Source organism: Hemiscyllium ocellatum, chromosome 29 (assembly GCF_020745735.1).
Source record: "Hemiscyllium ocellatum isolate sHemOce1 chromosome 29, sHemOce1.pat.X.cur, whole genome shotgun sequence".
Classification (NCBI taxonomy): Eukaryota; Metazoa; Chordata; class Chondrichthyes; order Orectolobiformes; family Hemiscylliidae; genus Hemiscyllium; species Hemiscyllium ocellatum.
The window spans coordinates 21,411,684-21,520,077 of NC_083429.1; the positions used below are offsets into that span (position 1 = coordinate 21,411,684).

Below are 108,394 nucleotides of genomic sequence, written 5' to 3' on the forward strand. Positions count from 1 at the left end.
ATTTCTCTTACAACCAGCTTGTTTCTCTGAGTCACTGTTTGTAACTAATACACATGGTTAACTATTTCTTTGTACCTGAGTGCTGTCTGGGTACTAGTAGTTCCAGTTTGCAGCAGACTGTCTGAGCAATCCTATATTTCAGCTTCGAAGAGAAAACAAAACAATTTCATTCATATAAAATCAGCTCCATGACATCTCTTCATTTCTAGGCCATTCCAAGATAACAGTGGCTTCTGTTGTATGTCTGAAATAAAGGCAAAACACTGCGGCTGCTGGAGGTCTGAAACAATCACAGAGACTGCAGGAGAAACGCAGCAGGTCTGGCAGCATCTGTGGAGAGAGAAAAACACTGAGTTAACATTTCCACTCTTGTATAACACTCCTAAGAAGAGCCTGAGCTTCTCTAACATTCTCGGTGTCTGTTCTGTGTCTCCAAGGTGGCAAAATTCTCACTGCAAATACTCTCAACAAACCATTCCCCAGCAGTAAGTAGGAAAACAGCTGTGAACACTGGTTATTAGTTATTCCTTTTCCCTGAATGTAATGATACTCATGATGAATAGCTAGATTTATCTTGCTTTAATTTAAGGAGCATTGAGGAACCCATATGTGCACTGGGAGCTTAATTTAAAATTAAATGTTCTTTACAGTATTATTGCCATTCTGAAGGTTATAAGCAATAGCTTCAACAAAGTGTCTGGGAGAGATGTGGACCATTGAACCCCCTTCACCTTTTATTAGGATCATGGCTGATCAGATCAGGCTAGAATGTGGCCTGTATCTCTCCTTCATCCAGACTAGAATATCTCCCATGATATGAAGTTGAATGGAAAACAGTTGGAGAAATTCCAGTTTCAGCTACAGTGTAATCTGAATCGTGGTCCCCAGAATATTAGCTGAGTTTCTGAATTAAAAGTCCAACATAATACCACTAGGCATCATTGCCTCATTTGCTCAACGATGAAATGTCTTAGGAGTTCCTTTTCAATGTCCAATATTCATAGTTAAGTGTGGGCCTTTAGAGATCAGTTATAAAAGAATCAATACTCTCCTCAGTCCCTGACTACACCGAATGAACTTTGCCCTGTCCATTAGCGAGTTGCATCACTGATTAAAGTGAGAGTCTAAAGCCTTGATGATGTCTCCATATTTAGTGCTTTCTTCTGTGACAATACTGTGGATTTAAGAGGGGTGTTTTGTCCCAGTTTCTTTTACATAGAGATTAGGAGTCAGGTGCAGAGCAATCTGTTAAAAGATTTTTAAAAAATTTGTGAAGCCTTGGGTTTTTAAAAAAATGTTGGAACAATAGAAGCAGCCTGAATGGGTGTGGTCAAGCTCCCACCCACAGAACCAATGGTTTTAGTTTTAGTTTCCAGCAGTTGTCGTTTGGGGTCTTGAAGAAGTGAAGATATTGTTCCCTCTCTTGATTACAGCCAAAAGCTGGGGGTTCTCTTCCTGCGCTGCTGGAGCTGCATACAAGACAATCTGTTTTCTGAATTTGTTTATGGCACATTACTATACAGGAACAGTTAATTAGTAATTGTTACTGTATCTATGAGTCTGTTCAGTTTTCTAATAAAGCTAAGATATTTCAAATTCTTCTTTCTTTTGTTGTAGCTTAACTGTAGTATCTGAATAAATTGTGTTTTGCTGAATATTGAGTAGTTTCGTCAATCAAATTGCATCTGGAAAGCAACGCTTGAAATTTACTTGTAAAATAAGAAAAGGTTAGAGTCTGGGCTACCTTCTCAATATATTTTGCAGGGGCCTGACCTGGTCTACAACACTTCATCAATCCTCTGCTTAATCAGAATGCCATCAGCACTACTGCTGATTGTAGGTCCTGACCTGATCCCAGTCTGGATTCTCCCAGGTCGTAAGGCAATTTGGTCTGGGTTGAAGGTGTGATGCTGATTAATCCAGTATGTGGCCTGGTCGAGACTGTGTGTGTGGGCCTGAGGTTTGGGAAAGGGAAAGGCTATTGCTGTCCCGCTGCACGTTAGGGTACTCTGGGGGACTCTTGTTGTGCCTCTTGCTGCTCCAGGCATCTCCCAGGCACTGGACTGCGCTCACCGCTTTTCAGCTTTCCTGTCTCTCTCAACAATGGTGGCACGATTAAACTATCCACAGACACCTGCGTTATTACCAAGACTGGGGGCTGCGTGTATTCAATAGAGAGAAGAGATTTGAAAACTGTTCTGTTATAAACAACTAAACATTTTTACAGATTGTTATTGCACAGAAAGAGGCCATTCAGCCCTCCCCACCCCCCCATTGTGTCTGTACCAACTCTCCAACCAGCATTATGAAGCAATACCATTTTCTTGCTTTTCCCCATACCCTTGCACATTGCTTTGATTTATTCTTTTTTATTAGTTATTTACACTGTGCAAGGTAGGTTTCATGGGGTTTTATATCTTTTTCTTTCAGGTTCCAGCTACATGTGATCTGACAGCACCTGAGCTGACCGATGATGCACTCTAACAATGGACATAAAAGCTATCAGTCCCTTACATGCAATAATCTTTTAAAATGTACAGCTTTTCAAAATTCCTAACACTGTCAGTTAACACCGCCCTGACAGATGTGCTTCAAGTGAGGAAACCTGCTGTCTCTTGTTGATGTGTGATTCCAGCCCCACACCAGCTCTTCATGATTCTCAACAAACCACTCGGTTTTATCAAAAACTAACTCAGCAGCTTGAAATGTGAACAAAGGAACCAGAGGCAGGAAGCGGACACCTCATTAATAAACACACTCCACCCTCTTGATAAGATCATGACTGATCTGACCAGCCCTTTCCTGTCTATCCTTGAAAATCCTTATTTTTCTTGATAGTCACAGTGCTATCAAAGTCCACCTTAAAACTATTCAAGTACTCAGCCTTCACTGTCCATCAGACGATGAGACATAGGAGCCATTCAGCTCATCCAGTCTGCTCTACCATTCAGTCATGGCTGATATGTTTCTAAATCTCATTCTCCTGCCTTCTCCCCATAACCCTTGATCCCTTTGCTAATCAAGAGTCTATCCATTTCAGTCTTAAATACATTCAATGACTTGGCCTCCACAGCCCTCTGTCACAATGAGTTCCATGGATTCACCACCCTGTGTTTAAAGCAATTCCTCCTCATCTCAGTTCTAAGAGGTTGTTCCTTCACTCAGAGGCTGTGCCCTCAGGTCCTAGTCTCTCCTACTAGTGAAAACATTTTCTCCACATCCACTCTATCCAGGCCTCTCAGTATTTTTTTAAGTTTCAATCAGATCTCCCCCTTATCCTTCTAAACTCAATTGAGCACGGACCCAGAGTCCTCAGCCACTGCTCATATGGCAAGCCCTTCATTCCCAGGATCATTCTTGTGAACCTCATCTGGACGCCATTCAAGGCCAGCATATCCTTCTTTAGATATGAGGCCTAAAACTGTTCACCATATCCCAAATGCGGTTCAACCAGAATCTTAGACAGTTTCAGCAGTACATCACTGCTCTTTTATTCTAGCATCTCAAAATGAATGCTAAAATCGCATTGCCTTCCTAACTGCCAACAGAATGTAAATGTTAAACTTAAATTAGGATTCATAAGTCCCTTTATACTTCAAATTTCCAAAACCTATTCCCATTAAGAAAATAATCTTAGCTTCTCTTACCATATCTTTCCCACAGTGCCATTCTTCAACGACCAACACTGTGACTTTAAATGTCCCATCTTACCAGTGAAACACCTGAGGCCTTTTACCTCCTTTTCACCCTCTTGACCTTCTTTTTTCCCCTGTGGTAAACTATTGCCAGTGTGCTCTTGTTTTGTAGTAAAGGATCTCCCCTTCTCCCAATTTCTATCCCTCACAGGATTAAATTCCTGTTGGAAACTAAATTTCACCTGTCACCTGTCATCTCTGCCATTCTTTTCACTTCTTCAACTTTCTGTTCAACCACATAGATTCTTATCATTTCTGGAAGTGAGTTTTTACACTCTTCCAGCAGAATAATCTCGGTTCCAGCCTCATAGTCCTATCTATTTTAAAGATGTGTACCCATATGTCAAAATTGCTATGTTTGATACTTTCGAACTCGAATAAGTCTGACCTGGTTCCTTCTTTGTGTTTCTGAACCACTGTCTATATGCTTCTGGTACCACTTCATAAGAGCCTTTTTGACATTTGCACAACCTCTTGACCCCTCATCTGACAGCGCTGCAAGTACCTCACTACCCCTGCCTACCAGCTTAGTCTGAACATTACCCACAAGTTCCCAGCCATTCCATCTGCCTAGCCAATGTTTCAAATGAAATAAAGAAGGCCTCGACATCTTTCTCATCAAAATGTGACAGTTTTTTAACATACTTGTATACATCACCAACTTCTCTCTTCATCGCCATTCTGTTAAAACTAGATTAGATTACTTACAGTGTGGAAACAGGCCATTCGGCCCAACAAGCCCACACCGACCCGCTGAAGCGCAACTCACCCAGACCCACACCCCTACATTTACCCCTACACCTAACATTACAGGCAATTTAGCATGGCCAATTCACCTAACCTGCACGTCTTTGGACTGTGGGAGGAAACCGGAGGGAACCCACGCAGACACGGGGAGAATATGCAAACTCCACACAGTCAGTCGCCTGAGGCAGGAATTGAACCCAGGTCTCTGGCGCAGTGAGGCAGCAGTGCTAACCACTGTGCCACTGTGCCACCCTTGACTTTCCTGACTAGTTCACAACTTTTGAAGTTCAAATTCTCCCTTCTTTCTTTTTGCTCAACTAAGAACCTTCACTTCCTTTTTTTCCCATGGTTCTTCTTCCTCTTTCTTTATCTTCTAATTCCATTTGCCAATATAAGGTTTTCTAACTCTCCTGCACTCGTCTGTTTCTCTGATGCACCTAAGCACTTCACCAACTCTACTACAATTTCTGCTTTCCTTTTGTCCCTCGTTAAACCAATTCTAATCTATTTGCTAATTCGAAAAGTATGTCTTTCCTCTGTTTTTCTAAATTTTCATGGCAAATTTGGGAAGCATCTTCAAACCCCAGAACCTCTTTAGCAATGTTAAGAGATTCTAGGATGATTCTATGATTATGATTTCCCACACTTTTAATTTAACCTAAAACAAGTACCTGAAATTAAACAAATTTGCCACATAAGTTTTATTTAAAGACCAAGGACACTAATAGGCAAGCAATTAAATCTGCTGGGATCTTTTCATACCCCAAATCACTTCAAATCTATCCAAATCTCAGACTCAAGCCCCCAGATCTGAAATGACATTGCAGTGAACTCTTCTGTTAATCAAACCAAATACCCATAAAAGCTCGCCTTGCCTCATAATCTGTTAACATGTGAGTGACAGAGAACTCCCGAATTCCAATGCTTACGCAAGATAAAATGAACTTTTTTTTTAAACTCTAGACAACTATTCACAACTCTAAGCCCTCATTTCTCTTAGCAGCTTACTATCTGCCTCCAATTCTCTAACAATATGCTGTTCCAATAACACACTTATCAAAATTATGTCAACTTAATTTCAAAACCACATAATTGATGTTTTCTTCCATATCTTGACTCTTGCTGATCTCCCTGGGTTGTCTTGTTTGTTTTTACTGTGAGTATGTTTCATGTGAAAAGGTACCTTTGATAGAGTGTGTTTCCTAATTTCTTTGAGAGCAAGATGTTAGATGAACATTTAGCTCTCCATGGGTTGCTCTCTCTATGGCAACTGACCAACTTTCAAAATGTCCGCATTTTATACTCCCCTAACATCAAATCATCTCATTGGTTCGATGTTGTCAAAACAATAAATTCAAACTTGATTAGGTTTTAGTATCCTGGGGTATAATCTAAATTGTTGGTTAAATTTGAATTGTTGTCAAAACAGCATGCAAAACTCAGGTATCTATTTCACAGCTAAATGTTATATATTTTCAATTTTCCAGTACACTCTGGGACTGCCATCCAGTCATACACACAGGTGTTTGCAATCTCTCAGTTCAGAACAGCATTCACTCTCTCTTAAAGGTACAGTATTTGCTTTCAACTTCATTACACTCTGTTGTTCTTACCAAAGTGTATAACCTCTCACTTTGCCACAATTGTATTCCATCTGCCACTCTTTCTCCACTCTCCCAGGCTGTCCAAGTCCTTCTGTAACCTCCCCGCTTCTTCTACACTACCTATCCCTCCACCTATCTTTGTGTCATCTGCAAACTTAGCATCAGTGCCCTCAATTCTTTCTCCCGATCATTAATGTATAATGTGCATAGTTGTGGTTACAAAGCAGACCTTATGTCACCTGTTTATCCCCACTCTCTGCCTTCTGCCAGTTAGCCAATCCTCTATCCATGCCAGCACCTTGCCCCTAACACCATAGATAATGGAATCATGCAGTCATAAGAGCTGTACAGCATAGAAACAGACCCTTCAGTCTAACTTGTTCTCGCCGACCACATATCCTAAATTAATCTAGTCCCATTTGCTAGCATTTAGCCCAAATCTCTCTAAACCCTTCCTATTTATGTAGCCATTCGGATGCCTTTTAAATGCTGTAATTGTACCAGCCTCCACCACTTCCTCTGGCAACTCATTCCGTACACACGCCATCCTCTGCCTGAAAACATTGCCCCTTAGGTCCCTTTTATATCTTACCTTCTCACCTTTAACCTATGCCCTTCAATTTTGGACTCTCCTACCCTGGAGAAAAGACCTTGTCTATTTATCCTACCCCTGCCCCTCATGATTTTATAAACATCTATAAGGTCACCCCTTAATCTTCGATGGTCCAGTGGAAAATCGCCCCAGCCTATTCAGCCTTGCCCTACAGCTCAAACCCTCCAACCCCAGCAACATCTATTTAAATCTTTTGTGAACCCTTTGAAGTTTCACAACTTCTTTCCTATAGCAGGGAAACCAGAATTGAACACAATATTCCAAAATGTCCTATACATCTGCAACATGACCTTCCAACTCCCATACTCAATGCACTGACCACTATAGGCAAGCACATAAAATGCCTCCTTCATTATCCTGTCTACCTGCAACTCCACACTTATCTTTTTTACCAGCTTCCCATGCAGCATCCTGCCAAAGTCCTTCTGGAAATCCAAACACATCACTTTCACTCACTCTCATTTGTCTAGTGTGCTCATTACCTTCTCAAAACATTCTAACAGATTTGTCAGGTTTGACCTACCCTTGACATACCCTTAGGGGCAGCACAGTGGCTCAGTGGTGAGCAATGCTGCCTCACAGCGCCAGGGACCCGCGTTTGATTCCAGCCTTGGGTGACTGTCTGTGTGGAGTTTGCACATTCTCCCTGGATCTGCGGGGATTTCCTCCGGGTGCCCTGGTTTCTTCCCACAGTCCAAAGGTGTGCAGGTCAGGTGAATTGGCCATGCTAAACTGCCCATAGTGTTAGGTGCATTAGTGAGAGGGAAATGGGTCTGAGTGGGTTACTCTTCAGAGGGTCGGTGTGGACTTGGTGGGCCGAAAGACCTGTTTCCACGCTGTAGGGAATCTAATCGTGACAAAAGCCATGCTGACTCAGCACTATTTTACCATGTGTTTCCAAGTACTCTATAATCTCATCCTTAATACAGAGGAATCTTGATTATCTGAATATCAATTATCTGAAGGAGATCTCAAAGTCCTGATAGAAACATTACATCAAAGACGTGTTTCCAACAGTGATTGCGCCTTTTGTTTACATTGATTAAAATGAACACGGCGACTGAAATGCTGCCGAGAACAGTCCTGGACATCGATGGGAGCCCAGGCACCATCTCCAAATGATTGACCGCCTGCCCTTTCTCTCCCCACACACTTTCCCTGGAGTTCTACACAGGGGTGTAGCCTAAAACCCCTCTTCCCCACATAATGTCTCCAACACTTTGCTGTACAGGGCAAAGGTGGAACTTGACAAAACGTTGCAGTGAAAAGTTGTTTGTGTGTGTGTGTGATAGTGTGTGTGTGTGTTTGTGTGTGTGTGTGTGTGTGTGAGAGAGAGTGATGGGTGTGTGTGTGTGTTTGTGTGTGTGTGAGTGAGAGAGTGATGGTTTGTGTGTGTGAGTGAGAGAGTGATTGTGTGTGTGTGTGAGTGATAGGGTGTGTGTGTATGTGAGAGTGATGGGGTGTGTGTGTGTGAGAGAGAGAGTGATGGGGTGTGTGTGTGTCCATGAGAGAGAGTGATGGTGTGCGCGTGTATGTGAGAGAATGATGGGGTGTGTGTGTGTGAGAGAGTGATGGGGTGTGTGTGTGAGAGTGATGGGGTGTGTAGGTGTGAGAGTGATAGGGTGTGTGTGTGTGTGAGTGGGAGTGATGGGATGTATGTGTCTGTGTTGTGTGAGAGTGATGGGGTATGTGTGAGAGAGAGAGTGTGATGGGAGTGTGTGTGTGAGAGAGTGATGGGGTGTGTGTGTGTGTGTATATATGAGAGAGTGATGGGGTGTATGTGAGAGAGAGTGATTGTGTGTGTGTGAGAGTAATGGGGTGTGTGTGAGAGTAATGGGGTGTGTGTGTGAGTGATGGGGTGTGTGTGTGTGAGAGAGAGTGATGGGGTGTGTGTGAGAGAGAGTGATGGGGTGTGTGTGTGAGAGTGATGGTGTGTGCGTGTGAGAGAGTGACGGAGTGTGTGCGTGCGAAAGAGTGATTGTGTGGGTGTGTATGAGAGTGATGGGGTGTGTGTGTGTGAGAGTGATGGGGTGTGTGTGTGAGAGAGTGATGGTGTGTGTGTGAGAGAGAGTGATGGTGTGTGTGTGTGAGAGAGAGTGATGGTGTGTGTGTGTGTGTGTGTGTGTGTGTGTGTGTGTGTGTGTGTGTGTGTGTGTAAGAGAGTGATGGGGTGGGTGTGTGTGAGTGATGGTGTGTGTGTGAGAGAGAGTGATGGTGTGTGTGTGTGTGTGTGTGTGTGTGTGTGTGTGTGTGTGTGTAAGAGAGTGATGGGGTGGGTGTGTGTGAGTGATGGTGTGTGTGTGAGAGAGAGTGATGGTGTGTGTGTGTGTGTGTGTGTGTGAGAGTGATTGTGTGTGTGTGTGTGAGAGAGTGATGGGGTGGGTGTGTGTGAGTGATGGTGTGTGTGTGAGAGAGAGTGATGGAGTGTGTGTGTGTGTGTGTGAGAGAGTGATGGTGTGTGTGTGAGAGAGAGTGATGGGGTGGGTGTGTGTGAGTGATGGTGTGTGTGTGTGTGTGAGAGTGTGATGGTGTGTGTGTGAGAGAGTGATGGAGTGTGTGTGTGTGTGTGTGTGTGAGAGAGAGTGATGGTGTGTGTGTGAGAGAGTGATGGAGTGTGTGTGTGTGTGTGTGTGTGTGTGTGTGAGAGAGAGTGATGGTGTGTGTGTGAGAGAGTGATGGAGTGTGTGTGTGTGTGTGTGTGAGAGAGAGTGATGGTGTGTGTGTGAGAGAGTGATGGAGTGTGTGTGTGTGTGTGTGAGAGAGTGATGGTGTGTGTGTGAGAGAGTGATGGTGTGTGTGTGTGTGTGAGAGAGTGATGGTGTGTGTGTGAGAGAGTGATGGAGTGTGTGTGTGTGAGAGAGTGATGGTGTGTGTGTGAGAGAGTGATGGTGTGTGTGTGTGTGTGTGTGTGTGTGAGAGAGTGATGGAGTGTGTGTGTGTGTGTGTGTGTGAGAGAGTGATGGTGTGTGTGTGTGAGAGAGTGATGGAGTGTGTGTGTGTGAGAGAGTGATGGTGTGTGTGTGAGAGAGTGATGGAGTGTGTGTGTGTGAGAGAGTGATGGTGTGTGTGTGAGAGAGTGATGGAGTGTGTGTGTGTGTGAGAGAGTGATGGTGTGTGTGAGAGAGAGTGATGGAGTGTGTGTGTGTGTGTGTGTGTGTGTGTGTGTGAGAGAGAGAGTGATGGTGTGTGTGAGAGAGAGTGATGGAGTGTGTGTGTGTGTGTGTGTGTGTGTGTGTGAGAGAGAGTGATGGTGTGTGTGTGAGAGAGTGATGGTGTGTGTGTGAGAGAGTGATGGTGTGTGTGTGAGAGAGAGAGTGATGGTGTGTGTGTGAGAGAGTGATGGTGTGTGTGAGAGAGAGTGATGGAGTGTGTGTGTGTGTGTGTGTGTGTGTGTGTGAGAGAGAGAGTGATGGTGTGTGTGAGAGAGAGTGATGGAGTGTGTGTGTGTGTGTGTGTGTGTGTGTGTGAGAGAGAGTGATGGTGTGTGTGTGAGAGAGTGATGGTGTGTGTGAGAGAGAGTGATGGAGTGTGTGTGTGTGTGTGTGTGTGTGTGTGAGAGAGAGAGTGATGGTGTGTGTGTGAGAGAGTGATGGTGTGTGTGTGAGAGAGTGATGGAGTGTGTGTGTGTGTGAGAGAGTGATGGTGTGTGTGTGAGAGAGTGATGGAGTGTGTGTGTGTGTGTGTGTGTGTGTGTGTGAGAGAGAGTGATGGTGTGTGTGTGAGAGAGTGATGGAGTGTGTGTGTGTGTGTGTGTGTGTGTGTGTGAGAGAGAGTGATGGAGTGTGTGTGTGTGTGTGTGTGTGTGTGTGTGAGAGAGAGTGATGGTGTGTGTGTGAGAGAGTGATGGTGTGTGTGTGAGAGAGTGATGGTGTGTGTGTGAGAGAGTGATGGAGTGTGTGTGTGTGAGAGAGTGATGGTGTGTGTGTGAGAGAGTGATGGTGTGTGTGTGAGAGAGTGATGGTGTGTGTGTGAGAGAGTGATGGAGTGTGTGTGTGTGTGTGTGTGTGTGTGTGAGAGAGAGTGATGGTGTGTGTGTGAGAGAGTGATGGTGTGTGTGTGAGAGAGTGATGGTGTGTGTGTGAGAGAGTGATGGAGTGTGTGTGTGAGAGAGAGTGATGGTGTGTGTGTGAGAGAGTGATGGTGTGTGTGTGAGAGAGTGATGGTGTGTGTGTGAGAGAGTGATGGAGTGTGTGTGTGTGTGTGTGTGTGAGAGAGTGATGGAGTGTGTGTGTGTGTGTGTGTGTGTGTGTGTGAGAGAGAGTGATGGTGTGTGTGTGAGAGAGTGATGGTGTGTGTGTGAGAGAGTGATGGTGTGTGTGTGAGAGAGAGAGTGATGGTGTGTGTGTGAGAGAGTGATGGTGTGTGTGTGAGAGAGTGATGGAGTGTGTGTGTGTGTGTGTGTGTGTGTGTGTGTGTGTGAGAGAGTGATGGTGTGTGTGTGAGAGAGTGATGGAGTGTGTGTGAGAGAGTGATGGTGTGTGTGTGTGTGTGTGTGTGTGTGTGTGTGAGAGAGAGTGATGGAGTGTGTGTGTGTGTGTGTGTGTGTGAGAGAGAGAGTGATGGTGTGTGTGTGTGTGTGTGTGTGTGTGTGTGTGAGAGAGAGTGATGGTGTGTGTGAGAGAGTGATGGTGTGTGTGAGAGAGTGATGGTGTGTGAGAGAGAGTGATGGTGTGTGTGTGTGTGTGTGTGTGTGTGTGTGTGTGAGAGAGAGTGATGGAGTGTGTGTGTGTGTGTGTGTGTGTGTGTGTGTGTGAGAGAGTGATGGTGTGTGTGTGAGAGAGTGATGGAGTGTGTGTGTGTGTGTGTGTGTGTGTGTGTGTGTGAGAGAGTGATGGTGTGTGTGTGAGAGAGTGATGGTGTGTGTGTGTGTGCTATTTGGAGCCTTATCCACCAAAGGCAGCAGCAGTCTTATTGTTGCTGTCTTGTCCGGCTGCTCCGGAGGGGCTGGGGTTGGGGGCAGATAGGGGAGAGTGTGGTGTTTGCGTTTGGGGGAGGACGGGGCAGGAATGGATGGGGTTGGGGGACAGATGGGGGAGCCGGCATAGATGGAGCCACGGATGGGTGGTGGGGGCAGACTGGGGCGGGGGCAGAGAGGGTGGAGAGATGGCAATGGTGCACCGTGGGTTGGGGGCGAACAGGGTGGTGGAGTGGACGATGTTGGAGGTCGAACAGGGGGCAGGGATGCACGGGGTCTCATGCACGCTGGGCTGCTGTCCAGTCTCCTGAACAGAGAGCGAACTTAGCAAGTGCTTGCTGTGTCAATCCATTGAACTAATGCGGGGGAGTGGGGATTGAGGCTTGAGCAATGCGGCAGCTCCCTTACACACGTGTGTGTGTCTGCTCAGAAACAAACCCTGAAACAGAGAGGGGGAGAAAGGTAGGCAGAGTGAGGAGAAAGGAAACTTCCGAAAACTTCCAGCCCCAGAAGAGAGGCATTGAATCAATCAGCTAAATAATCAATGATCTGAATAAAATAGTGCCTGCCCATCTCATTTGGATAATCAAGGTTCCTCTTATAATGGACTCTAAAATCTTCAAATTAGCAAAATGCTCTGTAAGGTAAACAACTTTGAAGTGGCCAACGAAGTATATACCTTCCATATCTTTCTTTGCTTCTTCTTAATCAGCTTAATTTGAAAAGATGACTTTGCTTTCCCAGCTAAAACTGATCAAATCTGCCACACTGAAAGTATCAGACATCCTCTGTGGACAATCTTGTTTCCTGCAATGCTGGCTTCTAGCACACCGTCAGTTCTTCAAAACAATGGTCTGCGTTTCCCCCTCAGTTTTGGAGGGCTTCTGATTGGATGAGGTGGACATCATTGGGTTAAACTAATTTATGGGCTTAGACTGAGCCTCAATATAGAATGACATCCTGGTTATGTGCTCTTCATTCAGCCTACCTTGTATTTTGGACTGATTCCTGATGAAGAGCTTATGCTCGAAAAGTCGACTCTCCTGCCCCTTGGATGTTGGGACTAATATCCTGGGTGGGAAATTTGCTGGTGCTATTCAGGTGGGTTTAAATTAGCTCAGCAGGGGGATGGGAACTGGAGGTGTAGCTGCAGTGGACAGGAGGATGAGAGTAGGAAGGACAGGGACAGGATTTCAGGGTCACAGGAATGTGCTGGCAGACAGCAAACTGGTTTGAAGTGTGTCTACTTCAACGCCAGAAGTATCTGAAATAAGGTAGGTGACCTTGCAGCATGGATAGGTATCTGGGACTTTGATGTTGTGGCCATTTCGGAGACATGGATAGAACAGGGTGAGGAATGGATGTTGCAAGTTTCAGGGTTTATTATTTTTTTTTATTTTTTTATTATTAGACTTACAGTGTGGAAACAGGCCCTTCGGCCCAACAAGTCCACACCGACCCGCCGAAGCGAAACCCACCCATACCCCTACATTACCCCTTACCTAACACTACGGGCAATTCAGCATGGCCAATTCACCTGACCCGCACATCTTTGGACTGTGGGAGGAAACCGGAGCACCCGGAGGAAACCCACGCAGACACGGGGAGAACATGCAAACTCCACACAGTCAGTCGATTTAGACCTTTCATTAAAAACAGGCAAGGTGGTAAAACAGGGGGAGGCGTGGCCTTGTTAGTCAAAGATAGTATAACGGTGGCTGAGAGAGTTTTTGATGAGGACTCGTCTACTGAGGTAGTGGGGACTGAGGTTAGAAACAAGAGAGGAGTGGACACACTGCTTGGAGTTTTATACAGACCTCTGCAGAGTTCCAGGGAGGTGGAAGAGAGGATTAGCAAAATTATTCTGAGTAGGAGTGAAAGGAACAGGGTGGTCATTATGGGGGTCTTTAACTTCCCCAACATTGACTGGAAATGTTATAGCTCTAATATGTTGGATGGTTCAGTTTTTGTCCAATGTGTACAGGAGGGTTTCCTGACACAGAATGTCAAAGGACCGACAAGAGGGGAGGCCACTCTGGATCTAGTGCTTGGTAATGAACCAGGCCAGGTGTTTGATTTAGTGGTAGGTGAGCACTTTGGAGAGAGTGACCATAATTCAGTTTAGTTTAGCGATAGGTACATGCCATAGGTCAAGAGTTATCAATGGGGCAAGGGCAATTATAATGCGATTAGGCAAGAATTAGGATGCATAGAATGGGGTAGCAAAATGCAGGGGATGCAGACAATCGAAATGTGGAGCTGGTTTAAGGAACAGATATTGCGTGTCCTTGATAGGTATGTCCCTGTCAGGCAGGGAGGAAGTGATAAGGTAAGGGAACCGTGGTATACTACAGAAATTGCATCTCTTAGAATCATAGAGTCATAGAGACGTACAGCATGGAAACAGACCCTTCGGTCCAAACCGTCCATGCCAACCAGATATCCCAACCCAATCTAGTCCCACCTGCCAGCACCCGGCCCATATCCCTCCAAATCCTTCCTATTCATATACCCATCCAAATGCCTCTTAAATGTTGCAATTGTACCAGCCTCCACCACATCCTTTGGCAGCTCATTCCATACACGTACCACTATCTGCGTGAAAAAGTTGCCCCTTAGGTTTCTTTTATATCTTTCCCCTCTCATCCTAAACCTATGCCCTCTAGTTCTGGACTCCCTGACCCCAGGAAAAAGACTTTGTCTATTTATCCTATCCATGCCCCTCATAATTTTGTAAACCTCCATAAGGTCACCCCTCAGCCTCCAACGCTCCAGGGAAAACAGCCCCAGCCTGTTCAGCCTCTCCCTGTAGCTCAGATCCTCCAACCCTGGCAACATCCTTGTAAATCTTTTCTGAACCCTTTCAAAGTTTCACAACATCTTTCCAAGAGGAAGGAGATCAGAATTGCACGCAATATTCCAACAGTGGCTTAACCAATTTCCTGTACAGCTGCAACATGACCTCCCAACTCCTGTACTCAGTACTCTGACCAATAAAGGAAAGTCTTCTTCACTATCCTATCTACCTGCGACTCCACTTTGAAGGAGCTATGAACCTGCACTCCAAGGTCTCTTTGTTCAGCAACACTCCCTAGGACCTTACCATTAAGTATATAAGTCCTGCTAAGATTTCCTTTCCCAAAATGCAGCACTTCGCATTTATCTGAATTAAACCCCATCTGCCACTTCTCAGCCCATTGGCCCATCTGGTCCAGATCCTGTTGTAATCTGAGGTAACTCTCTTCGCTGTCCACTACACCTCAAATTTTGGTGTCATCTGCAAACTTATTAACTGTACCTCTTATGCTCGCATCCAAATCATTTATGTAAATGACAAAATGTAGAGGGCCCAGCACCGATCCTTGTGGCACTCCATTGGTCACAGGCCTCCAGTCTGAAAAACAACCCTCCACCACGACCCTCTGTCTTCTACCTTTGAGCCAGTTCTGTATCCCAATGGCTAGTTCTCCCTGTATTCCATAAGATCTAACCTTGCTAATCAGTCTCCCATGGGGAACCTTGTCGAATGTCTTACTGAAGTCCATACAGATTATCTCTACTGCTCTGCCCTCATCAATCTTCTTTGTTATTTCTTGAAAAACTTAATCAAGTTTGTGAGACATGATTTCCCATGCACAAACTATCCCGAATCAGTCCTTGCCTTTCCAAATACATGTACATCCTGTCCCTCAGGATACCCTCCAACAACTTGCCCACCACTGAGGTCGGGCTCACCGGTCTATAGTTCCCTGGCTTGTCTTTACCGCCCTTCTTAAACAGTGGCACGTTTGCCAATCTCCAGTCTTCCGGCACCTCACCTGTGACTATCGATGATATAAATATCTCAGAAAGAGGCCCAGCAATCACTTCTCTAGCTTCCCACAGGTCCTGGGGATTTATCCACTTTTAACCATTTCAAGACATCCAGCACTTCCTCCTCTGTAATCTGGACATTTTGCAAGATGTCACCATCCATTTCCCTACAGTCTATATGATTAGATTAGACTTACAGTGTGGTAACTGGCCCTTCGGCCCAACAAGTCCACACCGACCCGCCGAAGCGCAACCCACCCATACCCCTACATTTACCCCTTACCTAACACTACGGGCAATTTAGCTTGGCCAATTCACCTGACCCGCACATCTTTGTGACTGTGGGAGGAAACCGGAGCACCCGGAGGAAACCCACGCAGACACGGGGAGAACGTGCAAACTCCACACAGTCAGTCGCCTGAGTCAGGAATTGAAACCGGGTCTACAGGCACTGTGAGGCAGCAGTGCTAACCACTGTGCCACCGTGCCGCCCATATAGTGCCACCGTGCCGCCCATATCTTCCATATCCTTTTCCACAGTAAATACTGATACAAAATACTCATTTAGCATCTCCCCCATTTTCTGTGGCTCCACACAAAGGCCGCCTTGCTGATCTTTGAGGGGCCCTATTCTCTCCCTAGTTACCCTTTTGTCCTTAATAAATTTGTAAAAACTCTTTGGATTCTCCTTAATTCTATTTGCCAAAGCTAACTCATGTCCCGTTTTGCCCTCCTGATTTCCCACTTAAGTATAATCCTACTACCTTTATAGTCTTCTAAAGATTCACTCGATCAATCCTGTCTATACCTGACATATGCTTCCTTCCTTTTCTTAAACAAACCCTCAATTTCATTATGAGAAAGTGAGGACTGCAGATGCTGGAGATCAGAGCTGAAAATGTGTTGCTGGAAAAGCGCAGCAGGTCAAGCAGCATCCAAGGAGCAGGAGAATCGACGTTTCGGGCATGAGCCCTTCTTCAGGAACGAGGAGAGTGTGCCAAGCAGGCTAGGATAAAAGATAGGGAGGAGGGACTTGGGGGAGGGGCGTTGGAAATGCGATAGGTGGAAGGAGGTTAAGGTGAGGGTGATAGGCCGGAGTGGGGGTGGGGGCGGAGAGGTCAGGAAGAAGATTGCAGGTTAGGAGGGCGGTGCTGAGTTCGAGGGATTTGACTGAGACAAGGTGGGGGGGTGGGGGGAAATGAGGAAACTGGAGAAATCTGAGTTCATCCCTTGTGGTTGGAGGGCTCCCAGGCGGAAGATGAGGCGCTCTTCCTCCAGCCGTCGTGTTGCTATGATCTGTCGATGGAGGAGTCCAAGGACCTGCATGTCCTTGGTGGAGTGGGAGGGGGAGTTGAAGTGTTGAGCCACGGGGTGGTTGGGTTGCCTGGTCCGGGTGTCCCAGAGGTGTTCTCTGAAACGTTCCGCAAGTAGGCGGCCTGTCTCCCCAATATAGAGGAGGCCACATCGGGTGCAGCGGATGTTGTAAATAATGTGTGTGGAGGTGCAGGTGAATTTGTGGCAGACATGGAAGGATCCCTTGGGGGCTTGGAGGGAAGTAAGGGGGGAGGTGTGGGCCCAAGTTTCGCATTTCTTGCGGTTGCAGGGGAAGGTGCCAGGAGTGGAGGGTTGGATTGGTGGGGAGTGTGGATCTGACGAGGGAGTCACAGAGGGAGTTGTCTTTTCGGAACGCTGATAGGGGAGGGGAGGGAAATATATCCCTGGTACAGCAGCAGCTAATGATCCAATACAGACAACAAACAAAACTAATGTCATTACAAAGTACCGTGCAAGGACTGTAACAAACACTACTTTAGACAAACAGGTAGAAAACTAGCCACCAGGAAACATGAACACCAACTAGCCACAAAAACACATGACCCACTCTCACTGGTATCCTTACATACAGATGAGGAAGGACACCACTTCGACTGGGACAACACATCCATCCTAGGACAAGTCAAACAGAGAGAGACACACAAGAATTCTTAGAAGCATGGCATTCCAACTGGAACTCACATTGACTTGGATCCCACTTACCACCCCATGAAAAAAAGAACAGGAAATTATATCACCACAGGAAATAGCATCACCAACCCAAGGAAACCCAAAAATATAAATAGAAAATGGACTACACCACCAGTGCTTCATCTCAAGGCTCACTGAAGATGTTACCTAGCATGATGACGAAATGTCCGAAAATGAACCTTCCAGCTCAGCGAGCATTCCTACATCCATGTGTCACGTTAACACAATAGGTAATTAGACAGCAGATATATTGCAGCAAGGCAGAGTGGTACTTATGAAGGAAGTGAACACAAGTGGGTTTATTTGTTCAAAAAATGTTTATTGATACTTAAACTTTCTATAAAGTTGAATTTAAAAATTAAAATTGTCAATGTATCAAAAAGTTCCCATTCTGATTCTATTAATTTATAACACACCATCTAAGATTCTTGCAAGCAACTCAATTTGGGCTTTGGTGGAGGAAAAGGCAGGACAGATCTGCAGGCATTCCACTCGGTAAATGCTCTTCTGAGCCTTGAAGAGCAGGAGGTCTCCAAGCAGGGTTTGCTTCCTGCTGCCTGGAACATCCACATTCTGAGGCAGATGGGAAATTGGGATCTAGATTAAATTCCCAACAGTATGGAAACAGGCCCTTCAGCCTAACAAGTCCACATCAACCCTCCAAAGAGTAACTCACCCAGACCCATTCCGCTATCTTATATTTACCCCTGATTAATGCACCTAACACTCTGGGCAATTTAGCATGGCCAATTCACCTAACCTGCACATCTTTGGATTGTGGGAGGAAACCGGAACACCTGGGGGAAAGCCACGCAGACACGGGGCGAATGTGCAAACTCCACACAGACAGCTGCCTGAGGCTGGATTCAAACTTGGATTCCTGGTGCTGTGAGGCCACCCACTGAGTCACCATGCCACCCCAGTCTACAAGTGACCTGAGGGAAGAAAGAAAGCTTACCTTGACCCTTAGTCCTGATATCTATCAAATTACCCTGTCAGGAAATGCATGTCTGTGGATCACATGAGGATCTGGCTTTTTATTCCTTTCTATTGATTTACTCATCAACACACACCGTGTTGGGTCACATCCACTGAAGTACAGGAAAGCTACTGGTAATTGGTCACAGTACCCCACCCAAAGGAAACATCTTCTGGGCACGTGAAAACAGAAGAAAACAAGACTGCCAAATAAGGGAATCACAGATTCTCAGCTGGCATGTTGAATCGCTTTCTAATCTGTTCTGAAAATTGAAACCCATGTCCCCCCTGATTGGCATACACCGGGCAATTCCCCCAGCTGGGACGGTTAATAAACACAAAGCAAAGTATTGAGTCAGCTGGAGGTCAACGGTTTCTCCATTGGAAAGGGGGCTTCCTGTTTTCAATAGAAAGGCGTTCTGCAGCAAATCCCAGGCAACAGTATAAGAGCCAGTCACCAGGGTGAGCTGCTGACACCAGCAGAGGATACAATCTACCTTATTATGAAATAACGGTGAACATTTTAACTCCCATTTCTCTTCCTACTTTGTACCCAAGCTTTTTTTGTACCTAGGTACCTAAGATGGCACTATTGTGGCAACATTATAATCCTTTCACTATACTTCTGTATTGGAGTACACATGACACTAAAACTGAAATCTAAAATCTAGAGTAACAAGCCTCTGCAACGGTTTCTAAGTCTCCCAGTGTGAGAGATACATATTGGGAGATCTCACAACGACAGGACGCTGGGGGAGGAGGCAGAAGCTGCATCAACTTGGTGAAGGAGGAAAAAAAACAAATGAAGCTCTCACTCCCATCCTGAGGAAGCATGGACTTTGTCTGAAGGCCTGAGAAGGAGGGTGACATCCCCTTGACTGACTAGCACAGCATCACTTACATATTGGTTTGCATGTGAAAAATGGCCAAGTGCCAAAACTATTTGTAGAATATTTCCCAGCAAAACGCAGGAATTCAGGAGGGAGGGAGAAGGGATACATAGAATTAGTATACTACTACGGAAACTGTTAACGATTTCTTTATGAACAAGCTCATGGATCTTTCTTTCCCTGAACAGGAAGCAGAAAGCCCTCCAAGACAGGAAAATGAACATCAAAAATCTGGATTCACCCACACAAAAGCAAACATATGCTGAGTGGGTTATCCAGATTTAGAAGCATGAATAGTGGGGATAGCTCTACTAAGCAGCCCTCACCCAGCATAACCCCTGCTTCTTCAGGACAAAGACTTCCATGTGTTTCTGCATGAGCAAACCAGAATACAAATTTGATTTAACAATCTTGGCTGGGTTTTGCATAAGTTTACGAATACCTGCATCTTTCTTCCTCTCTGCTGACCCTACCCTTGCCAACTTCTATATAAAGAACACCATGATGGAGATCTGAAAGTCATGCCTAATTGCACAGACAAAACAAATTTACTTCTGTTTTTCTTAAAGCCACACTCTTGGATTTTACTCTGCTCTCTCTAATTTATAGCAAGGAACATTTTAATGCCATAGCAACAACATTCATTTTGTTAAAATTGAACCTTTTGAAGATCTGTGTTCTGAATGAATGGAGGTCAGACTGACTGTCTGTTCACTGAAAGAGCTTTCTGTCTCTAGTGTTGATGCTTCGAAAGCTGTGTAACTCAGCTCAACGTGTGTACGTGTACGTGCATGTGTGAGAATGCAAGTGAAAGTGAAGGATAGATTCTAGGCTGATACTGTTCAAAGGATAGTGTGTGAACAAGTAATCTCTCTGCTACATCCTTCCAGCCTCTTTGAACCGTTGTAGAAGTGGGTCATCAGCCTTCAAGGCAAAAGTTAAAGTTCGCTTCTGATAGTACTCTGGGTCGGTTTGTAGGTTCTCTATGACACTGGAAAGTAGATGCGCACGTTCCACCATGGTTCCTGGAGCATCATAGCTAACAGCAGTGAAGTGAATGTGAAGGTGATAGTAGGAGGGCTGATAATGAAAGTAAATCCTCAGCTGGCTTCCGGGAATATTATAACGCTTGGAGATGGCAACCTGGAGGATCAAAAAAAATCAGAGTTATAGAACTGATTTCTTAAAGATACCTTGGTATGTAAGGTTAGATTATCCAAATTTGTTTTTTTTTTAATGGGATGCGGACATCACTGGCAAGGCCAGCATTGCTGCCCATCCTTAATTTCCAAATAAACTAAACGGCCATTTTAGAGAAAACCTAGAAGTTAACCACGATACTGGGAGGTAAAAACAATGACTGCAGATGCTGGAAACCAGATTCTGGATCAGTGGTGCTGGAAGAGCACAGCAGTTCAGGCAGCATCCAACGAGCAGCGAAATCGACGTTTCAGGCAAAAGCCCTTCATCAGGAATAAAGGCAGTGAGCCTGAAGCATGGAGAGATAAGCTAGAGGAGGGTGGGGTAGGGAGAGAGTAGCATAGAGTACAATAGGTGAGTGGGGGAGGAGATGAAGGTGATAGGTCAGGGAGGAGAGGGTGGAGTGGATAGGTGGAAAAGGAGCTAGGCAGGTCGGACAAGTCCGGAGAAGTCATGGGGACAGTGCTGAGCTGGAAGTTTGAAACTAGGATGAGGTGGGGGAAGGGGAAATGAGGAAGCTGTTGAAGTCCACATTGACGCCCTGGGGTTGAAGTGTTCCGAGGCGGAAGATGAGGCGTTCTTCCTCCAGGCGTCTGCTGGTGAGGGAGCGGCGGTGAAGGAGGCCCAGGACCTCCATGTCCTCGCCAGAGTGGGAGGTGGAGTTGAAATGTTGGGCCACGGGGTGGTCTGGTTGATTGGTGCGGGTATCTCGGAGATGTTCCCTAAAGCGCTCTGCTAGGAGGCGCCCAGTCTCCCCAATGTAGAGGAGACCGCATCAGGAGCAACGGATACAATAAATGATATTGGTGGATGTGCAGGTAAAACTTTGATGGATGTGGAAGGCCTCTTTAGGGCCTTGGATAGAGGTGAGGGAGGAGGTGTGGGCGCAGGTTTTGCAATTCCTGCGGTGGCAGGGGAAGGTGCCAGGATGGGAGGGTGGGTCGTAGGGGGGCGTGGACCTGACCAGGTAGTCACGGAGGGAACGGTCTTTGCGGAAGGTGGAAAGGGTGGGGAGGGAAATATATCCCTGGTGGTGGGGTCTTTTTGGGGGTGGCTGAAATGTCGGCAGATGATTTGGTTTATGCGAAGGTTTGTAGGGTGGAAGCTGAGCACCAGGGGCATTCTGTCCTTGTTACGGTTGGAGGGGTGCAGTCTGAGAGGGGAAGTGCGGGATGTGGACGAGATGCGTTGGAGGGCATCTTTAACCATGTGGGAAGGGATACTGTGGTCTCTAAAGAAGGAGGCCATCTGGTGTGTTCTATGGTGGAACTGGTCCTCCTGGGAGCAGATATGGTGGAGACGGAGAAATTGGGAATACGGGATGGCATTTTTGCAAGAGATAGGGTGGGAAGACGTGTAATCCAGGTAGCTGTGGGAGTCGGTGGGTTTGTAAAAAATGTCAGTGTCAAGTCGGTCGTCATTAATGGTGATGGAGAGGTCCAGGAAGGGGAGGGAGGTGTCAGAGATGGTCCACGTAAATTTAAGGTCAGGGTGGAATGTGTTGGTGAAGAAGAGCACGAGGTGGCGCCAATGCAGTCATCAATGTAGCGGAGGAAGAGGTGGGGAGTGGTGCCGGTGTAATTACGGAAGATCAACTGTTCTATGTAGCCAACAAAGAGACAGGCATAGCTGGGGCCCATATGTGTGCCCATGGCTACCCCTTTGGTCTGGAGGAAATGGGAGGATTCAAAGGAGAAATTGTTACGGGTGAGGACCAGTTCGGCCAAACGAATGAGAGTGTCGGTGGAACGGTACTGTTGGGGACATCTGGAGAGGAAAAACGGAGGGCTTGGATGGCGGACGGAGGTGTAGAGGGATTGGATATCCATGGTGAAGATGAGGCGTTGTGGGCCGGGGAAACGGAAGTCTTGGAGGAGGTGGAGGGCGTGGATGGTGTCTCGAATATATGTGGGGAGTTCCTGGACTCGGCGGGGACAGGACAGTGTCGAGGTAGGTAGAGATGAGTTAGTGGGGCAGGAGCATGTTGAGACAATGGGTTGGCCAGGATGGTCAGGCTTGTGGATCTTGGGAAGGAGGTAGAACCGGGCAGTCCGGGGATACTGGGAGCTGATTCAGACTTACACATAGTTTGGATTGGGTAAGGGTGCCAGATTTCTCCCCTAAAGAAAGTCAAAATTGAGTTTTGAGAAGATTTGTAGCTCAGATTGAGGTTCTAGATGTAAGTTTGATTGGTGAGTTGGAAGGTTCATTTTCAGACATTTGTCACCACATTCGTGGTGAAGCACTGGTGTTATGTCCTACTTTCTATTTATGTGTTCAGGTTTTCTTGGGTTCGTGATGCCATTTCCTGGGTTGGTGATGTCATTTCCTGTATTGGCGATGCCATCATCTGTTCTTTTTCTCAGAGGCTGGTAGAAGGCATCCAAATCAATGTGATTGTTGATAAGAGTTCCAGTTGGATTGCCATGCTTGGAATTCTCGTGCATGTCTCTGCTTGGCTTGGCCTAAGATGGATGTGTTGTCCCAGTCAAAGTGGTGTCTTTCCTCATCTGTATGTAAGGATACTAGTGAGAGTGGGTCATGTCTTTTTGTGGCCAGTTGATGTCCATGTATCCAGGTGGCCAGTTTTCTGCTGGTTTGTCCAATGTAGTGTTTGATACAGTTCTTGAAAGATGTTTCATAAATGACGTCTGTTTTGTTGTTATCTGTATGGGGTCTTTTAAGTTCATTAGCTGCTGTTTAGTGTATTGGTGGGTTTGTGGGTTACCATGATGCCAAGGGGTCCGAATAGCCTGGCAGTCATTTCCGAGATGTCTTTGATGTAGGGGAGAGTGGCTTGGGTTTCTTGCTGAGAAATCAGTGAACTGTGTTCATTTGGTACCCATTCATTTTGAATATGTTGTGTAGGTGATTTTACTCTGCATTGCAGTATGTGGTGACTGGTTGAAATAATGTTTTGATGCAGCTTTGTTTGTGGGTGTTGGGTTGATTGCTTCTGTAGTTCAGTATTTGGTCCATATGTATTGTTTTTTTTTCTGTAGACGGTGGTTTAAAGTTCCCCATTGATTTGGGAATTGACCAGTCAATGGGGAACACCAAAACAGCATCTACAGGAAAACAACACATACGGACCAAATACTGAACTACAGAAGCAATCAACCCAACACCCACAAAGGAAGCTGCATTAGAACATTATTTCAATGAGCCACCACACACTGCAGCACAGAGGAACTACAAAGTGCAGAGGAAAGTCACCTATACAGTGTATTCAAAAAATATGGGTACCCAATGAATACAGTCCACCGATTTCTCAGCAACAAACCTAAACAAGCAGACAAAACATGTCCAGAAACCGTAGCACTCTCTCCTACATCAAAGACATCTCAGAAACGACTACCAGATTACTCAGACCACTTGGCATCATGGCAGCCCACAAACCCACCAAGGCACTAAAACAGCAGCTAATGAACTTAAAAGATCCTATATAGACAACAACAAAATGAATGTCATTTACAAAATACCTTACAACAACTGTACCAAACATTACATTGATCAAACAGGTAGAAAACTATCCACCAGGATACATGGACATCAACTAGTCACAAAAAGACATGATGCACTATCACTAGTATCTTTACATACAGATGAGGAAGGAGGCCACTTTGACTGACAACACATCCGTCCTAGGACAAGCCAAACAGAGACACACACGAGAATTCCTAAAAGCATTCCATCAACAAACATATTGATTTGGATGCCATCCAGTACCCTCAGAGAAAAAGAACAGGACATGACATCACTAACACAGGAAATGACATCACCACCCCAAGAAAACATAAACATATAAATAGAAAGCGGGACACAAAACCAATGCTTCACTGGAGGCTCTCTGATGATGTTACCCAGTATGGTGACAAAATATCCAAAAATGACTCTTCCAGTTCAGTGAGCAAACTTACATCCAGAATGTCAAAACCTTACAGCACAGAAGCAGGTGCGGGGCCCCCATGCTTGATTTGACATAGCTGTTTAGTATTTAATTAATATGTTTAACATTAATTCCCAGAGCTGCCCTTTTCCTAATCGACGAGAAGTTACTTCTTACTCTTCAATTTACAACTGTCTCGTTCTAATGGCCCAACGTAATTTGAAGAACTTTGAAATGGTAAACCGTGGGGAGAAAATGATCTCAGCTATTCTACGTGTTAGCACTCTCATTTCGCATCCTCATTGTGTGACTATGACAATTTCATTAGTGTTCATGCTTCGCAGAATAGAAAAACCTGCAATACACTTCATTTTCATTTCAAATCCTCCACATTTCGCTAAAAGGTGGAGCCACAGATGAATCAGAGTTGGCTTGAAGTGTACACTGCGTCAACGTGTCTGGTTGGACTTGCTCGGGGTCAGCTTTTGGATACTGTACAGGAGGAAGGGTTGGGGCGGTTTGATTGAGTAATGGGGGATTGGCTGTGGCATGAAGTCATGTAGGTGTTGTGGGACAGTGGGAGATCGGTGTGAGTGATTGCAGGTCAGGGTCTCAGTTTTCTAGTAACCAAGGATTACAGTAGGTTATTCCTCTAACCTTCCATGGCTAACTATTCAGCTAAGGGATTCAGCACTCTCTGAAGCCTCCAAATCTAACTCATAATCAGGGGTTCTTTATTGACAATTCCAAATATCTGGTAAATGCCCATCAGGCATCCTTCTTGGTAATTTCCGTATAGTTAGAAACTTAGGCTTCTAAAATCCTAATGCCTCGCTTTCAGGGTATGCCTGACTTCTTTTTCAGCCAGCAGCACTGCGGCCTAACGCTCTCAAATTAATTTAATCATCTTAAAAATCAAAACAAAAACTTTGCTTTTAGCTCAAAAATGATTGTAGCTAGTCTCCCTGGATCATTCAATCGGCTTTTCAATCATAGAAGCTCCAGTATGGAAGCAGGCCATTTGGCCCATCAAAGCCATACCAATCCTCCAACAGCAGCACACCCAGACCCATTTCTCTACTCTATCCCTGTAGTCCTAAATTTCCCATTGCTAAGCCACCTAACCTACACATCCCTTGACATACTGGGCAACTTAGCATGGCCAATCAATCCATCTAATATATACATTTTTGGACTTTGGAAGGAAACTACAGCAACAGGAGGAAACCCTTGCAGACAGAGAGAGAATGTGCAAACTCCACACCACTCCGCCTGAGGTGGCTTCAAATCTAGCTCCCTGGCACTGTGAGATAGCAATGCTAAACACTCAGCCACCATACTGCCCACAAACTGCAGCAAGTATATTTTTCGGAGTTGGTGTAAAATATGGTCACACATACGTGAGTCAATTCCTCAGGGACAGGGTTAACTTATCCCCTCAGTAACATTTACAGACATGACCCATTCACAAGATTAAGCCACAACGACCGTTAAAGAGGAGAAAGGAACAGTGGATTTTGGCTGCTTTTCCAAAACTGGCTGAGCATGAGCCAGAGCAAAATTACCAGAAATTGAATACAATATAAAGGAGCGTGTTGACAGCATGGACAGTGGGATCAGTTTTTGGACTGCTCTAACCCACAGCTGTCACGGGCATAACATGCATAATGACTTTGTCTGAACTGTAAACCTCAGTAGTTTAATTCTCTACATGGATCTCATGTAGCCAGCTGCAAGCTGAAAGCTGGCTGATAAATGCTAACAGCATCAGCCATACATTGATCAGACAACAACATGAATTACGCAGGATATATAACACAGAAATAGTCCATTCAGCCCAATCAATCCATGTTCTACTCCAGGTTCTACTCCAGGTTCATCCTCTTTAATAAATCCACAACTGTAGCTCTCTGCTCCCTTGTCCTTCAAATGCTGTGCAGCTTTTCTTGAAATTAATCTACACTATTCACTTCAACAACTAACTGGGTGAACAGGTTTCTTTTTATATATATATATTCTTATGTTCAAGGCCAATAAGTGACACTCTTTTCCATCTTATTAAAATAATTGTATAACTTACTAAGTCACCCCTCAGCCTTCTTTGTTTCCTGAAGAAAGCAAAATTGAGCAGTCAATCCTCTCTCATTTATAGTACCTTCACCATAATAAAATGTTTCAGAAGTGTCAGGCAATGAAGACAGGTTCGTCACGGAGAAAGGGGTGAAGGAAAAACTTAAAGGAGGAAAATAAGGAAGAGAGGCAAACTCTCTTTGAGTTTCTAAGGAAAATTTTCTAAGGAGAAAATTTTCCATTAGGGTATTTTTAAAAATTCATTCATGGGATGAGGGTATCACTGGCTAGGCCAACTGCATTGCTGTGGGTCTGAAGTCATATGTAGTCCAGACCAGGTGAGGATGGCACAGATTTCCTTCCCTAAAGGACATTAGTGAACCAGATGGGTTTTTTTCCCCCCACAATTGATAATGGTTTCATGGTCATCGTTAGAATCGTAATTCCACATTTTATTGAATTCAAATTCCTCCCTCTGCTGTGGCAGGATTCAAACCTGGGTCCCCGGAACATTACCTGGTTCTCTGGATTAACAGTGCAGCAATAACACCACTAGGCTGTTGCCTCCAAATAAAGCTGAAGCCACAGCCACCAGTGATGTAGGGAGTAAAATTGTGAATGCTCAATTGGGCAGAAGGCTCGAGGTGAATACAGACCGAGGAAGAAGCAAGGTCAATATTAGATAGCCATTGGAAAACAATGCTGAGAATTGTGAAATCAAGATGTTGCTTATCTAGGAACCAATGTTCAGCAAGCACAGAGAGGGTTGGTGACAGGGTTGATGCAAGTTAAAACACAGGCAGTCGAGTTTTCAATTACGTCATGTTTGTAGAGCATCACATGTGGGAAACCAGTCAGTGGCAAATTGGAATGATTATATCTTGAAGTATCAAAGGCATGGATGAGGGTTTCAGCAATATGTAAGCTGAGGCAGGGTTGGAGTTGGGTGATGTTACTGGGGTAGAAACAGCTGGTGTCAGAGACTGTACGAATGATTGAAGAAGGTCCATCCCATGATCAAATATAACAACAAGATAATGAATGATCTGGTTCAGCCTCAGACACTTTCACACTCACCTGTCCTTCCTGCAATATATTCTGCAACATTGACAGGTGTTCTCCTGTTAGGTCCCGCAGTGACTTCAGCCCACGCCGTTGGCAAATTGCAATCAGGTACAGGTCATCCACCTACAGTACACAACAGAATTGGTGAATGGATTTCATAACATGTATGGCAGACAATTAGTTTAGTTACTCATCACTAACAGGTTCTCCATAAAAACTGATCATTGTCACCCTGGAATGCAGCGATAATCCTTGGCTGTATTTCCTTACTATCATCTGCAAGCTGACATCTTCAAACTTCTGTCCCATCCCCTCACCTTCAACAGGAAGTACAATGATCTCCTGAAGCTCGATCACTGACATTGAGAGCTCTCTTCTATATGAGTGGGCTAAACTTTCTTTAATATTCACCCCACTGGCCCTGAAAATGCATTCTTCTCCAGCTTCTCTCCTATCGTGCTGACTTCCTGTACAAATTCATTTGTCCATGACACCAACTTCCTGTTTCTCAACGCTAGACTCACTGAGTTCGCCACTGACCACTTAATTTCCATTTCTGACCCTATAAACCTCAATATTGTTAATAGTTCTCAAGTATTGTTGCTCTTTTCTTGAAACCTTTCATCATCATCCACTCCTCAAAAAACTCACTTTTAGTCATAGGAGACTGTAGCACAGACAAAAGCGCTTCAACCCATTTAAATCAAGAACAGAACTATTCTAATCTCATTTGCCAGCACATGGCCAATAGCTTTGTGCACATTCCAAGTGCACACCTAAATACTTAAATGTTAACAGGGTTTCTGCCCCTACCAATCTTCAAGTGACAGAATTCCAGATTTCCATTTTTCTCTGGGTGACATACTTTTTTCCCTATATCCATCTAAACCTCCTGGTCTGTATACTAAATCTATGCCCCAATCATTGATCTCTCCATCAAGGAGAAAGTTCCTTTCCTATCTATTCTGTCTATTTATAATTTTATACGTCTCAATCACGTCGCCCCCTCAATCTCCTTTCTCCAATCTCTCTTCATAAATAAAACAGTTCAGCTCAAGTAACATTTTAGTAAATCTCCTCTTGACACCTCTGAAATCTAAACAATAGCCTATTTCCAAACCCTCTTTCTTCACTAAGGTCCTTGAATGTGCTTTTCCCAAGTCAGTCTCCATCCATGCTATAACTAGAAGGCTCTTATTAAAGACATAAATGACATTCTATATGACTCGGTAATGGCAAACTATCCATTCTTTTCCTTCAGTCAGTGGCCTTTGACATCACCATCTTCTTTCAATTCCAATCCCCAACATTAAGCTGGATGGAACTCAGCTTTCCCAGAGGAAATTGGCAAAGTTTTTCTTCCTGCTTCTACAAGTGTGCCTGTGGAGTCCTCTGGTTGTAAAGCCTTTCTCCTTTCACAAATTACTAGTCTTCTGGACTACCCAGCAGGCTGATCCTATACCACTATCGTTGGCCTTGTACTTAACCTTTGCTTCTGAGCTGTTCATTTCCACAACAACATTTCCCAGATCACATAAGCATTTTTTGGAATCTAATAACATCATATCATGAAACCCTCTTTCAAAATACTCTGCAGTCCACTTTGCTTTTAAAGGTACTTTACACAAAAACTGCTTTTATTCGCTGGATATGAGTGACACTCTTTAGGTTGGCATTTATTGCCTATTTTCTAATTGTTCAGAGGGCAGCTAAGAGTCAACCAGATTTCTGTGGGACTGGAACTACATGGAGGCAGATTTCCTTCCCTAAAGGACATCAGTGAAACAGATGAGTTTTTATAACAAACAAAAGTACATGTCTGGTCACCATTAGGTCAGGTTTTAATTCCAAGTGTTTACTAAATTCAAATTCCACCATCTGCCATGTAATACATGTTTCTAAAACATTAGCCTGGGCTTCTGGATCAACAGTGACACTACCAATACATCTCCAACAGAAGTTATTCCCAGCACACGGATCATTGCAGTGGTATTTCAGAAGGCAGCCAGCAACATCTGGGCCCAGGATAAGATACAAACGTTTTTCTGCATAAACCCCTGAATATTTGTAGTTTACATAAAAAAAACTTCAACAGAACTTTCAGCTTTGCTGACTGTTGTTGGGAACAACAAATGCAGCAAAGTTAGAGTGATACCTTATCCATTTCTCCAACTCATATCATTCTCATGAGATTTTAAATTCAAGTTACTTCTTTGCTGCAGGTTCAGGACTTCTCCATGTAAAAGTGAATAGTCCTCTCCACAAGAACGAAAGTGATTCAGGAAGATGACTCTCACCTGTTCATGGTAACTAGGGCTGGACAATGAATGTGGCCTTGCCAGTTCACGCATTCTAGAAGGAACAAACGGACTCCTCATACACAATCTTACCTGCTTCTGATTCCATTTTAAGTCTGGAATCAGGAGAAAACCATCTTGTGGATCTGGATTTTCATAAATTATATGGTCAGCTTCTGCCTTCTTTTCCAGAATGTTATACACCCACTGAAAGAAAGCACATAAATCAATAAAGGCGAGCTCAGAAAACCTGAAAAAGATAAACAGAAACCATTATACATTACCATGCTAGGAAAACCCCTGAATGATTAAGAAATAATTGGATGTTATGACACGGGAGGGGAAGAAGGGAACTGTAGCTTGTTTTTGACTAAAAAACATTTACTTAACCACATCTATCTCCAGAGAATAAACCAAGTGAAAGAGATCTTTGCTCTTCAAATTGGTTTTGAATCCAAACTGTCACAATCACCAAGTAATCTACGATCAAAATTAGGGTGCTGACCTTTTATTTACTACAATGCAAAATGAACTGCACGTGCAATATCTGTTGCATATGCAGGAGGGAGCCATTTGGTGCATCTGCAATTGCTCTTCAATTCATGCACTTCACAAGCAAGCCATTTTGCACATATCAGCATTTTAAAACTTAAACGGAACATCAGTTCCTTTGGTTCATGGGTTTTTGGATCACCTGAGTATTCTTAATGGAGGGAAGTCGGAAACGGTGAAGCGTGCTCAACTAATGGATCTCAATTGCATTTAACACCAGACAGACTCCCAGGTCACATGTGTGCCACTCTTCACCAGATCATTCTTTATTTGATGCCCCTTGAGGACTAGAAACACAAAACTAGTAGAAACATTTTCTTAAAATTAAATGCAGATGCTGGAGATTTGAAACAAACAAAAACAGAAATTGCTGGAGAAACTCAGAGAGAAACGTAGAGAGAAAACTGTTAATGTTTTGAGATCTATGACCCTTCTTCAGAACAGGGTCTTCTGAAGCCTCCTAACCATGTCCCTGTTCCAAAAATCAATTTAATATGATCCCCAATTAAGGGATGTATCAGACATTACACTGATAAGAAAATACTGACTGGATCTTAGCCAAAAAGTGGAGAAGCACTAATAATGTTCATCTATGCTGTAACTGTGCTATGAGCCTGATTCTAATAATGATTTTGATACTACTGTGCAATCATTAATACTTCACTTTTTAAAATAATTGCACAATGATAATGATCTTCATCCTCTTTCAAACACAATAAATTTGGTTTAAAATTAGCTTCTTCATTTCCAAAAATAGCAAATGCTTTCCAGAGCAGGAAGGTCAGAGCTTCAATCCCTGAACTGCCAAGGCTGTCATTGAGTATTCTGCAATGATTCTCACTCATATTGACAATCCAACAACACATCCTTTTCCCCAAAAAATGAGTGTGCGTAGACTTTAAGTAAATATCGAATCAAGATGGATAGCTGTTTCCCTTTAATATAAGAGGATGATGCAAGAGAAGAGGTGTGAGCATTGCCCATGGCCTGTCAAGGCAGCATGACATTGAGAGCATGGCCCTCAGGAGCTGGACCAAAACCAAGGTCAACAAGGGTTAGAAGGAAATTGGCTACATTAACACTTGACACAAAATGAAGTTAGCATGGTCAATAGAGGTTACCTTATGCAACATAAGGACAATAGCTGTGATGAATCACCTTCAGCTGCATTAGATCTTACCCATCATCATAAGATTTGAGAGGGTTTGATCATTAACAACTTCACCATGTTCAGCTCCAATTTTAAACCCTCCGATAATGAGGTGTCCCACTGCAATCTAAAACAAGTGTTGGACAACATCCAGACTTAAGGTGATAAAAAAACAAGCAATGCAAGTATCAGGCAATCATATCTGACAGGAAATGACTGATACATCTCACCCTATCGGATAGCAACACCTTTATCACCAGGTTCCCACACAACTTCCTTAAACCTTAAGTGAACAAACCATATCAATTTTGTGATTGAAAGGCATGAAGTTTCTCCATCAGTTAGAAGTCCACACAGTTGTCAGGGAATGTCAGCTCCTTCTCTGGATGACTGCAGTAGCTGTAAACACATAGGTCCCTCAAAAGCACTGAACACTACCCAGGACAACCTTCCGGACCAGGATCCTTGTCAATGGAGCCCACATCCATTGGCTGCAATGTTTTTGTCGAAAATAGCTCCCGGTGTTGGGATGAACTTTATCATCACTAAACTCCCCCTTAAGTCACATATAAACCTGATGGACAGATATCCTACTGTTTTTTTCATTGAGTTAGGCACCTTGAAGGCTTCTCTACATCAACCACACCCTGAGAACAATCTTTCCGATTTAGTCACCTGGCAGTACTCAGAGGCAAGGAAACTATAGGAAAGTGTCTGCGGAGAGAAAACTAAGCTAATATTTTGGGTCCAGTGACCCTTCTTCAAAAGTGAAGAATGATCACTAGACCCAAACATTAACTCTGCTTTCTCCCCACAGATATCGCTACACCTGCTGAGTTCTTCAAGCAATTTTAATTTTTGCTTCTGATTACCAGCATTTGCAATCCTTCGTTTATTTTTGTTTGTGAATGGGAAAGAATCGTTGCTTATGAAAAGCCGTGGAACGATGCTGATGCCACTGCTATTGTGTCGGTCTACATTAAAACCTTCACCTGGTACCTGGAAAGAAAATTATGGGGGAGGCAGATGACAGAATATATATTTTTGTTATTAGGTGAAGCTGCCAAAACATTATCAGCATGTGATAGACCAGCACTGGAAATCATTTACAGTCAACGTTCTGAAGGCTTTTAGTCTCTGCCAGGTGCTAATCTGAACTATAGTAAGATTCAGTTCCAAAGCTTGGACATTTAATCAGTAACTTCAACAAAACATATCCAACATGTAAATGCAGCACACCTACAACATGCATTCAATCTATCATAGGTAGTGGTTATGTTTCTTGACCAGTGTCTCAGTGACACTCAGTGCTAACATTTGGGGATTTGACTTCAATCCCATCACAGCAGCTAGCAAACTTAAACACAGCTAACTCCAAACATTCTGGAACATAAAATGTATCTAAAATTAAGGACTCAGTAATGGTGACTGTTGGGTTGCTGTGAAACATGATCTTGCACACTAACAATTTGCATTTATCTCACACTTAGTACAGAAAAAAAAAATCCCTAGGTGCTCCACAAAACCAAAATGAAAAATAACTGAACATGGAAGAATGAGATGAGGAGGGCCAATTAAAATATTCCAATGACGTGGCGATAAGAAAGGTTTTAGCTCAAAGACAGAGCGAGTCGTGAAGGGAATTCCAGTCTTTATAGTGGGAGACATGTGCATATAGAAATTCAACTCCGTGTTCAATAAGTTTAAAAGCTTTCAAATAATCTGTTTTGACCTGATATAATGACTGGGTGGATAACAGAATCAATGGTAAGGTTGTGGAATTTGAAATTAAGGCTAAGACATTAGCCTTTAATGTTTCACTTAAGGAAATTGAGGTTTACCTTAACAACCAAAGTAAGAACAAAAGTCATGGGATAATGCTGGCTGTTGTTTAAACCACTAATTAGGTCCAGGAAGAATACTGCATCTAGCTCTGATGAAGGGTGTCATAAAGGAAGGATGTGACTGAATTAGAGAGAGTGGACAAAGGTAATGGAGTATAATGTAGGAAAATGTGAAGTTGTTCATTTTAAAGGGAGAACAAAAGAATAGAATATTAATTAAATGGAGAGAATTGGAGAAAGCTGCAACACAAAGGGACCTGGCAGTACTTGTACATGAAACACAGACTGCTAACACACAATTAAACTGGAGAGGATTCATAAGAGATTAGATTACAGTGTGGGAACAGGGTCTTTGGCCCAACAAGTCCACACCGACCCTCCGAAGAGCAACCCACCCAGACCCATTCCCCTACATTTACCCCATCACCTAACACTATGGGCAATTTAGCATGGCCAACTCACCTAAGTTGCACATTTTTAGACTGTGGGAGGAAACCAGAGCAACCGGAGGAAACCTACGCAGACATGTGTGCAAATTCCACACACACAGTTGCTCAAGGTGGGAATTGAACCTGGGTCTCAGGCACTGTGAGGCAGAATGTTTACCAGAATGTTGCGGAGTATAGAAGGTTTGAGTTATTAAAAAGAAAGACTGGATAGGCTGGGACATTTTTCACTGCAGTCTATGAGTTTAAGAGATGACCACATAGAAATTTATAAAGTAATGAGGGGCTTAGATAGAGTTAATGGTAGCTGTTTTGTTTTCCCTAGGATGGGGGATTTCAAAACTAGGGGGCGCATTTTCAAAAGTGAGAGGAGAGAGATTTTAAAAAGACAATAACGGCAATTTTTCTTTACACAGATGGTGGTTCATGTGTGCAATAAACTTTCTGAGGAAGTGGTGGATGTGAGTATAATCACAATGTTTAAAAGACATTTGGATAAGTACATGAATACGAAAGGTTTTGAGGGATATGGGCTAGGAACAGGCAGGCGGGACTAGCTTATGTTTATGTTCAGCATGGACTCAGTGGACCAAAGAGTCTACTTCCGTGCTACATGACACAACAAGTACAGCACATTATCAGGAAAGCTAATGCAATATTGACTCTTGTTTCAAGGAAGTTGGAGCATAAGACAAGGGAAGTCTTTCCACAACTATACAAGATGCTGGTGAGACCAAATCTGGGATTCTAAGAGCAGTTTATGTCCTCTTTTTCAGGGAAATATATCGCTGCATTGTAGACAGTTCAGAAAAGGTTTACTCGGGTAATCCCTGATATAGACGGATTATTTTATGAGCAAAGGTTAAACAAGTTGGGAGTCAAAAAATACAACTAATGTATCCACTATCACTAAAACTACTCCATTTAGGATCCTAGAATGCAAGCCATCAGGTGACTTATCTAACTTTACCTTCATTGGCCTCTAATTCAGAAGGCTTAGTTTTAACCTGCACCTAATGACCCAGCATTCTCGATAAACGGGCAAAAAAAAATCATATACATTAAATACAGGAAGTTTATCGTATTATCACAATTTCCACAATGTCCGTGTAGTCGGCTGAGGTGCAGGTGGACTAGGTGATGAAGAAGGCATTTGCACCTTTGCCTTAATTGATCAGTGTACTGAGTACAAGAGTTGGGATGTCATGTTGTGACTGTATAGTACATTGGTGAGGCTACCTTTGGTATACTACATATAATTCTGGTCACATTTTCACAGGAAGGATGGTGTGAAATGTGAGAGGGTGCTGAAAAGATTTACAAGGATTTTGCTGGGACGAGAAGGTTTGAGTTACAGGGAGAGGATGAATAGCTTGGGGCTTTTCTCCCTGGAGCATCAGAGGCTGAGGAGTGATCTTACAGATGTTAATAAAATCATAGGGGCATGGATAGGGTGAATACTCAAGGTCTTTTCCCCAGGATAGGGGAGTCCAAAACTGCTGGACATATGTTTAAAGTGAGAGTGGAAAGATTTAAAAGGGACCTGAGGGATAACTTTTTCACACATAGGGTGGTACATTTACAGAATGAACTGCCAGAGGAAAAGTAGTGATGATAGGTACAATTATAACATTTAAAAGGCATCTGGATGGGTATATATGAGAGAAAGGGTTTAGAGGGATATGGGCCAAATACTGGCAAATGGGGCTAGTTTAGTTTACAAAATCTGGTCAATGCAGATGAGTTGGGCTGAAGGGTCTGTTTCTGTGCTGTATAATTCTTATGATCCTATTTAGTACCTGAATTTGGAAAATGCAATAAGCTACTGTGGAAGGATTTAAGCTCATTTTCCTAGTACTAGCCAGGCCTCTGGATTATGCATCTGGCTGTGTCTACTATTCCTCAAGTCCATATTTGGCAGATCACCGTCTCCTAATCCATGTTTAATGATAGGCTCAAATCTTAAATATGTATTTCAATCATACCTTAACTACAGACAGAATGTTGGGATCTTTAAGTAGGGACATAATTTATATGTTGAGATATAATTCTGAGGTTATATCTGGCCTCAGTGAGATATTTAGGAGTACTGTGTAATTTTTGTCTCTTCATTTAAAAACTATTCATTTATGGGACAAAACATACATGAAGTACGACTCGATTCACTCCAGAACGAAAGAAGCATAGAGTTCAGAACAAATGGTCTACCCTGGGACATATTCCTCTGAAGATAAGTTAAAGGATGATTTAATAAAAATATTTAAGATTTTGCAAAATATGCATTTAGAGACATTATGTTTTGTGTGAACATCAGGAGCAAAGGGCAATCATTCCATATAAAGAATGACGTTAAAGGAAGTTTTGGCAAAATATTCTCGGTTAAACACAGAAATGATGATATGTAATAGATTGACCTGAAAAAGAGTTCACAAAGGATTAGATAGGTTTGTGTTAGCAAATATGAATCACTATTATCAGATTTGGAAAATGCATTAATATAAAATTGCAAAAGCCCTTTGACCCATCCATCTGCCCCCCCACCCCACTGACAAAAAAAAACAACAAATCTACAATAGCCCCACTTTCCAGCAACTGAAATTTTATGACATTACAATATTTCAAGAGCTCATCCAAGCATTTTTTCAAGGTTGAGGTTTCCTGCCTCAGCTACTTGTCCAGGCAATTCATTCCAGACTCCCCCACCCCGGAGGTGGCAAAATGATTCCATAAATCACATCTAAACCTTCTCCCTTTCACCTTAAACTTATGTCCCCTTATTATTGATCCTGTTACTAATAGTATAAGAATCTGTTTGATCAGGCAGATGGGAGTAAATAGCCGTTGGTGCCTGAAAAAAAAAATCAGCATTGAAAGTTTATGGCATAGAAAGAAGCCAATTACAATGTGCCTGTGCCAGCTGAAAAAAAAATGTTACTAATCCCACTTTCCATCACTTGGTTCATAGCCCTTTAGATTCCACGCCATAAAAGAATATCCAAAGTTTTTTTTTAGAAAATGAAGGTATCTGCCCCTACCATTCCCAGTTTTGACACCCACACCTGGTAAAATACTTTGCTCTTCAAATTTCCTCCAACTATTTTACCAATTACTTTAAATCTAAATCTAAGCCTCTTGCTTTATTTTGAGTTTGATCTCATTTGTGATGACACTGAGGAGAGGTGTTTTAAAGCAGGAAAATTAATAAAAGGGGAGGCAATCTCAATGTTGTTTTTATATATCTCCAAATATCCTAATAAGCCATGGTTTTGGGAGATACCTAGGACAGAATTCAAGCCTGTCTGCACATTCACTTGTGACAGTATCTTCAAAAAAAAGCAATAGGCAGAGGGAGAAATTAACTGAAATGAAAAATACCTGAATACTAAAGGATTGGGACTCAATGTATGGACCGGTGATGGTTTTGTAGTCTTCTGCTGTTTCATTAATAAGGTACATCTCTTGCTTTAGATATTTCTTGATGTGCTTCTCTGTAGCTGGATATATCACTGTAGTCTTTATCTCTGTGAAAGAATGCAGACTTCATTTTAGAACGAGAAAAATGTACTTCTTTACATTCTTTAAATCAACTGTTATTTGCTCTTCACTTACCATGGTATGTTTGTCAGACATGATATTAAACATTAAGCTCATTTCTTAGGGTGGTATTTACTGGAAGCAACAAAGGTCACATATATTAAGAGCTGCTAAGACCTCTAGTTTTCTCTAATCAGGCACTTAACTGGCCAGCCAATGGGAAAGCAGCAGCAAATGCCAGGAATGCAAACAATCAAGGCCTCGTATCACTGAGGCCATGGGTGAGTAATGGCAGGTTGAGGGTTGCAGGGAAAAGGGAAATAGATTTTGTTTTACTTTTGGGTTGTCAAGGTCTGCATTTGTTGCCTATCTTCCATTGACTTAGAACTGATTGGCTTTCCATACCATTTCAAAGGGTAATTAAGATTCAAGCAAATTGTTAAGAGTCACATGTCGGCCAGAACACGTAAAGACTGGCAGGAGGCTGAAAGAAAACAGCAAGCCAGTCCTGAAGAAGGGTTACACCCGAAACTTCAACTTCTGCACCTCCTGCTATTGTCTAGATGTGTACTTCCAGCCCTCTGCTTGTCTACTTTGGATTTCAGCATCTGCAGATTTTTGTCAATGAACATGTGACGAACAGCAGATTTCTTTCCCTAAATCACATTAGTAAATCTTTTTTTTAAAATGGCAATTAAGATAGATGGATGGCTACCATCAGACCAGTTTTTAAAAATATTAATTTCATATTTTTTCTATTGAACTCAAATTTCACCATTTGCCACGAGTGATTCGAAACTATGTCCCCAAAACATTAACATGGATTACCATTCCAATAACATGACCACGATGCCTCCCGCTTCAGGAATGTTTGCAGCAGGGTCTCAGCAGCTACTCCAAACATGATGCTATGCCCCTCGCTTAGCACTGAGATTTTTGAATTCAGGGTGCTATGGAATTGAAGGTGTGAACTATACTTTGTATAGTTGAAAGCTCAGTGAAAGCTGTTTTGCACTGAAAGCTTGCAGGGACACATCATGTGACTGACTAGCAGTCTCAGAGTGTACTAGAAAATTGAAAATCTGTAACATTTGGCTGTGAAACAAATACCTGACTTTTGGTTGCTATGCTTTCACAACAGTTCGAATTTAGCCAATCAGTTTAAACTATGCTCCAGGATACTAAAACTAAACCAAATTTGAATTTTACTGTCTTGTCAACACCAGATGTTTGAGGTATAAAGAAGCTGGGATTTTGAGAGTTAGCCAGACAGAGCGACAAACTGCCATTGTCAGAGTATCTGTTAGCAAAACATTCTCTATCAAAGGTATCTTTTCATGTGAAACATCTTTGCAGCAAAAGACCAAAGGCGACACAAGGAGATCTACAGTCAGAGGACGACATTCACCAGAGACGACAGCCGCTGTAGGGTTTTGAAAATTAAGTTGAGGTAATTTTAGTCGGGGTGTGTATAGGAAGAGTATATTGTTATAGAGTTGGAGGCAGATAACAAGCAGTTAGGAGAAAGGAGACTTAGAGTTGTAAATAGTTGTTGTTTAATGTTCACTTTTAGAGTTAGAGAATAAATTGATTTTTTTCTTCAAATAGTGGAATGTAGGAGTTCTCTGTCACTCACACTTTAACAGATTATGAGATGAGATGAGTCTAGGTGTTTGGTTGAATTAGCAGAGGTGTTTACCGCTGTGTGGTAACAGGGGAGATTGCAAGTGATACCATTAGGCTTCATGTCTATGAGCTCTGATGTTAATTGAGACAGAGGCAAGAGGATAACATCCGTCACCCTTTCATCTGATTAAATGCCTACTCCACCAAACTTGGATCTCGGGGAGGGCTTAAAATGTTAGAGTTAGCCTCCAAAAAGATTATTGTTTAACTGTTAGCTTCACCTTGTCTGCATTTTATATATTCATTTTCTAAATTCAGTCATGATTGGCAAGGTTATAACACGCCCCTGACTGCTCTTGTGAAAGTGACTGTGTGCCACTTTCTTGCATAACTGTGATGTAGTGTAGGTACACCACAGTGCTGTTAGAGAATAATTTTCACAAGTCAGGATGGTTTGTGGCTTGGAAGGCTTATAAATGGTGGTGTTCCTATCCATCTACTGCCCTTGTTGTTCGAGGTGGTGGAGGTTATGAGTTTGCAACATGCAATTGAAAAGTCTTGATGAGTTGCTACAGCCAATCTTGTAATATGGCACACACTGCAGTCACTGTGGAACGATGGTGAAAGGAGTGAATGTTTAAGATGGTGGATGGGTGCCAAGCAATAAACTTTTTTGTGCTGGATGGTACTGAATTTCTTGAGTTTTTTGGAACTGCATATATCCAGGCAAATTTAAGAATATTTTATCACTCTCCTGATTTGTGTTGGAGATGGGCAACAGTTTTGTTTGAAGCTGAAAGGGGAGTTACTCGCCACAGACCTCCCAACCTCTGATGTGTCTTGCAGTCAAAATGTTTAAGAGTAATATAACTGTAGATTCAGAAATGTAAACACAGTGAAAAAGTATCAACTCATTATATTTCTTAAACAGTTTCTGGCTGTAATCTAAGCAAATCAGCTCACAACGAAAATTGTGGTTGGAGAGATCAAGCAGCTGTAGATAAACCTGCAAGTCTGAAATGAGTAGAGAAAATGATAGAAGTAGACAGCTCTGAGAGCATCCACAAAGATACAAAGTGGATTATGACATTCTAGCAATGTATATTCTGAGGTTACCATGAAGGTCCTGCCGCCTTAAACTCATCCCTCACCTGATGCATGGTGACCCTCAGGTTAAACTGACCACAAGTCATCTCCCTCCAATGAGAGAGTGCCTATATGGTCCTCTGGGATGATGCCAACTTTACCTTTTTCTTCATTATTTTGGATCAAGCACTAGTCTTGGATAACATAGGCTAGTAGAAATCACTTAGAACCTGTTTAGGTGCATTATCATTGAAATAACCCCACAGAGGCCAGTATCCCATCAACAAGTCACCCTTTATTTACGTGTGGACAGTACTTGACATTGAGCAAGCTTCCTCAGGGCCACCTCTACCATTACTGTTTATTATTATTTTCTGAATCTGTTTATTTTTATTTTATTAACCAGTACAAATTACAAACAGTTAACAATGAAGAGCAATTTACAGGGAAAAGGGGAGGTAAGGCCAGACCCCAAACTCTACCGTACACGACACTCCCATTTATACTTGTCAGCCAGGGCTCTCTGATTGGAACTGTTCACCTGGTCCAATCAGGGAACTCATATTCTGAGATCCACCTGGCTGACCTCGTTACAATCGCCAGCATGTCTAACAGGACAGATTCAGTGCTCGGAATCAACAAGGTACTGCAGAGCACCAGAAGCACAATTCTATACCAATACAATCTTTCACTGCAAAGTCAACTTATCCTGCCCTTCACAATCATGTTAGATTATCAACACCGGTCCAATAATGAATCTACAGAGTTGTCAACCCAGTGAATTTACAACACAGGGCCATAATGCAAACAACATACGACATCGCACTATGTTATTCCACATACGGATTAAATTTGAGCTCTGCAGTCCCTCCATATCCGGTTGTGAATACTGACACATCAGTTAAAAAAAACCTAAATGTGGTGGTTCCACAAACATGTCCACTTTCAAGTTCAGTGGAACAAGAACAAGTCTGTCCAAGGTAAAGTACAATCAAAGATTAGCAGGCAGAACTGTCATCAATTGTTTGTCTTTAAAAGAGGAGATAGTTTGAGAGACAATGCACAAATAGGAAAAGAAGGGAAAACAAAACCAGAGCACACTGGATGACTTTGGGTTTAGAGTAAAATGAAGCAGGAAAAGGAGTATCTGTCAGATGGTCAGTTCACAATATAAGTGAAAGCCAGGAAGGATTTGGAAAGTTCACAGCAAAATCAGAAAAGGATGTAAGTGAGGCAAACAGAGAGTTACAGAAGAGACTGGTATTGACTATAAAAGGAAATCCAAAAATCAACTATAGTCACATGAATATTAAAAGGGTCAGAAGAATGGAATAGATTTGGGATCAAAAAAGCAGAAAGCATGGCTAAGAACTAAATGACTACTTCCACAACTGACTTCACCAAGAGAAATGCCAAAGTCACTGGTGAAAGGGAAGGCAGTTCAGATACGAAATGAACTATAAATTTATAACGAGAAGCTGACTACTTAGGCTAAGCTTGAAGGTTGATAAGGATAGATGATAATGAAATAGACAGATACGTGGTAGATGAAATTTAATTCAGAGAAATGTGAAGTCATATATTTTGGTAGGAAAAACACGGGAAGGCAATGGAAAACAAAGAATGCAGGTCTAAAGGGGGTAGAGGATCGGACAGATCTGAGCGCATTAAGTTCTTAGATTGCTAAAGAAGGAGGACAGGCTTAGAAGGTGGTAAGAAAGGCGTAAAGATTCTTAGTCTTTATAAACAGAGATATTGCATACAACAGCAAGATTATGTATTTACTAACAACCAACCTCTCTTCTACCTTTGAGCCAGTTCTGTATACAAATGGCTAGTTTTCCCAGTATTCCATGAGATCTAACCTTTCTAATCAGTCTCCCATGGTGAACCTTGTCGAACGCCTTACTGAAATCCATATAGATCACGTCCACCGTTCTGCCCTCATCAATCCTCTTTGTTACTTCTTCAAAAAACTTAATCAAGGTTGTGAGACATGATATTTAGATTAGATTACTTACAGTGTGGAAGCAGGTCCTTCGGCCCAACAAGTCCACACTGACCCGCCGAAGCGCAACCCACCCAAACCCATTCCCCTATACACAACACTACGGGCAATTTAGCATGGCCAATTCACCTAACCTGCACATTTTTGGACTGTGGGAGGAAACTGAAGCACCCAGAGGAAACCCGAGAAACCCATGCAGACTAGGGGAGAAACTCCACACAGTCGCCCGAGGTGGGAATTGAACCCAGGTCTCTGGCGTTGTGAGGCAGCAGTGCTAACCACTATGCCACCGTGCCGCCCTTATTTTTAGATCAGATTAGATTATTTACAGTCTGGAAACAGGCCCTTCAGCCCAACAAGTCCACACCGACCCTCCGAAGAGCAACCCACCCAGACCCACTAAAATTCCTACGCATAAAGCCATGTTGTCTTTTTTATTTCTCTTATTCCTTTTATTTCTTCTGTACTTCATCAAACAATGCATTTACATTCGTCAAACATAAGAAGTCATTTCAGGTCTGTGATGGCTCTCCTGAATTAACTCAAACCTCCCCAGGTGCTTGATAATTTTTTCTACTGATTAATGTTTTCAAACTGTTACTGACCACTGCTTAAACTAATCAAACTGTAGACACTAGGACAGACTTTATCACCCTTTCTTGAACAAGGGTGTTAAATTTACCTCTTTTCTTTATCATCTTCCCCGTATCTTGGGAAGATTTTGGCAGATTCTTCTGCTACCTCAAACTCCATTTTCCTTGGCAACATTGGATCCAGACCAGGCAGCCCTTAAACACGACCTCGCTTTTCAAGTAAATCTTAATTCTCACCCCATCCATATACTCCCACTTTTCACTGATATTTTATAACCATCTAGCTCCTGAGTAAACACTGGCACCAATTACAAGTTAAATATTCTAGGATTGTCCCCTGTGCGTCCATGCATGTATCACTTTCTCTGTTCTTAACAGGCTCTATTATCTCTTACTACTTTCAAGATTCACAGAAAGTTTTGGTGTTTCTTTTTATATCTATTGCTGTTCTGTCCGCATGCTCTCCATTTACAGTGTTATTTTTCTACTTACTTTCCCTTCCAAATTTCTTGGCACAGTTCTCACTTGAAGATTTTAATTGACAGGCATAGTCTATCTTTTTGCAGTTTCATTAAATTCTAACAACCTCGCCATCCATGGAGCTCTGGCTTTGGTTCCCCTGACCTTTCCTCTTGTTGGATTGTATGCTCCATCTATCAGAAACAACTCTTCCTTAAGTATCATTGATTGTTTCACCACTTTGCACTTATTAAACTTTGGTTTCATTTTACTAGATCCTCTCTGTCCTTAATGTTACAAGGCTCTGGATGTAGGTTTGCTCACTGAGCTGTAAGGTTCATTTTCAGATGTTTTGTCACTACACTAGATAACATCTTCAGTGAACCACGGGATGAAGCACTGGTGGTGTATATTTATATGTTTGGATTTCCTTGTAATGGTGACGTCATGTCCTACGGTGATGTCATTTCCTGTTATTTTTCTCAGGGGGTGGTAAATGGAATCCAAGTCAATGTGTTTGTTGATAGAGTTCCAGTTGGAATGCCATGCATCTAGGAATTCTCGTGTGTGTCTCTCTGTTTGGCTTGTCCTAGGATGGATGTATTGTTCCAGTCGAAGTGGTGTCCTTCCTCATCTGTATGTAAGGATACTAGCGAGAGTGGGTCATGTCTTTTTGTGGCTAGTTGACGTTCATGTTTCCTGGTGGCTAGTTTTCTGCCTGTTTGTCCAAAGTATTTTGTAAACGACTTTAGTTTTGCTTGTTGTCTGTATAAGGTCTTTCAAATTCATTAGCTGATGTTTTATTGAGTTGGTGGGTTTGTGGGCTACCATCATGCCAAGGGTTTTGAGTAGTCTGGCAGTCATTTCTGAGACGTCTTTGATGTAGGGGAGAATGGCTAGGGTTTCTGGACATGTTTTGTCTGCTTGTTTTGGGTTTGTTGCTGAGAAATTGGTGGACTGTGTTCATTGGGTACCCATTCTTTTTGAATGCACTGTATAAGTGATTTTCCTTGCTCTGCGTAATTCCTCTGTGCTGCAGTGTGTAGTGGCTCATTGAAATAATATCCTAATGCAACTCCGTTTGTGGGTGTTGGGATGATTGCTTCTGTAGTTCAGTATTTGGTCAGTATGTGTTGTTTTCATGTAGATGCTGGTTTGAAGTTCCCCATTGGCTGTTCGTTCTACTGCGATATCTAGGGATGGCAGTTTGCTGTTTTTTCTTCCTCTTTAATGAATTTTATGCCAGTAAGGATATTATTGATGGTCTTGAAGGTTTCCTCTAATTTGTTTCATTTAGTAATGACAAAGGTGTCATCCATGGAGCGGACCCAATGTTTGGGTTGGATGGTTACCAGAGCTGTTTGTTCAAGTCTCTGCATTACTGCCTCTGCTAAGAACCCTGATATTGGAGATCTCACGGGTGTTTTGGATTGTCTGTAGGTTTTATTGTTGAAGGTGAAGTGTGTGGTAAGGCATAGGTCCAAGAGCTTGATGATACTGTCCTTGCTGATGAAGTTGATGGTGTTTGGTACATGTGTCTTTGGTTCTTTTAATAGTGTAGTCAGTGTTTCCTTGGCCAGCTTGATGTTAATGGATGTGAACAGGGTTGTTACGTCAAAGGAGACCATTATTTCGTCCTCTTCTATCTTAGTATCTTGATGATCTTCAGGAATTCTTGGGTGGAGTGGATGGAGTGGCATAAGTGTTTTAGTCTTTGGTGTAGCTCCTTGGCCAGTCTGTAAGTTGGTGTTCCAGGTAATGAGACTATGGGTCTGAGGGGGAAGCTACTGATATGTGAATTTTGGATAATCCATAGCAGCGTGTTGTGTTGGATTCGTCTGGTTTTATTTTTTGGAAGTCAAACTTACTTATTCCTCCAGATTGCTGAAGTGTTTTGAGTAGGGCTGTGATTTGGTTCTGTGGTCTATCGCCACCAGTTGGTAAGTGTTAGTATGTGCAAGTAGTGCATTTGCTTTCTGAATGTAGTCTTTTTAATTTAAAATGGACTGTCAAGCATCCTTTGTCTACAGTTGGATAACAATGTTTTTATTTTTTTTAGTCTTTCTAGTGCTTTCTTTTCTTGTGTATTGAGTGTGTTTCCTTCCATTTTTCTGCTTGATGTTGGTGCGACTTCCTGTCTGATGATTTAGTGGGTTCCTTCTGTGAGTTGGTTATCTTTCAGTGTTGTTTCTAATGCTGCTAAAGAAAAACATTCTTGTCCACATCCTGGAAGTTGTAATTTCCCATTTACCAACCCCCGAGAGAAAAAAACAGGAAAGTACATCATTATAGGAAATGACGTCACCATAGGAAATGACATCACAAACGCAAAAAAAAAAACAAACTTATAAATAGAAAACAGGCTACACCACCAGTGCTTCATCCCGAGGCTCACTGAAGGTGTTATCTATTATGACGACGAAATGTCTGAAAAACGAACATGGATTGCAAGGGAACATAGCTTGTAGCACTGACTGAAAACAATGGCTTTAACCTTCCCAATGTTTAGCAGCCGGAAGACCTTACTGTGATCAATATTGATGATGTAAAGGAGAATTTAATTGGTTAGTTGTAATGAAAAAAGGAAAGCACCCTGCAGAGGTAGCACCACAGAATTTCTTCACACCATTTTGCCCCTCTCCAAAATCTGTGTTTATTTTAACCTTTTGTAAGTTCAAAGGTCTTTATTAGGTCACTGCTCATCCTTCTGTCTTCACAAGAAACAAGATTTGTAGTTAAGAGCGGAGAATAATTTTCTCGTGCTGTTTTTAATTGAAAGATCTCATGTTACTGGGCCACAGCTGCTGCTCAAAACTTCATTAATATTACAAGGCTGTCATGGTATTGCAGCTGTGTTTTCATTTACTTATAATCGGCATCAGTTTCAAGTGTTCTAAGTGCCAAACCAGAAGAAAAATGGAAAACACTGAATACTCTCAGCCATTATTTTCATGTAAGTATTATTAAACAGCTTTGTGTTCACTTTGAACATAGAAGTTCATCATGATTCTGTGACATCCATGTATGTACAGCAGGGGCCAATGCATAGTCGTCAGGGAGAGACATGCTGCTTGGTTCTTTCAGCTGAAGTATATTAAACTCAGCACAGGCCAGCTGCTGAACCTTGGACCACCTAGGTTTTGTGAAGCTGTTAATCACTCAATGAAATCGCAATCCATTGGGGGAGTATTTTATTTTTAGCAATCTTTTAATCTCTGAAATGTACATTGTTTGCCCATCTTGTCTTTAGTCCTCATATAAGCCATTTAAATAAAGGCAGAAAGTCTTAAAAACTCAGTTCCCAGTATCCTACTGGGATAATTTAAACAGCAATTCCCAGCACTGTGAACACAGAGGGGAGTACAACAGCAATAAAAAAAGGAAAACAGAGATGATTAAAGTCAGAGGTTGGGATGCAAAATTAAAGAAAGTGTGTTATTAAATCTGGCACAGAATTAGGAAGGATTAAAGGAAAGAAGCCAGAGAATTCATTAGCTTTAGATCGCAATACAAAACAGTAATTTAAAACATCTGGATCAGATCGAAGATTGTGGGCAAGGTACAAACTTGGAAGAGTTTAGTTTTATCAAGTCAACAGGTAAATTACTATGTAGATCAGACTCGACTGTTGTAGTGAACTCGCTGGTTGCTCATCAAAACAGCTGATTATAGTTATTTCTCCTATTATTTTCCTTAAATCAGGTCCAGCAGCCAGAATAGAAAGTGGTGAAATATCTATAATTTCATGAAATTACATGTAATCTCACCTACCTTCTTACCTGATGTGTCATTCTGGAGTCTGAAGGGTTTTAATGTAGTTAGCAATTTCCTTTACAGACGGCAACTGTCAGATGCTGACATCACAGGTGCAGCCAAAAAAGTACCCAACATTGTGTTCACAAGCAGCAATCTCATTGCCTAATCAATTCGACAAACTCCAATCCACATCACAGTTTGTTCCAAGACCCCTCTGGGAATTTGAGACACTGAAAATTTTTAGTAATCTCTGAACATGTCATTTGCTTCAGCTTTTAGCGTTTATACTCACTTGGCAACCACAGCAAGAGTTCCTGGGCTTTCACCTGTACTTCTTGGCACACATTCATATGCTTCAAGCTGCTTTTTCTATTTACATGTTTGTATTTGTATTTCAGCTTCTATCAGTGACCTTACACTCCAAAACAGGTTACATTTACACACTGACTGTCACAACTTGAGGGTATCTTAAAGTGCTTTCAATGCTGTAGAAGCATTGTCACTATTATAACAGAGGAAATGCAGCAGCAAAATTATGGAGTACAAGGTTCCAAACCTCGCAAATCGGCAATGTGATTACAACCACATCATCCACTTTATTGAAATAAAACAATGAACCAAAGATGCCTGGAGATCTAAAACAAATAAGAATAGAAATAGCAGGAGAAACTCAGCAGGTCTGCCAGCACCTGTGGAAAGAAGGCAGAGCTAAAGCTTTCAGTTCACAGACATTTCATCAGAATCATAAGTAGCTGGGAAATGGCATTTATGCTGAAGGGAGAGTTGTTGATTGGGGGAATAAATATTGCCTCAGAAAATGGGGACAATGCCCTGCTCTTCGTTGGTAAAATAGAACTATGGGATATTTTACTCCCACCTCAGAGATTAGCTGTGAACCCTAGTTAAGTGTCTTATTTCAAAAAACACATTTCAATAGTGCAGTGCTCTCTCAGCGCTGGATTGAACATCAGCTTGGATTATTTGCCCCAATCTCTGAAGTGGGACCAAAGCCCATAAACTGCCTGTTTAGAGTTACAGTACTACCAACTGAGCCAAGATTGCTTTACACTTCAGACATTATAATTCAGAGTGGCAGGAGTAATTTCATGGTTAACAGGTCAATTCTAGATTATTTGCTATTTGTGACATATTACAGACAAACTGAAAATTTACAAGTATTGAATAGCACTACAACCATAAACAGCTGCAAATAATAACACCAGTGTTGTTTCAAAATTGAGTACCGTCCAACATACTGTGATCAACACTTGGAGAGAACAGAAACACTGCAGCCAAATAAAATAAATGATGCAGATCATGATGCAATGGGTTTGCAATGGTCAAAAGAAGAAAGCACATTCTGCCAAATACAACTACAGCAAGTTTGTGTTTGCCGAGAGTCTCTCATATTCACCAACCTGACCTCTCACACAATCAAGACCAATGAAAATCAGAAATACTCTGGGTAGGGTGAAGAGGAAATTCCAGTACTAAGGAATATAACTAGACGCAGGTAAACAGGTAAACCAAAAGGAGATGAAAAAATCAACTGTGATCTCTCTGAACGGGGGAAAACCTTCGACAGAAACAGAAGTAGGCCATTTAGCCAAGCTTCAAATGTGAAAGGTTCTGTTGGCAGCATTACTTGTCTGGCACTGGATGTCACCAGTCTGCTGCTATGGAACTGGCATCCAGAGGTCATCACATAGGTTCAGTATTTCAACAGGTTTCAAACCCAGAACTGATCATTATTTAAGTAGAACTATCCTCTGTTTAGCAATCCAAATATGTTATCTTTCAAAAAAGGAAAACTTTTTTCACCCAGCAAGGTGGTAAGGGTATGGGATACCCTGATTGGGAGGGCAGCTGAGGCAGGTAATCTCATTACACTTAAAAAGTACTTGGTTGAGCACAAAATGTCATGACATTCAAGGCTATGGGGCTAGTGCTGAAAAGTGAGATTACTATAGATGGAGTATATTTTTGGCAGTACAGACCCAATGGGCTGAAGAGCCTCTTCTATAATGTATGATTCCATAACTCGAAACAAAAATGTGTTAAATGAAAATCACTTCCAATAAGAAAATGTAATAGGATGGATTATGTTCCTGATCTATAAATTTTACATTAAAACCTATTAGGATCGAGTCTAATACAGTCAAAAACCCTCTTACCAACTATTAATAACAAACTCTTTCGACTTACTTCCTGCTCATTGCTTCTCACTCCAGGTTCTCCTGTTTGCCATGTTCCACTCCTGATCTGCACTTCTCAAATCATACTTTAAGCCAATGACCCAGAATCCTCCATCATGACTTCTGGATACACTCTGTCCCATTGACAGGGTAGATCCACCAGCACAGTGGTATACAGTCAGGAGGCTGAGATCCCGGTGATCCTCAAATGACTCCAGATTCCATTAAATATCATAATACCTGGACAAGCGTAGTCAAGGAAACCTCCTCCTGACTTCCTCCATACTGAATATTACCTGGAAGTCCCATGATGGATGGCAAAGGCACAGACTGTATTTTGGGTGAGGGGTTTCAGTACACATCACCAAAAGTGGCTCGACCGCACCATGGTGACCAAGCTGACTGAGTCCAGAAAAACATATGTGCCTGTGCTGACCTGTGGAAGTCGGTTAGAGAACCAAAAGGAGAGAAGAACCTATTTGACTGCTCACCAACTAACGTTTCGCATTTGTATCTGTCCTTTACAGTATTGGTACAAGTGACCATCATACAGTCCTTTTGCAGACAATCTTCACAGTGAGGATATCCTCCAGTGTACTGCATGGCACCACCATTGTGCAAAACGGGATAGATTCTAAACAGATCCAGCAGCTCAAAATTGAGCATTCATAAGGTGCTGTGGGGCAATCAGCAACAGAATTGTCCAACACCATCCACGACAATCTGACAAGCATGGCCTGGCAAATCTATTCTACTGTCAAGCCAGGGGATCAGCCTGGGTTTCAAGGAAGAATGCTAGAAAGCACGACAGAAACAGAAACATCTTGTGCATGTGCTCTTAGCTAAATGATCTCACAACCAATGGATGAAACTGAAGTTTTGCAATCCAACCACGTCTAATTGTGAATGGTGGTAGACAACTAAACTACTAGCCCAAACAGGGGGCTGATAAATGAAGAGAAAACATGACAAGATGTGCCAGCAGTGCAAAGGTTCTACAAACATCATCTTCCAAACCCTCAACACCTACCACCTAGAAGAGTAAAAACAGCTTGGTGTTATACTGCCACATAGAAAGTTGCTGGATGTCTATTCTCTCAGCTCCTGGACATCTGTGCAGTGTTCTTCACTTAGTGTCCAAGGCCCAACCATCTTCAACTGCTTCATATGATGGAGGGAAGGTCATCAATGGTCAGAAGTGAGGATCTTTGCCAATGATTGCAGAATGTTCTGCATAACACATGACTCCTCAGATACCACAGCACTCCATATTCAAATAAAACAAGGCTTGGACAATATCTGGGCTTGGGCTGACAAACATTCATGCTGAATAAATGCCAGGCAATGACCATCTCCAATAAAAGACAATCCAACTACCTCCATCATTGAATCCCCAACTATTGACATTTTGGGGGTTACCATTGAACAGAAAATCAACTGGATTCTTCACATAAATACAGCAGCTACAAGAGAAGGTCAGAGGCTAGGGATACTGAAGTGAGTAACTCCCCTCCTGACTCCCCAAAGCCTGTCCACCATCTACAAGGCACAAGTTAGGAGCATTCACTTTCCTTTACTGGTCAGAGTATTGCGTATAGGAGTTGGAGGTCATGCTGCAGCTGTACAGGACATTGATTAGGCCACTTTTGGAATATTGTGTGCAATCTGGTCTCCTTCCTATTGGAAGGATGTCGTGAAACTTGAAAAGATTCAGAAAAGATTTATAAAGATGTTGCCAGGGTTGGAGGATTTGAATTATACACAGAGGTTGAATAGGCTGGGGCTGTTTTCCCCTAGGCTGAGGGGTGACCTTATTGATTTTTACAAAATCATGAGGGGCATGGATAGAATAAATAGACAAAGTCTCTTCCTTGGGGTGGTGGAGTCCAGACCTAGAGGGCATAGGTTTAGGGTGAGAGGGGAAAGATATAATTGGGACCTAAGGGGCAACGTTTTCACGCAGAGGGTGATGTGTGTATGGAATGAGTTGCCAGAGGAAGTGGTGGAGGCTAGTACAATTACAACATTTAAAAGGCATCAGGATGGATATATGAATAGGAAGGGTTTGGAGGGATATGGGCTGGGTGTTGGCAGGTTGGACTAGATTGGGTTGAGATATCTGGTCAGCATGGACGGGTTGGTCCGAAAGATCTATGTCTGTGCTGTACGTCTGTGTGACTCTATGACATGGACTGCAGCGGTTCAAGAAGGCAGCTTACAACCACTTTCTCAAGTGCAACTCAGGACAGGCAGTAAAATGCTGGGCAGCCAGTGACACTGATGTCTGATGAATGAATTTAAACAAAAGACCACCATCACCTGCAAGTTCCTTTCCATCCTTATGTAAAACTATATCAACATTCTTTTGCCATCCCTGGCTTAACATTTTGGAATTCCTTCTGTAATTGCACTATGGGTGTATTTAGACCACATGATTCAAGAAGGTAATTCATCACCACCTTCTCCAGGACAATTTGGGACAGAAACAAATGTGGTCTTTTCTTCACTGCTGACACCCCATGAAAGACTAAAAACATCTTCCAGGCCATTAACTCAATAATGTACTATATATAGACAAGAATTCCTCACAGACAGGCCTCATAAATCAGATGAAAAGCACAGAATGTTATTGTGTGCCACTTTGAACTGCTTAACTAAAGCCAAATATGAATTCCACAGCTAGAGGGCCAAATTGTATTCTTGTTTTTATAAATTGTTGGCTTCACTACTGCTTTACACTAAAACTTATTTTTTCCCTTGCCAGTGTGGAGACATGCCACAGAATCTTGCACCATTGATCATCTGCACTGTAATTACCATTGTATTATGGCTGGCAGACACACTTGATGCCAGCAGCAACCGCCCAAGTACGTGTATACCACCATCTGGTGGCCATGAAGAGGTGTATATTTGACTAGATTAACACCTTCTGCCAAGGAAAAGATACTGCAGCAGTCAAGAACCATAGAATAGTGTTGCATCAAAATAAATTCTTAGTCAGTTTTTTTTTCAGTCACTTTGGATGTGAATACAATGGAGAAAATGTAGGGTTGATTTACCGGGATGTTGTCTGGGCAAGTGGATTAAGCTAGGAAGAGAAACTAGACAGGCTGGAGTTGTTTTCCTTAGATCAGAGAAGGTGAGGGAGATCCAGTTGAGAGGTACAAAGTTATAAGGGGCATTGATAGGTAGACAGGGAGAAACTTTTCACATTAGTAAAAGGGATCACAGTTTTAAGGTAAGGAGCAAAATTGTTTTAGGGAGGATTTGATGAAATGTTTTATCAATGTTGTACCTTTATTTAAGAAAGGTTGTAAGAGGAAGCCTGGGAACTATAGAGCTGTTTCCTGACATCGGTGATGGGTAAGTTGTTGGAGGTGATTCTGAAAGGATTTACATGCATTTGGAGAGGCAGGGGCTGATTAAGGATAGTCAGCATGGTTTCGTGTGAGGGAAGATGTGTCTCACAAACTTGATTGCGTTTTTTGAACAAGTAACCAAAGAGGTTGATGAGGACAGAGTGCTGGACATTATTTACATGGACTTTAGTGAAGCCTTTGACAAGGTTCCGCATGGTAGACTAATCAGTAAAGTTAGGTCATATGGGATTCAGGGAGAGCTTGCCAATTAGACACAGAATTGGACTAACCATAGAAGTCAGCGGGTGGTGGTGGAGAGTTTTCTCCCTGGACTGAAGGCCTGTGACCAGCAGTGTTCCAAAGGGATCGGTAATGAGTCCCACTTTTATTTGTCATTTTTATAAACAATTTGGATGAGAATTTAGGAGGCATGGTTAGTATTTTTGAGGATGACACCAAAATTGGTGGTGTAGTGGATAGTGAAGAAGGTTATCTAAGGTTACAAAGACATTTTGATCAGCCGGGGCAATGGTTGAGGAGTGGCAGATGGAGTTTAATTTGGATAAATGAGAGATAACAAACAAGGGTAGCACTTACACAATTAATGGTAGGGCCCTGGGTAGTGTTGTAGATCAGACAGACATAGGGACTCAGGTACATAGTTCTTTGAAATTTGCATCATAAGTAGACAGATTGGTTAAGAGGCATTTAGCACTTGTCCTCAATGCTCAGACCTTTGAGTATAGGTGTTGGGACATCACGTTGAGATTGTACAGGACATTGGTGAGGCCTCTTCTGGAATACTGTGTGCAGTTCTGTATGCTCTGTTACAGGAAGGATATTATTAAACTGGAGAGGGTTCAGAAAAAAATTACCAGGTTATTGTTCAGAGTGGAGGGCTCAAGTTATAAGAACAGGGTAGAACTTTTTTTATTGGATCGTAGAAAGATGAGGGTTTTTTTGAGGCTTATAAAGTAATGAGAGGCATGGATAAGGTGAATAGCATTGGTCTTTTCCCTTGGGTGGGGGTGTTCAAAACTAGGGGGCATATTTTTTAGGTCAGAGGAAGAACTTCTAAACAGGACACGGCTAGTAACATTTTTTTTTTACACAGAGTAGTTCCTGTGTAAACTGCCAGAGGAAGTGTTGGATGCAGGTAGTTACAAATTTAAAAGATATTTGGATAAGTACATGAATATCCGAGGAGCAAACAAGTTGACGTTTTGGGCATAAGCCCTTCATCAGGAATGAGACTTGAGGGCCCAGGGGGCTAAGAGATAAATTGGAGGGGTGCTGGTGGGGAGGTAGCTGAGAATGCAATAGGTAGATGAAGGTGGGGGTACAAGTGATAGGTCAGAGAAGAGGGTGGAGCAGATAGGTGGGAAGGAAGATGGACTGTTCAAGAGGTCCTACCTGTCCATCTTCCTTCCCACCTATATGCTCCACCCTCCTCTCTGACATCACTTTCACCCCTACCTTCATCTACCTATCATATTTCCAGCTACCTTTCACCACCCCCCCCCCCTCGCATTTATCTCTCAGCCCCCTTGGCCCACATGCCTCATTCCTGATGAAGGGCCCAGGCCCGAAATGCCTACGTTCCTGCTCCTCAGATGCTGCCTGACCAGCTGTGCCACACTCTTTGACTCTGATCTCCAGCATCTGCAGTCCTCACTTTCTCCTAAGTACATTAATAGGAAAGGTTTGGAGGGATATGGGCTAAATGCAGGCAAGTGGGACTAGTTTAGTTTGGGATTATGGTTAGCATGGACTAGTTGGATTGTAAGGTCAGTTTCTGTGCTGTACTATTTGAGTCTGCTCTGCGTTCAAGCGTAACTGATACGTTATTAACCCATTCGCCTTCCTTCTCTACTTACCCCTTGATTCTCTTTCTACTCAAGAACCTATCCATCTCTGAGTTAAATTGCCTCTACAGCCTTATGTGGCAATGAGCACCACACATCTCAATACCCTCTGGCTGACGAAATTCCTCATCTCAGTTCAAACAGGTCATCCCTTCACTCTAAGGCTGTGTCTACTAGTGCAAACATCTTCTCCACATCCGCTCATCGGATTTTGTAAGATTTGATTAAATCCTCACAGGATTCCAAATGTGGTCTGATAAGAGTCTGACACAACCTTATCAGCCCTCTCAAAATGAATGCTAAAATTGCCTATTGAACCCGCATACTAACCTGAAGAGAATCCTGAACCAGGAACTCCTGAATCCTTTTGTGCTTCAGATTTCCAATGCCTTTTCCCATTGAGAAAATGGTCTACACCTCTATTCGTCCTTAAAAAAAAGTGCATTATCTCACACTTTGCCCACTCTCGTAGTCTGCAAATTTAGCAATAACAACCTCAGTTCCGTAGAGATATACAGCACAGAAACAGACCCTTCGGTCCAACTCATCCATACTGACCAGATATCCCATTTGCCAGCACTTGGCTCATATACCTCCAAACCCTTCCTATTCATATACCCATCCATATCCCTTTTAAATGTTGCAATTATACCAGTCTGCACCACACCCTCTGACAGCTCATACCACAATCTGGATGAAAATGACACCCCTTTAGTCCCTTTTATATCTTTCTCCTCTCACCCTAAACCTATGCCCTCTAGTTCTGGACTCCCCCACCACAGGGAAAAGACATTGTCTATTCAGACCTCCAGTCTGAAAAGCAATCCACCACCACCACCCTCTGTCTTCTACCTTTGAGTCAGTTCTGTATCCAAGTGACTACTTCTCCCTGTATTCCATGAGATCTAACCTTGCTAACCAGTCTCCCATGAGGAACTTTGTCAAACACCTTATTGAGATCACGTCCACTGCTCTGTCCTCATCAATCCTCTTTGATACTTCTTCATAAAGTTCAATCAATTTCACGAGACATGATTTCCCATGTTGACTATCTCTAATCAGTCCTTGCCGTTCCAAATACGTCTATTTGCTGTCCCCCACCACCGACATCAGGCTCACTGGTCTATTGTTCCCTTGCTTCACCTTACCACCTTTCTTAAATAGTTATATAATAATTGTATTGAGTAGTTGTGGTCCCAACACTGACTCTTGTGGAACTGCACTAGTCACCAGCATCCAACCTTTTGTCAGTCAGTCAATCCACTATCCATGCCAGTACTTTGCATCCAACACCATGCACTCTTACTTCATTTTGCAACACCTTGTCAAAAGCCTTCTGGAAATCCAAGAAGATCACAATCTTTGGCTCTCCTTTGTCTAACTTGCTCATTACTTCCTCAAAGAATCCAAACAGATTTGTCAGGTATGTCTTACACTTGGCAAAGCTGTGCTAACTCAACGCTACTTTACCATGATTTGGAGGTACCAGTGTTGATCTGGGGTGTGTACAAAGTTAAAAAAATCACACAACACCAGGTTATAGTCCAACAGATTTATTTGGAAGCACTAGCTTTCATTGGTGGTTCCTGATGAAGGAACAGCGCTCTGAAAGCTAGTGCTTCCAAATAACCGGTTGGATTGTAGCCTGGTGTTATTGATTTTCTACTTTACCAAGTGCTCCACAATCTCATCCTAAATAAAAAACTCTAAAATTTTACCAATGACCTGGTTCAGACTAACCAGCCTATAATTTCCCACCTTATGCCTTCCTCCCTTCTTAAATAGAGGTGTTACATTGTCTTCTGGGACCCTCCTGACTCCAGTAATTCCTGAAAGATCCCCACCATTGCCTCTACAATCTTCTTAGCTATCTTGTTCAGAACTTGAGTGTAGGTCATCCAGTCCAATAATTTATCAGTCCTCAGATCTTTCAACTTCCTCAGCACCTTCTCCTCTGGGACGGCCACTACATTCACCTCTCTACTCTGATTCTCCTGAAGTTCTGGTATGCTACTGGTGTCTTCCAATGTGAAGACTGATGCAAAGTACTTCTGCACTTCCTCTGCTATTTCTTTGTTCCCCATTGCAAATTCGCCAGCTTTACTTTCCACTAATTCAATTGTCTCTCTCTTTGTTCAATTTTATAGATCTAAAAAAACTCTTGCATTCTTCTTTTGTACTGCTGGCTAGCTTACCCCCACATTTCATCTTCTTCCCCCAAAAAGTGAATTACAGAGGGTTGTTCTTTTTTAGTTGCCATAGATGTGATGTGGTGAATAGTCTCCCTTTGGGCCAAAGATTTTCTATGTGTCTCTGTTCCTGAACACCCTTTAAAATTGTATCATTTAGTTTATGTTGCCTCTCTTTGTACTTTTGTGCATTAATTTCAGTTGCCATATGCATTTCAATGTCACAGGTCAACTGATGTACCAGGGCAGAAAGGAGAACAGTTATAATTTAGGCTGCAATAGAGTTACCTGAAACAGAAAGATCATTGCATTCTTTCAGATCACTGAATGGTGATTAGTGCTAGTTCAGACCTGAGGCACCAGAATGGAAGCTGGCTCCAGGAGTTCTCGTGACAAACAGCCAAGATCACACCCGGGAGTAATTCAGCCACAGCTACCTTTATGGTTTTGCACACTGAAACTCCAAACTTTTATCCCAGGAGCCCATTGGGGGTCATCGTCCAGGGTTTAGGAATCACTCATTTATTACGATTTTTGAAGAAATAATAATCATTTTTACTGTCCCATAGGCTTCATCATCCAAGAGAAATTATTTACCTCCATACTGTGTTCAAATATTCAATTTTAGCAACTGAACTGGTTGATAGAACTTCACTAGAGTGAAATATGTTCCCTTAGTTACATTTGGAACAGATTCAGGGAAACTCCCCACATAGATCAAACTGTATATTTTGTTGCTACATTCCTCTTTGCTTAGAAACTTGATTTCAGGAGAACATAGAAGTGTATCTTAGAGCACCAGTCTATGTCAAATATATCAATGTTGTGGATCAATTAGTATAAAAAGGTAGGTGAAACTGGAAAAGACAATTTCAACATTGCTGTAACACCAGCCCTAGAACCACCCAGCATCAGGCTTATGCCTGAAACATTGATTCTCCAGCTCCTCGGATGCTGCCTGACTTGCTGTTCTTTTCTAGCACCACACTCTCGACTCAACACCCGCAGTCCTCCCTTTCTCCGAGAACCACCCAGTGCCTCCCTTGCAGACAATTCTGGAATCTTGTTAATTTAAAAGCACTACAATAGAATCACAGTTGGAAAGATGCTGGAGAAGCACGGTATCAAGCTGAAACACAAGAATAAGATCAAAAAGTTGACCAGTTCCAAAGGGTATGTGCTAAGCACCAAATGTTCTCATTCAGCTGATGACATCTAACAGTAATATGACGACGACACAATAATCTGTCCTAGTGGTAGTGGTTGAGGGATAACTACTCTGCTTTTGTTTGAATGATTATATGGTATCTTCTACATTCACTGACAAAACTACATTTTGACACTTTAACTAAATGATGGCACCTCCAACAATACAACACTCGAGTACAGCACTGCAGAGCCATATTGATTTTGTACTCAAATCTTGATAGAAGCTTGAAACTCAGAGATCAAATAGTATTGCCCTGTGTGCCATAATTGATGCCACTCAGTCATATAAACTAGCTAACTCAAGACGATGCAATATGATGCTTAATTTCAGCACAGCCAGTCACAAGAAATGAACTCTTAAGATAACTTAGGTTGCATCACACGGTGCATTGAGTAGAACATAAAAGGTTAAAATCCAAGTTCTCCTTTACTTGTACTCATCAGAAATTGCTGATACTCACATCTTATTATGCTGATTTGTCATGAATCCCAGCATTATACCTTGTTAAGATTTGATAAGATTCCCCATGATAGGTTGATGGAGAAAGTGAAGACGTATGGGGTCCAGGGTGTACGTGCTAGATGGAGACAGAACTGGCTGGGCAGCAGAAGACAGGGAGTAGTACTTAAAAGGAGTTTCTCAAGTGGAGAAAGGTGACCAGTGGTGTTCCACAGGTATCCGTGCTGGGACCACTGTTGTTTGTGATATGCATGACTGATCTGGAGGAAGGTATAGGTTGTCTGATTAGCAAGATTGCAGATGATACTAAGATTGGTGGAGAGCAGACAGTGAAGGGGACTGTCAGACAATGCAGCAGAATATAGATAGATTGGAGAGTTGGGTGGAGAAATGGCAGATAGAGTTCAATCTGGGAAAATGCGAGGTGATGCACTTTTGGAAGATCCAATTCTGGAGTGAACTATATGGTAAATGGAAAGCCCTGGGGAAAACTGATGTACAGAGAGATCTGGGTGTTCAGATCTAATGTACCCTGCAGGTGATAATGCAGGTCGATAGAGTGGTCAAGAAGGCATATAGCATACTTTCATTCATCGGACGCGGTCTTGAGTACAAGAGCTGGCAAAGTCCAATACAATTGTATAGGATTTTAGTTCAGCCACATTTGGAATACTTTGTACAGTTCTGGTCACCACATTAATAGAAGGATGTGGTTGCTTTGGAGAGGGGCCTGTTAGAGAGGGTGCTAGCTATGAAGAGAAGTCAAGTAGATTATTTTCATTAGAAAGACGGAGGTTGAGGGGGGACCTGATTGAGGTCTACAAAATTGTCAGAAGTACAGACAGGGTGGATAGCGAGAAGCTTTTTCTCCAGAGTTGGGGACTCAATTACTAGGGGACACAAGTTCAAGGCGAGAGGGGAAAAGTTTAAGGGAGATATGCGTGTAAAGTTCTTTACGCAGAGAGTGGTGGCAGCAGGAACATGTTGCCTTTGGAGGTGGTCGAGGCAGACACGATTGCATCATTTAAGATGTATCTAGACAGATACATGAATAGGCAGGGTGCAAAGGGATACTGATCCTTGGAAAATAGGTGGCAGGTTTAGATAGAGGATCTGGATTGGTGCAGGCTTGGAGGGCTGATGGGCCTGTTCTTGTGCTATAATTTTCTTTGTTCTTGTATGCCAACCAGTTCTGTACTCCAATATTATACAGAAATGTGCCTACTTTCCTTTTATTCACTTGTGGGACATGGCTGGGCTAGTATTTATTAACCATCACTAGTTGCCCGTGAGAAGATGGCGGTGAGATGCCTTCCTGAACCACTAAAGTCCATGTGCTGCAGGTAGATCTCAGTGGCCTTCGGAAGGAATTTAGGATTTTGACCCAGCAAGAGTGAAGGAACGGTGATATATTTCCAAATCAGAATGGCCAGTAGCTTGGAGGGGAACGCGCAGGTGGTGGTGTTCCTAGGTATCTATTGGTCTTGTCCTTCTAGGGTCATAATGATCATGCGTTTGGAAGGTGTTGTCTAAGGATCTTTAGTGAATTTCTGCAGTGCATCTCGTAGATGATACACTCACTGCTACGGAGCATCAGTGGTGGAACCAGTGGATGCCAATCAACAGGTTGTTTTGTCCTGGATGCTGTCAAGCTTCTTTAGAGTTGTTGGAGCTACACTTATGTAGGTTAAGTGCGGACATTCCATCTCAGTCCTGGCTTAAGCCTCGTAGATGGTGGAGATGCTTTCAGAAACCAATGATAACATTAGCTCTCGAATCCTTCCTCTCCCTGGCAATAGTTGGAGATGAAGACAGTCTAATCCACCCCAGCTCTGTAAACTGTTTTAGGCCCACATCCTCAATGTTATGTGATCCTTCAATTCTGCCTTCTGGGACAATCCCAATTTTAATTGCTCCAACACTGGTGACAATGTGTTCAGTTGCCCAGAATCTGGAATTTTGTATCTACATCTACGATTAGGGTGCCCGAACAGCACTTGCAAAATAGGGCATAGAATAAACCAGGAAAGAATGAGGTCTTGTGGGAAGGGCACAATGGCAAATATGGATGATTTTAACATGTACTTTAACTGGATTAATCAACTTGGCAAATGCAGCCTCAAGGAAACATTTATGGAGTATTTGAGGGATTGTTTCTGACAACAACCAGAGAACTGGCTACTGGTCTGGTATTATGCAACGAGGAAGAATTGATAAATGGTCTTGTAGTTAAGGATGCTCTTGGAAGGAGTGATTACAATATACTAGAGTTTCAAATTCAGACTTAAATAGTGAACACAGCGTCACACACAAGCAGTATTGGTGTTGGGAAAAGGTAATTTTACAGGCCTGAGGAAGGAGTTGGGCCCAATGGATCGGGCAAAAATATTAAAGGACCAGTCAGTTGGAGAACGGTGGCAAATGCTTATGGAGATGTTAAATACTTCTCAATTAAAGTACATTGCTGAGAGGAACAGGAAATGTAAATAAGTGAAAAATCATTCGTGCCTTAACAAGGAAGTCAAGGATAACATCAAAGCAAAAGTTAGGGCTTATCATGCTGCAAATGTGGCGCTCTAGAGGGTTGGGAGAACTTTAAACATCAGTAAAGGGCCACTAAGAACAAAATCAAAAGATCTAAGATGAATTACAACAGAAAACTAGCAGAAAACATAATCACTGCTGCCAAAAGCTTCCATAAGTATATAAAAAGGAAGAGAATAGCAAGGTATCATAGGAAACTCAGAAATGGCAGAGGCAGTAAACCAATATTTTGGCTGTTTTTCACCATGGAAGATAAAGCTGCAGTTATGACAAAGGAACTGGGTGAAAATACTATAACTGGAGAGAAAGTATCAAGTAAACTCATGGGATTAAGGGCAGATAAGTCCCGGGGCCGGATGGCCTGCATCCTAGGATATTGAAGCAAGTGGTACCAGAGATAGTTGATATTCCAAAATTCCCCATATTTTGGCAAGATACAAGTGGATTAGAAACATGCTAGTTAGCCAGCCTTATTCAAAAAATGGAAATGTGCACCAAGTGAGAAACTACAGATCAGTTAGTTTGACCTCTGTCAATCATAAAGAATGAGAAACACTTGGAAAAACAAAGCCCAGTTCACCAGAGTCAGCACGTCTTCATGAGGAGTGCTTCACAAATTTGCTGGACTTCTTTGAGGATGTAACCAGCAAGAAATAATGGGGATCCAGTTGATGTGGTATATCTAGACTTCCAGAGGGCATTTGATAAGACGCCACATAAAAGACTGATCCAGGAGATTAGAGCCCAGAGGGTTAAGAGTAGAGTCTTGGCTTGGATAAAGGATTGACTAACTGATAGAAAGCAGAGAGTTGGGATAAATGTGTCTTTCTCTGGATGGTGAACTTAACTGGTTGGGTGCCAAAGGGTTCAGTTCTTGCATCTCAACTATTTACATCTTACATTAATGATCAGAAGCAGGGTCAGAAAGTAACATAGCAAAATTCGCTGATGATAGTAAAATAAGTGAGAAAGCAGGCAGTGATGAGGAGATAAAGCGTTTACAGAGAAATATTGATAGGCTATGAGAATAGGCCAGAATCTGGCAGATGAAGTTTAATGTGGATAAGCTTGAGGTTGCCATTATGGCCAGAAAATGAAAAGGTCACATTATTCTGGATGTTAGTTTGATCACTGAGCTGGAAGGTTCATTTTTAGACATTTCATCACCATGCTAGGTAACATTATCAGTGAGCCTCCGGTGAAGAAGTGTTGTTATAGCTCACTTTCTGTTTATGTGTTTTGGTTTCCTTGGGTTGGTGATGTCATTTCTCATGGTGATATCATTTTCTGTTCTTTTTCTCAGAGGGTGGTAGATCGGATCCAAATCGATTGTTTGTTGATGGAGTTACTGTTGGAATGCAATACTTCTAGGAATTATTGTGCGTGTCTCTGTTTGGCTTGTCGGAAGATGGATGTGTTGTATCAGTCGAAGTGGTATCCTTCCTTATCTGTATGTAAGGATACTAGTGAGAGTGGGTCATGTCTTCTTGAGGCCAGCTGATGTTCATGTATCCTGGTGGCTAATTTTCTGCCTGTTTGTCCAATGTAGTGTTTGTTACAGTTCTTGCAAAGTATTTTGTAAATGACATTAGTTTTGCTTGTTGTCTGTATAGGATCTTTCAAGTTCATTAGCTGCTGTTTTAGTGTGTTGCTGGGTTCGTGGGCTACCATAATGCAAAGAGGTCTGAGTAGTCTAGCAGACATTTCAGAGTCTTTGATGTAGGGGAAAATGGTTAGGGTTTCTGGACGCGTTTTGTCTGCTTATTTGGGTTTGTTACTGAGAAATTGGCAGACTGTGCTCATTGGATATCCGTTCTTTTTGAATACACTGTATGGGTGATTTTCTTCTCCTCTGCGTAGTTCCTTTGTGCTGCAGTGTAGTGTGGCTCGTTGAAATAATGTTCTAATGCAGCTTCATAAGTGTTGGGATGATTACTTCTGTAGTTCAGTATGTGGTCCGTACGAGTTGTTTTCCTGTAGATGCTGGTTTGTTGGAATATTAAAGAAGCATTGTTACAAATTTAAAAGGCGTTAGTAAGACCATATCTGTAGTATTATGTCCAATTTGGTCTCCTTACTTGAGGAAGAATGTGCTGGCACTGGAGGCAGTTTCAGAGGAGATTCACTAGATTGATTCCAGGGATGAAAGGGCTGATGTACAAGGAACGGTTGAAAAGCTTGAGCCTGTACTCTGTGGAGTTCAGAAGAATGAGAGGTATATAAAATGCTAAAGGGGACTGATAAGGTCGATACTGAAAGATGTTCCCCCTTATAGAACAGTCTCAAACAAGATGCCATTGATGTAGAGCGAGAGTAGCTCGGTTCAAAATTGAGCTGAGGAGAAACTACTTCTCTCAGAGAGTTGTAAATCTGTGGAACTCACTGCCTCAGAGTGCAGTACATGCAGAATCAATCAATAGATTCAGGAAGAAATAGATATGTTTCTGTCGAAAAACAGGATAAAAGGGCCATGGGGAGCAGTGCAGGAAAGTGGAATTGAGACCAAGATAAGATCAGCCATGATCATGTTAAATGGCAGCGTAGACTCAAAGGGCTGAATTGTTTACTCCTGCTCCTAATTGCTATGCTCCTATCACTTTCTTTTTTATATACCCTTCTTAAAACTTGCCTCATTGACTAAGCTTTTGGTCATTTGTCCTAATATCTCCTTTGGTGTTGTCATGCTCTGCTTTAAAATACTATGATGCACCTTTGGTTGTTTAACTACACTACAAGTGTGAGAAAAATGTATTTTAAGCTGAGGTTTTCTGCAAATGTTTCCAAGAAGATTTACTGCATTTCTGAAAATTTCACTTAAATATGAAAGTTTCTCAACCTCATTAATTCAGCTAAGTACTAAGGATACAACTGCATTGAGAAACCACTCAAATTTTAACCAATACTTATAATTAACCCACAGCCCAACCCTGTTTAACGTAGACAGCAGGGTTGGGTTGGGCTGGACTGCACCGTACCATTGAAAGCTGGAAGGGGATGGAGGTGGTGTGTGCTGTAAATGTCATTCCTGAATTGAAGTCGGAGATCTGCATCCTTGTTGAGAAGATGCGGCAAGGTTTCCTCAGAGAAAGGGGTCTTCTCTAAAATGATCACAGCATCCCGTGCTTCTCTGTTGTTCTGTCCAACCTGTGGTATTAAAAAAAACCCTGCTTACCACAACCAACAAAGTCTTCAGCCCCAACCAGAACAAGAAGCATGTCTGCTCTGACAAATGCTATCCAAACCGGCCAAATGGAAATCTTTACTGGTTAATCACTATATCGGAAAAAAATGTAAGTTACTGCAGACACTGCAAGTCTGAAATAAGAACAGAAAATGCAGTAAATTCTCTGCAGGTCCATGGAAAGAGAAATAGTTAATACTTTTCAGCAAAGCTGGAAAAAGTTTGAAATGTAGCTGGTTTTAAGCAAACAAAAGGGAGTGGGACGATGTGAAAAAGAACAAAAGGAAAAATCTGTTAAAGGATGGGAGGCACGAGAAATCAAGTTTAAAAAAAAGAGTCGGAGATTCAGGGCCAAAGGCAGTGGGAATGGAACAAACAGAGAAACCAAAGATACGGCTAGAGGAGACATGAATGCCAACATCACGAACAGATGCTGTTCAGAAGCACAACCAGGAGCAAAACAGGAGTAAAACCAAAACCTGCAAACGGGTAAACAAACTGGAGTCAGAGATGATGGTCTGAAAGAAACTAAATGCTGAATATGGAATGACATGGTGCTGCCTCTTGAGATGACATTGAGCTTCATTTGGACATCCCAGCAAGCTGAAAACAGAGTTGTGACCCACAATCCCCTTCGGCAGGCAGTCAGAATTTTGACCCAGTGACACTGGAAGAATAGGGATATATTTCCAAGTCAGGATGGCGAGTGGTTTGGAGGGGAACATGCAGGGGTTGGTGATTCCATGTACCTGCTGCCCTTGTGACATTAAGGTGGAGATTTAAGATTAAATACGATCAGAAGATGAGGTGTTTGAAAAGCGGTTGTCTAATCTGCGTTTGGTCTCCCTAGTATTGAGCAGATCACATTGTGAGCAGCCAATGCGGTACATGCGAAGGAATGTTTGGTGCCTTGGATAGCAAGAGAAGAAGAGATGAAAGGGCAGATATTGCAGCAGATGATTGAGGTGTAGTTCAGGGTAACAATTTAGAACATTCCCTTCAGAATGCAGAAAGTGAGGAGATTGGAAATGTGTATTGGTGGGGGTGGCCATGTTGGTGGTGGTTGAAATTGCAGGGAATGATTCATAGAAAACCGATGCTTGTGGCGCCCTCTAGTTGACAGATTTCTTCGACCCAAATTGAAGTTATTAAGTATAAACTGCTCTCAAAGAAAGAAGATTTAACAAAAGGCTGACCAGCCTTTCCAGAACAACTGTTCATAAACAAGCTGAGGTTGAACTAGAAGTATTTATGTTTGCGATACATCTTACGCTATTACTGATTCATCACGCTGAACTTCTTCCACTAGTTATTAAGGATTAAAGTTACTCCTTTCTTTTGTGCAAATAAGCAGATAGTCCAGTGTATCAGACATTATTCTAAATATGTTGTGGGATTTGCAATTGCTAGGGGGCAACTCAGGTTATACGGGCCCTCTGAATCACATATTTGGTATAAAATATCTAACCCCAAAAACTACGCATTGTATAACAAGAAATGAAAAGACTCAATTTATTACAGCACCAAACTGATATTAACACAACATGGCAAAAGGGGTGATGCAAAGTGAGGGCATTGAGGGGACAGAAGAGGGAGACTGCACTATAGAGACAGTGGGAGCTGGAAAGAGGGGTGTGAAAAAGAGAGGACAGGGTGCTGAAAAAATGGGGGGTGTGGTTGCGAGAGGAGGTGCTGTGGACATGGAAGGTGGTAGGGTGGACGTGGGAGTGGGGGTGTGGAAGAGAAAGGAGGGGGGACAGAAGACGGGGGAACGGAAGAGAGAGGAGGGGGGAAATGGAAGAGAGAGGAGGGGGGAACGGAAGAGAGAGGAGGGGGGAACGGAAGAGAGAGGAGGGGGGAACGGAAGAGGAGGAAGGGGGTGGGGGGGGAACGGAAGAGGGAGGAAGGGGGTGAAAGTGGGGGGGAATGGAAGAGAGAGGAAGTTAGAAAAGAGAGCCTGAGGAGCAAAGAGAGAGGCAGGAAGTGAGGAAAGGAGTTGTGGATAGAGAGTTCCACCAGTTACTGTTACCACACTCATATTTGGAAATAATGGCCAGGAATTTCCTCCACGTTTGTGCCCACAATGTGGTCATAAGTGGACAACATATCTTAGGAGACCATGTTCTTCTGAAATTACAATACAACAACAAAGCTTCTGGAACCGATGAAATCCTAGCTGAAGTTCTCAAATATACTTCAGATAGGAATATTCATCATGTCTTTGTGCATGGGAAATCATGTCTCACAAACTTGATTGAGTTTTTTTGAAGAAGTAATAAAGAAGATTGATCAGGGCAGAGCGGTAGATGTGATCTATATGGACTTCAGTAAGGCGTTCGACAAGGTTCCCCATGGGAGACTGGTTAGCAAGGTTAGATCTCATGGAATACAGGAAGAACTAGCCATTTGGATACAGAGCTGGCTCAAAGGTAGAAGACAGAGGGTGGAGGTGTAGGGTTGTATTTCAGACTGGAGGCCTGTGACCAGTGGAGTGCCACAAGGATCGGTGCTGGGTCCTCTACGTTTTGACATTATTGTAAATGATTTGGATGAGAGCATAAGTGGTACAGTTAGTAAGTTTGCAGATGACACCAAAATTGGAGGTGCAGTGGACAGCGAAAAAGGTTACCTCAGATTACAACGTGATCTTGATCGGATGAGCCAATGGGCAGATGGAGTGTAATTTAGATAAATGAGAGGTGCAGCATTTTGGGGAAGCAAATCTTAGCAGGACTTATACACTTAATGGTAAAGTCCTAGGGAGCATTGCTGAACAAAGAGACCTTGGAGTGCAGGCACATATCTTCTTGAAAGTGGAGTCACAGGTAGATAGGATAGTGAAGGCAGTGTTTGGTATGCTTTCCTTTACTGGTTGAGTACAGGAGTCAGGAGGATGTTGTGAAACTTGAAAGGGTTCAAAAAACATTTACAAGGATTTTGCCAGGGTTGGAGGATTTGAGCTATAGGGAGAGGTTGAATAGGCTGGGGCTGTTTTCCCTGGAGCATTGGAGGCTAAGAAGTGACCTTATAGAGGTTTATAAAATCATGAGCGGCATGGAGAAGATAAATAGACAAAGTCTCTTCCTTAGGGTGCGGGAGTCCAGAACTAGAAGGCATAGATTTAGGGTGAGAGGGGAAAGATATAAAAGAGACCTAAGGGGCAACTTTTTCACACAGAGGGTGGTACATGTATGAAATGAGCTGCCAGAGGCAGTGATGGAGGCTGGTACAACTGCAACATTTAAAAGGTATTTGGATGGGTATATGAATAGGAAGGGTTTGGAGGGATATGGGGCAGGTGCTGGCAGGTGGGACTAGATTGGGTTGGACTGAAGGGTCTGTTCCGTGCTGCACATCTCTATGACTCTACATTCCTGGCATGGAGTTATTGCAAGGGGTCCTTTGGTGACATTCGTCTTGACCTTATGCAAGAAAGGAGACAAATTCTATTGCAATAACTATAGAGATGTCTTTTTACTACCTTCAAAATGGAACTTAATGTAAGGATCCACCTAACTGTCAAAGAGCTCCTTCTTGAATGGTAGTGCCATTAAGAGTACTACAGACATGATCTTCATTGTGGCAAATCCAAAAAAAGTGCATGGTACAACCTGGATCCCTGCACATAGACTTTTCCCACTTCAAGAGTGCACTTGACCCTGTCAAATGGAATATTTTTCTTGATTGCTAAAGGATGGAGTTTAAAAACAGGGAGGTTATGCTGCAGCTGCAGAAAGTACTGAAGCCACACCTCAAGTAGTGTGTACAGTAGCACTGAGGGGATGCAGTGGAGATTCACGAGTTTGACTCCAGAGTTGAGGGGGTTGGTTTATGAGGAGAGGTTGAATAGACTGGGAGATTCATGAGGGATGATTCATTGGAATTTAGAAGAATGAGGGGGATTTTACAGAAACATATAAAATTATAAAGGGAATAGATAAGGTAGAGGCAGAGAGGTTGTTTCCACTGACGGGTGAAACTAGAACTATGGGGCATAACCTCAAAATAAGGCAAATCAGATTTAGGACTGAGTTGAGGAGCAACATCTTCACCCAAAGGGCCGTGAATCTGTGGAATTCTCCTTAAATACTGATTGCCTTGACGAATCTGTCACCATCTTCCAAGATATCCTGCTGTTCATGCATAGTCATTTTCTGAGTGAAGACTGGGGATCAAAAAAGGGCTCTGTCTTTACATTAAACCTCTTTGTCATCTTCCTTGTGAAAAGATTATATCTAATCTCCAGAAAATATTTCACAGGAACTTCATAGGACGTTCAGAACCTATTCAACCCATTCTGCCTTCAATACAACACTAGAAACCACCTCAACATCAGTCAATGAGTTTCAATAAAAATTTGCCTCTTGTCTACACATTCACTTCGAAACTGAGCTCTATGTCACTGTTAGGAGAAACTGAGGATTACGGAGGCAGGAGGTCAGAGTCAAAAAGCGTACCACTGGAAAAGCGCAGCCAGTCAGGCAGCATCCGAAGAGCAGGACAGTCGACATTTCAGGCATAAGCTCTTCATCAGGAATGTGGGGGGGGGGGGTAAGGGTTCTAAGGGGGCTGAGAGATTAATGGGAGGAGGTGATAGACTGGGGAAGGCCCATCTTAGTGTCCTGTCTCCCCAATGTCAGAACAGTTCAGGGAACATCTCCAGGACATATGGCCGACCACTTCAACTCCCTTCCCACACTGCCAAGGATATGCAAGTCCTGGGCCTCCTCCACCACCAAATACATGCCACTCGATGCCTGGAGGAAGAATGCCGCATCTTCCACCTTGGGGCACTCCAACCACACAGTATCTTCCTAGGGTGGGGGAATCTAGAATTAGAGGGTCTGGGGGAGTAGAGGAAAGACATTAAAGAGACCTAAGGGGCAATTTTTAAATGCAGAGGATGATACATGTATGGAACGAGCTGCTGGAGGAAGGAGGCGAGTACAACTGCAGCATTTAAGAGGCTATACGAATAGGAAGGGTTTGGAGGGATATGGGCCGGGTGCTGGCAGGTGGGACTAGATTGGGTTGGGATATCTGGTCGGCATGGACGGGTTTGACCAAAGGGTCTATTTCCATGCTGTACATCTCTATGACATGGACGACAGTGGTTCAAGGCAGCAGCTTACAACCACCTTCCCTCCATCCCCACCCTGTGACCCGCCCCCTCCACACTGACCCCGCCCCCTGCCGTAATGCCCGCCCCTCCACACTGACCCCGCCCCCTGCCGTAATGCCCGCCCCTCCACACTGACCCCGCCCCCTGCCGTAATGCCCGCCCCTCCACACTGACCCCGCCCCCTGTCGTAATGCCCGCCCCTTCCACACTGACCCCGCCCCCTCCACCGCGAACACACACAGGCCCCGCCCTCCCCATGACCTTCGCCCCCTCTCACCTTGCCGTGAACAAAGACTAGTTTGTCCCGCGCGCTCTCCCGTAGAATTTTCTCCAAACGGAAACTCTCCAGGTTGAAGTCACTTCTTTCGGAGCCTGGCGAGTCCGCCGCCTCGGGCCCGCTTTGACAGAGTTTCCGCTTCTTCTCATCAGGACCCGGCACCAGCTCGCCCTGCTGTTCCGCCATTTTCAAACCCGCACCCGGTCCACCAATCAGCGGGAGCCTTAACGGAGTAAGTGAATAGGCGATAGCTTTACTCAACCCCAGCCAATCAGCAGGGACCTTATTGAAATAACAAGGACTCGTTGCTGAAAGATGGACCACAGGCACCAACTCTCAACTCTTCCTGGATGCTGCCCCCTGACGGCTGGAGGTTGGTACAACCCTTACCCAGCTGTGCTTGACTAATGGAAGAGCCCTGATGAGATGTAGCAGGCTTACCCTGATTCTGCCAGTTCCCCTTATATAACTGAAAATGGTGTAAAGTCAATACACATACTGCAGTGATGGCAATGAGCTCAGCCAGATAGACATCACAGAGTAGGGGTTCACTGATTGGGCTGTTAACTTGGTCCAATCAGGGAGCCCTCACTGACATTCTCCCGCGGTTACGTTAGAGCCCAGGTGTCTCTGCAGAAGGAGCAAGTGGTGGCCACCAACAGCCTGGAGTTTTTCAGGGAAAGGTGGGCGCCACAGGGAGTGGAGTACATTATTTCCCCCCCCTCCTCTCCAATTCTATTTTGATTTAGTCCCTGCCCTCCCCCTTCACTGTTTGATCACACAGCATTGCCCTTTGATGTGAAGGGCACTGCTTGTCACTGGCCACTCGGGTGTTTCCTTTCTTCCTGGTGGTGGAAACTGAATAAAGATTCATGCACCTTGTGTCTTTCAATGTGGCTCACACCTGCACACACACAACATGGGTGCTGGGGAAAAATAAGCACTACCGCAGTTAGGCAAAAAAAAGTAAACAGGAGTGATCCCAGCTTCAGGAGAACACAGTAACTGCTGAAGTATAGCTGGCGCTTGGGCTTGTACAGCAGTGGATCTGTACATTATAAAATTTCATGAAGATAATATACACCATTCTTCACACCAGAATGGACCAAGCTACAAAGGTACAGATATAATAGTCCCAGATGTAACCACCACCTTTCTTTCACAATTTGTTAAGTTTTCTTAAGTTACTAAATGATATGAAAAGTAAAAAAAAAGTGTCAGGTTCTGTTCATTCTGAGCTGGATCAAGGTCAAGGAGGGTCCATGTGGAAACAAAAGGTGACTTGGTGACAAGACTCAGATCTCTCTGGAGTTATTTGGCATTACTCCTAAAAACCATTGAGGAAATTGGTGCAGATCCAGAAGCTGTCCCCATCACTAATTGGATACCAATACCAGATTCTATGCCAACCTTCAAGGAGACTAATTATACAGCAGGAGAGTGTGAGGACTCCTTCAGAAACTTCTCTCCCATTCCTGGACCTCTCCATCACCATGTCTGGAGAATGACTAATCACAGACATATACTACAAGCCCACTGACTCCCACAGCTACCTAGACTATACCTCCTTCTATCTTACCTCCTGTAAAAATGCCGTCCCTTATTCCGGATTCCTCCACCTCCACTGCATCTGTTCCCAAGGTGACCAATTCCACCTCAAAGTCCCAGATGGCCTCCTCCTTCCATGATCAGAACTTCCCTTCCCATGTGGTTGATGTTGCCCTCCAGCACATCTCCACTTCACACCACCGATCTTGAACCCCACCCCTTCCAACGCAACAAAAACAGAACCTTCCACCCGACCATCCTCCGCATACAACGCATCATCCTCTGCCACTTCCTCCACCTCCAGATGAACCCCACCACTAGAGATGTATTTCCCTTCCCACCCCTATCAAGAGTTCCAGATAGACCATTCCCTTTGTGACTAACTCGTCAGGCCCACACACCACTTCTGGTACCTTTCCCTACCACTGCAGGGAGTTCAAAACCTGCACCCACACCATTTCCCTCACCTCTGTAAAAGGCCCCAGGGGATCCTTCCACATCCATCAGAAATTTACCTGCACCTATACTAGTGTCATCGACTGCATCCGTTGTATCCAGTGTGGTCTCCTCTACATCAGGGAGACGCCTTCTTGCAGATCATTTCAGAGAACATCTCTGGGACACCCGCACCCACCAACCCCACCTCCCACTCTGTCAAGGACATGCAGGTTCTGGGCCTCCTCCACCGCCAAACTGTTACCACCTGACACCTGAAGGAAGAACACCTCATATTCTGCCTTGGGACTCTGCAACCGCATGGGATAAACGTGGATTTTAATAACTTCCTCATTCCCCTCCCCTCTCATTATCCCAGTCCCAAGCCTCCAACTCAGCACCGCCCTCTGGACGTGTCCATCACTCCCCCCATGACCTATCTCCTTCTCCCTGATCTTCATCTACCTATCACTTCCCCAGCTACTTTCCCCCGAACCCCACCCCCCCCTCCCGTTTATCTCTCAGCCCCGACCCACAAGCCTCATTCCTGAAGAAGGGCTTATGACCGAAACGTCGATTCTCCTGCTCCTCGGATGCTGCCTGACCTGCTGCGCTTTTCCAGTACTACTCTCCTGACTCTAATTATATAGTAGGCCAGACATGAGCCAGTTCTGCCATTTAATGAGCTAATGGCTGAGGTATTTACATAAGAATAATCAAGAAATCAATTCAGTTTCCAATTCAATCCTACAAGACTGATCCCTGATTTAATAATATCAGGTTGATCATCTACTTCAAACTCCATTTCCCTACCTGACCTTCTTAACGGAGTATTCACAGCTCTATGAAGGTGCAAAATTCAAACAGATTCTGAACTCGGTGAGAAAATATCTTGTGCCAGCAGTCCTAACTGATCTGTTAATATTAAGACTGTGGTCCTTGGTGCTAAATGTCAAGCTTTCTTATACGATGCAAAAAGGCCTCTTCTCATTCCTCTAAACTGGAGACTACTCTAATCAATCTCTGCACATGGTGCAGTCCTCTCATGCCAGGAACCAATCTGCTCAATGTCCACTATACTATCTCTGACACAAGTACACCTGTGGCTAGATATAGAGACCAAAACTGCACAGTGCTCCAACTGTGATCTGACAATGACTCCTGACAGTTATAGCAAAAGGTGGCACCCCTTTATTCTGCGAATATATCCTCTAGTCCTAGAGGGGAAACTTCCTCTCAGTATTTACCTAGTCAAGCCCCATTATATGTTTCAATGAGATCATCTCTCATTCTTCTAAATTTCAGTGAATAGAGTAGAAACCTGTTCAGTCTTTGCTCATAAAGCAATCCCAATGAACCTTCTCTGAACTGCCTCTCCTTAAATAAGGGGACCAACCTGCTCACACTAGCAAATACTGAAAGCATTTGGAGGTCACCTGTAAAACCATACTGTTTTACTTGACAGTAGTGGAGAGTTCTCAGGAAAACAGGATATCAGAATCCAAGTCAGGAAAAACCAAAGTGTAGGCACTTGTATTTATGAAGCAACTTGGACTGATGAAAAGACTTAATATTACATACACAGTACTCAGGTGTGGTAGTGAAAACAGATGCTATATAGCATCTTCAAAACAAAAATCCAACATACTTAACAGAAATTTGACACTGAGCCAGAGTGTGAAATATTAGGGACAGGCAATGGAAAGTTGGCACGTTTAAGGACAAGATGAAAAGGAGCAGAGAAATATACACAAAGATGGTAAGAAGGGACTAAGAGAGCTTAATGCACAGTTACCAATTGGACAAAGTAAAAAACGGAATGCGTAACATGACATAATTGCTGTGCCATCTTGAATGGTTGTAGGTCTGGAGCTGGTTAGACAGAAAGGGAGCAGTAAGATCAGTGGAAAGATTTGAAACCAAGGATTCTGAACGGGAAAACAATGAATGTCAGTGAACAGAGTGATCAATTAACAGCAGTTGATCCAATTAAGGAGACAAGAGATTTAGTGGAAGTCAAACTTACAGATCGTGTTTTGGCCAAAAAAGCATTAGAAAAGTTGAGGTAGCAAGCAACTAAAGCGTGACTGAGAAGTTCTGTAGATGGGCAGATAAATGACTGATTTCTTTTCCAGATGCCAGTTGAGAAATGAATGTTAGATACCTCTTGGAATGTTAACGTCCAGTGTCAGTTGGGTCCTACATTGCATTACACAATAAATTTGAACTTAAGTACCAAAATGAAGCTAAAACTAGACTGGTGGGATGGAGAAAGGCAAGGAAGAGAAATTCAACACATAGACAAAATAATTCATTTATTTTTCCAGCAAATGCTGACAGTATGCTGCGTGCTTTCATCTCCAGGTTTCAGCAAACTCAGTCCAACACAAGACCAGAGTTCAGGTACATTGGAAGCATTCAATGGAAAAGACAAAAGTCTACCTTTTTGGCTAACCACCTGAAAGCAGAGTGTTGAGAAAAATGGGTCTTTTTCTAGTTGGCAAGATGTAACTAGTGGGGTGCCATAGGGTTCACTCCTCGAGCCTCAACTATTTATAATCCATGATAATGACTTGGATACAGGGATAGAAAGTACAATATCCAAATTTGCAGACACTAAAATAGATGAAAAAGTTCATTGCAATGAAGTAGTAAGAAATTTGCAAGTGGATTTGAAGAAGTTCAGTGAGTGAGCCAAAATGTGGCAGATGAAGTTTAACGTGGGTAAATGTGAAATGATCCATTTTGGTTAGAGGAGTAGAAAAGCAACTGATTATTGAGACGGAGGGATCAGGGTGTTACAGCAGGTAATAAGAAAGGCAAGTGGAATTTTTGGCATTTATTGGTAAAGGAAGAGAGTATAAAAATAGGCAAGTGCAGCTGCAACCATACAAGCCATGAGGCGAGACTGTAACTGGAGCAAAGCCTATGATTTTCATTCCCTTACTTGAGCAGGGATGCAGTTTCATTGGAGACAATTCATGGAAGGTTCATTAGATTGATTTCAAAGATAAAAGGTTCGTGTTATGAAAACAATGATCAATTTAGATTTATACTCTCTGGAAGTTTGAGATAGTTGGGCAATCTACAATGAGAGAATATTGTTTTAGGAGAAGTGGGAAGCAGATTTAAAACAGAAATGAGGAGAAATTACTTCTCTCAAAAGGTCAATAATCTATGGGATTCACTACCCCAGAATGTGGTGGATGCTAGGATGTTGAGTACATTTAAGGAGATAGACAGATTTTTCATCAGTAACATGTCAAAGGGTCATGGAGAGCAGGAGGAAAGTGGAATTGAGGCAGAGATAAGATCAGCCAGTTCTTTCGGTTTTCCAATCTATTTGTTCAGACATCAGAGCACAGGGAAGTAGAATATTTCACACAAATGTAATATGGTGGTACTTTTCAGAGGCTGGGATTGAGAATAGGTCAGAGTAAACCTCATTTTGTCCCCAGTCAGTACTCAAGACATTCTGTTCCAGCACAGACAATTGTTCTGACAACTGTTTATTCCCTTTAAAAAAATTAGAACAGAACAGTACAGCACAGAACAGGCTCTTCAGCTCACTATGTTGTGCCGACCATTGATCCTCATGTAAGGTAAATCTAATGTACGAACCCTCAAATTTCTGTGACCATATGCATGTCCAGCAATCTCTTAAATATCCCCAATGACCTCACTTCCATGCTGCTGCTGGCAACACATTCCATGCTCTCACAACTCTGTGTAAAGAATCCGCCTCTGACATCCCCTCTATACTTTCTGCCAAACAGCTTAAAACTATGAACCCTCGTGTTAACAATTTCTGCCCTGGGAAAAAATCGCTGGCTATCAACTCTATCTATGCCTCTCATTATCTTGTACTCCTCAGTTAGGTCCCCTCTCTTCCTTCTTTTTACAAAAAAGTCTAAGCTCAGTCAACCTCTCTTCGTAAAATAAGCCCTCCATTCCAAGCAGCATCTAGGTAAGCCTCCTCTGAACCCCCTCTTCAAAGCATCCACATCTTTCCTATAATAGGGGTGACCAGAACTGGACACAGTATTCCAAGTGCAATCTAACCAAAGTTTTATAGAGCTGCAACAAGATCTCACGGCTCTTAAACTCAACCCTCCTGTTAATGAAAGCCAAACCACCATATGCTTTCTTAACAACCCTGTCCAATTGGGTGGCAACTTTAAAGGGATCTATGTACATGCACACCAAGATCCCACTGTTCCTCCACACTGCCAAGAATCCTGTCTTTAACCCTGTACTCAACTTTCAAGTTCGACCTTCCAAAATGCATCACTTCGCATTTATCCAGGTTGAACTCCATCTGCCACCTCTCAGACCATCTCTGCATCCTGTCAATGTCATGCTGCAGCCTACAACAGCCCTCTATACGATCAACGACACCTCCAACCTTTGTGTCGTCTGCAAACTTGCTGACCCATCCTTCAATCCCCTCATCCAAGTGATTAATAAAAATTACAAACAGTAGAGGCCCAAGAACAGAGTTCTGTGGAACACCATTCACCACTGACTTCCATGCAGAATACTTTCCTTCCACTACCACTCGGTGTCTTCTGTCGACCAGCCAATTCTGTATCCAGGTAGCTAAATGTCCCTAATCCCATTCCTCCTGACCTTCTGAACGAGCCTATCATGGGGAACATTATCAAATGCCTTGCTGAAGTCCATATACACCACATCCACCACTCGACCATCAACTTGTCTAGTAACATCCTCAAAGAACACAATAAGATTCGAGAGCCATGACCTGCCCCTCACAAAGCCGTGCTGACTGCATTTAAATCAAGCAGATTTCTGATAGTCTGATCTCTTCCAGATGGTCATAAATCCTATCCCTCAGAATCCTTTCTAACACCTTGCAGACAACAGACGTGAGACTGACTGGTCTATAATTGCCGGGGATTTCCCTATTTCCTTTCTTGAAGAGAGGAATTACATTTGTCTCCCTCCAGTCCTCAAGTACGACTCCGGTGGAGAGTGAGGATGCAAAGATCTTCACAAGCGGTGAAGCAATCACATTTCTCACTTCCCAAAGCAGCCGAGGACAAATTTGGTCTGGCCCTGGCGACTTGTCAATCTTAAAGTGTGTAAAAATTTTCAGCACATCAGCTTCCTCAATCTCTATCTGTTCCAGCATGCTTACCTGCTCCTCAATGGTTTCATTCACTTTTCTTTAGTGAAGACAGAAGCAAAAAACTCTTTTAGAGCTTCCCCTACCTCCTCAGGCTCTATACACAAGTTCCCTATGCTATCCCTGATTGGTCCTACTCTTTCTTTGATCATTCTCTTATTCCTGACATATGTATAAAATGCATTTGGATTCTCCCTGCCGAACCTTTTTCGTGCCCCCTCCTGGCTCTCCTCAGACCATTTTTGAGCTCCTTCCTCGCCTGCCTGTAATCCTGTAGAGCTGAGCAAGACCCTTGCTTACTCCACCTTACGTAAGCTGCCTTCTTTCTTTGGACGAGAAGCTCCTCCGCTCTCGTCATCCAAGGTTTCTTAATCTTACCCCTGGCCTGGCTCAAAGCAACACATTTATGTATCACTCGCAACAAATTATGAAGGAATAATAAACTTTGGTTCTCTGATCAAGACTCGCTATCATATTCTCCCATCAGTGCCAACTACAAGGAAAAGCTCACCACAACACATTGCAATAACCCCCATCTCCTAGGTTCACCACTGTTAATTACCTGAACTCAATCCCACTTAGAGCCAAAACTCAGCAGTAAGCCAAGCATTGAACCACGTCAGTTTAATGTCAGTTTTCATCCCTCGACTGGGAATAGATTTCCACCACCGGGAAAGTAAAAAGGGAAACAACACTGCAAACTCACATATCACACCAATTACAGATAAAGACAGAAATGTACAAAAAAAAACAAAAACAGAGTTACCCAAACCCTTACATAAACAAACAGTTTTCAAGCTCGACCCCCCAGGTATTGGAAAAATCACAAATAACTCCATTTTCAATATCCCATCTCCTTGATAGCAGACTTCAGCAAGCATTGTCCTTTCGTCAGTCAACAATTCCCACTTGAGTCCAGTGTTTCACTGGCAGTGTCCTTGTTGAATTCTGGGTCATCCTGTGAACTGGGAGTGTACTCTCTCTCCTTCCTACCGAGTTCCGCAAGATCTGGAGGCATAAATAGACAGAAATCAGTTTCCATGTTGTGTTCGAGGTAACCATGGCCTGCTGGCTGGTAGAATTCATGGCAAGTAAAATACTGCCTACATTAGGTTGCTGGAACACAAGTATAATGCTACACCTGAAAAGGTGCCTGGGCTCTCTGTGTCTAGTTTTATAACCTGCCTTTGGTTCAACATGACAAGGTGCTGCAGAGATGAACTACAGAGCAATTAGGAGCATTGATGCAAAGCTCGGTTGAAAGCTGAAGGTTTCTAAGGGTTGATGCAATGGGTAAAGGGTTGACCGACAATACTACTACCTACTGAAACTAAAATGCTTCAGAAGATTAGAGTTGCAGAGCATGGACATGTTGCCAAAGACCAAAAAAAAAGGTTTCGAATTCAACTACAATGTGAAAGTCAGCAAAGGCTGGTTAGAAGAGACTCTTACAGCTGGGCCTCAGGGGAAATAGATAGACCTTCTTGTAGCATCACTTGGCCAAGACAGGATTTAGAAGAACAACAATCACAGAATTTTTGCAACGCAGAAGACGACCATTTGGCCCATCGTGCCTGCACTAGTTCTTCATAGGAACATCAGCACCTCCAAGAACAGAAGATACAGGAGCAGAATTAGGCTATTCGAGCCATTGTGTCTGCTCTGCCATTTGATCATGGCTGACAGGTTTCACAACCCCATTTTCCTCCTTCTCTCCATAGCCTTTGATCCCCTATTTATGTCTTGAATACACTGAATGACATGACCTCCACGGCCTTCTATGGCAATAAGTTCCACAGAATCACCACCCTCTGGCTAAGAGATTGCTCCTCATCTAAGTTCTAAAAGGCTGTGCCTTCACTCTCAGGCTGTGCCCTTGGGTCCTAGACTCTCCTATTAGTGGAAACATCTTCTCCATATTCACTCTATCCAGGCTCTCAGTATTTTGTAAGTTTCAATGAGGTTCATTCATCCTTCTACACTCCATTGAGCACAGACCCAGAGTCTTCAACCGCTATGGGGCGGCATGATGGCTCAGTGGTTAGCACTGCTGCCTCACAGTGCCAGGGACAGTTTCAATCCCAGCCTTGGGTGATTTTCGGTGTAGAGTTTGCACATCCTCTGCATGGAGAAAGTGAGGACTGCAGATGCTGGAGATCAGAGCTGAAAAATGTGTTGCTGGAAAATCGCAGGAGGTCAGGCAGCATCCAAGGAGCAGGAGAACCGACGTTTTGGGCATAAGCCTGAAGGAGGGCTTATGCCCGAAACATCGATTCTCCTGCTCCTTGGATGCTGCCTGACCTGCTGCACTTTTCCAGCAACACATTTTTCAGCACATTTTCCCTATGTCTACATGGGTTTCCTCTGGGTGCTCCGGTTTCCTTCCACAGTCCAAAGATGTGCAGGTCAGGTGAATTGGCCATGCTAAATTGCCCCTAGTGTTAGGTGCATGAGTCAGAGGGAAATGGCTCTGGGTGGATTACTCTTCGGTGGGTCAGTGTGGACTTGTTGGGCCGAAGGGCCTATTTCCACACTGTTGGGAATCTAATCTAATCACTCATTTGATAAATCCTTCATCTCTGGGATTACTCTTGTAGGTCTCCACTGGACTCCCTTCAACACCAACACACCTTTCCTTAGATAATGGGGTCTAAACCTGCTCACAATATTCCAAATATGGTCTGACCAGAACCTTATACAGCCTTAGCAGTACATCTCTGCTCTTGTATTTTAGCCCTCTTGAAATGGATGCTAACATTGCATTTGCCTTCCTAACTGCCAACTGAACCTGCATGCTAACCTTGAGAATTCTGAACTAGGACTCCCAAGTCCCTTTGTACTTCAGATTTCTGAAGTCTTTCTCGGTTTATAAAATAGTTTATGCCTCTATTCTTCTTACCAAAGTGCATAACCCTACACCTTTTCACATTGTATTCCAGCTGCCACTTCTTCGCCCACTCTCCCAGCTTATCCAAGTTGTTCTGCAGCCCCCCCTGCTTTCTCAACACCTTTCACTGTGCAATTGGCAAATTTAGCAGCAATGTCCTCAGTTCCTTTGTCCAGATCGGTAATGTATAACTGGAACAGTTGTGGTCCCAACACCGACTCCAGCAAACCTCCACTGATCACTAGATGCCATCCTGAAAAAGACCCCTTTATCCCTAGTCTCTGCCTTCTGTTAGTCAGCCAACCCTCTAACCATGGCACTACCTTGCCCCCAACACTGTGGGCTTTTATCTTATTTAACAACCTTCTGTGCAGCACTTGGTCAACGGCCTTCTGGAAATCTAAACAGATCATGTCATTGGCTCTCCCTCTCTAACTTGCTCAACACTTCAAAGAATTCTAATAGATTTGTCAGACGTGATTTCCCCTTGACGAAACTGTGCTGACTCAGCCATATTTTATCATGCAATTGCTGAAAATGTGTTGCTGGAAAAGCGCAGGCCAGGCAGCATCCAAGGAGCAGGAGAATCGATGTTTCGGGCATGAGCCCTTCTTCAGGAATCTGATTCCTGAAGAAGGGCTCATGCCCGAAACATCGATATTCCTGAAGAAGGGCTCATGCCTGAAACCTCGATTCTCCTGCTCCTTGGATGTTGCCTGACCTGCTGCACTTTTCCAGCAACACATTTTCAGCTCTGATCTCCAGCATCTGCAGTCCTCACTTTCTCCTTTATCATGCAATTCCAAAGCACATTGCAAACTCATCAATATTAACGGACTCTAAAAATCTTACCAATGACCAAGGTCAGGCGAACTTCCCTAACATTTCCCATCTCCTGCTTCCTTCCCTTCTTAAACTGGGTGTTACATTAGCCATTTTCCAGTCCTCTGTGATCCTCCCCAACTCCAGTGTTTCTTGAACGATCACCACCAATGCCAACCTCCTACAGTTTCTGCCATACACTTACACATTGTTTCTATCCAAATAGTCATCCAATGGTCTCTTGAATGCCTCGACTGAATCTGCAGCCACCATATTTCCAGACAGTGCATTCCATTACACTTGCTTCGTTTAAGCATCACTTTAAATCAATGCCTTCTTGTTTTTGTTCCTTTCACCAGTGAAACATCCTCCTCCTGCAGAATGATACATTGCTCTGTGCACTGATGTGAGTCATGGGGTATCCTGGGATCTTGCCAATAACAATATAATTCATATCATAATGCATTAGCTTTTCTGTTCCATTTACAATAAGCACAGAATCTGGTGTGTCACCTTAAAACTGTAGTTTCCCATTTTGACATTATTGTGGTGAATTCACATTGTTCTCAAAGATCTTTTCACAATGGGATGCAGAAGATTGTATACACAGCTCTGTTTGTAGCTGCTCCCATTGGATCTGCTGTCATGATATGCCACACTTGTGCCTCTTGCTCCATCCTCAACCATTTACTGGAGCTCGTCTGTAACCTTTCAGTGACATTGTCATCCAACAGTGCTTAGGTTAACTACTCCTTCCGCTCCCCTCTACATTGCTCAGCAGATCTATAGAGCTCGTCATCTCTGATCAATTGGCCACCTATTATATCCATGTCTGTCAAAGATCTGATTACACTAATCCCATTCTCACAGGTCATAGCCCACAACCCTGGAGTCTATGTCAAAGCAAGTTAGTACCTAAATGCTGCTTAAATGTTAAAAGAGTTTTCGACTCAACCACCCTTTTCAGGCAGTGAATTCCAGACTCTCACCACCTCTGCTGAAAAACTTTTCAGCTCTCCTCTCAGCCTTCTGTCACCTACCTTACAATGTATGCTCCCTGGTTAATGACCCCCTTTACTAATGGAAAAGGTGCTATCCTATCCAGCCTACCTGCGTCTCTCAATATTATATGGCTCTGTCAGGCTCCCTCTCAAACTTTGCTGCCCCAAGAAAAACAGCTCCAGCCTATCCAATCTTTCCTCATAGCTCAGGGAGCATCCTGATAAATTGTGCTGCACACTAGTGCAATCACATCCTTCCTATAACATGGTGAACAGAACTGCATCTAGTAACAGTTGTGGTAAACCATTGTTGTAATCCAGTTGCAGAATAACCTCCCTGCTCTTGTATTCTATACCTCGATTAATAAAGGCAAGTATCCCAAATGCCTTCTTGACTACCTTATCTACCTGCCCTGCTACCTTCAAGGATTTTCAGATATGTGCACCAAGGTGCCTTTCCAGTGTCCTACCATTTACCCCTTCTTTACCCAGCTGACCAGTCTGTTAATATCCTCCTGCGATTTTCAGCTTTGGTCCTCTACATTTACTACCCTATCAATTTTCATGCTATCCGTGAACTTCTTGAACACACTACAGGCCGCAGAATTAGGCCATTCAACTCATTGCTTCTGCTCCACCTTTCATATTCCTTATAGTCAAGTCCAAATTTTTGATTTGCACCACAAACAGCACTGAGCCCTGGGGAACCTAGTAGAGACAGGCTGTGTTACAGAAGCATCCTTCTACCATCATACCCTGCTTCCTGTCTCTTGGTCAATTTTGATTTCAATGTGCCAATTGTCTTGGATCCTGTGGGCTCTTATTTTCTTGACCAGAACATGGTCATTAGGGGCCTCATGAAAAACCTTGCCAAACTTCATCCAGATGATATTTTAAAGAAGAATCCCTACAGTGTGGAAACAGGACCTTCGGCCCAACAAGTCCACCCCGACCCACCCAAACCCATTCCCTTACATTCACCCTTAACTAACACATCCCTGAACATGATGGACAACTTAGCATGGCCAATTCACCTAACCTGCACATCTTTGGATTGTGGAAAGAAACCGGAGCACCCGGAGGAAATCCAAGCAGACACAGGGAGAATGTCCAAACTCCACATAGACAGTTGCCCGAGGCTGGAATTGAACCCAGGTCCCTGGCGCTGTGAGGCAGCAGAGCTAACCACTGAGCTACCATGGTGCCCATATACAGGCTTTACTCTCAGCAAAATAGTCAAACATGACATTCCCTTAACAAATCCATGGTGACCATCCCTGATTAATCAGTGTGTTTCCGAATGCAGATAATATCGGTCACTCAGAATTATTTATAATGTCTCCATCACCGGATGAGACAGGCCTGTAATTTCCCGGTCTATCCTTTCTTTTTTAATAACGGAACAACATTAGTAGTTCTCCAGTTTTATGGCACCTCACTTGTGACCAGAGAGGATTTGGAAATTACTGCCCAGACTTCTGCATTCCTCAATAGTCTGACATAAAACTCATCCAGGCCTGCGGACTTATCCACTTTTAAAGGTTGCCAAACTCCATCTCACCCCTACTTCACCCTTCTGTTACTTTAGTCTAGTATTTCACAGTCATCCATCACTACTATCAAGACCAACTCAAAGTATTCGTTGAGGACTGTACCCACATTTTCCAGGTCCACAAATACTAACTCTATGGGGTCTATTATAACCAATGATATTCTCTTGATCTTTATATATTTAAACACTATTCTACACTCAATCTCATCCACACTCTTAGTTTCCTAATTTTAAGTATCCCCCACAACACTTTCAATACTCTTCTGCCATACCGAACCCTTGGTATCTACAATAAACTTCTCTTTTACCTTTATCCCAAATGTTTGTGCTCCTCGATATCCTGGTTCTCCAGCCTTGGTCCCTTTATGGGGAGACATTTGCCCTAAACATTTCTTTTGCCCCCTTTTAATTCTTCCCCTGTTTTAACAGTTTATCTGTAAGTAGCTGCTCCCAGTCCATTTGCTCCAGGTTGTATTTTATCTTAGTAAAAAGTTATCCTTTAATCAGTTTAAAAGCTTTTATTCCAAACCCATCCTTATCCTTTTCCATAACTACCCTAAATTTAACTGAGCTGTGCTCACTATCTCTGAAATGCTCCACTATTGACATGCTTTCCACGCACCTGGGCTCACTTGCAAAATATTAGGTCCAGAACTCTCCCTTTCTTGTTGGGCTTTCTCCATACTGCTGAAAAGCTTCTCATGAATGCAATTTAAGAGCTTTGATCCCTCTTTTCCTGGCACACTAAAATTCTTCCAAGTAATATTTGGGAAGCTAAAATCTCCTCTCACTGCCCTTTTAATATTTCACTTCTCTGAAATGTAATCTTCGAGCTTTTCATGACAATTTTGGACCTACAAGTACACCCAAATAGCATTTCATTTTGTAAACTTACACCCATAAAGGCTCCATTTGTTGATCCTCCAACAAATCATCCCTTCTCACTGCTATAATGGATTCCATGATCAATACAGCAACTCTCACCCCTACCTTCTAGTCCCCTCACTCTCCCTTGAATACCCTATAACCAGGAATGCTGAGCTGCCAAACCTACCCATTTTTCAGCTAAGTTTTGTCATAGGTTCATGATAAAATGTGATTCCAGAGCGGTATTCCATAGTGAGTCTGTTATCACAGTTTGTTAGGATCCATGACTGTGTTGCAATTGAATCAGGAACAGGGAGTCAGATCAGGCTGAGCAGGGATTTGGAAGCCATGAGAACTCTGCAAGCGAGTTCATGTTACATTAATCCACATTAAGTTTCATTGTGTAATTATTTCCAACATCTATGGACTGCCCAATGGTATAAATATTTAATCACTAAATACCTGTAACATCTAACTGGTCTCAATTGTACATCATTCACAGATTATCCAAGGGACAAACTGACATCATGTTAACCATTGCTTGCCATGAGCATCTTTCAGTGAGGGACTTTCTTCTTTTACAAACTGCAACTTTTCCCTTAAACTCAAATCTTTTTATTTATGGCATTTTGACATCCACTGGCTGGATCAGTATTTAGTGGCCAACCAATCTGCCCTTGAGACGGTGATGGACTCACATCTTTGGACTCCGCAGGCTCGATGGTGGAGGGACAACCACAGTGTTGATAAGAAAAAAGTTTCTGTCATTGGATCAAAATCCAATCAAGATATTCTATGATTTTGTATATTGTGCTGTCCTTTCTATTCTAAACAGCAAAGGTTGAGATTTGAAAGTTGTGGTCTAAAAAATGAATACTGGTGTCTCGTTCTGTGATGGTAACCCAGTTTGAAGCACCTTGTTATCCATCCTTTTTGAACTTTCTGAAGACCCAGATTATCTCCCAATCCTTTTTTCTCTCAGTAATTTTAGCTCCATAATGGTCACAGAATAGGTTTTAACCCATAGTATAATCTTTGTTTCAATGCATCAATAACTTTAAGATCAAGTATCCAAACCTAACACAATGTCCAAGGTTAGTGGTCTATAAACGATGTTTGTTACACCTGGCATGAATGGGCTCCACATGTCTCTTAAGACTTTGTTTAATGTTTGAGATCAAGTTAAGATTTTTGGAAGCAACTAAACAGAATCCCAAATCTTGCTCCACCTTTAATGATCACTTTAGCATGCATGCATATCTCTCACATTGTCCTTTGAGCCCTACTCCGTCATCATGCAAGACTTAACAGCAGTCTAGGTTTGTTCAATATATCATTTCAGTTGCATGACACGCAATCTTTTGCTATAAATTCTGTGTCTTATGGTCCTGCTCCACAGTTTCCTAATGAAGGAGCAGTGCTCCGAAAGCTTGTACTTCCAAACCTGTTGGACAATAACCTGGCATTGTGTGATGATTTTTAACTTTGTCCATCCCAGTCCAACACAGACTCCTCCACATCAGTATTCCTTGAAGGAACAATCCCAGCTTTTCCAGTTTCCTCAGCATGGCATCATTCTGGGAAATCTCCACTATACCCTCGCCAATAGAGAATAATAGTTTTTAGTTGTCAACAAGTAACTCAGTGGACTAAAAGGTGAAGGTATACACAGTTATTTGCATCTGATAGTACTTACAATGCATTATAGCACACTTGATCTTTTGGAATCCATTTTCTTTGTCCTGCCTGACATCAATACCAAACATAAAGCGAAGCTCCTGGGGGTAATCCTTCCGTTCCAGTTGTTTGCGGACAGGAATAATCCGTCCATTAGCCATTGGTGATTCAGACAGTGCCTGTTGCATCTGGTACCTGCACCATGGGTCCTTAAGAAAGCTGGGTGTGATGACCAACACCCAGCAATGACTCTCCCTGACAGCTTGGCAAAGTTCAGTGCAGACAGCACCCCCTGGAGTTGCGTCCCTGAACTGCAGGAAGCAGCGCAGACTGTGAGGATGCAATTCGAAGAAAGATACGAGGTCCTGTACGTACATTATATCATCCTCAGTGTGACAGACACACACGTCGTACTCTTTACTCCATCGGGCACTGCTGTCAAGTTTCCATGATGACAAGGTGGTTGTGGGCAGTGAGGTGCTGCAGGATCTTCGATCTCCACAGGAACTTTTTGTCCTGTCACTCGTCTGTGGGCTGGAACATGGATTCAACCTGGAGTTCGGACTTGAGTTTCTGTTCCTCTTAAAGTCTACGAGCCATCTGAAGAAGCCTGTGAAGTTTTTTTTAAAGAAACAAGACAATAAAATTAGTTAGTGATTTTCTTTTTTTCTCTCTATGTTTGCTCATCTCCCCATTCCTCAAATTACAGATTCTGGCAGGGCCAGAATTCCTTGCCTCCCAGTCTCACCAAGTAGCCAATCAGACAAGAGCTTGGACAGAGACCAAGTAATGGCCATTCAACACAGAAGCTGCACATTGGGTCTGATCAGATTCACAGCTTCCGTACATGTATACACAAATGTTTGGAATCCAAGATTGCTGGAGAATTCTGGCTGAATTTGCCACTTGCCTTCTCAAAAAGTACCAAGAGAAATTGTACAACAGTTATCCGATAGCAGCTGGCTCCACATACGCAAGTTCATTTTTCTCAATTTGCAAATCAGTTCAGGTGGCACAGCAGCCTACATTGCTTGATAAACCATTTGTTTCAATTATTTTCCTGCATAGCCTTCCACTTATCCTGCTTAAAGAGGGGCCAGACTGAAGCTCAGTGCTAGCACTTCCCAAATCAGAAGGTTGATGCTTTAAGACCATCTCCAGAACATTAGTCCAAAATCCAGGTTAACAGTCCTGTATAGTATTGAGGGAGTGCTGCACTGTTTGCAGTATTGTTTTTCAGGTGAAACACATGGGCTACTCAGTCTGATGGACATACAGCGTTATAACTTAAATGGCTACACGTACCTTGGAATATCTTAAAACTGAAAGGCACAAGTTTTTTTTGTTTGTAACTGTCCTGAGGCCAGCAACTTGCTGCAAAGATTCAGATTGGGATCCAACCACCTGGTAAGGAAAGATCGCGAAGGTCTTCCTGCCAAAGTATAACAAGGGTCCAATCTGTTCCCAGATCCCCTCTGCCTCAAAATGAGTGTAAATAGTTTCCTGCAAATGGAGTAGAAAATGTCTGTTTTGCAACAGCTGGGAAACCCTGAGGAAGTCAACTTCTAATGTATTGTTTCAGTTTTCTCTATAAAGACTGTACAGAACTGTTTTAGGTCCTCTTGCATGCAACTCCTATCCTAAAGGTTGATGTGTAACTCAGCCCACCCTCAGCATTGTTGGGTTCCAATGGATAGTTCAATCTATTTGCATATTTTACCAAGATTCACTTACGAGCCATCTGGTGATGACTGGAGCACTCTGCCATGACATTAAAATGCAGCAGCCAGTTTAATCCTCAAGGCAGGCTGGGACATTTCCTGTGTTTGATGCCTTAGTTCTGATCAGAAGATCCATTCTCCAAACATGGTCATGTCTGTAATGAAGAACCACAGAAGCTTTGACTACAAGATTATTGACTGACAATTTCACACCAGTCCTCTTGTTTTCAGGCTGATTTCCACTGGACATAAGTCCAGAGTGCAAAACTAGCTTAAAATTTGATGCTAACACATCAAGAGGCTTCAGGAGTGCTAGATGGGAGAAAGAACATCTTCGACATTGTGTGAGGATATTGATGCGATAGAATATAGAGCACTTTATTAGGTACCAAAGGAGAGCTGTACTAACGCTGGGATTCTTTGATGTGATCAGTACAATGGGAAATTCACAACAGATCAAATCGCTGTTTTGTGTCCTAGAAGCATTTGATGGAACAGTTAAGCAGATTTACACCATACCATGGCACGGTTGCACAGTGGTTAGCACTGCTGCCTCACAGCGCCTCAGGCGACACATCCTCCCCATGTCTGCGTGGGTTTCCTCCAGGTGCTCCGGTTTCCTCCCACAATCCAAAAATGTGCAGGTTAGGTGAACTGGCCATGCTAAATTGCCCGTACTGTTAGGTGAAGGGGCAAATCTAGGGGAACGGGTCTGGGTGGGTTGCGCTTCGGCGGGTCGGTGTGGACATGTTGGGCCGAAGGGCCTGTTTCCACACTAAGTAATCTAATCTAATATCTAATCCCATGCTGGACCTGCCCTGGGAGCATAGCCCTCCCATCAACTGCAGTATTTTGAATACTACAGGGGCACAAATGGATACTATCAAGCCATAAGTAAGTATCCACGTTCAGTCATTTGATGTTCAAGAAACCGAAGGAGATGTACCAACAAGATGCTGACCTGCAGCTGTAATGAAATCCATTGAATTGGCCCAAATAACCAACAATTTTGGGAATGCTTGATCTGGACACCTAAAGCACTGGAGTCTCATTTTTGCATAAGGGAAATTTTGTGGTAAGGGAAACTTAGCAACCCTCCAGAAAAGCTCATCGTGAATAACTGCTCAGTAACTAATTATAACTCTCAGCTACCCAACAAGCAGCTGACAAAGAGGCATCTGTTTCTCAACTGTGCTGAGTCACCGTCTTGGACAAGAAGAGTTTCTCAGTTATTGAAATCCTTATAATTTTTGACATCTATTAATTGTTCCTTACGTATCTCTGCTTTGAGGATAAAAATCTCATCTTATTCAGTCTTTCCAAGTCACTGAAATACCTCAGCTATAAACATCAAATCGTCCAATGCAAAAGCAAACTCAGTCAGCACTGGCTCTTCTATCCAATTGTTCTACACATTTTTCTATTGCCTTTTACACAGCCCATACTGTACTGAGTGGTTCAGAACAGGGAGCTATCCACTTCCTGTTGGTATAAGATAATCTCTATTCCAATTTTATAGCTGTATAACGTGAAGGTTGCATGCACAGTGGGCAATATCCCTGCCTTTGAGCCAGAGGCTCTGAGTTCAAGTCACAGGTCACGACCTGCTGGCCAATTAAATAGATTTTATCAAGTATCCAAGCTGGTGAACATCAATCTGCAAATCCTTTGAACACCCACCAGAAACAGGTGGTGAGAGAGGATTGATCCCTGGTCGGTTGAGTCACAAAATAATTACTGTCTGTACCATCACTATGCCTAGCTCCAGTCTACTTGGAAAGGTGCATGTTCCCACAATATCTGACTCCCTGAGTGAGCCACCAGAGCTTTCTGATGCATCATAGACAAATATGTTGGGCAGCAAGAGCTGTCAAAACTTTGCGTGGCTCTGACAACAGCCCCTAGATGCCGCACTCTGACAACTTTTCTTTTAAACTCATTCATGGGATGACAGCGTCACTGGATAACTAGCATTTATTGCCCATATCGGCAGGCAGTTAAGAGTCAATGACATCGCTGTGGGTGTGGAGTCACATGTAGGCCAGATCAGGTAAGGACAGCAGTTTCCTTCCCTAAAGTACATTACGGAACCATGGGTTTTTCCAACAATCGACAATGGATTCCTGGTCATCACAGGCTCCTGATTCCAGATCTTCATTGAAGACAAATTCGCTGTGGCAGGATTTGAACCCGGGTCCCCAGAACATTACCTGGGTCCAGTGATTATACCACTAGGCCATTGCCTCCCCTCTTATTGTCCTGCCCTCAGTACTTTCTACAATGGCAGGAAAGGAATGACAATTTCTGTACTAGACTTAGCTTAGTGTGCGGTCTGAAGCTACAACCAATACACTGACTGAAGCCAGACCTCAAAAACCTTCAGCAGTGCTACTGCACGAGTCTAACCCTGTGTGTTAAGGTCACAGAAGTCCTTGTGTTTCAGAATAGAGGCAAAATTAAGACACCAGACTCTATTCCTGCACTGTTCTTGCAGAACTTCTCAAACAAAAAGTACTAGGTCCTCATCACCATAACTCATCATTCACACCACATTTTAAATTCAAAACTTTCAGATTTACCTGATATTCTTGTTCCCACTCTTTCAACCTTAGCTTCAACTAGTGCCTTTCACTGAACAGTTCGACTTGGATATTTTAGTCAAGTTAAGAAGTCAGGAGGCTAAAATAGCTCCAATCGATTGAGAATGAGCACAAAGTAGTTTTAACTTTTGCAGAAGTGAATGTTCAGTGACCTCCTCTTTTTGAATGTCACAATCAAATATGTGCCTATGTGCAAGGGTAAATAAAGGAGCTCCACTGGCCTGGAACGTGACAAATCTTGCTGATTAACTTCATGTGTGCTGTGTAGTAAAAGTACACTCTCAGCTGCTCAGCACATCCTTCCTGCTTACTCACACCTACCAATGGTTTTGGCAAGTACTGAAAACGAATCAAAGTTCTATTTGGCACCAGCAGCTGCCACTACTTACCAAAGAGAAACACTGATCAAAATACTGACTGGGGCAGAGATCCTGCAATAAAGCAGGTAAGATCATCTGAGGGGATTCCCCAAAATATTTTGTCCTGTTGGCTCCTAGTTTCTTGACTTATCTTTTACACTCAGGAGATAACGTGGTAGATGATGGAAGGAAACATTTAATCATGAGATTTATTGACCTTTCAGACATGCCAGTTTCGCAAGTCTGTGTAGTTCAGCTTATAACAGCGGAGTGGCATTTCAAGTGATCTCAGATCTGTTTGATCGTCAGCTGCATGACAGAGGACACATGTTACAGTCCCCATGGGCTGGCAATGTAGGACACCCCATCCGAGACTTGCTGCCTGATCCAGATAAGATAGGGATAATTGACAGAGGATCTAATCGATGCAGAGGCTTTGCAACTTAGTACCTGCAGCTGAGCCACGGATCTGCCTGTAACGTTGAGTACTACTGCATAGAGACAGGCCCCATCAACATCCCTTTACCCTAACCATTCCCTATTTTTTAATACACTTATTTTTTAAGCTTTTAAGGTTCTTTGGAAAGCAGAATAAAATTTTCAAATTTAAAGAGGGTATGGATTTTCTAGGTTTATGGAACCACAATATTACTACACTCATTGCTATGTTGTTTAAACCATTGTATTTCATTATTATTCATGCTCATCGCAACATCTGACTTTAGTAGATCATGTTGATTCTGCTAAACCCGAGTCATCTCTTGGGGGGCTCGCGTGTCGAAACATTGTCAGAATGTCCCAAGGTTTCAGTAAAACCCAGTGTGATATTTCATTGCAGATCCCACTATCAAAAGTGCTAACTTTCGGATGAGGCCCTGTCTGTCTATTCAGATGGATTTTAAAAGATCCTGTGGCTCAACTGGAAGAGAGTGAAGAGTGCTTCCTCAATCAGTCCAACCAAAATCAAATGAACTGGCCATGTATCTACCTCTTTCACCGATTCTGGGACCTTATTGTGCCCAAGTTGCTGCCATTTTGCCAACAAAACTTAATTGACTCATGAGACAAATTGTCCCATGGTTGTAAAAGGCTCTCTATGCAAACAGAAGTCTAATTTTCTTTCTTGGAAACAGTCACCCATTTAACATTCGATCCTTTGGGTCTTGTGATAGTGTCTGACCAGAAAATGGCTGGGAGATAGCTTATTGTGGGTGACCTGTCACAGCTTCATGTATAACAAGTGGACCGTGCAGTTATTTCAATCATAGCAAGCAGTTGAGGTCACTTACTGTAAGCGACCACTTAATAAAGCTGCCAGCAAGAAACAGAAAAGATTTAGAAGGATGTTGCTAGGGTTGGAGGATTTGAGCTATAGGGAGAGATTGAATACGCTGGGGCTGTTTTCCTTGGAGTGTCGGAGGCTGAGGGGTGACATTATAGAGGTTTATAAAATCATGAGAGGCATGGATAGGATAAATAGACAAGTCTCTTTCCTGGGGTAGGGGAGTCTAGAACTAGAGGGCATAGGTTTAGGGCAAGAGGGGAAAGATATAAAAGGACCTAAGGGACAACGTTTTCACGCAGAGGGTATGTGTGTATGGAATGAGCTGCCAGAGGAAGTGGTGGAGTCTAGTACAATTGCAACATTTAAAAGGTATCAGGATGGGTATATGAATAGAATGGGTTTGGAGGGAAATGGGCCGGATGTTGGCAGGTGGCATTAGATTGGGTTGGGATATCTGGTCGGCATGGACGGGTTGGACCGAAGGGTCTGTTTCCGTGCTACACATCGCTATGACTCTAATTAAATATTCGGCATAAATAGTTTCGGAATAAAAACAAGCAAAATAAAAAATAGGAAGAAATATTCAAAAGCTAAATATTGAAGTGCTCTGGCTGTGTCTGCATTTTCCCTTCGGCTTCATATGGATTCAAGTGAGACCACAGCAGAGAGAGAAATGAAATTGCATAATATAAAAACGGCAGTGTCCCTGCCTCTGGGCCAGTACTTAAGTCCCACCTGCTCCAGGAGGTGATTTTTATGTCTCTGAACATGTTGATTGAAATGAAAATTTAAAAAAAGGAAATAGGATTAATTTTAGTGGTTATTATTAGTCACCTCGGTCAAACAGAAGTTCATACTCCATTTCTGAGAATGAAACATCCAATTTAAAAATTCATTCACCAGCTGGGCTAGCATTTATTATCCATCCCTAAGTGCCCCAAAGGGCAGTTAAGAGTCAACAACATTGCTGCAGGTTTGGAGTCACACATAGGCCAGACTAGGTAAGGATGGCAGTATGGAAGAAAGTGAGGACTGCAGATGGTAGCGATCAGAGTCAAGAGTGTGGTGTTGGAAAAGCACAGCAGGTCAGGCAGCATCCGAGGAGCAGGAGAATTGACGTTTTGAGCACAAGTTCTTCCGAGCAGAAAGACGGCAGTTTCCCTCGAGCAGTTGAATTAGCAGGACAATAGTGAACAGGTGTTTTTTTACTTCTTGACAATTGGCAAGAGATCCCATGATCACCATTAGATTCTGAATTCCAGATTTCCATTGAATTGAAATTCCACCACCTGCCATGGCAAGATTCAAACCTGGCTCTCTGGATTAACAGTTGAAGAGTGTGGTGCTGGAAAAGCATAGCTCATTATGACATCGCCCGAATGACTGTGGTTTGCCCGCACTGATTTAGAGATGCTGTGTCGATGGTAGTCATGATTTGGAGATGCTGGCTTTCAGGACAACACCATTCAATGTTGTCATGGTAGAAGCTGCAAGACGTGTCAGACTGTCAACATGGATTACACATGAGGACATATCCCACCGTGCATGTGACAGGTACTCATGTGCCTCTGCCAACGTTGTCTATCTCATACGCTGCAGGCAAAGATGCCCTGAGGCATGGTACATTGGCGAGACCAAGCAGAGGCTATGGCAACGGATCAACAGACAGGAGTGTTCCCTCCCAGTCGGAGAACACTTCAGCTGTCTGGGACTTCGGACCGTTGGGTGACCGTCTTCCAAGGTGGACTTTGGGACAGGCAACAATGAAAAGTGGCCAAGACGCTGCCAGCTGAAAATGTGTTGCTGGTTAAAGCACAGCAGGTTAGGTAGCATCCAAGGAACAGGAAATTCGACGTTTCGGGCATAAGCCCTTCATCAGGAGGCTGCCAGCCAAGTTCAGTACCCATGGGGGTGGCCTCAAACAGGATCTTGGGTTCATGTCACACTACAGGCAACCCCACTACACTACACAAATACAGACACTCATACAGATCCTCTCTCATTCGCTCACACATACACTCCCACACTCACCCCTTTACACTCTCACTCACAGACATTCATAACGCCCCCCCCCAATCACAGTGTAAACATTTGCTGTAAATTCTGTCTTACAATCTTATACTACACAACCACCTGATGAAAGGTTAGCACTCAAAGTTAGTGCTTCCAAACAAACCTGTTGATTATAGCCTGGTATTGTGAGATTTTTAACTCTTCCAGCACCACTCTTCAACTCTGATCTCCAGGATTAACAGTCCTGTGATAATACCACTAGACTATCATTAAACCTTAAAAATTGGAATAACTGAAATCTTCTGAATATGTAACATCCAATGCAGCAACTGGGTCATGAACCATTATGTAATGGTGACTAAGATTAGGTATGTAAAAATAAGCTGAAAATAGGAAGTTAGTTATAAAAAGCTGTTGCAGACATCACGCGTCTGACTGGTGCTTTGACAGGACGGAGCCTCACGGTAAGTCTGAATGTTAGCTTGTTCACAGCTCAGCTACAACAGTGGTCAGGTGAACAACGTTATCTGGTGCTGGACACACCTCTGTAGAAGAGGAAATCTCAGGCACGATCACTGCCCGAGTCAGAGACAGTGTTGGAAACCCCCCCAAGACACTCCATTTCACCTTTGAAAGAAAAGTTTGCTCCGTTTGTCCCACAGCACAAGTTTAACACATTTAAAGCCTAGGGCAAAAACATTTGGCCCAATCTTCATCCGGAATGTACGGCTTGCTGATTTGATTCCGGAATGAATTACAAACAAAGTGAAACAGAGCCGGAGGGGAGGGGAAGAGACAGCCACCCGGTACAGATCGGCCTCAGGGAGGTGGGGGAGCGGGGGTGGGCTTTCAGACCGAGCCCCAGAGACTGCGGTGCAGTGTTGGGAGTCGCGACTCTCGCCAAGCGACCCGTACCTCACCTGGACCCCGCTCAGGCTGGGAAATGGCCACGAAGTTATTTCACAACTTGGTGACGGGTGTGGTACAGCCCGTCAACACTGACCAGGGGTGGGGTGGGGTGGGGTGGGGTGGGGGAAGAAAGTTACAACAACTTAAAGGTAATCTCATCAACAACGCCAGCGTTGTGTGCTTATTTCATTCGCAGCTGTGCCGAACCGAACTGCTTTTAAAGGTGAATATGAATAAAGTAAATGCTTGAAATAAAAAGAAACAAACTCACCTCAAAAAAAGATCGCGAACCCCTCCCACGCCCAATCTATGCTGCTTTACCTGCTCCATGCGAATTCCTTTAATCTCAGGCCAACCTGAAAGCAGGAAGATGTGCCGCTGAGATACGTTCAATACAAACTGCGTCAAAGACTTTCCTCAACCAATGAATTTCTTCTGAAATGCTCACGTTAGAGAGAAGCTGTTCAACTAATTGCTGTGCGCGTCTGGTGGTTACACAGGATAGAATCCCGGCTGTGATTTACACACTTGTTAAAAACAATCATAAACAATAGAACCCTGGGTGCAGAAGGCGGCCATTCGGCCCGTTGAGTCCACGCCGACCCCAAACAGCATTTCACCCAGACCCACTCCCCTACCATAGCCCAGTAACCCTGAGTTTCCCATGGCGATTCCACCTAGCCTGCACATCCTCTGCACTATGGGCAAATTCCCATGGCCAATCTATCTCACCTGCACAATTTTGGGTTGTGGGAGGAAACCGGAGCACCCAGAGGAAACCCACACAGAGATGGGGAGAATGTACATGTTACACACTGAGGGTGGCATCAAATCTAGATCTCTGGCAATGTGAATCAGCAGTGGCTAACCACTGAGCTATTGTGCCACCCTAGGGCAGAGAATGCAGGCTTACAAAGAGTATGCCAGTATTATAGGGCAGCTATTTGGATAATGATATTCAGAGTGGAACAGAGTAGAGTCATAGAGATGTACAGCACGGAAACAGACCCTTCAGTCCATGTCGACCAGATATCCGAACCCAATCTAATCCCGATTTGGAGATGCTGATGTTGGACTGCAGTGTACAAAGTTAAACATCTCACAACATCAGGTTACAGCCCAACAGGTTTAATTGGAAGCACTAGCTTTTGGAGTGCTGCTCCTTCATCAGTTGGTCATCACATTCACCTGAAGGAGCAGGTGGTTGTGATGTTGGACTATAACCTAGTAATTGTTAAAAATCACAACTAATTCCACCTGCCAGCACCTGACCCATATCTCTCTAAACCCTTCCTATTCATAGACCCATCCAAATGCCTTTTAAATATTGCAATTGTACCAGCCTCCACCACTTCCTCTGGCAGCTCATTCCATACACGTTCCACCTTCTATGTGAAAAAGTTGCCCCTTAGGTCTCTTTTATATCTTTCCCCTCTCACCCTAAACCTATGCCCTCTAGTAGGGGACTAAATGGTAAAAGGGCAAAGTTAATGGCCAAAATAAAACAAGGAACTGCAGCTGCTGGAAATCTGAAACGAAAACAGAAATTCAAGGAGAAACCCAGCAGGACTGGCAGCATGTACACAGAAAGACAGTCAATATTTAAAAACTAGTGTCTCCTCATCAGAATGCAAAACTTAAAAACTTTTTACTTGAATGTGCATACTATTTGGAACAAAATAGATAAATTAACTTCACAAATACAGCTTACTGGGTATGATCCTACAGCTATTACAGAGACATTGTTACAAGGAGATTGAAGTCAAGAATTAAATATTCAGAGTTATGTGACTTATTGAGAGAACAAGCAGGAAGGAAAGGATAGTTGGGGTAGCATTGCTGGAATCGGTGAAATGATCTTGAATCGAAAGATGCAAAATCCATATGGGTGAAGAAAATAAAAAAAAAGAGATGACACTGGTAGGAGTCTATAGGCCCTCAACAGTCACAATGCAGTGAAACCGAGTAAATCAGGAGATAATGAAGACATATAGGAAAAACAGCACATTAATCCTGAGTGACTTTAATCTTCATGTAGAATTGAGATACTTAGATTGGTAGAGGTAGCCATGAGGAAGAATTCAAAATGTATTTGGGACCGTTTCTGAGCACATTATGCTGTGGATGCAACCTGTGATCAACCTGTTTTAATAAACATCAAAGTAAATATCCCCTCAGACACAGTGACCATAGCATGGTGGAATTTAGCATTCAGTTTGAGGAGCAGCAGTTTGGGTTGGAAACAACTACATTTAAATATGGGTAACAGTAAAAGAATAACAAGATAGCTGTTTAGGGTGAACTGGGGAAGGAGCTGTGCAGCAAAGATGGTTAAGGTACAATGGTAGGCAATTTAGAAAACAGTTCATGGCTCATAGCAAAGACATATTTAGGTGAGGAAAGACAACCAAAATAAACTGAGGGTAAACTTGAAAATAATATCAAGACGGATGGTATAGGGCTTCTTCAAATATATAAAAAGAGAGAAGTCAAAGTGAGCATAGTCCTCTTAGACAATAAGACTGGGAAAATAATGAGGAGCCAGGAAATGGTAGAGGAATTGAATAAATACAAAATCAGTCTTCACTGGAGAAGATACAAACAGCAACCCAAAATTACTTAGTCAAGGGGCAAAAAGAGGAGAGGAAATAAATACAATAACCATCACTAGAGAAAAACGTGCCCGGAAAACTAATAAAGCAAATGACCAGTACATCTTCAGAACCTAATGGGACGCAGCCTAGGATATTAAAGGAAATAGCTACTGAGTTTGTGGTTGTACTGGTCACAATCTTTTAGAAATTCTTAGTTTCTTGAAAAGTTTCAGATGTTTGGAAAACTGCTAATATAACATCTAAAAAGGAAAGGAGACAAAAAACTATAAGCCAGCTAGCTAAATGTCTATTGTTGAGAAAATGTTCCAGGATGTAATAGCAGAGCAATTAAGAATGATATGATGACATGTGTCAGCATGGCTTCAAGGAGAAATCATGCTTGACAAATTTAAGGGAATGTTTGAGAAGGTAGTAAGCAATATAGATAAATGAGAAACTTTGGATTTTCAGAAGGCTTTTAATAAGATCCCACACATTAGGCTGCTTAAGATAACAGCCCATAGTGTTGGAGGTAGTATATCAGCATTGTCAGAGGATTGGCTAACTCACAGGACAGACACAGTTGGAATAAGGGGGACGTTTTCAGAATGGCAACTTGTAACTATTGGCGTGCCACAGGGATCAATGCTGAAGCCATAATTATTTACAATGTATGTTAATGAATGGGATGAGGAAAGTGAATAGACTGTAGCAAAGTCTGTGGATGACATAACAGGTGGGAAGGCAAGTGGTGAAGATGACAGAGTCTACAGAGCGAAGACAACAGGTTGAGCGACAGATGGAATATATCGTCGGAAAGTGTGAGGTTATGCACCTTGGCAGGAAGAATAAAGCTGACTATTTATGGAGAAACATTGTAGAAAGTGACAGAACAAAGGGATTTGAGAATATTCGTCCATGAATCACAAAAATCTAGCATCCAAGTTCAGTGGGTGAGAGCGTGGTGCTGGAAAAGCATAGTAGGTCAGGCAGCATCCAAGGAACAGGATTCCCCTGCTCGACCTACTGTGCTTTTCCAGCACCACACTCTCAACTTTGATCTTTAGCATCTGCAGTCCTCACTTTCTCAGTGGGTAATAAGGAAGGCAAATGGAATGCTGTCCTTCATTTCAAAGAAAATGGAGTCTCAAGATTGGGAGGTTTACCTAAAACTGTACAAGGTACTAGGCAGACCACAGCCCCACAATTGTGAGCAGTTTAGGTCCCTTGTCTTAGGAAAGACATGACATTGGAGGCAGTCCAGAGAAGGTTAGCCAGATTGCAGTAGGTAGTAAGTATTGAAGGGACTGTCTTAGGAGGAGAGCTTGAGTAGATTGAGCCTGTACCCATTGAAATATAGAAAAATGAGAGGTGACCATATTGAAACATACAAGATACTTAAATGACTTGACAAGGTAAATGTGGCATATTTTTTACCCCTTATGGGAGAGTTTAGGGTCAAAGGACTGCCACAAACACTACGTAGGACAAACAAGAAGAAAGTTAGCCACTAGGATACACGAACACCAGCTAGCCACAAAAAGACACGACCCTCTCTCCCTTGTAGCCCTACACACGGAGGGAAAAAAACCCACCATTTCGACTGGGACAACACATCGACCTTGGGACAGGCTAAGCAAAGACATGCCAGAGAATTCCTAGAGGCCTGGCACTCCAACCGCAACGCCATAAACAAACACACAGATCCAGATACCATCCATCAACACCTCAGAAAGTTAACAGGAAATGACATCACCACAAACCCTTGGAACCCCATCCAGTACAAACATATAAATAGAAAGCAGGAGACAACAGCTTCACTTCACTTGGAGGTCGCCACAGATGATGTTACCTAGCCAGGTAATGAAGCGTTTGGATATCAGACCTACAGCTCAGCGAGCAAACCTACACCCTAAACCAAAGGCATAATGTCAAAGTAAGGTATTGCACATTGAAGACAGATGAGGCATTTCTTCTCCATGGGTTGTTACTCTGTGGAATTCTGTACCAAAGCGTTGTTGAGGCTGGGTCTCTGATTGCCAGATGTTTAATCTGAAAGGTAATCAAGGATTGTGGGGATAACTGAGCAAAGGGAGTTGAGGATTACAAAGTCAACCAAGATCTCATTAAAAGACAGTAGACTGTAGGGAATCTAATCTTAAAAAAAACCTAATCTAGACTCGATGGGGGTCGAAGTGGTTGTTTCCTGAAGAAGGGCTTATGCCCGAAACGTCGAATCTCCTGTTCCTTGGATGCTGCCTGACCTGCTGCGCTTCTCCAGCAACACATTTTCAGCTCGATGGGTTGAAGAACCTATTTCTGTTTCTATGATCTTTTGACACTGTGGAATTGTGTTCAAATGACAACCAACATCAGTGAGTGGAGAAAAAAGCCTTTTATTCAGGAATCATAGCACAGGTACCAGGCAGCAATAGAATCTGGAAATATAGCTCTAATAAGAGCTCCTTTATAGACAGCTCTCACACATATTACAATTCCATTACTATGGTGTGACATAGTTTATCTATAGAACACAAAGGTTTGAAGGGCATCTGTCCTGGGAGACAGGAGCTGGGTTGAAACGTGCTAATTGCTGACTGCTACTTCTGATGGGATTAAGAGTTCTGTCTGGTTTGCTTGCATTAAGATGTGTTAGTCCTTTTGTCTTTTAAGTTAGTAAATGTTAGTAAAAATACTGTGCCGATATGACTGCCCCAATCAACCTATAGTCTCGGCCTGCTCCTGCCCCACCAAACCCATCTCTACATACCTTGGCACTGTCCTATCCTCCTAGTCCAGGAACTCCCCACCTATGTTCAGGACACCACCCATGCCCTCCGCCTCATCCGTGACTTTCGTTTCCGTGGCCATCCAGTCCCTATATACAGAGATCTGACATGACCAGGGCCTCCAAGCCCCCTGTTTCTTCCTCTCCAGTCTTCCCCACCAGTACCCCTCCATTGACACACCTATTCGTTTGGCTGAACTGGTCCTCACCCTCAATTTCTTCAATGAATCCTTCCACCTTCTCCAGACCAAAGGGGTAGCCATGGGCCCCAGCTATGCCTGCCCTCTTGGTTGGGTACATGGACTGACATCAATCCCCACTCTTTCCTCTGCTACATCAATGACTGCATTGGTGCCACCTCATGCTCCCATGAGGAAGTTGAGCTGATCACCAACTTCACTAACACATACCTCCCTAACCTGAAGTTCACCAGGACCATCTCAGACAATTCCCTCCCCTTCCTGGACCTCTCCATCTCCATTAACGGTGACCAACTTAACACAGTCATCTAGAACCCACCGACTCCCACAGCTACCTAGATTACACCTCCTCCCACCCTGCCTTCTGTAAAAATGCTAACCCTTACTTCCAATTCCTCCGCCTCTGGCACAGGCAGGTGGGACTCGACTGGGTTGGGATATCTGGTCAGAACAGACGAGTTGGACTGAAGGATCTGTTTCCGTGCTGTACATCTCTATGACTATCTGCTCCTAGGAGGGCCAATTCTACCACAGAATACACCTGATGGCCTCCTTCTTCAAAGACTGCAATTTCCCCTCCCACATGGTCAATGATGCCCTCCAATGCATCTCATCCACTTCCCACACCTCCGACCTCGAATCACACCCCTCCACCCACAAGGATAGAACACCCCAGTCCGCACCTTCCACCTCACCAACCTCCTGATCCATTGCATTACCTGCCGCCATTTCTGCTAGCTGCAAACAGACCTCACCACCGGGGATATATTTCCCTCTCCACCCCTATCTGCTTTCCACAAAGACCATTCCCTCTGCGACTCCCTTGTTAAGCCCACATCTCCCAACAAACCCCCACCCTCCCCTCCCGGCACCTTGACCTGCCACCGCAAGAATTGCGACACCTGCGCCCACCCCTCACGCCTTACCTCTATCCATGGTCCCAAAGCAGCCTTCCACATACGTCAGAGATTTACCTCCACTTCGACACACATCACCAACTGGATCCATTGCTCCTGATGTGATCTCTCTACATTGGGGAGGCATGACGCCGACCTGCGGAATGCTTCCGAGAACATGTCTGGGAGACACTCAAAATAACCCCGCCACCCTGTGGTTGAACACTAACTCCCCCTCCCACTCCACCAAGGACACAGACCCTTACCACCTGTGCCTGGAGGAAGAATGCCTCATCTTCCACCGTAGGACCCTCCAACCCCACAGGATTAATGTGGATTTTACCAGTTTCCTCACTTCTCTTCCCTACACCTGATCCCAGATCCAACCCTCCAACTCAGCACTGCCCTCTTGACCTGTCCATCTTCGTTCCCACCTCTCAGGTCAGAGAAGGTGGATCAATCACCTTCACCCCTACCTTAATTTACCTATCATATCCTCAGCTACCTTCACCCCACCCCTGCACCACAGAACACTGGTTCCAGATCGGTTCAGGTGGAGACCGTCCCAACAGTACAGATCGCCCCGGTTCCAAAACTGATGCCAATGTCCCACGAAATGGAATGCCTCTCTCCTACAACAATCCCTTAGCCACGTGTTTACTTCCTTAATTTCTTATCCCAATGCCAATTAGCATGTGGCTCGGACAGTAATCCGGAGATTATGACTCTTGAGGACCTGTACTTAAATTTCCTTCCTAGTGCTTGATACTCCCCAAACAGGTCCTTCACCCTAGCCTTGTCTATGCTGAGAGTCCCAACGTGGACCACAATGACCGGATCCTCCCCTTCCTGTTCCAATATCCTTTCAAGCCAGTCGGAAATGTCCTGTACCCTGGCACTGGGCAGGCAACACATCATGTGGGACTCCCGATCCAGCTTGCAAAGGATACTATCTATCCCCTAATTATAGAATCCCCTATAACAACTAGTGTTTTTGCTTTGCCCTCTTGAATGGCCTTCTGCACCATGGTGCTGTGGTCAGCTGGCTCATCTTCCTTTTAAAATGTATCAGCCCTTTCCCTCATCTGTACAGAGAGCAAGAATCTCACCTGTTTCTGGATTAGTGGTGCTGGAAGAGCACAGCAGTTCTGGCAGCATCCGAGGAGCAGTAAAATCGACATTTCGGGCAAAAGCCCTTCATCAGGAATAAAGGCAGAGAGCCTCTCATACCTGTTGGACAAGGTCAAGGGCTGAGGTTCCTGCACTCCTGAACTCAGAATCCCCCTACCTGCCTCGCTTGCAGTCACACCCTGTTGTTCCTGATCACTAACAGAATTTGAATTACTTAATCTTCTGGGTGTGACTGCCTCCTGAAACAAAGTGTCCAGGTAACTCTCCACCCCCCGCCAAATGTGCTGCAGTGTTTGAAGCTCAGATTCCAGATCACCAATTCTGAGACGGAGTTCTTCCAGCAACCAACACTTGCTGCAGAAGTGGTCACTGCTGTTCACAATGGAATCAGCCAGCTCCCACATCATACAGCTATAGCACGTCACCTGATGAAGAGCTTATGCTCGAAATGTCAATCCTCCTGCTTCTTGGATGCTGCCCGACCAGCTGTGCTTTTCCAGCACCACACTCTTCGACTCCATCACACTGAGGCAGTTTTCTTCAATCTGAACCACTTGTCATGTGAAAAACCTTAGCCACACATCACTTTTCCAAATCGCTAAATCTGATCCTTTTACAAGTGGTACCAGTTTTTCCTTGCCTATCCACACCTTTCGTGATTCTGAAAACTTCTAACAGCTGCATGTGCACGGTCTGGCCAACCCAATTAACACTAAAATTAATACTTTTAATAGGTGCTGCTTGTAGGAAGAACACTTGTATCTGCAACAGTACAGATGAGGTCCTGATTTCACAGAATACAGTGCTCCACTGAGAAATGCCAAGTTGTGACCAAGACCCAGACTTAATCCTGAGTCATAATGGAGTGTTAATCAGCTCACCCTCAAGTAAAATCCCTATCATAGCATCACGTCAAACACGAGAAGACATAATTCAGCCCATCAGGAACATATAGGCTCGCCATGGTGGAATACAGTCAGCGACCCTTCCATGGTGGAATACAGTCAGCGAACTTGTTGCCCTGCAAGTTTATTTTCTTCAAATTCCTGCACAACATCCTTTTAAAATTTGTCAAATGTACAATAGCAACTTGAAACAATATTGAATATTGTACTTTAATAAATAAACCATTGCAAGACCATTCCCTCTGTGGCTGGGTTGTTAGGTCCACAACCCCACAAAACCATACAATTCCTGGCACATCCTCTTGCTGCCGCAAGAGGTGTAAAACCAGTGCCCACACCTCCCCCCCACCAAAACCTCTGTCCAAGGCCCCAGAGGATCCTTCCATATCTGACAGAGATTTTCCGGCATGTCTAAGCACCTCATCTACTCTGTCTGATGCTCTTGATGTGGTCTCCTCTACACTGGGTCGACAGGACACTAACTCACGGAATGCTTCATGGAACACCTCTGGGACAAGCACCAAACAGTCCCATCGCTCTGTGGCTGACCACTTCAACTCCTCCTCCCAGTCTGCCAAGGACAAGTCAGTCCTGGGCTGCCTCCAGCACCAAATCCAAGGCACCTGACCCCCCTGAAGGAAGAACACATCTTCTGCCTTGGGGCCCTCCAACCACGTGACATCAACGGTGACTTCACTAGTTTCCTCATCTCCCCTCACACTACCTCATTCCAGATCCAACCCTCCAACTCAACACCATCCTCTTGAATTGTTCTACCCGTCCATCTTTCTTCCCACCTTTCTGCTCCACCCTCCCGTCTTAACTATCACCATCACCCCCTCCTACCTGCAGCTACCTGTTGCCTTCTCAGTTATCATCCCCCCCATATTTATCTTTCAACCCCTTGCTCCCTATCTCTCCCTACCCCAGCTCACATTCCTGAAGAGCTTATACCCAAAATGTTGACTTTCCTGCTCCTCAGACCATGCCTGATCTGCTGTGGTTTTCCAGCACCACACTTTTCGACTCTGATCTCCAGCATCTGCAGTCTTCACTTTCTCTCAAACCACTGCAAGATGTTTCACAGAAGCTGAACATCAATTAGTCTTCACAGAATCAGAAAGTACAGGGAACCTTTGGTTCACAAAGTCTACAAAGACCAATGACAACTTTAAATCCACACTCGTCTCACTTTCCAGCCCTTGGCGCATTGTTTTGCATGTTTACCATTTCAAATGCTCATCCAAGAACCTTTGAAAAGGTTGTGAAGTTCCCCACCTCAACTACCCTCCCAAACAATGCATTTCAAATTCCTACCCTCAGTGAATATGAATTTTCCTCAAACTGCCTTTAAACTTCAAATTATGTCCATTGTTTTTGGTCCTACAAGCAAGGGCAATAGCTTTCTATTCACCCTTATAAACCTCAATTGATTTCCCTCTCAATCTTGTCTGCAATAAAGAGTACAACCTAGCTTAACCAGCTTCTCTTCACAGCTAAACTTATCCAACAGAGGAAACATGCTGGTGAATTTCCTTTGCACCCCCTCCAATGCAACCATATCCTTCCGATAGTCTGGTGATTCGAACTGTGCACAATACTCTAGCTGTGGCTAAACAAAAAAGTTTGTACAGCTTTCAGATAACATCGCAGCACTAATCTGTGCCTTGAATGATAAACATGTTGTGGAGGTGCCAGTGTTGGAGTAGGTTGGACAAGGTCAAAAATCACATGATACCAACAGGTTTATTCAAAAACACGAGCTTTCGGAGCTCTGCTCCATCCTTCAGCGTAGTTTGAGACGGGAAAGGAATATTGATAAAATTTATTAGCAGAAAGGTAGCTACCCTAAAACTGGCACCTCCTGTTGAATCTTTAATCAGTTAGAAAAGGGACAACTTTCTATTGGTTGAAATGCAAAATCCAGATTTATTTCAAGTCATTGTCCCAAGATAATAAAAGGTTATATCAGCGTATGTGACATCTCTGGTCAGACAATGCATTTTAAGTGCGAGGCCATGTTTAGACTCAGTCTACATTTTAAACTGGAATCAAGCTGGTTTTATTTGTTGCGAACAAAAATACAATGCATCTGCCACGACAAAAACATCTTGGATGAAATAATTCAGCCCACAGATTTGTGGGTATTCTTGTGCAGGCAAACTTGAGAGAAAGTGGAGGGAGTGTATGCATGCGTGAGAGAGAAAAGGACAGGGGGAGGGAGGGAGAGAGAGAAAGCAAGAGAGCGCGCGAGAGAGTTAATAGTGCAAGAGCGAGAGTGTGTGTTAATTTGGGTGGTAGGGTGACAAGAACCCAAGATCACAATTGAGGCCGTGCTCGTGGGTACAGAACTTGGCTATCAGCCACTGCTCAGTGATTTTGTGTTGTTGTGAATCTCAAAGTCTGCCTCTCAGGATGCTTACTCAAACTCAGACGACAGTCTGCTTCTGTACTGTACGACTCTTTGGTCCGACATGCCCATATCGACCAGATATCCTCAATAAATCTAGTTTCATTTGCTAGCACTTGGCCCATATCCCTCTAAATCATTCCTATTCATACACCCATCCAGATGCCTTTTAAATGCTGTCATTGTACTATCCTCCACCACTTCCTCTGGCAGCTTATTCCATTCATGCATCACCCTCTTGTGAAAACGTTGCCCCTTAGGTGCCTTTTTAAATACTTCCCCCTCTCATCTTCAACCTATACAGTCTAATTTTTAACTCCCCAAACCAGGGAAAAGATCTGGTCTATTGACCCTATCCATGCCCCTCACAATTTTATAAATCTCCAATACTGCAAGCAAAATAGCCTCAGCCTATTCAGCCTCACTCTATCACTCAAACCGTCCAACCCCAGCAACACCCTTATAAATGTATTCCGAACCCCCTCAGGTTTTAGAGCTTCTTTTCCATAGCAGGGAGACCAGATTTGCATGCAGTATTCAAAAGTGGCCGAACAAATGTCCCGTACAGCTGCAACATGACCTCCCAACCCCTGTACTCAATATTCTGACCAAACGCGGAATGCAAACCAAACGCGGAATGCAAACCAAACGCGGAATGCAAACCAAACGCGGAATGCAAACCAAACGCGGAATGCAAACCAAACGCGGAATGCAAACCAAACGCGGAATGCAAACCAAACGCGGAATGCAAACCAAACGCCTTCTTCACTACCCTATCTACCTGTGACTCTATTTTCGAGGAACCATGAACCCGCACTCCAAAGTTTCTCTATTCACCAACACTTCCCAGGACCTTACCATTAAATGTACAAGTCCTGTCCTGATTTGCCTTTCCAAAATGCAGCACCTCACATTTATCTAAATTAAACTCCAGCCCTCAGCCCATTGGCCTATCTGATCAAAATCCTGTCGTCATCTGAGGTAACCTTCTTTACTGTCCACTACACCTCCAATTTTAGTGTCATCTCCAAACTTACTAACCATACTTCCTATGTTCACATCCAAAAGCATTTATATAAATGATGAAAAGCAGTGGACCCAGTGCCTATCCTTGTGTCACACTACTGGTCACAGGTCTCCAGTATAAAAGCAACCCTCCACCACCATTCTCTGTCTTCTACTTTCGAGCCGGTTCTGTATCCAAATGGCTAGTTGTCCCCTTATTCCGTGATGTCATGCATCAGCACTGCACTTCACCCTAACAGGGACATACAGTCCCTAGACTCTTATTTTTGAAGGCTTCCCATTTTCCAGCCGTACCTTTATGTGAGAACATCCGCCCCCAATTGACTTTTGAAAGTTCTTGCCTAACACAATCAAAATTGGCCTTCCTCCAATTTTGAACTTTAACTTTTAGATCCAGTCTGTCCCTTTCCATCACTGTTTTAAAACTTAGAATTATGGTCACTGGCCCAAAATGCACTCCCACTGACACCTCAGTTACCTGGCCTGCCTTATTTCCCAAAAGGAGGTCAAGTTTTACACATTCTCTAGTAGGATAAAGTGTGGCGCTGGAAAAAGCACAGGTCAGGCAGCATCCCAGAAGCAACAGTTCTTAAGTCCTGAAGAAAGGTCCTGACCGAAACATCAATTCTTTGCTCCTCGGATGTTGTCTGACAAATGCACTTTTCCCAACACCAGGCTTCATCAACTCTGACTCTCCAGCATCTGAAGTCCTTGCTTTCTCCTACCATCTCCATTAGGTACATCCACATTCTGTATCGGAAGATTTTCTTGTTCACACTTCAATTCCCCTCTATCTAAGCCCTTAACACTAAAACAGAATCTAGGTCCGATCACAACCACTCCATTATTCTTACAGATAACTGAGAGTTCCTTACAAATTTCCTTCTCAATTTCCCACTGACTATCTGTGAATATACCCTGGAATATTCAGCTGTTAGTCCTGTCTATCCCTGAACCACATCTCTGTAACTGTTATGATGCCCCTGTCCCATGTTCCCAACTATACCCTGAGTTCATCTGCCTTACCTTTTAGGCCTCTTGCATTGAAATAACTGTAGTTTAATTCATCACTTCTTGTTATCTGCATTCGTTCCTGCCTGTCCGATTTATTCCTTTTCCCAACTTTACCCCCCGTTACATTAGAACCAGCCTTGGTGCCACAAACCTGGCTGTCACTGCTACATTCGCATAGCCACAGGAGACTCCTGCACTACCTGCTTCCCTCTCCTACCCTTCCGGGTGATCACCCATCTACCTGAGTGTGTCTTTGGTTTATCTCCTTCCCTGCAACTCCATCCATCACATCCCTCGACTCCTGTAAATTCCTCATTGCCTTTAACTGCCACTCCAGCTGATCAGTTAGGATTCACAACTAAACACACTTCCTGCAGACAATCAAAAACATGGAAACTCTCCCTAATCTTCCACATCCAACAGGAAAACGACACTACTCTACTAAAGGCCATCTTCACACTTAACGAACAGATCCAGAAAATAGGACAGACTTACTGCTCTAAAAACACTATTCCAGTATAGCTGAGTTTTTTTTATTTTTTAAATATTTAATCAAGAGTCAAATCTCAATAAAAACAATCAAAAAACCCAATTCTACTCAGTATACATATAGATTTACCAAAAAAACCCAGTAAGTTGGCAGTTTAAAAGTAGCCACTTATCTGCTCCCCGACACAGGTTTCTCCAAGGTCAGCTCTGAACTTCACTATTTGTTTATTTTCCTCAGAATGAACTCTGATGTCCAGAGATACTTGAAACCAAAGAACAAAGGCAGCAGCTGTGCAAGTTACTGCTGGGTCAGACGGCAGTGCAGGTTTCTTCATTTGAATCACTTCCCATGTGGTCACTACCTATGTTCTCTTCCTCTTTTGTAAAGTGCCTTTTTTGGTTTTCCTCCCAAAAGTTGTAAAACAATACAACAGCTTATAATACAGTAAATGACTGTTCCTAGAATTTGAGGAGAGCAGATCCAACACTGAAAGTATCTCAATTTGTTTAAAAAGGAGCTCTTACTACCACAGTTTTCTCATATCCTCCATCTTGGATTACCCAGAATCCACTCCCATGCATTCTGAGGATGATTCACAGGGCAATGGCCTGGTCACATGAAATAGTCTAATATAAGACTAACCAACTTCTCACTAGGTATGGTAGACATCATGAACTCTACATTCTTCAATGCTACAGTGGCATGAATATCACTGAAACAAGACAAAGTGGCAATTGCCTGCAGGTAGTCCAGCAGTGGATTGGCTTCATGTTCAGGACTAAATGACCAACGAAACCAACAGTAGTGTACCACTTTTCAAATCGAGCCACAATACAGACTTAATACATTTATCCAGCTAACT

At 43.3% G+C, this 108,394-nt stretch overlaps 2 protein-coding genes and 1 non-coding gene across 3 annotated transcripts; all 3 read right to left on the reverse strand.

Moving 5' to 3' along the window:
* Positions 1-17,710: 17,710 nt before the first annotated feature.
* Positions 17,711-69,455, reverse strand: dcps (decapping enzyme, scavenger). Its single transcript, XM_060846954.1, has 6 exons — positions 69,257-69,455; positions 63,652-63,820; positions 37,169-37,314; positions 29,895-30,008; positions 27,517-27,627; positions 17,711-20,423 (listed from the first exon to the last, which is right to left on the reverse strand). The coding sequence occupies exons 1-6, from the start codon at positions 69,440-69,442 to the stop codon at positions 20,157-20,159; spliced, it is 993 nt and encodes a 330-aa protein (XP_060702937.1). The 5' UTR covers positions 69,443-69,455; the 3' UTR covers positions 17,711-20,156.
* On the reverse strand, positions 30,744-30,931 carry LOC132829732 (U2 spliceosomal RNA). Its single transcript, XR_009646270.1, has one exon. It is a non-coding gene; the product is annotated as a U2 spliceosomal RNA (small nuclear RNA).
* A 4,112-nt stretch (positions 69,456-73,567) lies between the features above and the next one.
* tirap (toll-interleukin 1 receptor (TIR) domain containing adaptor protein) lies at positions 73,568-94,446 on the reverse strand. The gene is made up of 4 exons (XM_060847080.1): positions 94,350-94,446; positions 86,926-87,067; positions 85,211-85,801; positions 73,568-77,393 (listed from the first exon to the last, which is right to left on the reverse strand). The coding sequence occupies exons 2-4, from the start codon at positions 86,957-86,959 to the stop codon at positions 77,281-77,283; spliced, it is 738 nt and encodes a 245-aa protein (XP_060703063.1). The 5' UTR covers positions 86,960-87,067; positions 94,350-94,446; the 3' UTR covers positions 73,568-77,280.
* Between the last annotated feature and the right edge of the window lie 13,948 nt (positions 94,447-108,394).

Excerpts from the sequence above, each read along its gene's own strand:
- dcps (XM_060846954.1), bottom strand. The coding sequence starts at position 69,442 with ATGGCGGAACAGCAGGGCGAGCTGGTGCCGGGTCCTGATGAGAAGAAG. Across the intron at positions 37,315-63,651 it reads TCCCCTTCCAGCTTTCAATG|AGATAAAGACTACAGTGATA; the intron begins GTACGGTGCAGT and ends ATTCTTTCACAG. Across the intron at positions 30,009-37,168 it reads CCCAATCCTTTAGTATTCAG|TGGGTGTATAACATTCTGGA; the intron begins GTATTTTTCATT and ends GCTTTCTTTCAG.
- tirap (XM_060847080.1), bottom strand. The coding sequence starts at position 86,959 with ATGGCAGAGTGCTCCAGTCATCACCAGATGGCTC. Across the intron at positions 85,802-86,925 it reads CAGTCATCACCAGATGGCTC|GCTTCTTCAGATGGCTCGTA; the intron begins GTAAGTGAATCT and ends AAAACTTCACAG. Across the intron at positions 77,394-85,210 it reads CAAGTGTGCTATAATGCATT|ATCTTGCGGAACTCGGTAGG; the intron begins GTAAGTACTATC and ends TTATGCCTCCAG.